Genomic DNA, 134843 nt, shown 5'->3' with positions numbered 1-134843 from the left:
AGTAGTATGGATACCTTAAAAATCGGAAAGATGGTACCTTTGTCTGAGATGAAGAAATTGAGATGAACAAAAACTGCTTCCTTTAGTTCAATTTCATCGAAATTTGGGGAAGATGAACGAAAATGAGGTGGAATTCGAATAGATCAAGAAACATGGAGAAAACATCATGCGGAGTTAAGAGGGACGGGTTTCTCTTTGTTGTATTCTTGAGTTGAGGTCGAGAAGAAATCCAATTCTTTGCACTGTTATGGTGTAGTGACGGTGGGTTTTCTCACTGTTGCGGGAATCCTAAGAGTCGTAGAACTATAGAAGTTGTGGGGAGAGACCGAGAGAGAGAATAGCGGGAATCCAATTTGAATGAGTTTCATACTGTGTATTTTTTTTTTCTCGTATTTGACTATTTGGCATAAAGTCATAAACCACGGTAGAAAGTGAAAAATTTATATACCACTGTTTATGTTTAAGGTAGTGGGGATGTAGAGTACTCTCATGCTGAAAAAAAAACTAACCATGGTATATGGCCCAACTTATCCCACGGTTTTCATGTAACTGTGGCATATACTAGTAAATTAATGACCAAAGAAATTTCCGCCGTGGTATATAAGTATTTTCCACGGTTTTTGAAAGAACCGTAGTATAAACGTTTTTATTGACCGTGGTATTTGTGTCATTCTGTAGTAGCCCGGCCCCATTCTTAAAAGTGGTGACCGTCCATATTGATTGTTGGAAGGTTCCAAACCTTTACAATAACTTGCACAGTAAAGAACCATACCTTTTAGTGCCATTCTTGGTAGCAAGACTTTGATCGAAATAGGATATTCTGAGACAGAGCATTACACAGAGATTTCTTCGAAATTGACTCTACTTGTTCCAAATTTTAATTCAAGTGATTACAACGATATCACTATCAAACAAATATAACATAATTAATTGCAGGACTTGGTTCCTACATGCATTTGCACAGTAAAACAATTTCTCGAAACAACCCTATGAAAGAAATCTAATAATAGCATCTAATGGTGAGTAGTTAATTACGTCATTACTCACAAAAAGGCAGAGTTGATTTCGACATTATTCAGCTTCTCAAATTAAAAAAAATGTGACTCTAAATGTGACTCTTAAGCTTTCAAGATGATACTTAAGAGTCACATTTTTTTTTTAATTTGAGAAGCTGGATAATGTCGAAAATTTTGAAACCCATGGAGTCGATGCTCCAAAGTCTTTCGAGATGATGGAATTAGTGAAAAGTCGTATAACCGGCAGATTAATCTAAAACCAAAGGACGCTGATGCTGTCTGCAAAAAATATTATCGACGTTGTGGTTTCCTTTGAGGACTCAGATGTTCAGACGTGCTGCACTATAGACTTAGCTTTGACACATGAGGCTACAAATGCTTTTGAGGTTTTGGATCAGTAACCAATGAAGGCTCTGGTAGCCTTGCTTGACACCCTGAAGTCATGTTTTGCTGATTTACCTCACCTTGAGCAATGAACTAGAAGAGCACTGGGAAGAATGAGAAATTGAGAACGTTGCTGCCCTTCATATTTGAAAGCTTGACAATAAGCTCATCATCAAGCTTACACCAGAAAAGAGTGACTACATTAGTATCCCCGTTCAGGGACCTTACAATCCTGATCACTGTAGGAAACAGATAAGCGAGATGAAAGTATTTTGGTTTTTGTAGTGTACGTGGTTTGCCGGTGGGCGTGTCTGTGTTGTTTGGGGATTCATCTCATTTGAGGAAACAGATAATATTGGATGAACATGTTTGGATAAAAATTGAATGTTACATGTGCATGTCCTGTTAAAGAAAACATGTTGGCTGCCGTTCCGGTTAGTTCTTGCGGCAGTTCTGTTTAGTTTGTTTTCTGTTCTATCACAGTTCTCTGTCACAGTTCCTTAAGTTTTCTACCCTGGAATTACCGTGGTTATGATTTGATATCCAGGTATTAAGTCAGTGTATATATGTGTTTTCAACACTCACTCTATAAAAGTAGACACTATATGAACCAACTCTCTCTCTCTCTATATGTTAATTACCAAAAAAAAAAAAAAAAAAAAGTAGACACTAATATGAACCAAACTCTCTCTCTCTCTATATGTTAATTACCAAAAAAAAAAAAAAAAAAAAAAAAAAAAGACACTATATGAACCAAACTCTCTCTCTCTCTATATGTTAATTACCAAAAAAAAAAAAAAAAAAACCCTTATCAAGACCATTGCTCATTTGATCCTAATATATGCCTGACCAAACATGATGTGTGAATTAAATCATAATGAAGTAGAGTTGATCATATCCTTTTTTCTGCTTTAATATGTCCTACTATTTTAACGATAGCCATGTATTGCAATTTGCAAGCCTACTAAATCGTTGTTTGACGAGGAAAAAGAATAAATGAAAATATAGCAACTTTTGTATTCCGTGATTCAAGGGCAAGGTAATATAAGAACAAAAATAAACGAATTAAAAATTCAATGAAATGAAAACCGTTTCAGACCTTTAGTTTTTGGGTACTGTTACTGGCGGACTCCATATTGTGTTGGGCATACCCAAAAACAAAAATAATAATTACAAATGTGCCATTAGTCCTAAAAAGTGGTTTTGTGTTGGGCAATTTCCAAACCAACGTGAATTTCACTTATTGCAAACTTGCAATTTTTTCAGTCTTTTTCTTTTCTTATATTCTCTTCTCTTCCACCATCCTAAACTTTAAACTATGAAAACTATATCCTAACACTAACATTAAACACTAGGGCTGAATATACATGTGTACAGTGGCTGAATGAGAAAATTCGAACACCCTAGGCTTAAACGACCCAGTTAGGTCGTTTGGTTCTAGTCACACCGTTTGGACTGAGTCAAAACGATGTGGCCATGTCGTTTGGAATTTGAACTTAGAAAAAAACTTACCGGTGTGGTCACATCGTTTGGACTAAGTCCCAAATGACAAGGTGTGGCCAAGTTATTTGGGATTTGAACTTTGAAAAAATATAAAGTTCTGTTTTTTGGCCTCTTGACCGGTGTGGGCACACTATTTGGACTAAGTCCCAAACGGTGTGGCAAGTCGTTTGGGACTTAGTCCAAACGGTGTGACCACACCGGTAAGTTTTTAAAGTTCAAATTCCAATTCCATACATGGCCACATCGCTTTGGACTTCGCATCGGCATGACCCGGACCGTTTATTTTTACAACGAACAACCTAGCCGGTTTTTAAGCCTGTGGTGTTCAAATTTTCTCATTCAAATTAATCGTGATACATGCATATTCAAATTCTAGTCACATGCATATTCAGTTCAGCCCTAGTGTTTAATGTTAGTGTTATGATATAATTTTCATGGTTTAAGGTTTAGGATGGTGGAAGAGAAGAGAAGGGCTGAAAATGTTGCAAGTTTGCAACAAGTGAAATTCATGTGGGTTTGGGAGGTGCCCAACACAAAATAACTTTTTGGAACCAATAACACACTTATAATAATTATTTTTGTTTTTGGGGTCTACCCAATACAATATGGGGTCTGTCTGTAATAAATACCTAGTTTTTTTGGCATAATATTGTATAGAGCCAGGCGTATACCCAGGTCCAAAAACTAGTATATATCTAAGGAAGTATCAAATTGTAAGCAACCAACAGTATCAGGGGTTCAAAATCATTAACTCAAGTTTCTTAGCTAGATCTATTTTAGGGGTAGATCTCTTTTAGCCAGAGTCTCTAATCAATTCCACACACGACCCAATGACGAAATCCACAACACTCATATAATCTATTAGTTTTATTTAGAACGTCTATAAAACCTCACAAACGTCGAAGAGACGATTTGAAGAAATTCGCATAAACTCATAAACCCATTAAAAAGGGATTTGAAAACTGTGACCTCTGGAATAAAGCTTTATGGACAAAGTAAATTAAGCACAATAAACTCTCCATTGTTAATTGATCAAACAACCATGATCAGTGATTGTGCTTACATAAGTCCAAATTGTGCTTACAGAACTTACTCAATTTTGGTCTTATAGGTTCCAGCCTGAGGTAAAGCGACCCAAGCGGTTGCTTTGGGCACCAAACTAAAACAAAAAATAGGGTCACAATATTATCGACACAAAACAATAAACTTTCTAATAAAGAGTTCAGTTAGTTGCCACTTATTTAGGACAAAAATTAACCAACCATATTTAAGAAAAAAATAAACACACGATTTCAATTAATCCTTCAATACCTGATAACCTAACTCCTTATATTAAACTCTTTGGCAATACTTACCCCACTTATTACAAACAATTTTAAAAAAAAAACAAAAAACACTAAACCAACTCACAATTAAAAAACCCAAACTTTTATCTATATCTTAAAAAAAACAAATAAAACTCTTCTGTCAAATAACAAAATCACTCACAATCCCCGAGAACCCAACTCTTTATTAAACTCTTTGACAATACTTACCCCACTTGTTACAAACAATTAAAAAAAAAAACAAAAAAAATACTAAATCAACTCACAATTAAAAAACCCAAATTTTATCTATATCTTAAAAACAAATAAAACTCGTCTGTCAAATAACAAAATTACCACAATCTCCGAGAACCCAACTCCTTATTAAACTCTTTGACAATACTTACCCCACTCGTTACAAACAATTAAAAAAAAATACTACACCAACCCACAATTAAAAAATCCATTTTTATCTATATCTAAAAAAATAAATAAAACTCCTCTGCCAAATAACAAAATCACTCACAATCCCTGAAGACTCAACTCATTATTAAACACTTTGACAATACTTACCCCACTCGTTACAAACAATTAAAAAAAACAAAAAATATTAAACCAACTCACAATTAAAAAACCCAAACTTTTATCTATATCTAAAAAAATAAATAAAACTCTTCTGTCAAATAACAAAATCACTTCACTCGCTCTCTCTTGGATTATATTGAATAACACAAGTTAAAAAAAAATGATAACATTAACGTATATAGGGCCACATTCTATTGTCTTGTTTTAGGCTACCAAAATGTCAGGGCCGACACTATGAGTACCACTACATAACAAAATATCAATCAAACAATTTTTGTTAATCATCAACATATGAATAACTGATTCGCTACCAAAGAGTTGAGAAATGAAACAACACTCCAAATTAATTGAATAAAGAAAAACCCCAGCACTATGATTGTGCAATTTGCTGAAAAGTATTAACTCACAAACAACATAAGTATGATTCTTACAATTCAACGGGACCAAAAAAGCTTTTAATATCCAATTCATTAGCAAAAATTCATACTATCTCACCAATAGTCTTTGTCCACTTCTGTAAACAAGAAATTCAGTCACTTTTTGAACTTGTTGACCAGTCACCTTTTGAACTTGTTTCATTTCACCAGCACCTGCTGCGGGTTTTAATTTTTTTAAGATATAGTGAGGGATTGAGATGTTGGAAGATTATTTGAGGAAAAAGTGAGAGGAGGCGAGAAAGGGTAAACATTGTTAGGGTTAGGATTTGAAAGGGCGAGAGGAGGTAAGAGAGGGTAAACATTGTTAGGGTTAGGGTTTGAGAGGGTTAGGGTTCTTTTTAGCAATTTATCGTGTATCGTAAATAAACAGTTTAAAGCCCGGCCCTCAACTCTGGCCGTCTGGCCCGGCCCCTTTCCTCAAATCATTCTCTCCTCAATTGACAAAGAACACTAATTATAATTCACAACAACAAGCTACATTTTCCAGTTTTAATAATCAAAACGTTAGGCTCACTACTAATTTCAACCAATTCAATCAATATCAAGGACAAAACAATTTAGGTGCCCAGAACAAAGGTTTAGTGCATGTGCCCCAGAATTATCAAAATCAAAACATGAACACTCAACAAGCCTTAGTTCCAATCCCTCCTGGCCTTCAATTACCGCACAACCAGCTAACCCATCAAAAGATGACTTACTATTAACCATGATACAAAACCAACAACAACAAACTTATATTATGCAGGCCTTGTGCCAAAAGGTCCTTGAGTTGTCTCCTAACCAAAATATCAACCAACAAGGCGTGTTTTCAGGCCAATAGCACTACCTAATCCTAAATCAACAAACACCGCCTTCGAAGTAAATAGTATTCAATGTAATGGTAATCTAAACCAGGGTGAGCTAAAGACGGTCACTACCATTTCGTTCGGGTAGAGTAATTGATAACAAAGTGACTATGCCTGAAGATCACCCGCAAATGGAAGCTGCGAAAGAAGTCATACCCAATACTGTCATAGAACCTGAAGATTCTACAACTGTAGAAGTTCCAGTTAAACCACAACCAAAAGGGAATCCACTAAAAGATAATTTTGTTGTTAATACATATGTTCCCCCTCATGCTAGGTATAGGGATAAACCACCGCATGGATAACTAGGTTTGCCTGTAGAAGGAGAAGTAAATTCTATTGAAAGCTCTTTCTCTTTCATTAGTATGGTCATTGCCTTAGTCCCCACCTTAGTAGATGCACCTTTTTGGAAGCAGACAAATATCACAATTTCTACTCCTTAGCCATACCTAAAATAAAGGAATAATTTTCCACCATGCCTTCCGACTCTATAGGAAATGAAGTCAACCTCACAATGGATGAGATAGATGAATTCCTCAAAGATGCAGATGAATACCACAATTATGTGGATGCAAACAACCTAGATGAGGAATTTGAAGAGTTACTAAGAGCCTGTGAAGAACCACCCTCTCAAGAACTACCTTGAGCACCACCCGACCACCATCCACCTAAGTTACACCCTCATAAACTCCAATCATTTTCCACCACCTCAATCCCCTTCCCTCCACCCTTTCAATGGAAACCAGAGTTTTCACTTGACTTTCTTGCTCCTCCTGTGCTTCATGACTTTCTAAACCCTCTTGGTGAGAAAGTAATACCCGAGATAGTATACACCCACGCCATGAATGAGTTTTGTGCTAAAACCACATTCTCATTTTTTCCATTCCTTCCTTCTAAAGCCTATCAACATCCCAAGTATTTCCCACATCCATTTATTTTCTCACAATCATTCACTTGGACACCTTATCGTTCAAAGAAGAAGAAGAAGGTGCATGCTCGATTAAGCTCTAGGTTAATCAGGCTCTTGTTCCACTAAGTTGCAACGTAGGAAAACTTGGTACTTAATTTTGTTTGGGGGTGCCTACCGTGATAGTTGTTTATGGAAAGATCCACAACTTTTTAGGTTGTTGGTATATATATATATATATATATATATATATAGTAAACTGCATGCATGTTGATACCTGTTGTTAGATAAACAGTAATATTTATGTTCATTACGTTTTAGTTAAGTATTTAATATCTCTTTTATATATGTGATTTCTCGTATGTGCATGTAACATTTAAATTCTATGTATGAGTTATCACATTGTTTTATTTTAAGTATTAAGATATTTAGTTAATTCATTGTGCTAACATGTCATTTCGTGAACCCCTCTTCAAACTTGTTTGGGGGTGGTATATTTAATTTAGCACAATGTACGTTCACGTATTAAAATTGTATATATACAACTCGTAATATAGACCCCATGGGCCTTGTTGATGCATAATGTAATTAGGTACTTTAATTTAGTGAAATTCCACTATTTCACGGAATTTCATAAGCTAATCCTATAGAAGCCACGAGAGGTGCATGCTTGATTTGTGAACGTATAGTATAGTATAGTATATTGGTATTATTTTATTTCTGTTAGAGTCCGCTTATGTCCCAAATGTTATGTATTACTTGTTACCCCCATAACGGGTGGAACTCATATAGGAGTTGCGTCTGTTTTTAATTCTTTATATTAATATAGATTAACTTTCTTTTTCAGGTGCCCCCATTTACAAACATATATGTTTATATGATACTCTCTGTCCTTAATTTTCATTCTATACTTTGGGGACAAAGCATGATTCTATTTGGGGGTGGTATACAAACACGTTGTAAATATTTAGTATTTTTGAAACTTAGATTAATACGCAGGTAATAATCATTGCATCTTTTCATGAATATCTAGCTTGAGCATCTATGATTGTACTTGATAGTATTTTTCTGAGACCTAGGTTAGAGTACTTAATACATATCATGTGAGCATCTAGCCAAAAGCTTCATATGAATTAATATCTAAGTGATGACACAAGGGAGTAGTCAAATCCGAGTAGAGAAATCACACATCCACTTGCTTGATCACCATACCATATCTTAAGTGAAGATTTAGGTCCTCTTTGGATTGATATAGCTAGAAATTCTGACCTAAGTATATTTTCATCTAGTCACCCCTTTGAGTATTGCATTAGCCTTTTCACAACCACAAATAATTTACCCCAATAAAACAAAATAAAAAATAAAATCAGTCTGCCTATCTGGATAAGTCTGAGAAATAGGATGAGTGAAGAAAAAATAAGAGAAAAACCTGTGTAAAAAAAAATTGGTTAGTTGCTTCAAAAGAAAAATAAATAGAAAGAAAAAAAAAGTTCCAAAATAGAAAAGAAAAATAAAGTAGAACTCTAAAATCAAAAATCAAATTGAGTCAAAAGCCAATAAAAGCCGAACTAAGTATGGAACAGAAGTGTAGAAGCAAAAGAACGTGGTTTTCTCTAGTTACATAATATGAAGACCCTATTTTCTCATATTTGTCTTTTTGAATATCTATTTCCTTCCTTCTTTAACCAACACATATGCCCCGTATCACCTAATAAAGACCTCTAGTACTACACCAAAACAGGATATCAGTAACGCACAAGTTTTTCAGTAACTAACAGTTTTTAAGTGTAACTAGGTTCCTAACATTTTATGGGAGTTAAATTAATTTATAAAGTGTTACGTTAATTTTACTAGATTTGAGAATTAATTTGTTATGTTTTTAAAACTTTTGCTTCGGCCTAGTAATCGTAAACAAATCGTAAAGGTTATGAAAAATTGAAAATAAAACACAAAATTAGAATTTTCGGTGAGAGGGAAAAACTAAAATAATTATGCTCTTATCTCTTTATCATCTCATTCTCTCCTAAAATTTTCATCGCCTCTCTCTCAACAACAACTCTTGGGGGTCAGCACTGGTCGCCACTGCTGCCACTATTTGGTAATTTCGTTCCCTCGTCTTCTTCTTCTAGGGATTCCAACTTTACATCTAATATCTCTTTTTCACGTTTTCTCACTACTACTAGATGTTTATTTCACAACTAAAACTAATTTGGGTGTTAGTTACTGCAGTTATAACTAAAGGTGCGATTTTATAATTTTGTATTCTTCAATGAAATATTCGGTTTTTGTAGTTTTGATTTCGTTCTTTTATGTGTAATTAATAGTTAATGCAAGTGTTAAAATTCTTGCTTTTAGTTATGTTTTGATTTCTATTTTCTCTGCTTTGTGGTTTGATTTTTGAATGATTAAAGCATGTTTTTTTATGTTGCAATATAGATTTTTAGTTCGGTTGTTTGAGTTATCAAAATTTTAGGGTCTGTAGTATTGCATATTTAGAGTTCTTTGTATCTTATCAATTCGCAAGGGTGGGTATTAAATTTGTCAAAATTAAAGTAATTGTATACTTTGTTCCCCCTAGCTAGAAGAAATGATTTTTCATCTATGTTTATAAAACTGGTCAGTTGCAAAATGATGCTAATTAACTGTTTGACAATATTCTTGAAAGAAAATGGTCTTAATTAACAAAACTATTTCGTACTTAATTATCTCAAAATGGTATTACATGAAAGTGTTAATGGTGTTTAAGACTGTTTGTTTGGGTGGGTTTAGACCAAATTCAATTATATTATTAATACTAGTGTGGTTGTTGAGTCAAATATACAAAAAAAAAAAAGTCAAATTGAGTTGACCGTGTTTTTTTTGTGTATATTGGGGGGGGGGGGGGTTTAATATTGGTTAGCCCAAAGCCCAAAATGATTTGAAAGTGATGGGCTCGCATGTGGTCTCTTATTTAGTTATTTCAAAGCATGGTGAATAACAATGTAATACTTTTTTTTTGCAAGTGCCGACTAGCAAAGTTGGTAAAACTTTTAGATGATGATACCAACATCAAAAAGTTACTGATCTCATTTAAAATAGACTTACCAATCAAAAAAATAAAAATAATAACAATATAATTCGGAGGGCTGGGGATGCCTGGCTTAACCCCTCTTTGGGCTTGGACTTAATTTTTTTTATCTTTTCATATGGCATCTTGAATGCTTGACAGCTTGACTGAAATAGTGAAATCAAGTTTTGATGCACTTTCAGCTTTCTCCAGGTTGATAAGAATCAACAATCCAGCCCACTCAATTTGCGGCCCAACAACACTTCCAACAATTCTAAGTAGACATACCAATGATACCATGGATGAACTTTAGGAGAATTGCTAGCGTCGAGCCCCTCTACCGCGGTAGGACCATCCTAACCTACTAAAAAACATAAATAACTAATTTCACAATTGTTTAGTCGGTTGGACTCTATATGGTTTTGAAATAAAATTTCTTTGGGTCTAAATTATCATCGTTAATTATTGGTCAAAACCAAGAAAAAAGATTTAGATAAATAATCTTAAATTTGGTGTGGTCGCCGGTGGTTGTAGTGGTTTGCAATTTAGCGGTGGACTGGAAATGAAGTGGTCAGTGGTGTATGACCTAGGAGATTTTGGACCGGTGCCCCGGTCCTTTTGCTACAAAACAAAAAATACTATACTACCTAAACTACCTAAAGCCCAACTGCCCAAGGCAAAAAGTGCCCACATACTTAGAGCATCTCTAGGTGGTAGTATCACTTTAAATTTGCTTCCAAAACTCCGGAAAGCGAAAAAACCAACTCTAGGTGGAAGCAAATGGTAGTATCACTGTTTAGCCGCATCCTTGGATGCAAATTTTCGATTTCGGATGTGGATGCGGGTTACAATGGTAATGTCCTAACGCACCATTCCAAATGTCGCGTGGGTTTTTTTACTTTTTCAATTTAGCACGACAATCGCGATTGGGAATGTCACGTGGGCTTTTTTTTTTTACTTTTTCAATTTAGAACGACATTGGGAGTGTCGCGACGACAAGATAACAATAAGGGGTGAAATTTGCGGCCACCTAAAATTGGTCGGATTTTGGAAAAGTTTTGTCAAATTTTCAGAGGCAACTACCACCACCTGAGACGCTTTCTTAACTTGGGCTTGAAGAATTACACAATGGCATTTATTATCTTTTAGGCTTTTAGCCCGGAGAGAGTTGAAGTCCTGGGTCCGCCCCTGGGTGTATGGCTTGAAACTTAGAAAAGTTTTTTCTCAATTAAAGAGAAATTGGTTGATTAAGTGGTCCCGTCCTTTTTCTTGTATTCATGCGGGTTAGAATGGTCCTAACCCCATAGAGGGGCAAGACCTTAGCAATTCTCCTATAGGCCCTTTAAGAGCATTCCCAATACAAATCACTATGAAGAGAAATTGAGAGTTTTCACCTTTGAATACCAAAAAATTCTTGCCCAATGCAAAGGTGACAAAATTGGTGACTTGTAACTAAGTCACAACGAGGAAAGCACTTGCTACTGAGATTTTCACTGAGTTGTGAGCTTCGGACGAAATGTTTTATTCCGTCTCATGTTTTTTTTTTTTTTTTTTTAATTTTTTTGATTTTTTTTTTCGGACAGAACCACGTGTTTTTTCGACTTTTTTTTTTCAGTTTTTTTTTTTTTTACCTTCAAACAGGATATTTCATTCCGTCTGGCACATTTTTTCGATTTTTACATTTAAACGAAATCAAACATTCCGTCTGAGATTTAAAGTCACCTCTGCATTGGGCAACATTTTCTTGTTTTTCACCAGAAATATATCAAAAAAGAGAAATAGTCCTACATGGAGGTGAAAAAAAGTTGCTTGCATTTGGAATGCTCTAAAGTGAGGAAAAAACGCTCTTTCATGTAAAAATTTAGGCACTTTTGTATCAAACTATCAATGCGTTAAAATTGAATAATCTTTTTTTTTTTATAAATTTAGCAACTTTTGTATAATTTTATTTTTTTTGCAGAGAAAGAAAAATAGAAAAGTAAGCTAAGATTGGGTTCGATAATTATATATTCTCCACCCTCAGCCATGTTTCTATTTTTGAAATAAATAGAATTTAGAAAACTGTGTGCAACCCATGACTAGATCCGAGAATCGATGGAGTTATCGCGTAATGGATGGCGCCTTTGAAATTAAAACTTCTCCGCGGCGATCAAATCTATCAAATTTCCGATAGTAAAGAGTCGTTGGTGAAGTTCGGAAGTTAGAAGCTGGAACAATGGTGGCTAAATCTTATTTGGATCAGAGGAGATAACTGAGTCAACCCATTGATATTTTTTTTATGATGGTGAGCCAACCCATTGATTTATTGTCCTTTAGGTTAGTGTAAATAGAAACTTGTTTAAAAGGTTAATAGAGAAAATAATTTAAGGGGCAGGGCGCTGGCAATTCTCATGTTTGAGTTAAGTCTACTTGCTTTTGAGCTAAGGAACGTTATCGTTCCGTGCCTATTCTTTGTTAAAACTAGTGTAGTCAAGGCATTAATGCGCACCACTCTCTTTGTGCCTCAGGCGCAATGCGCATTTCTTATTGAAGTGAGGTGCGTAGTAATTAAAAAAATAAAAAAAGAAATAAATAAAATAAAATATGACATGAATTATCATTGATTTGTATGGCTAAACAATAAAATCAATTTTATAGGATTGTAAACTTGTCAACTATTGAACAACACTCGTAAAAATCATGAATTGTTTAGGTAGTAATCGATCACTTAAAAGGAAAAAAAACGTAAGCAACAATTAAAAAACAAAATAAAAATTGTATATCTCAAAACAATATAATCTAGTTCAATTTCAATAAACTAAATGAGCAAACAAATTGAGCTGAGTCAAATAGACTTCACAAAATAGAACATATAATTCAAAATTTGAAAACTCATAAAACTTCATTTAATTCATCTTTGTGTCTCTCTTTTAATCCATTCATCTGAATAAAAATTTGTAAAAATACAAGTTTATAGTGTACAATAATATAAAATTTATAAAAATTGTATGATTTTTTGTACTATACTACTATACAACTATTGGATTGAATATGGATGTGTCACATATAACCAAAAGTGTTAAAAAAAAAAACAACTGCAAATAATGATAAGGCTCACACCTTGTGCTTCAACAAAAAACACGTGCCTTATGTGTGCACCCGCGCCTTTTGCATAGATCATGTGTTAAGTTACATATTTGATATCTTAAATAATCATGTATAAGGCTGTGTTTGATTGGAGCTGTGGCAAATGCAAATTTTGTCACCATTTGCTACTGGCAAATTTGCTATGTGACAATTGCAAATAACTTGTGGCAAATTAAATTTGCCAATGTTTGATGATACTGTGGTAAATATCATGTGCCCTGATTTGTAACTATTTGCTGCTATTTGATTGTCCAAATTTGCCGCGGCAAATATTTCATTTTTTCATTTTTTGTGCTTTTAAAATATTTAAGATTTAAAAATTATAGCTACTCATATTTGTAAATGTAGAACAAGTTCAAAGTGACCCCATTCAAGAAGAAAATGTAAAATAAATTCAAAGTGAAGAAAATAGAAGAATGGATGATGATGCATTTAATAAGAATAAGGTAAATCTAAAATAAATGTAATTATGCATGTAGTAATTATTCATGTGTACAGTGATATATTCGAGGCTTAAACTACCTGGCCAGGTCGTTCTTATTACACACCAAACGGTCTGGTCACACTGTTTGGACTGAGTCCAAAACGATGTGGCCATATCGTTTGGGATTTGGACTTAAAAAAAAACTTACCGGTGTAATCACACCGTTTGAATGAAGTCCTTAACGACTAATCGCACCGTTTGGGACTCGGTCCAAACGGTGTAAGCCCGTCGTTTGGGATTTTAACTGAAAAAAATATAAAGTTCTATTTTTGGCCCTCTTGACGGTGTGTATTGGCTACGGCACACACCGTTGGACTAAGTCCCGGCGGTGTGAATAATCGTTCGCGACTTAGTCCAAAACGTGTGACCATATCGGTAAGTTTTTTTTAAGTCAAATCCCAAAATCCATACGGCCACATCGTTTGGGACCCGCATCGAGCGGTGCACTGCACCGTTTGGTGTAATGCAATCTAACGACCTACCCGGTCGTTTAAGGAGGGATTGAGAGAAAATGGGAAGAATACCAACCTGGTTGAGCGCTCCTGATTGAGAGTGTTTTTTATTTTTATTTTTTTGTCGGGCTTTTTTTTTTTTTTGGTGGCAAATCCACTTATTTTGGTTACAAATTTGTATACAAAATCTCGTTGCAAAATTTACTCACCTCTCCCCAGAGTAAATTTTGCCACCAAAATCATGGCAAATGACAACTTGTTGCAAATCCAATTTGTATTTGCCACGACTCAAAAAACAAACAAACAGTGGCAAATAAGTAAATAGTGCCATTTATTTGCATTTGCCATGATTTGCATTTGCAACAGCTCCAATCAAACACAGCATAAGTTTCAATGAAGAGGCACAAACAAGGTTTCACATTCTCTCAATCACGTGTTTTTTTTAGTAAGTTAAATTTTACATTTATTGATCTTACAAATTTGATGCATCATGGTTTAAAATTTTAAATTGTGTTTCAAACAATTTCTACTTATTTTCGAACTTCCTAACATCTATCTACAACACTGTAATAAGGTGTCCCAAACAGGCAATCATAGTAGTGGTTAGTTGTACTATGAAAGGAGTTAAAAAGACTTGGGTCATTTCAGTGTTACTAAAACTTGCTAACAACTCCAATAATTCCTTAAGCATTAAAAGACTTAAAAGATATGAAATGATAGGTCGGTCTTCAGGAACTTGATCGACTTGGATGAAATTAGTATTTGACTATTTGGCATGACGAATAATATGCCTTTTGAGAAACAAAGTTTTTCATCTCAGGACCCACTTTGTGGCTTTTGTAATGTCAAAAAGAATATAATCCTTTCGCTTTTAGGCCCATTCACAATGCCGAATCATTTAACCCAATTCCATATTCTACGAAACAAGAAAATCAAGGTTCAAACAGTCGGCAATTCAACAACTTAGAGATACAATAATTTGACTACAACCAAGTTTTCTGGAGTTCCAACAACGAACTACCTCCCCTGAGTAGTGAAGCTGAATACTGAGGCTTTGCTGCGTGTTATTGCTGCCAAATCGACAGTTTGTGTTGTTAAGAAACAATCGTTGTACATAGAGTTGTTACTTGCAACCTAAACAACTAGATCGATGTTACATTATCAGATTATCAGAGTTAAGATATAAAAGACAATCTCCCTATGCAACTTTCCGAGTCAAATGTCAATAATTTGAAGTTTCAACAAAATAGTGTTCCAAGATACAATTTCGAATTTACTAGTGGCAAGCTAAATGTTGTTTTTACTATTTTACAGTAAGACTTCTAGTTCAGCTCATAAATTTTGAACTCGATCGTCAAAAAAATTCAACCAGAATATTTTTTATCCAAGTGTATAATCAATGCATACAAGGAACACATGTATTGACACATGGAAAATATAGTTCATTGCATATTTGCATGTAAATCTGAAAATGAGTATGTAGGAGACAAATCTTTGTGTTCAGTTCATAAGATACGAAATTTCAAGTCATGAACTTGTTGCATTTTTTATTTCTATATATATATTGACATCAAGAACATTCTTTAGAAACAAATTTTCCTATCTCAGGACCCACTTAATTGTGTCAAAAAGAAATGTAAACAGGCCCAGATACATACGGTAAAGTCATTTGACCAAAATTCCCAGATCAAAAGCCAACAGCTGCTAATTGCCATACTGTACACATGTATTTATGAGGAATTGAGGTCCAATCTCTTTCTTAACTAAAAATCCATTCCCCTACAAACTCTTTGCTACGTTGCATTAGCTCTCTGTTCTATAATCTATACTTGTCTCTTTCCACCTTTTGTTTTTCTCTCCCTTTAACACAGCTTCCTCTGCTTTTGCTTCATTCACCGCGTAAAAATGTCATTTATTTCCAGTATATTCCATACGCGTTTCATGACTTTCATCAACTCTTCTTCAAAACTCACTCTACTAGAGTACTACTAATACAGTAATACTAGTCGTTCATCTATCACCAAAGACTTCACACATGTCACTTCATTCAGTTACATCATCAATGAAGAATTTAACCACACACGAGCTTCGTTGGACATCTGATACAGTTTATGGCAATGGGTCATACTCGAATTCACTTTCTGTTGAGTTCGTAGAAATAACACTCAACGTACAAGATGACGACACTGTACTTCTTCGAAGCGTTGAACCAGCAACTTCCACCAACCATGATGGTAATGGCACAGATACACCCATGTCGTCAAAGCCATCAACAATGAAGAGAACTTCATCAAGCAAACTTCTACACTTTTCGCAAGAACTCAAAGCAGAAGCTATCACGAAAGCTAAGCAGTTTTCGCAAGAACTTAAAGCTGAATTTCAAAGGAAGTTTTCAAGGAATCATAGTACTGCGTCGAAAGCACTTTCGAGATCTTCTTCTTCTTTAAATCATAACCAAAATGGTGATCACCGTTTTGACTCGGCTTTAGCTGCTAGAGCTTTGAGACGACAACGAGCTGAGTTTAACAGGACTCGATCAGGTGCTCAGAAAGCACTTAAGGGGTTGAGATTTATTAGTAGTAATGCAAGTTCAAGTAATGGTGCTAATGGTTGGAATGATGTTGAGAATAATTTTGATAAGCTTTCGAAAGATGAGTTTCTATACCGATCCAATTTCGCTCAGTGCATAGGTTGGTTTTAATTTTTCGTTAATTTTTCTTAAAAAATATATATATTTTTCCGTTAAATTTAAATAGTTAACTTATTTGTATGTTTATTTGTTGACATTTTTTTTTTTGTGTTTGAAGGAATGAGAGATTCGAAAGAATTTGCATTGGAACTATTCGATGCGCTAGGCCGGAGGAGGCGAATGAAGGTGGAAAAAATCAGTAAAGATGAACTATATGAGTTTTGGTCTCAAATTGCTGATCAGAGTTTCGATTCGCGTCTTCAAATATTTTTCGACATGTATGTTTGTTTTTATTATTGAAATATATATATATATATATATATATATTTTTAGGTGAGTCAACTCAAAAAAATTCTAAAGAGGTCAACTCAATATTTTTGTTTTGTTGGAGTTAATTATAATAAAATAAAAAACACACGGAAATTTTAAAAGAAACTATGATGTAGTTCTTTTGGGAAATTTTTTGTTTATGAGAATGCTAAGTGACTAGTGACTAAGCAAGTATCAGTTTGATTGCATGCAAATATTTGGGCCCATTAATATAACTATAAAACAATAATTAAAATAGATAAGTTAAAATTTTAATAAGAACCAAAAATTACAGCTACAAATCCATTGAACTTTGGTTCGGTTCTTTTTTTTTTTTCTAGCTAACGCACAGCCACACACAGATGATGCTCATTGAGTCAAATTGATTTGTTCGGTATTGGCAGGGTAGACAAGAATGAAGATGGCCGAATTACTGCAGAAGAAGTTAAAGAGGTTCCTTTTCTGCCTTTCTTAGACTACACATTGTTCATATTAATGAGTTGCCATTTCTGAGTAACGAATAGTTTATTACAATCAATATACAAGTGATACAACAGTCAAGAAACAATCCTATATATTGCTTGTGAAATTGATAGGTGGAAAAAAAATTTAAATGCTAATCTACTGTCTTGAGCTAGTTAGCTGCTTTTTGTTAATAAGGACTTATTCAAGCATACAGATTTGTAAAATGTCCCATTCTGTAGAACGTAAACCATGTCAACATTTTGGTTGATATAGTATGTGTTCTGAAAAAAGGCCATCTAAATTTTTACAAATTCGGCATGATTAAGTATCCATGGCTCGTGGAATACGTACATTCTTCATAGATAATATATTTAGTTCTTTACTTGGAGGTCAACCTTTCATTTTTCAGTTATGTACTTACGTCGATAGCAAGAAAAGTATTTCTGTTGCTCTTTCACTGTTTGCAAGTCTAAATAAAACTAAAAATTAAATAAACAAACAAACAAACATATTACTTCATGTAAATAATTTGAAGAATGCTAATATGATATTATACAACTAACATATATAAAACCCTCCACCACTCGTGCCAATTCAATGATCTATTTAGTCAGGCATTCTAGAAACAAATTACATAAGCATTGGTTGGCGGTAATTTGGTGAAACATAAATCTGAAACAAGATAGGGATTTGGTGAAGATAGCATGATTCAAATAAACCAAAATCAACAACTCCAATCTACCTGCTAGACTTAAAATTCTTTAGCAAAGCATAATTTGTCCTCCATAAACATGAGTGACCGACACCTGGCAACCCACTGAATTTTGAACAATTTCTATTAGGCATTTCTATTATTATTCATTAATCACTTCAAATTCATGAGTCATGATAGAAATTAGAATTAGGTGATACTGTCATTTCCGTCAAGTACATGACAATACTGTTTACCCATAAAATGGGAGTAATAGTCAACTTGTTGCATTTTTTATTTTTTTTTTTTATTTGTCATTTTTTGGGAAAATTAAATGGAGGTTTTCATTTCATGATAAAAGGTTCGGTTAGGGTTCTATCATTGAAATACTGATATAATTATTTTCTACAATATGTGCAATTTTCTTTTCAAGATACGGAGTAGTTGGGGCTAATATTGTCATTTTTCCGTAACAGACCCTAAAGTTGTAGATGGCAAGTCTAGTTGAAATTTGTATGAATCAATAATTTTCAATAACAACAGTCTCATTCATTCTCATGGTGGGAGTAGGTTAAGAGTAATTTTCATTACTATCATAAAAAATGGGATTAATTTTAGAATTCCGTTTGAGAAATTTTGCAGATTATTATGTTGAGTGCATCAGCAAATAAGTTATCAAGACTTAAAGAACAAGCAGAGGAATATGCCGATCTGATCATGGAAGAATTGGACCCTGAACGGCTTGGATACATTGAGGTGGGTACGTAAGGGCCCTAATACAAATATTTCTAAATGCGAGCCTGCGTTTAGCTTACTTTAATCACTAACAAGAAGGGTAGTTATAACCAAAATAGCTGCTAATACAACATAACTCTCCTCTTGGCATGAGGTGTGACCGTGTGACACTATCACACTACTGAAAAGAAGCTAAGGATCTAACTGTCCTCCACTGCATAATTAAGTTTGGTCGCATGTGGCCATATAATCATATATGATATCATTTAGTAGAAAGGGAGATTACAAATTTATAAATAAATAAATTATTTAATGGCAGGGGATTTGTTAAACATGGCTTATCCTTTTGCCACTTTTAATTGCATTCATGCACAGCTAATATACAACTATCAAGTCTTGACTTGTACTCAAACTCCAAATGATTATTTTTGAGAATAAGAACACCAGATTTTTGTATTATTACATTTTTTTAATCTATAGTTTCTTGGTCCAAGAAGCTGCAATGAAGCTGGTGTGTGTGTGTTTGTCATGAGAGATGACAAGATCCCTGCTATGGGTTTGTTTTTTTCAAGATATGAAAAGATTGCTTCACTGCTATGATGTCGAAAATAATTAATAAAGTATTATCGAAAAAAAAATTTAATAAAGAAATAGATATGTGCTTTTTTTTTAAGAGAAACCAGTGACATATTATTCGGCATACCTTACTTGGTTATGACTTTGATCTCCTAGACCTACTGACAAATTGGTCTGAGATCGTTTTCCAGCCTAGTTTTTTGTTTTTTCGATAATCTTTTTCCAGCCAGCCTAGTTGATTTCGTTTCTTTTCACCCAAAAATAAAAGTTCTAAAATGTTAAACGAAAAAGAAAGTGGAAATAAAAGAATAAGAAGAGACAGAGAAACACAGTGATTTAATCAGATAGTCAGTAGAATGCTACTTATGCTACTGAATCACTTTCTAATTTGAATGGTTTTTTTTTTTTTTTTTTTTTTTTTTTTAAAGTCTTAATTTCAATGCTTCAGCATTCAGACCACGATGGCCTGCCTTTGTTTAGAGATCCAGGCCACAATATTCTGGTTTTGGGACCATGTGACTCCAGTTGGTACTATGAATAGTGTTACTTTAGTACGATATATGTGACTTGTGTTTCTTTCACCTTCACTATTATTATGTTCCCTTCAATATCCCTTTGCCATGTCAACGAAGTGTGCTGACACTATGTAAGCTGGAACCCATGTGAATGCATAATACAAGTCTTCCATAGCGCGTACTACGCACTCACTCAGATTGCATGATACCCACTCCTTTAGCATGCTGAAATCAGGTGTATCACACTAGGATTTCCTGATTATGCAGTAGTTAGGTATGGGGCCAAAGATTGCAGGATTGCAAAACTAAAATCCTTTCGCAATATCTGTTCAATACCTTGAAAGAAGTCTCCCTAGTCAAAAAGGTCATAATTTAGTATGCCAAAAGCATATATTTTCAAGGCATCATCGACCAGTAGTCCAGTAGATGAGGACATGAAGGGGCTCTCACATTTTTCATTGAGGGAGGGCTGCTTCCAAGTAGTACATACTCATCCAGTCATCCCAAGTCCCCCACATAGATGTATGTGCGTCCTGCAGTTGTTGACATTATAGTAAGTATGCCCCTGACCCAGACTGCCATTACATTGGCACGTAGTACATATTTTCACGATGTAATTCTAGAAATTGAAATATGTGATGTTATGTAGGCGGTAAAAGCAAATTAAAGTTTCATCCAAGTTGAGACTTGCGCCACAAGTAAGTCTTTCATTGAACTGATATGTCAAGTCAGCTCGTAATTATACACGGCAAGATGCTTTGAGAGAGTTTCATGCAATGCCAAGGAAAAATTGCTTCAAGAGTTGAATAGATATCGTGATACCTACCCCGCCACTAAAGGATCATTTTTGTCTTGCAAATACAGAAGGTCAGGTCGAGGGTAAGTGTCCAACACAAATAATGTGTAACTCTAAACAACCTCGACTAGTAGTAGTAGTATGTAGCGGTAGTTATGATAACCAAGACACTAAATGAAAATGCAATTACCATCGTTTAAGCAGAGCTTTTGTTATTGATCTCTTACACTCTCAATGATTCTTTGATGATGCATGCAGCTCTGGCAATTGGAGACCCTACTATTACAGAAAGACACATACCTAAACTACAGTCAAGCATTGAGTTACACAAGCCAAGCATTGAGCCAAAACCTACATGGTTTCAGAAAGAGAAGTTCAATTCGAAAATTGGGCACGAAAGTGGCATACTATGTGGAGGACAATTGGAAGAGACTTTGGGTCCTGTGCTTGTGGATTTGCTTAATGCTTGGGCTTTTCCTCTGGAAGTTCTTTCAGTACAAGAACAAGTATTATGCATTTGAAGTTATGGGATACTGTTTGCTCACAGCTAAGGGTGCAGCTGAGACACTAAAGTTGAACATGGCTTTAGTTCTTTTCCCTGTGTGCAGGAACACTATCACTTGGCTCAGGTCTACCAGGCTTGCACGTATTGTGCCCTTTGACGACAATATAAACTTCCATAAGGTGCATGTGCTTCTAATGCTATCACTTTTTAGTTTTCTGTTGAATTATGTGACAAGCTTTTATATAATTTCATATATTCATGTGTCTTGAAAACTACGAATATCATTTATCTTTTTTCTAATTCAGCAAGAAGTAGGTATTATGATCTTAAGTTAAGCCTTCGAACATCAAGTAATTTTTTTGTTGTGTCCGAGCCGAAAGTAGTGCGTGTAATGTTCTTAATGTGCCACAATTTAAAAGGGACCATTTACGTCATACTATATGCTGCTCTTTGGTTATCTTCCCTGTTTGTATGAAATACCGTAACCATAACTTGGCTTGGTCTACTAAAGCTGCTGGTATTGTGCCCTCTGTGACAACACCAACTTTCATCAGATTTTCTTCTTTCTGGAAATTAACTTTTGTAAGGTTTGCTTTAATTTCATGATGTGTAAGTCACTCAGCTTTTACTTAATTTTTTTTGTAATGCATCATTTCATGTTTTCCTAAGAATGACATTGTTACCATTAGTATTTGTAAGGAACGGAATTGACATTTAAACTAAGGCCATATGTATGATCAAATATTCAAGTTTATATAACCCACCATGAACGAGTTCTGCATAGGTCCATCGTCCACTAAAGACTGAAAAATGTTCATGGCCAATTTATTCTCAATTATTGACTGAGATTATCTGTGTTGGCTTCTTTTCCTTGAGACAGACAATTGCAGCAGCCATAGTTCTTGGTGTGATACTACATGCAGGCAACCATCTCATCTGTGATTTCCCACGTTTGGTAAATTCATCAAACAATGCGTACAGGCATCTTCGGCAGGATTTTGGCAAACATAAGCCTTCATATTTGGATTTACTCCGAGGCCCAGAAGGCGTGACTGGAATTCTTATGGTTCTATGCATGATAGTAGCCTTTACACTTGCAACGAGATGGTTTAGAAGAAGCCTCATTAAGTTACCAAAGCCCTTTGATCGACTCACTGGTTTCAATGTTTTTTGGTACTCTCACCACCTCTTCATATTGGTCTACATCTTACTTGTAATTCACGGAGTTTTCCTCTACCTTGAACACACATGGTACCATAAGACGGTAATTACTAATTACAACAACCCCTCTTATTTAAGTTGTGATTTTTTTACAAATTGAAGTTACTCAAATGATACTAATGTACATTCTTTGTGAATTACTTCAGACATGGATGTATTTGGCTGTCCCTGTTATTCTTTATACATTTGAGAGGATTGTGAGATATTTTAGGTCTGGGTATTACTCTGTTCGGATTTTAAAGGTAATTATAAACATCTTCTTGATCACATTCATAACCACATTTCGATGGTGAAAGTCTGTGTCGATGTGGACGCGCATAGCAGACATCTTCCCTATCAATAGAGACTGTCCAGGAAGACATGCATCAGGTTGACAGCCAGCGCAATAAATCTAATTGTTTTGTTACCCATATTACATACCCTTCATATTATTTTTGCTGAAAAATAAAATCCAATTAGTTTACTTATTAATGTCCGTCATAGATGATCTTAGTTTTGTTTCCGAACAAGTAAATCATTTTTAAGGTTTAATCGGTTAAATGTCACCTATCCAATCTCTTGGGCAATAAGATCAATGTGGAGACCGACAATGCTGAAGTGTGAAAACTCATTATAGAAAATTGCTTATTGACCTGTTTGGATTTCTTATTCCAATTTCAGGTTGCTATCTATCCAGGTAATGTTCTTACTCTGCAAATGTCTAAGCCTCCCAACTTCAAGTATAAGAGTGGACAATATATGTTTGTTCAGTGCCCTGCCGTTTCACCATTTGAGTGGTATAGTACTATCCCACTTACCTCCTGCTACATGTTTTTATTCCAAACTAGTTACTTCTACTTAAGCGAATTTCTTTCATGTATTGATTTTGTTGCTATTTGACATTAATTTACATACCCCAGGCATCCATTTTCAATAACTTCAGCTCCTGGTGACGATTATCTGAGTATCCACGTTCGACAGTTGGGTGACTGGACACAAGAGCTCAAAAGGGTCTTTGCGGAGGCCTGTGAGACTCCATCAGCAGGGAAAAGTGGGCTTCTTAGAGCAGATGAAACGACAAAGAAAATGTATATAGCTTGACCATATCTAGTTTCTTTCGTGATCGATAATTTTCTTATATTAAGTTTTTTCTGTCGTACAGTTTGCCTAAACTTTTGATTGACGGTCCTTATGGAGCTCCTGCACAAGACTATCAAAATTATGACGTCTTACTACTTGTTGGGCTTGGAATTGGAGCAACGCCATTCATCAGTATTCTGAAAGACTTGCTCAACAATATCATCAAAATGGAGGAGTATAAAGTAAGTACATGCCACTCTTTGGGCCATGCTAACGAATTTCTTGTTCTGATTCGTGTAATGGATTTTCCAATTGCTAAGACCTTTTTTCATTTGCGAACTAGTTGTGACCTCCATTTCACTTTCTGAAAATTCTAATCTATCCTGTAATTCTGTTTTTGTTACATGGTTGCTTTTGCAGTAACAACTGTCATTGCATGTGTTCTTACCCCGATTTACTCTGTGTGCATGCTTTGTTTTTCTGAAGTATGTGTATGTTTGAGTTTGTGCGATGCCTTAATTTAGGATTTCAAACAATAATGACATGGTGTTGGAATTTGGATGAACAAAAATATATGTTCAATTCTAAGTTTCATGTTCAGTTTGTGTTAGGACAACCTAATGAGATCTAGTATAGTAGTATCCACCTTAATATGTCGACTTTTGCAGGAAAACGAATCTGGAAATCAGCAGGACAGGACAAGGAATGGAAAATATAGATTCCATTTCTCCTAACAAAGTCTCACCAAAAGAGAAAGAAACCTTTGAGGACAACCAATGCCTATTTCTACTGGGTAACCCGTGAACAAGGCTCTTTCGACTGGTTCAAAGGGGTTATGAATGAAGTTGCTGAGCTTGATCGAAAAGTACAGTTGATAGTTAATGAACGTTATATTCTTTAACTTACGTGTTTGAGTAGTTCCTTATCAACAATTACTTGATTTGTTCTTAGGGTGTGATTGAGATGCACAACTATTTGACAAGTGTGTACGAAGAAGGTGACGCGCGCTCAGCTCTCATCACCATGGTTCAAGCCCTCAACCATGCTAAAAACGGTGTCGACATTGTTTCTGGAACTAGAGTAAGATTTCATGTCTCTTTTGCTTGTAAATTCATGTATTCCTAGAATCCTATGGACCCTAAGTGGCAGCAGGACATCTGGAAGAATTCTAAGTTCTTGTTCTGAAAACGATTACTTCAAGTATGTGTGTCCCTGGATTTAGGTACGAACACATTTTGCAAGGCCTAACTGGAAGAAGGTCTTTTCAAGAACTTGCTCCAAACACCCAAACGCAAAGATTGGTGAGACATGCATTACCATTGCTTCAGAATTTTCTTTACAGATTATTGATATTGCGAATGGTGTCACCAAATTACAATAAATCAGGTGTGCATTTTTCATTTCCGGCGACAACCTGACTTTTTAATGACTATTTTGACAGGGGTTTTCTACTGCGGTGCGCCTGTATTAGCTCAAGAAATAAATAAGCTCTGCCATGACTTCAATCAAAAGGGTTTAACCAAGTTTGAATTTCACAAGGAGCATTTCTAAGGACAGTTGGCATCTGTCTCAATATACCTATTCCAGGGTTTATCCCAAACCCTTAACCCACAATATACAGCTCTCAAAACAAATATACACACACATAAATAGGTACGTATACAAAAAAGTTAATGTAATGACGGGAAAAAAGGTAAAGGTGAAAAGTGTCAATTGTAAGCAAATCTTATAACATGATTATTGAGATATCAAGCACATCATTAGAACTAGTTTGGCGGCCGAGGTGAACTGGGATCAGACAAATCTTCAACCTTGGCTGTCAAAAGTTTTGATAGCTTAGTTACCAAGCTAGCTCAGGTTCTCTATGAAGCGTGGTATACTTGCGCAGTGGAGAGGTTCACCAACCTGAAACCAAAATGGGATGGGAAGATGTATTGTAATCTTAAACAATGTACTACCTGTTTCACGTCAGATACGTTTTGATTCTTCAAAGTTTATAAATCATCGTACTGTGTTAGTCTGCTACAAAGTTACCAAAATCTAAAGCACTACAACAGCGCATGCACCTAACGAAAACATCTTGCCTTCTTCTCTCTCATAATCTGAGTTCTTAACCTTCTTCCTTCTCCTCTTTCGGTTAGTTGCCATCTTCTTAACATGCCAGACCTCCTTGCAAATTTCTCAAAACTTTATTTTGAAATAGTTGCTTTTCACAATAAAAGTATCCATTTTCAACGAAAAGTAGGGATACTTTTGAGTAGGGGTGTTTTCCATGTCAATCCAAAAACGAAAAATAGGGATACTTTTGAGTGGAAAGGGGGTGTTTTAAGAATGTTTCTAAAACCAAGCTCGGCCCACCTTTTCCCAAAAGACGATAAAGGAAATAGGTAACTTACTACTTCACTGTTTGACCCAACAAAAGATTATTCATTTTCATAACTTTGCAAACAAACATGATTATTCTTTTTGATTTTTACTTTTTCCCGTGTTTTGCAAACACATAATTTAAAATTATTTCTATTTCCATTCATTCCATTGCAATACCATTTTATTTTTCCTTTCAGTTAAAATTTAACAAACACACCCTAGGTAACTACTTCACTGTTTTCAAAAGACACGAAAGTTTCCACTAAATTTGCATAATTTTAGCGTGTTTTTTGCCGTAAAAACACCTACTGGTCACTTGCAATACGCTCTGTTTTAGTTCAGACTACTCATTCTAACTCAGTTTTACGTGGCGATTTTTACAGGCAGAGAAGCAAAGCTGAAATCATATATGATTACCACTTGTGTGTTTAGGAATATACATGCTTTGCACGGGGCCATTAAGCTTCCCACTTCCCACACAGGAATTTAGTAATTGAATTCTCCTCTTAAAGGATAATTAGAAACCGAACTCTCGAAAGGATAATACAGATAGATACACACGGGGTTTAAAAACTGAGTGCGTAGACAGTTAAATGCAACAAATTCTGGAGAAATAGCCATAAATAGACTCATAATTAGCCAAACACAAGAACTATAGTTACTGATATCTCTAGATGATACACTACCAACAGAAAGTAATTTGTGATAATGTCAGGAGTCAGGAGTTGCTCCTTTCGACAATCACACTCAACATTTTGTTCGAATACTTTAACGTATCACCGCAAAGTGGATTAAAGATGCTAAATGTAATAGTGTAATACGCAAGGTGCTTCAAGGTTGAAGAAAACAAATAAAAGAGCACAAACATTTTTATTCCACTCTAGATCAAAAATGAAATTATCATAAATATCAAATATAACAATACACAAAATGGAACAGACCCCACATTCTCACAAGCTTGCATTAATTCCAGAAGAAAATCTCTATACATCACACTGGAGACTGCCTGGAAATAGACTACATAACACAGTTAGTGTGCTACCTTAATATTTCATGGTCCAAGGACTGAAGCAATCTTATTTGACATCAACCTCACCATCACGGTCGACACCACATTTACAACATTGCTATATGGCGCGATGGTAAGAGAATAGCAGCTTCACCATGAACTCTTATCAAGTAACTAACTTATCACACTACCAAAAACTGTACAACCTCCACGCCGTGTGCCCAAAACTCATGTCGAGGCTTTGCTTCCTCCATGATCATGACACAGGTGTTTCCAAAAGCCAACACTAGTTCTCGAGAACCGTATATCAAAAAGATCTGACCACGAAGAGAAAATTTAGAAGAACCTCCTCCTGAAGGTTCTTGTTGTGGCTTGATACGAGCGCATCAGCAGTCCAACACCAATACCGATCCCAAGGCACATGCCTAGCCCAATTCCCACACCAACTCTCACACCGGCATTGAACCATGTAAGCTGTCCATCTTCATCAGTGTAATACATATCTTCTGAGTAATAATCAGGTGTAACTTTTCGTTCCAGATCGTATTCCTCAACCTCTGAATCAGATACCTGGTAGAACTCCACAGAACATCAATCATTAGAATATTTTAAAAAAGGGACTACTATATGGAAGATAAATTCAGAAAACAAAAGATATTGCCAGGAAGAACTGAATGGCTCAGAATTCAGAGTTCAAAGTCATCATATAATTTAACAACCAGGTCCGAATATAATCACAACAATTATTAGGAAAGATTTATAGCTGTATTGTAGAGGACATGCCTTCATAATTTCATATGAAACCATGGAAAATGAAATTGTACTTATGGATCTCGGATGAACATTTACAGAGGGTCTACCAACTCTTAATTCCCTAAAAATGAGGTTCTATAGCATGTTACATTATTGAAAAACAAAAACAAGACTTTTAATGTCTCCGACAAGTTCGGAGGCCAACTCCATCTCTCATCAGGATGATTCCGAATTGATTACAATCTTGGGCAATCTATAACATTTCAATTCAAAACACAATAAAACGATATGAGCAGAGAACCGAAAGGTAGTTGGTGGTAAAAGTAGTAAGTATTTATTGTTGATAAAACTTAGCTATCCTAGTCTGTTATTATCCCTAAAAGAACACCCCTCCCACCCCCCACCTTCCCCCGTCCTTTTCCCAAGACTTTAGAGCAAAGCAACGATTTTATTATGTACAAATCCTCCCAATAAAAAAAGTTCAACAAAATGTGTCTATCTTTTCTCTCTTTTTTTCTGATAATAATGTGTCTATCTTTTCAACAAGTTTGTTTTTACTCTAAAAAAATTGAAAAGCGGAAGATATGTTGGCACCCCTTGTTATCGACCATGGAAAATTAATGAAGAATACTGAAGCGGAAAATAAAAATAAACAATAATAAAATGAAATGCCATTTCAAGCGTCACTAATTGTTGGTGACAAAAATGACGGAACAAGACTATTATCTGATGGTAGAGATTTAGAGGGAGAGGAGTTTTCCTTAATCTCTAGCCAACCATGAAGGTGGAGATTTAATGGGTGGTGGACTATCTATACTAAAAGAAAACTACTAACGTAAAAAAATTAACCATCTATATATAGATTCCCATGTCAAGTATACCAGCACCACTCTATTTATCTCTCTTTTCAAACAGCAAAAGAGATTACTGAAAACAAAGCTTACTGTAAGCTCCCTCAAGAAGGCACTAGTGGAAGGATCCAAAATATATGAGACCAAGAAACAACGAGCATCAACAAAGACAGACGGAAGTTCGAACTCCACCAGCGGCATATTGAAATTAGTCCTCACACAATCGTGCCAAAAATATCTTCATTTTTTAAGCATGAATCAACTTGAGCTACTAAGCATCCACCAACTAATCAGTAGGTCTCCACCATTTGAGGGTTATTTAATATTATTGCTTAGGAAGAGCCGAAGAGGAGGAATTAAACAAGTACAATCTAGGACGAGGAGGCCTACTGAAAGTACATGGAAAGAAAAGAGTAAACAAAATATAGAAAGATCACCCTCTACAAAGAAAAGTCTCCCTTTAGAGACAAAGACTCCTAAAAGTCCCTACATCGCACTACTCCTTAACCAAAAGCAGAAGAAGCTTCTTATGTTGAAGATCTGGTGATTCATCTCATGTTCCTAATCCTCTCAGTCAAAAGTCTTTCCTGTCCCCTCCAACCAGGTGCTTGAGATGATAGCAGGGAAAACAATACTCCATACCCCTTCCTAGCTGTAAATGAGTTTCAGATGTAGGGGCAAATGGATAACAGAACCCCACCAGGAGCCAATGCAGGCCCAAGATGCAGAGGCTGATATGGACTCCAACTATCCCTCCATCTCACCAATATAAGACAAGATATAACTCACACCTTCTAAGCTTCTAGCCGAAATCAATAAGCTTCAACTGACTACAGCCATATGATGTTTGAGGAAACCAAATAGCAACTGTCACTCATCTTTTTCAGTCATAATGGAGATTCTTCTCACATTTACCCCAAGTGATGATGTCAACTTGTATAACAAGGCTTTCATTAACCAATATATCCTTTATTGACATTGGGACCACCCTAACAAGAATTCCTTCAATTTCAGTGAACTGCTAAGGCTGCTAGCACCCCAATGTCAAAGGTAGATTTCCCAATCCAACATTCTGGGACGAAACCCTTGTGGCATTAAGAAATGGAGGGATCATAGCATACCAATAGTCTAAAGAACTTTACAACCAGTTTAGCAGCAAGCTATTACAATCCCAGAAACAATATTTTATCTCGAAAGCCATTTTCTACAGATGCCTCATTACTAAATTTCGAGTTGACTAATAGACTAATACTGAGACTTCTCGTGATCTTCAAAACACAACAATGCCCCAGTCGAGAAGACCAATATTCTAGGATAGAGAGCATAAAAAAAACTAAGAAGTAAGAAATCAAGTCCTCTTGATCAGGTTTTACCTGAACCTTCAAGAACCAACTAATTTTGAACACCTTTTCAAGAACCAACTAATTTTGAACCCTTTGAAAGCCAGCTCCTGTGTTCCATCAAAGGGGACGACCTGTAGCTATGCGTCATGAAGAGCGTTTGTAATATTGTACCTGACTCTGATTCTAACAGCATGTATAATGTTTGCCGTCATAAGGAACCTTCTCTATCTATGCTGAAAAATCTCTTACCATCACTGGACCTTCCCTCCATATGAGCTGATTTCAGCAGTTGTTTGCAAAACCATTGCTCTGAAAATGATATCCACTTGGTATAGATCAACAACCCCTCCTCATTATAGAAAAATGTCACATCGGTTAGACGTTTGCAATACTATTTGCGTACTAATGTACCCAATATTTCCTTGTCACTACATACACAAGCTTTCAACATAACATATACATTCAACTTTGCACTCTAAAAGAAAAATCTTAACTGGTATATATCGCACCTCAGAAAGCACATACAAAGAATTTATAGAACTCAAAATTAATGACAATGCTAGCTCACCTCAAATTTCCTTTGTCGAATCAAACCATTGCTACTACAATTCTCCTCCCTAGTCTCCTTGTCCTCCAGAATAGCATCAAGTCCTCCATGCATAATCGCCATCTGTCTCAGACTAAGCTGAATTGTCTTTGTCAAAATCCAAGGAGTACCAAAACAACACCCAGCCACATAAACTTCAATTGGAAAGAATGAAACCCCAAACATCGGTTGGAAAACGCATCGTCGTAACACCCACAGCGATATAACAACCCCATTACTCCACGACAAATCGATTCGTCCTAACGACCCACACAATATCATCAAATCATTATTTTCATAAACCTCAAATTCAATCGCACCCGTTACACGAATACTATCCGTACTTACCTAAGTTACCCCAGGAGCTTCTTTATCAATCCGATCACATCTCAACGTTAATGTGGCTGTATCGGAAGCTTATTTATTTTATTTTTTAAAAAAACAATTAAGTTACACTCTACTAACATCCACCAGCTAATCAGTAGGTCATCCTCCAAATAGAAACTTTAGAACTTTTAGGGAGAATGTGCAGCATATGATCTTTCAGAGAACTTTCAGAACTATGGAATATATTAAGTGGGAAGAGAGACAGCAAAAAAGAGTTTACTGTTAGGTTACAATTCCAAAGGTGGGATGGCTGTTGAATCGCAATTTCGGCCAAACATAGCCTGAACAACTCAAAACCAATCGGAAATGAGTGAACCTTCCCCAGAAACTGTATATTAATCAGACAGGCTTTAAACTCCTGATGCGGGAATGTTAAACAATTAATGTCAACAGTTATTCCACTGCAACTGCAAAAGTACTATGATACCAGTATACTACACTGTATCAGTCTAAATTAACTCTTAGAATCTACATCCTACATACAGAATACCACCTCAAAAATCTACTCAAGGAGAATGTATTCCATTTTACTATGCACCTTTTGGCCCTTTGTCAAACAACTACATGACCAAAAGCAGAAAAAGCTCCTGATTTTTATTTTTTTATTGGTAAAGAATTTTATTAAAATCAATCAAGATTGGTTACATATTGTTGCTGCTGCTCCAAAGAGGGAGATCCTCTCATCCAGCAGGACAGCCAAATACAATAATACAAAGTAACTTAGCTCTTATATTGTGTTGCCTTGGATAATCGTAGCCCAGTTTGTAATCAGCTCCTCGAATATTCTGCCGCTTCTCTCCAAAGTATTAGAAACCCAAAACTATATGCACGCCTTAATAGCTATTATAATCTTTTCCACCGTTGTAGACTGGTTGCAAAAAATCAGGTCATTTCTAGCTCTCCATAGACACCACATAGTCGCGTCTCCTCCCAAAATTAGTGACAATAGGTTTCGGCCATAGAAGAAGCACATCCTTTAAGTCTAGAAAAGTAGGAGCCAATGAGTTAAAAGTGACTATCCCCGCTGTTAAGTCATTCCAAACTTGTTTGGCCACATTGCATTGCATGAATAGATGCATAATAGTCTCCTCCTCAGCTCCACACATTACACAGAAGTTTAGAATACTCATCCCTCGTCTTTCTAGGTTATCGATTGTCAAAATCCGATTTACGATAGCACACCATATGAAGAACTGGATTTTTGAGGGTATAGTTTTTTTCCACACTAATTTATAAGGGAAATGTTGTGGCACTATTACTCCTTATGTCTATGCTTTTAGTATTACTTTCAAGATCCTAGTCCTCAAAAGTGTTCGCTGTCATCGCCAGCCAGGCGCTCAAAATTATAAGAACTAAATAATACTCCAAACCCCATCATGGCCGTAAAGGAGTCCCAAAGGTAGGACCAATTGGATATCAGAACCCACAACGATCCAAAGCAGGCCCAAGACGCAGCAGAGGCTGATATGATGCCAAGCTATCTCTCCATCAAAGAAAGTACCTCTCACCAATTGAAGAGCCGAATTGCAAGATAAAATCCAAAAATCGCCTATACAAGTTCTAGTGCATAAGGATAAGCTTCACCTGAATACAGATAATAAATGATCGAGTCCAAAAGACAAACTGTCTCTTATTCTCTCTTTCATTCATTCATGGATTCTTCTCGTATTGTGATGCTGCAACTTGTATCGCCAGTTATGACATGAAACCAACCTAGTCAACGATACCTTCAAATTTCAATGATCTGCTACCACACCATGATTAAAGGCAGATTTCCCCATACAACATTCTGGATGCTTCCCCGGTGGCTTAACAAATGTATCTCAAGAACAACATTCCCGCATAAGGGCATAAGGAACCAACCTTGCATACCAATGATCTAAGCAACTTTTGAACCTGTTAGCTCTGAGTTATTGCAACCACATTCACAAGGAGATATCTCCAAAGCCATTTCTAAGATGCCTAATCAGTATACTCATAGTTTACTGCTAAGCTAATACTGAGAATTTTCATGTTCTTCAAAAGACAAACAGTGCTGCAGTCCAGAAGTCCAATATTCTAAGACAGAGAAAACTTCAAACAAGAAGTAAGAAGCAAGTATGCTTGATCAGGGTTTACATATATGCCTTCGAGAGAACACTTTTTCACCGAACCAACTTATTTTGAATGCCTTGATTAATGGACCCTAGACCGTGTTTGCTCCGAAGATTGCACAGATAGATCAAGAAACTTAAAGACAGCTCTGATGTTCCATCAAAGAAAAGGGCATATAGCTTTGTGTCATGGAGTTGCTACTTTTCTGAGTTATGGGTAGTCCATTGTCCAGAAGGCTGAATTTGTAATTGTGTATCTGACTTGGATTCTATTAACATTTGAAATGTACTTAGAGACCATTCTCATGGAGCATGCTGCCTTCATAGGAGGCGGCCGTTTCCTCTTTCTCAAATCCCTGTGCTGAAAATCTCTTAGAAGCACTGTATGTTTCCCTCCAAGTGAGCTGATGTCATCAATTTTTAGCAAAACAATTGCACTGAAAATGATATCCACTTGGTATAGGTCACTATATTTTCCTCATTTCAAAACAATTTAATCACTAATGTCCACAAAGGTAAATTTCTCATTCATGTGTTCATAAAGCGAATGTATATGCATTGCTAGTTATAGGACACAATTTAGTAATCCATAACGATATCACCACTAGAACAATAACAATGAACACACAATTACAAAAAAGATATAAGACATTTAGACCCTCACAGACCATTTCTTTCTCCTAGAGTGAGCCACCTTTGGTATAGGTGCACCACAGCTATCAACCCAAAGAAATTTAAAAAAACTTAATTCACATCAACCACAAAGCTAATAACTTATATTAACACTAAAAACAGTTTAAATAATATGCAAATAGTGATCTATACCCAAAACCTAATTACCGATATCAAACTCCAAACCACTTACACTCATTATAAAATTTGAAACAGGTAATCTATACCCAAGACCTAGTTCTATTTTTTCAAATTCTGCAGTCAATTTGCATTCCAAACTAAATTTATGATCTTATATAACAATTCTCAGAAACACACACACACATATATATAATAATAAATGTAAAGAGATAAAATCAAATCACAACGTAACCTCACCTCAAATTTCCGTTGTCGAATCATCCCATTACTACCACCACAATTCTCCTTCCCAGTCTCCTCATCTTCCGGAATAGCATCAAGCCCACCATGCCTAACCGCCTTCCGTCTAGGACTAAGCTGAATTGTCTTGGTCAATATCAAAGGAACACCAGAACAACACCCAGCCACATATACTTCCATCGATGGGCACAAAACACCAAGTTTTGGTTGAAAAAATGCCGACCCGCCTGTAGTTACACCGGATGCAATATAACAATCCATACTCCATCCAGTTTTCAAATCTTTCTCCAACCCAAGTTCATTCTCTCCAACAACAACAACACCATTACTCCACGACGAATCAATTCTTTCCAATGACCCACACAATATCATCATATCATTATTATTATTTTCATAAACCTCAAATTCAATTGCACCCGTTACTCGAATACTATCTGTACTTACATATGTCACCTCAGATGTTTCTTTATCAATCCTATCACGTCTCAATGTCAATGTTGCCGTATCCGAAGCGGGTATTTTGGACCCGTTAATTTCCATAGAAACCCCAATTTCACGACGTAAGTGTAATATTTTGAGAAATTCAGGTACATTATTTATCACACATGGTGAAATACGTACATAGAATAATCTAATTTCGAACCAGGCTGATGGGGGTTGTAAATTTGGACCATTTGTTAAAAGGTATGTTGGCTTTTTAGGGATTGTGATTGACATTGAGGAATTTGAAATTGGTTGGTTTTCTGTGTAATTCATGAGTGGAATTTAAGGAAATTATGAAACTTTATTTGAATTGGGATTTTGAGGATTGGTAATTGAGGGTTTGGGGAATTAGGGTTAGGGTTTTGGAATCATAGGGAGAAAAAAATTGTGAAGGGAATTGAGAGACAGGAAGAAGACAAAATTGTTTTTGTGAAGAGAAGAGAGGAGTGAGTTATTTTTTGTTGTTGTTTTTTTATGTTTTTATTCTAATTCTATTTTTTGGAAAAATAGAAAAGTCTTCAGTCAATGATGAAGAAAAATTTATGGAGAGGAGTTAGAGAGGGAAAGTAGTTGTTGACTATGAGATTTTCTGTCGATATTTTATGTCAAAAAATCTATTTAGACTCCTTTAATAACTCTATAGGGACTCTATATCTTATGTGGCATCCAAATTATATTTTTCTTTCTAATAATAAATAATAAATAATAATTTATTCAATTAAATAACTAACACCCGAAATAGTAACAAAAATCTTGCCTATATTTTCACAAACAAATTAAACAAAAAATAAATAAAAGATAAATAAAAATAAATAATAATAATAAAAATAAAGCCCAACGCCCTAATAAAAAGTTGGGCGCCCAAAAAATTCACCTTTGTCATTCTCAATCAATCCCCTCACTATATTTCTTGTTACAAAATTCTATTATTTTTTTTATCACTTTATTTTACATTAATTTTGAATAGAGAAAAAAAAAATACATGTGATTATCTATCTATTGACTTAAGCAAATGTTTGGATGATTATGTCAAAAAAAAAAAAAAAAAAATTGCAAGTCAAGATTTATTTTTATTATTTATTTTCTTTCTTTTGGTTGAATTGTTTGTAGAAATATAGGCAAATTTTTTATTTATTTGTTATTTTGGTTTTAGTCATTTAATTAGGTATGTTATTTGGTATTAATTTATTTCTATGTTTGCTTTTGGATTTTGGAAAGAGAATAGAATTTTGATGCCACGTAAGAAATAGAATATCGAGGGAGTTATTAATGGAGTCTGAGTAACTCTATTATTATTTTGTTTTTCCATCTGTAGTTAGTTGTCCTCTTGGATTTGGAAGCTACCAAAAGCATGCTGTATGAGCTAAAGTGTGACGGCAGCTTAAATTATAGAGAGTGTTTGATATTGGGGCTGCTAGCAAATTTGATATGGCTTGCTTTCTACTAGTCCATTTGGCCATAGCCGGGCGGCATGGTGGTGCAACTTGCAAGGACATTCGGATTGACAGTTGACACAAAAGCGTTACTATTACTTTTATTGAAACAAATGATATGGATTTAAATTTAAAATTTTCTAAAATCCATAAATCTTATTGCCATTGAAAGTTTTATAACGGTGGCAAGTTGCAATTTTTTAGGGCGGCGGGGACTAGCACCCTTTTTGGATGATATATGTCATATATCATTTACATATATCATCTAAAAGGGGTGCTAGTCTCATTTTATGGAGTGCCAATACCGCGGCCCATTTTTTATCCAGGTAAATCTATCCTTATATATCATCAAGGAATAGCGAGTATGTCATACATACTTGTTTTAGCTTGCTTTATCAAAATGCTTAGTAGGCATAGAAAGTTAGAAACTACTTGGGATGGAGAATAATTTGTTTAACAAAATCTTCAAAAGAAAACAAAGTACTCCACGTACTCCGCTCACCAATCATAAGAGACAAGGATTTTCAAACCAAATATACTTTTGAACATAACGCTTGAGCAAAGCATGCATTATCAATATCTTTAATACCAATTAACGAATATTACATCTAGGGGCATAAATTACTATGATGCATACGTCTAGCACTCTAGTATGAAGCAGATTCCTAGAACATGATATATCATTTATAATCTTTTATGCAAAAGCTTAATCCTAACTCCAAATAGGAGCATTGATTTTCCAAATGCCAGTTATAGAGTTGCATATGCTAATCTATATCTATATCTATATATTAATATTAAAGCTCCAACATGGAGTATTTTTCGAGCTCTATTAAAATTTCACATCATCGTCTCTTATTAAAACGGAAATTCCTCTCATATTGATTTTTTTTAAAATGCACTTCTAATTAGAACAGGAATCATTCTCCTATTAAAACGGAAATTCTTAATCTATTATATATATATATATATATATACTTCTGATTAAAACATGAATCATTCTCTTATTAAAATGGTATCTCTCTCCCAGTTAAAAAATGGGTTTTTAAAACTTTATTAAAATAATTTGTTGAGAAATTAAAATGAGTTGGCGACGAAAACATGAATCACGATTTGTAATAAACTATATTACGATTGTTGAGCAAGTTTTTAAAAGAGTTGGTGCGTATGTATAGGTCTACTTTCTAGTCTTAATATTAAAGCTCCCATAAATGATATTTTTTGAGTTATATTAAAATTTCACGTCATCATCTTCTATTAAAACGATAATTTCTCTCCTATTGGAAAAAACCACAAAGGATATTTTTTGAGTTATATTAAAATTTCACGTCATAATCTCCTATTAAAACGGGAATTTCTCTCCTATTGAAAAAAAAACCACAAATGATATTTTTTGAGTTCTATTGAAATTTCATGTCATCATCTCCTATTAAAACGGAAATTTCTCTCATATTGAAAAAAACCACAAATGATATTTTTCGAGTTCTATTGAAATTTCACGTCACCTATTAAAACGGAAATTTCTCTCCTATTGTAAAAAACCACAAATGATATTTTTCGAGTTCTATTAAAATTTCACATCATTGTCTCCTATTAAAACGGAAATTTATCTCCTATTTAAAAAAACCACAAATGATATTTTTTGAGTTCTATTAAATTTTCATGTCATCGTTTCCTATTAAAATGGGAATTTCTCTTCTATTAAAAAAATAAAATTCGAGCAATTCTAATTAAAACGGTAATTATTCCCATATTAAAACGAAAATCACACTTCTAAATTAAGTCAACTATTAATATGAGATCCCTCTCCCAATTAAAAACGGGGTTTTAAAGCACAATTAAAACGATTTGTTCAAAAATTTAACCGGGTTAGCAACAAAAAAGGGAAATCATTTTCTCAAATGAACATGTGCGTATGCATGACCCTACTTTATAGTCTTATTATTAAAGCTCCCACAAATGTATTTTTCGAGCTTCCTTAAAATTCCATGTCACCACTTAAAAAACCAACCTAAAAAGGGAATCTCTTTTCCCTTTTAAAAACCAACTTAAAACAGGAATCTAACTGCTATTAAATCCCTTTTAAGGGAAATTCTATAACTTCTAATTAAAATAGGAATTCACATTCTCCTATTAAAACCGAAATCACACTTCTAAATTAAGTCAACTTTATTAACGGGATTTCTCCCCCAATTAAAAACGGGTTTTTAAATAACAATTAAAACGATTTGTTAGAAAATTCAACTAAAACATACGATTTTTTAAAATTATATTTCACATCATCGCCTATTAAAACAGGAATTCCTTTCCCATTTGAAAAATGAAATTCTAGCAATTCTAAACTACAATGGGAATCTTTCTCCTACTAAAATGAGGATTATAATTCTAAATTAGGTAAACTATTAAAATGGTTTTTTAAAAGACAATTGAAACGATTTTGTCACGAAATTTGTATATGTTTTTAAGCAAAATTTTCAAAAAAGCATGTGCGTATGCACGGGCCTACAAGCTAATCTTAATATTAAAGCTCCTACAAATGGTATTTTTTTTTAGCTCTATTAAAATTTATCGTCATCTCCTATTAAAATGGAAATTCCTCCCCCATTAGAAAAAGAAATTATAGCCATATCGAAAATCCTTCTCCTATTAAAATGAAAATCTTTCTCCTATTAAAATGATAATTCTTCCCATATTGAAAATGATAAATCTAACATATTTAAGTAAAACGGTAATCCTTCTCCTATTAAAATGGGAATCACACTTCTAAATTAAGTCAACTGTTAAAACGGGATCCTTCTCCCAATTAAAAAATAAGTTTTAAAACTTAATTAAAATAATTTGTTAGAAAATTAAAATGGATTAGCAATGAAAACAGGAATCACGATTTGTTAGAAAACCAATAAATGAGGCTCAGCCCCTTGGTTCTAACTCAGTTGAATATAAACTCCCTCCCATCGACCCATACCACATAACCTCCCTATTATTTAGGTCTCGTTAAATAATCTCCCTATTTTCCAAAAAAGATATAAAATCTGGTCTGTTTTTATTTCCCATTTTATATTATTTCATTTTTTACCCTTTTGGGATTGAAAATTTTCCGACTATATGTAAATGTATTTTTACATAGTCATATATATATATAAAACTATATTTGCATAGTCATTGGAGCTATAAAAACTTAAATTTACATAGTAACTTTTGGAATTGAAAATTTCCCGACACCTGAAAGAATATATATATATATATATATATATATATATATATGTATTTTTACATAGTCATTGGAGCTATGAAAACTTAAATTTACATAGTAACTTTTGGGATTGAAAATTTTTCGACAACACCAGACAGAATATAAATTTAAATTTTCCTATGAAAAAAAAATTTCATATGAAAATTTAAATTTAAATAGGTTAAGAAGACTGTGTAATTTTATATTGTCATATGTAATTAAATACAAATTTACACAGGATGACGTCAGCCCGGTTTGTCCTTCATCCGAAATTATAAGTAAAGATTGATGACATCAGCCTGGTTTTCAGAGGGATATTTTGGTCTATTTTGACTTTGATGTTATATTTTAAATAATAGGGAGATTTTATGCATTTGTTCGCTTACAGGGGGTTTTTGTGCAACCATTTAAGTACTAGGGAGAGTAAACCCATTGTCTGGTTAGAAAACTTATATATTCATAGTTATGACTGTTGAACAAGTTTTTAAATGAGTCGGTGCGTATGCGCGTGCCTACTTTATAGTCTTAATATTAAAGCTCCCACAAAGATATTTTTTAGCTTTTTTGAAATTTCACGTCACCAACCTAAAATGGGTTTTAAAAGACCAACTTAAAATGAGAATCTAATTCCTATTAAAATGAAAATTATTCATTTCTATTTGAAAGGGAAATTATAGAACTTCTAATTAAAACGATAATTTTTCTCCTATTAAAACGGAATCCCACTTCCAAATGAAGTCAATTTTTATAATGATCTCTCCCCCCAATTAAAAACAGTTTTTTTAAAGGACAATTAAAACAATTTGTTTGGAAATTCAACTAAGACATACGATTTTTATAAAATTTCATGTCATTGCCTATTAAAATGGGAATTCCTTTCCATATTGAAAAATGAAATGATAGCAATTCTAAACTAAACCAGAAATCATTCTCCTACTATAAAATCACAATTCTAAATTAGGTCAACTATTACAACAAGATCTCTCCGCAGTTAAAAACGGGTTTTTAAGGACAATTAAAATAATTTTGTCACGGAATTTATATATGTTCTTGAGCAAGGTTTCAAAAGAGTTTGTGGGTGTATGCACGGGTCTACTTGCTAGTCTTAATATTAAAACTTATACCAAAAATATGTTATGAACTTTATTAAAATTTCACGTCATCAACTCCTATTAAAATGAGAATTATTCTCATGTTAAAAAATAAATAAATAAATAAATAATCTAGGCACTTCTAATTAAAACGGAAATTCCTCGCCTATTATAAAAAAAAAAAATTTAGCACTTTCAACTAAAATGGGAATCCTTCTCCTATTAATATGGAATGAAAATTCATCTCCTATTGAAAAGAAAAAAATTATAATATCTAACTAAAACGAAAATTATTCTCCTATTAAAACGGGCATCACATTTCTAAATTAAGTCAATTATTAAAACGGAATCCCTCTCCCAATTAAAAAACGAGTTTTTTAAACTTAATTAAAACTAGGGGTGTCTCTTTTTGCCGAATTTCCGATTTTTTTGAAATCCGACCTGAAATTGGTATGGTTCTACGTGTAGTTTTCATGGGCTGATTTTATGATTTTCCGATTTTCCAATTTTCGAAAAAAAATTGGATCGGATTCGGATATAACTCTAAAAACCGATCCGATCCGAAAGTTCCGATATATAGTCGATTTGAAATTTTCGATATTATTGCCAATTTATTCCGAAAATATGTACTTCTCTCACCATCCACTTGATTAGATCTCGACCATTCATTCATTTTATAGTTTTTTACTTCTAAAAACAAAACAAAAACATAACTTAGCCGCTACTTCTACACTTGAATTTGACCACTCTATTGTCATTACACTGTCTGCCATAACAACAATGATATGGAAAAAAAAATGCCATTGAGTCATACAATGATTTTCAAACCAATCCAAAAACCAAATTCCAATAGATAGAATGTTATGTAAAACTACTTAGAGTCCATGACCATAATCCATTATTCATGTAGACACTTCATGCTTCAATTTCCACACACGAAAAAAGATTGAAACATTACAAATACCCATACCTCAAATGTAATGCAATGTTTGCTGTTGGTGGCTGCAGGTTCTTTTTCTTATTTTTTCTTGGATCACTTGTTTGAATAAAAATGGGTTTTCTCAGTAAACAAGTGTGTATTGTTGTTGGTACATCGGTGTTGTGGACATGGTTTTCTCTTCCTACAATGAACACATGATATTCCAAAAATAATTGAAAGTAAATAAATTTTTGAAAATTTACCAAGTATTCCAAAATTTCAGAGTTATTATGAAATTTCTGAAAGTTTCGAAATTGGAAATATATTTTGAATCCGAAAAAAAAATTGGATCGGATTTGGCTAGCATATTAGGTTTCGAAAAAAAATTCGGAAAAATTCCGAAGGAGGTTAATCCGATCCGAAGTCACCCCTAATTAAAACAAATTGTTAGGAAATTAAAACGAATTAGCTACTTAGACAGGAGTCACGATTTATTTGAATTTTTTTTATAATATGACCATATATATAGTTATAATCGTTGAAAAAAATTTCAAAAAAATTGGGCTATTTTATTTTTTCTAGTGTTTAAATATGTTAAACGAAACTTAACTGAAGATAACTCATTCGCCGAGTTTGGAACGAAACTCGAATTCTGCCTTCCGGCATATCCGCGTCCCACAAAATGGCTTGCCCAACACGGCAGCTCAAGATGCATCGAAACAATAATTAAGCTGCTGCTACGGGTACGCATGCATATCAAGCACCCGAAAAGGCGAACCGTAGATCAATAATTAGCTCATTGCCGTACTTCTGTGGCTGAAAACTGAATACCACAGCTTCCAATCGATTTCCCAGAGGACCCACTATGACTCACTAAGCACTAAAAGTCTCAGGTCAAGGTACAAAATTAGAACACGTATGTACGAAGTCTGATAAAAGAAGGACCCCATCACGTCAGTTCTGTCCTTAATAAAGGCTTAAAGCTGCACTTCTGAGAAACTCAATCTATTGATGTACAGTTGACTAGATCATCATTCATCAACGAAGTTGATTATAACAGTTGCACTAAATTTTTTACTGTCAACTGATTATGCTGAAGAAGTCTAGTCTTTATGCACGAATGACCAAAATGAAGTCAAAAAAGTGAAAAACAAAATGAAAGCGAGTTAATACGCAATAATTAAAATGACCACCTTCTTGCCTTGTTCAGTTGAATAGTGAACACACAGCCTTGTTTGACGCACCTCCTCAATACTTCATTTATTTATTGAGCTTTCTTGGAATAACTTGTCTCATTCTCATTCTCTCTCACCACATTGTTTTCTCTTCTCTCCAACTCATAACCTTCTTCTTCTTCTTCTTCTTCTTGTTTGTTTGTCTTCTTTCTCTGTCAGTTTACAAGTTTGGGAAAGAGTGTTGTGAAGTATTGTTAGAAATGAAGGTCAGTTCCATGCAGATTCTTGATTTTTCTTGTTAGGCAAAGTTTGGGTTTATTTGTTTCTTGATTTTTGAAGTTGAGTATTAGATGGATCAACTGTTGTTGTTTGATTCTTGCAAGACTAATTTTGACTTTGTGATCAGATTTTTGAAATGGTGTTTTAGATTTCAAGTATGGGTTTTGTGTTGTTCTGTTCTTGGGTTTGTTTCTTGATTTTGAGGAATTTAAAGATTAATTCTTTAAGTGGGATTTTAGATGATAGATTCTGCTTTATTCCATCTTGGATTGTTCCAGAATATTGTTAATAATTTACCTTTTAGGCTGTGGGGCTTTTTGGAACTAAAAATTGTTATATTTTGTTGTGAATTTCTTCTGGTTTTGGTTGATTCTAAAGGTGAACTTTTTGTATCTTGTTTGGATTTGTGTGTAACAGAAGGTGATACTTCTATTGGATTTACATGATGACAAGGCCAAGCAGAAGGCCATGAAAACGGTGTCTGGTATCTCAGGTATAAATTCCTTCCCTTCAAGTTTCAATTCCAAACATATATTGAAGATTTGAAGTTGATTGAGTGTAAATCTTGAAAATAGAAATAAGTTGGTCCAGATAGCAGAGTTTCTGCTCCCCTTTGAGCATAACACCACTTCCTTTTGGGATGATTTTCTACTATTTGGGGTTAAGTCAATTGGATTAGTTGGTCCAGGGAACAAAGTTTATACTCCCGTTTTAGGGATAATTCACTTTAGTCTTCCATTGACTTCCAGTATTTAGATAGGTATTGTCTTGTTGAAGGGGTCAAGGTATGTTGTCTACTAACAAGGATTAATTAGAATGCTGTTATGCTATTATATGAAGCGAGTCAAGCAACTAACTAGTTAGAGATCATTCAACAAGTACTGTAATGTATTTAGGAGTGTCTAAGGTACTGGTGTTTTTATCTTGCTACTATAATGTTATCTTTGTGAAACTTAAGTCCTTATTAAGGTGCAAAAGTGACTGCATGTGTTTGATTTAAAAGTTAATAACACTACGGGATTATTATCTAACCTAATCTGTCCTAATCTGGAGTTTTGGATGACCTTGAAATACATTTGTACTATCTAACTGCTTGGAACAGGACTTATTAGGTGCTAATATCACTAGTGTCTTACTGTAAAGTGTAAACTAGAGAATTTTTATTATATATCTATCCCTAATATTTAGTTGACGCAATTGTCATGCATCCTGAACTCAATAGTTTTATTCCTGTCTTTGGCAGGGGTCGATTCCATCTCCATGGACATGAAGGATAAGAAATTGACTGTGATTGGTGATATTGATCCTGTAAACATTGTGAGCAAATTGAGGAAACAATGGCATACTGAGATTGTTTCTGTTGGACCTGCTAAGGAACCTGAGAAGAAGAAGGAAGAGCCAAAGAAGGAAGAACCTAAGAAGGAGGAGCCAAAGAAGGAAGAACCTAAGAAAGAGGAACCAAAGAAGGACGATCCAAACAAGATTGTAAATGATCTTGTCAATGCTTACAAGGCCTATAATCCCCATATGACCACCCACTACTATGTTCGCAGTATGGAAGATAACCCAAATGCTTGTGTTATCTGTTAATTGTGAATTATAAAACGAGAATAAGAACCACATTCAATAGAACTGGAAATTGATCTGGCCGAAACTGGTGGTCAGAGAGTGGCCCAAGAAGAGAGAAGCTCCTTTGTACAGGTGGTGATGGTGGATTTGTAATTGTCACAATACGAGATTTTATGTCAGAAGTTTTGTAGTAAAACTTGACTTCTGTTGTATTGTATGTTCTCATCTTTTTTTGGATGTAATACCGTGACTCAAGTTGTTAGTGTTTATCTTCAGCTGTAAAGTTCTAGGCAGGGAAGCAATCACAGAGGTGATCGGGAAGTGCTGTCCATCAATGTTCTTTGTTGATGGATATGGGGTGGGCATATTTCATGAGCTTCTCTTAACCATTCCGTTATTTTTTTATTAAATAGATCTTACTTGATATATTTTTGATGTTATGTAGTCGGTTGTGTTTTGATAAGTTGTGGTTAGCCAGAGTTTAAACCCATCCTTTGGTGAGAGCTGATCTGTCTTTCGTCAAATAAGTTTAAGGTTTTCAGTTATGGTCTTGGTTTACATGTTATCGTGTAGTTGTGATTCTGATCAGCTGTTTCATTCATCACGCATTATGTTCCCTCTTGAGTCTGATAAACAATGATTTCTTGTTTCTTTTCGCTGGGCCTGGAAATGTGAACGGTAGTGTTCAAGAACGTTGATTTTGTATAAAAATGTAGACTGGTTTTCATCCCTTGGTTGATAATTGAACTTTACAGCATTTAAGTCCAGACTCCAGAGAAGTCCAGATTCTCAAGGAAAATCATGTATTAATCTCTTTCTGGGAAATGCACACAGCATCTCTATATTGACTACCAGGAGTCGCTGGTTACAAATTTACAATAGGTTTCGCCAAAAGTGGGGTCTCTGTTCTCCAAGTTGCTTCACCCGTAGCAATAGTGCCAATTGAAATACCGTTTGGGGTCCAGCAACCGTATAATCTGTTTGCAAGGGACTCAACTGGTCACAAGGTCAATAATACGTGCGCACCTCACTGAAGTCATTCATAAACTAACAAATATTATCTCTTCAGACAAATACTTGGCCATTCATCTCATCAGATAAGGTTGTAATACAATGACATGGGAACATGAATATATCTTAGCACAACTAAAACACAAACTGAGAAGACATGAATACTTTGATTTCTCAAAGGTTACCAATTCTCTATATCAAAAGTTCTCAATGCGTTAAGAGAAACTCCTTTCTTCAACCCACAATTACGTCAAATCCTCTTGACCCTGCTTCCACCAACAACAGTACATGGAAACTGCAGGCTGAAGCTAAAGGTTTTGGCAAAGAATCAACAACAGTATCAAAGAGAGGAAGCCAAAACAACATAACAAGCAAACAAACCAATAGCAACAATGATGATGACGACGGCAAGATTCCACAAGTTGTATGGGATAGGATGATAGTAAGAATTTTGTTTTATGTTGGCATCCCTATGGCCACTGGTATAGCTCTTCTTTGTATTTTTAGTGTGCTCAAGGAACTAAAGATATTGGATGTACCAGCTTGGATTCCCTTTTTAACTACTCTACTTGCTTTTGGGACATCAACCCTTGGCATTGCTTATGGTACATTATCTACAAGTTTGGACCCAAAAAATAAGGGATCGGTTCTTGGATGGGAAGAAGTTCAACAGAATTGGCCTGAGATGTGGAGAGAAGAAGATGAGAACAGGAGATGATGGATATGATAAGGTTGTATTCATGTAGTTGCAAATATGTTCAACTCTACATACTGCAGAGATGCCGACGGCAAGCTACTGGGTTCTGTATACAGAAACTTTTCAGCACAAAATCTTTATGAGGTAGAATGTGATGGGGCAGAATTAGCTGCTATCTTACTGAGTAGACTAAAGCTAGACAAAGTATTGATTTTCGGTGATTGCAAGGAGCTGATGCATAATCTCAGAAGTAATGGAGATGATTCGGCCTCATGATTTTATTTCTAAAATTAATGTCTTGTTCAATTAATACTATGTAAGCTCTTTATGTAATATTTTGGTTTAGAAGAGTTCACAACAGGAGGCTGATGAACTAGGTAAATGGGCTCTATATTATGCTGCTATTAGTCCTCCTCCTTATTGGACTATGGATGGTGTAAATTCTTTGGTTTCGGTTTAATTTTAATATGATGGGTAATTATCGAAGAAAAAAGTATGTTCAACTCTAATAATTAACTAAAGATGGATTAGGTATCTGTGTCTGCTTTTGAGTCCTACTTACTGACTTACATAAGTCATGAAATTGGGCATAACACCCAATTTTGGAGAAAATGAAGTCTAGAGGATACGATTTTTGGTGAGTAACTCACAAGAACAAATTCTAGCACTTAGTAACTCACGAACCCACGATTTCAAATTTAGTAACCCTCAAGGACAAAATAAGTTGGCCCGGCCATTTTTTTTAAATGCCAGTTATACCCTTTCGTAAAAATAACCCTCAAGGACAAATGACCCGGATTTAAAATAAATATTTTCCAATTTTACCATTTCTGTCATTTTACTATGAACAATGAGTGTTCATACCTCCTACTGGTCTATGAACAATGATTATTTATATCCAAATAGGCGAATGTACATTATACAATATATTGATGTATGAACATTGAATGTGAATGTTCATACCCAAAGGACTATGAACATTTAATATTCATACCCAATCAATGTTCATACCCAAAGGTATGAACATTGAATGCTTCATACCCAAAGCGAAAATTTAGGGTATGAACATCGAATGTTCATACCCGTGCCGACTATGAATATTGAATGTTCATCTTTCAATCTATGAACATTGAATGTTTCATATCCGCGACTATTAACATCGAATGTTCATACCCAATCAATATTCATACCCGAAGGATTGTGAACATTGAATGTTCATACCAAGCGAACTATGAACACCGAATGTTCATTTATGAAATTCATATCAAAGACTATGAACATCGAATGTTCATACGACATATGAGCGTTGAATGTTCATATCCAATCAATATTCATACCTAAAAGATGTGAACATTCAATGTTCATGTATTTAACATTCAATGTTGATACTAAATACACCGTGTCGTTTCGTTTGGTAGGCCCGGTTAATTATTTCGTCGAGGTATACTTGACATTTCATCTACCCGATCCGTTTTTTATTTCACGTCAAGGATATACTTGACTTTTCATCTACTCGGCCCTTGAGAGTTACAAAAATAAAAAAGTGTCCTTGAGAGTAATTTTTTCGGCATTTTTGTCTTTAAGAGTTACTCCCTGTTGTTTGCGTGTGCCATAATGTCGTGTCATGTGTGCCCCATCACTTGGTTGATCTTGAAAAAAATCAATGGGTCATTAGCATTTAGCTATTGGATTTATGATTTTTTAAGTATGAAAATCAACTTTTTTTTTATATTAGTGTGACAATGCATAAGAGGCCTAGGTTTCAACTTCAATTGCCAGTAGATTAGAGTTACAAAAAAAAAACAATGGCAGTAGATTAGTACGTCAACTGAGTATGCATTTTGGCTTTGCTGAGGTCATGATAAGTTGTTTGTCAATTTTATTTCGTAGCTCAAATCAAGTTGACAGTATCCATTGCTTATCTAATTCCATGAGTTGAACAATATCCGTTTTTGGAAATTGATTTACATGATTATATGTCTTGGGTAGAAAGAAAAAATAATGTTCTAAAAATCGGTACAGGGCTAGGCGCTAGGCAGTTTTTAGTTAATTATTTAAATATATATATAATAGTGTACTACTTGGATATATGTAAATTTACTACCTAACTTAAGTCTATTCCGTCCAAATTTTAAGCAATATCATGTAATATATTTTTAGAATAATACTGTTTATAATTTATTTATAACTGATTTGTTATTTTTTCCTGTACAGAAGAAGAGAAATGGAAGATTGAAGAAATAAAAAAAAATTACCTAAGCGGCTTAGCCAAGAGATGGGGAGAGAAAAAGAAGACCACTAGACCACGATCTATTTTAGTCTGTCCTATTGGGCCTTTATGTTACCTGTCTTATTGGGCCTTTTATGTTTTTGTGGGGGCTTGGTAATATGATTTTTTTTTTTTTGGTAAAGGCTTGTAATATAAATGTAAAATGTTTAAAACGTAGTTCTTTTTTATTTTGAACCCCGCCTAGGCCCGTCCAATACCCGCCAATTACTTCAACGATTAGAAACCAAATCAGTTTGACTATGCACCCCCTAGAGCCTAGCCCGATTTTAATACACTCAAAAACAGAGAATGATCAAACTGGTGTATATGCTACAAATCTTAGGAAAACAACCTTACAAACTTCGTGATGCCAAATGGATCCTAGCTATTGAAATCAACAAACAGGGGCTTCAGGCCCACTATAAGTCGGGCCGTGGTGTCGTCGTAAGCGTAAGACCCGTGGTAAAAATAGTGTGTATGACTTTTTTGGTCGATCGTTGAATGCCAAAAGTACCCCAAAACGTGCTTCATATATCGAATTCCAAAACTAGGGGTTGAAGAAGTGGAATGGTCTGAGGCGTTTATGTAATCTATGGTCAGCCGTGTTGATGCTCCATACTATGATTACTATCTAGATTCTAGACTATATATATAACAGCGACAGTGCCATCCCACACGAATTCCTTGGTGCACTTACGAATTTTATGCCTTCAAAAGAATTTGGTCGCCATTGCCAAGGCTCGTCCACAAAGGCCATGCCTCTGACCAAATTCGGTCCGCCTGTTGTTTAATTCAAATATATATAAGCAGCACTTCAGGCAAAGTGAATGTAAGATGCTTAAAGTTTAGTACTACGTACCACGACCACATTGATTTTTTTTTTTCCAAATTAATAATAGTATATATATATATTATAAAACTAAAAGACTACAGGCATAAATTTTTTCTCCAGCATACAAGTCGGAAGAATGCATCTGTGTATGTAGCTGATGATAAGCCCATCTAGCTATCAAGTGTGCATCCCCATTCGAAATTCTAATTACCCACTTAAACTACTTGCAAAAGGTAAAAGAAGTTAATAGATTGTTTACAGACATTTTTAAGCTTTGTAATCTCCAAGAACAAGTCTGGTTATTAAAGGCTTTAATCACCTCTGCACAGTCTCCCTCCAAAAGAACTTCCATCCATCCTGAAGACATGGCTAGCTAGTAGAACTGCAACCTCCACCGCCGCCATCTCTACTTCCTCAACATCCTTGGCTCGGTATATCTTCTATAGTTGCAGCTCCCACTATCCTTCCTACACTGTCCCATGCTATGAATCCAGCAGCAGCCCATCCTAAATCTTGGTGAAAGGGCGTCAAACCTATCACCTGGTTGCGTGGTTGGCTACCAACACAAGTGGTCAAGAAAAGTCATGGTAGATAAAAAAAAACCAAAAAAAAAAAGAAGTTCACTACTACTTTTCACTCTTTGGGTATTAATTTGATCATATTGTAATGCCTTGAGTTGAGAACAAAGAAAATGATCAAACTGGTGTATTCGTGTATGCTACATTGCTAACAACCACTGAAACCAGTGCGAAAGCAGCTGCACAAACTTTGCCATGCCAAATGGGAAAAAATTACTGGGGGTGCGGCCGTACGGGGCTTCAGGCCCATTAAAAGTCGGCTTGTGGCGTACGAAGGCCCATTAAATCAATGAGACTGGACTTTTGTTCTTGGCCCTCCAAGGTAGACCAAGCGAAAACAAGCCTTCTTCTTCCTAAACTTGACTTACCCAAAATAATGGAAACAATTTCTAGAGAACACCCACGCAGTGACGGCTAAAACCTTGGAATGTATGCTTGTTTCACAACTTCCTTTATCCTAGATTCCTAAGTCTAAACTAAGTCAGTTAGTCAGGTATAGGCACGAAGTTTTAATTTACGATTTTCCACTCCAAATGTTAACGTTTTTTTTTGCGTGACATGCTCATTTTAATTTCTTCAAAGTCACAATCAGTAGTTTAATTGGTGGCATATGAATTTGAATAAACGTCAAGTGCGAAAATGGAAAAAAAAACCATTTTTAGTTTTTTTCACGTTGTTGATCGTCGAATAATTAGGATATTAGAAAACGAAGAAAGTCAGGTGTTCTTTTTGTTTTTCAGCATGGTTGAATGGACTCATGGGAAATTCTTAGCAGCAGTCCACGTGTCAAACGAGGATTTGACTATTGTTAGCGTAGAATTTCCTCATTATCGGAAGACCTTTACACGGCTTTACCTGATGACTGTCTTACCTGATACTCCTGCGGGTCCAAATGGACACCTGATTATTTTCCCAATCAGCCACCATTATTTTATTTTTTTTATCAGTCAGCCACCATAATGGTTGGCCCAAATCCATTACTGAATACCCTATTATTATTATTATTATTATTATTATCACTAATTTATAATAGGGAATTATTGTGACGGCAGAGTGCGATAAGTGCATCTAAGTCATCAACTATATATATATATTTTTTCTTCTCAAAGCTATCTGTCATTTTCTTTGAATCAAAAAGCAAAAAACTAATTAGAAAAAATCTGAATAGTTTATGTTTATATGTTGTTCATTTGTTTGTTTTTTTTTTTCTTTTCAGTAATTATAATATTTATGTTGACCTGGCAGAGAGACGAAGTTGGGTTATTTTACATAATCAGTTGCCATTTCTGGAAGGTAGTCTGCCCATTAGAATTGAATCTTATTTTAAAATTTATAATTGAATAAAAAGAACTTACTTAATTCTAAGTAATTAAATAAGGGGAGGGATAGAGCCACTCCTATTATAGCCACTCCCAAAACATACAAAGTCATATCTCATTCTACCAATTGAATTAAAGACGGACATTTTGTAGATATGATATCTCCGCCATGAATAACATGCCCATAAAATTTTGGCTCGTTTAAATATGTTTAATATAATCAAATATTATTATGAAATCGGAAAATTCTAGACCGTTAGATAAATGTTCAAAATTGAACACTAGTTTTTCGCAAGGTTAGACATATCCAAATAGGATGAAATTTTGTAGGCATGCTATCTATTGTGAGAACATCATATCCACAAAAAATTAGGTCTTAATTCAATTTGTAAGTCGATGGAGTAGCTCGGGAGTTGCTATAATAGGAGTGGCTCTATCCCTCCCTATTAAATAATACTATTTTATGCAGATAAATTTATATAATTAACTATTGGAACTTATAACTTTAGTCTAATGCTTAATTCTAGTTTAACGTACTTTCATTTCAGTGAATTCTTTTATTTGAATAAATTCATCCACTCTATTCCTTACAAAGTTTAGTTTTGTAAAAGTGTTGTCCAATATATATTGTTCAAGTTCGTGCAAATTATATTATCTCCGTTAGAAAAATCAGTGCGTTTACACCATGGCATTTGTTATACAAGTATTGATCACCTGGTATACTCACTGAAATACAATTTGTTCAGGATGGAAATATATAAGCTCACTGTAGGAAAATATATTTTTCCCTATTTCTCCACCAACTTCCCCTCCTCTTCTTCTACATTTCTCACAACTCCTCACTATGTTAATGGAGGCTTATTAGGGACATTCTCTCCACAAGATAATTTTTGTTGGTAACAATTGTTGCAACAAGAACAAACTGTGAATAAAAAGAAGGCTGGTTGAGGCACGGATCAAACGCTTTCTTTAAGGTTGTTTCACGTCTGTTCCTCTTTATGCAGACAAAGTGCGTCAACCTCCAGGATACAACAACCAGTTATACTCTCATTTGTTTACTGCAGATAAACCAAAGAAGAAAAAGGAAGAACCACGAAACTGATCTTATGATTGCCCAAAACATATATAGTTTAGAAAATAGTTCTTTTCGCACATACTATAGGCTGCTGATATAGGAGTATTTATAGAGGAAAAACGTAGAGCACTTAGTAGATCCGGATTGTAGGGAACTGCTTCAGTTTCCCGATAAGGATTGGATTCTACAACTCTATCACGTTTATGTTTCCTAATCCATATCTAATTTTGTTTCCAACCCTATCAGGAAACAGGTTTTACCAAAAAGAAGATAAGGGATCAAAGAGCCCAAGCCCAAGCCCAAGTTCACCTCTTATTTTATTCAAAATAACACAACAATCCCCCACTTATTTTTGATAAAAACAAAATATAAAATATATTTAAGGGCAATCAATATCAGTATCAACATGTTATGCATAGATGAAGGTGTCCAAGACTTAAACCTTTACATAGTGAAAATTACTCAAAGTATAAGAGCCATAAGTGACTAAGTCTTAAACTTAGGTCTTGAGTATACAATAAGTTATAATCACGCACAACATATCCAATGTTCTCCTTTCATGTTCTGCACATTAAAGGCCCTGTGCTCTCTTCCTGGATTCGTGAATGATCTAGAGAATCAACCCTCATTCTCATAGATCGAAAGTGGCCTCTACTTTCACATTCACTAGGTGAGTATATCAAGAGTGCTCCTGTAAGTTTGTAACTATGCACTCCTACGGACCATAGAACTTCATTAAGAGTTTTCCCAGAAAACTCAACCTATGTATTCGCTTGAGGATATCATGCATTTTATTAATCAAGCATGGAATGATTAATAAACAACAATGCATGACTCATCACCAACATTCTATGACTTGTTCTTCCCTTTGAACCTAGTTCTTGGGATCTCCAGTCCCTAGGTTGGGTTACCATCATAGATGTTTATCTTTCAATTGGTTCAATCCCATGCTAGTAGAGCAGTCCACATTATATCTCTGGCCAGAGATTTGGTATGTGAATATGCAAGGTTATCTTCAGATCTCACAAAATCAAAATGATATGGTCTCTCCCAATTATAGCTGTAATGCTATCAACAAAGTATCATTGTAACTAATACCGTCTATCTTAGACTAGTATATGAGTAAGAAAGCCTAGTACTCAACTAGCTTTTCATTCGTACTAGCCAAAGCAATAATCTCAGACTCCATAACAGACTATGCTATTATGGTTTGTTTCTTGGACTTCCAAGATACAACACCTCCACCGATGCTAAACGCATAGCCACTGGTGATCTCAGAGTTTTCTAAAAGGATGTTCCAATCCGAATCTATTGCTTGCTAGTGTACCTACAAATAACACCTACTGCATAGGCAATGTCAGGTCTTATACAATCTGTAACATATCTCAAACTACCAATGATACTTGCATATTCCTTCTGATTCACAGGGTTACCATTATTCGCAAATTAAATAATTTAACACAGGGATCAAAAGGAATACTCATAGTCACGCAATCGAAGTAGTTATATTTCTTCAATATTTTCTCAATGTAGTGTGACTGATCCAACCATATGCCAACAGACGATCTTGTAATTTTGATACCCAACATTACATCAGCCTCACCTAAGTCCTTCATATCAAAGTTAGAAGACAACAGGTTGTTGGTTTCTTTCACAACATGTAAATTGGAACCAAAGATTAGTAGATCATCAACATATAAGCATATAATAACACATATCCCATCAGAATACTTATGATAAATGCACTTGTCACTTTCATTTATCTTGAACCCACTGGTAATTATAAAGTTATCAAACTTCTCATGCCACTGTTTAGGTGCCTGTTTCAACCCATAAAGTGACTTAAGTAATCTGCATACCTTTTTATCATTACCTGGTTCCACGTAACCTGTTGGCTGATCCATGTAAATCTCCTCTTCTAAATCCCCATTTAGAAAGGCTATCTTAACATCCATCTGATGAATAACAATATTATGAACAATAGCAACAGAAAATAATACTCTAATGGATGTTATCCATGTAACAGGTGAATATGTGTCAAAGAAACAAAGTTCTCTCTCTGTCTAAAGCCCTTGATAAAAAGCCTTGCTTTAAACTTATCCACTGAACCATCGGTTTTAAACTTTCTTCTTAAAACCCATTTGATTCCTATAATTTTACAACCAATAGGCAAATCAATAAGTTTCCAAGTTTTGTTTTCCATGATAAATCAATCTCACTAGAATGACTTCTCTCCAAAACTCGAAATCAAAAGATATGAGAGCTTTTCTTCAATGGAGGAGGGATCTCTTTCCAAAGTATAGTGACAAAGTCGGTCCGAACCTTAGTGACCCTAAGCTATTTTATATCTTCTAGGTTCATCTTTTGTGTCCATGATTCTATCATGCAATCTAGATATGTCAGAGTCAGAAACATCAATATTAGGGGCCTCTGAGGATAATACCCCCACTATTTCTAGATAAATATGGAAATCTATCTTAAAAAAACTCAGTATAAGATGATCAACAAAAACATTTACTCTTTATATCTAGAAAAATGTAGGCATTGCTCTCCATAGCATTGCCTAAAAACACACTCAAAAGCCTTACTCTCAAGGTTTGAGATTTTGGAATCATGCTTCCTTACAAAAGCTAGACATCCCCATGTTCTGGAATAACTCAAATTAGGTTTTCTGTTCTTCCATAGCTCATAAAGTGTAACCTTTGTATTATAATTAACAATTCTATCTAACACATATAACTAACAATCAAAATAGCTTCATCCACAAATTTGAAGGTGCTCTAGAACTAAGCAACATAGCAACAATTAATCACTTTAAGTGTTATGTTCTTACGTTTATCTACTCCATTCATTTCAGGTGAATAAGGAGCTGTCATCTCATGAAAAATACCATGTGATGTGATTGCAAGAAAAAGATTAAAATTAGCATAACCATATTCAGTACCTCAATCACTTTGAATTACTTTAATGTTCCTATCATGCTGATTTTGAACCTCAAGTACATAAGCTTTAAAAGCATAAAAAACACAACTTTTTATCTTGAGCAAATAAACATATGTAAATTTCGAGCAATCATCAATGAACATAATAAAATATCTTTTACCACCTCTAGTCAGAACACATTCAAGCTCACAAATATCAGTGTATACCAAGTTTAGCAGATTTGTACTTCTTTCAACTGACTTGTGACGCTCCTTTGTGATTTTGGCCTTAGTGCAAGATTCACCGTGTACAAAATCATCATCATTCAAATTAGGAATTAAATCAAGTATGCTCACTTCTTAACATATTTCCTATTAATATGACATAATCTACCATGCCAACATTAATAGAACAAGAAATCATGTAAGTAGACGTATAAGATTATTAAGATCAACAACATCCAATTCGGTCCATACACTTAACAATCTCCACCTTGGACCGAAACTGGTCTAACCGAACCATCGGCTTTGTCTCACCAGTCAGGCATGACCAGAGCCAAGCTTAGGGATCATTCATGGTACCCTCATAGATGTCTCACCCAAGACTGATACCGTCCCCAACCTTAGCCATCACTTGGCCCAATCCTCAGTTAGACCTCATCTAAGGTGTGGGGTTTTATATCAATATAAGTGTAGCTCCATTACTACTTGATGTGGGATCAACAAACTTCAAAATCTTCTTACATGCATATCCCTTACCAACAAAGACACCAACCTTGGTGATCATATATGTACAGAAGAGAAATTAATCTCAAACAATTATATCTAGTCAATGAGAAAACTTTCAATGCATGTTAACCAACACCCAGTGCCACAACATATTGACTAGATAAATAACTAGAACATATAGACTTAGATTTTAAATTTCCTTAAATTAAAAATCCTAGCATGTAATTCTATGTTTTAATCCATCTCACAATATAAAACAAAGAATTGCATAGATTTGGTAAGGAATACGATACCTATCCGATTGAAAAATCGGATTACCACGTTTCGCTATTTGACGAGAAATTGGCCCATAAAGAACTGTAAAACTGAATCAACTTTGGACGAATTAGGCTTCAAGCCATACACCGTTGGAAACATCTCTGGGTTAGCTTTCTAATGCAAAAAGTGGTTCATAAATCCGAAGTTTGAGCAGAAAGTTATGGCCATTTTGTTGAGAGTGTCATAGCAATCCGAATTCCGAAGTTGGAAAAAAACAAAGAGTGGTTTGTCTCCCAACTGGTCCCGGCCCTTCAGCTCTGGCAACTCAATAAGACAGGTGCACTCAACCACCACCACTCCAACTCGTTCAAGTAGTTGATTGCAGCACACAAGGTGCCCCCAGTCGCAATGAGATCATCAATAGTAAGAGCACATTCTCCTGGCTCCACAACTCTTCTTAATCGCTTAACCCATAAATGAAAACTAGCTAGGAAACAAAATGTAACCTTTCTTCATATTCATTGTCAAACAACCTTAAAATTGTTGGTAACTATAGTAGCCATATTCAGGGATGCATCACATAAGTACTGGGCCAAGAGATAAGGCCCAGACCATAGTATGTATTGGTCCCAGAGAATAGGCCCAGGACCATACTATGCCCCATGAGTAAACCTAAGAGAGGGATATAAAAAGAAAGGGAGGAGGAAGAAAGGGGAGGGAGCTATCAATGGAGGCATAGAGGGGTGAGGAGAGAGAGGTGAACAACGGTGGCTTGATCCCGAGATGGGTACGTAGGCAACCAAATTGGTGCAGCCGATCCAAAATATAGAGTGAATTTGAGTAAGGTTAGAGATTTGTGAGATTCACGGTAATTGGGTTGTAACAAATGACGCCGTCTGTGGGGAACTACACGACCACGCAGTGGTCTTGTAAACGTGATGGACGCGGCTGTATGCTTATCCAAACCTTCTCTGGCGAGGAAAAAAGTTTTAAACAGAGGAAAATTCAGGAAACACTGGTCGAGATGGGTGATAAGGATCCTTCTTTTATTGGGTCACGTGATTGGATTGGAGCCATTGAATTAAGCTTTGTATTGGACAAGCTTCTTGGGGTCAGCTGCAAAATCATGAATGTCAGATTTGGAGCAGAGCTTCCCAAAAAGTTTGAGAGTCAATGATGATTGGTGGTGGTGTTCTTGCCTATACTCTGTTGGGAGTTGACTACAGTGAAGCAAGTGGTGACTGCGCCTTTCTTATATTGGATCCTCATTATACTGGTAATGATGAGCTCAAGAAGATCATAACTGGTGGTTGGTGTGGGTGGAAAAAAGTTGTCGATAGCAAGGGAATAACCGAGTCTCACATTTGGACCACTTAATGGTCATAGAAGAGGAGAGGGCAGCTCTAGTCATTAAAGAAGATGGTGGTGGGGAATCAAGATTGAGGCTTGATTGACGGTGTTGGGTTCACTAGTCCGAGAAATCATGTGTTTTACTTCTGTTGGAGTTCTCGGGTTTGGTTCAGTGATGTCGATATTCTGGGGTTCAGTGATTATTCAGCTGTTAAGAGTGAGTTTGCAAAGTTCCATGCTATTTTGCAGGGCGAAAGACTCTCGACTACAGAACTTGAAATTGTTATTGGTGATTTTAGTTTGTGTAGAGTATTCAACGTAATAGCATCGACGGTGAGAAAGTTGGAGACAGAGGAACAATCAGATCAATAGATAGGGGCTGAGATCAACGGCTTGGAGCATCTGAATACGGATGGTAAGATGATTACAAAAAATGTAGAGAGGCATACACCGCGGTAGGTAATTCGTTTCTTTTACCATCATGTACATAATAGATGGACGAGTAGTGACTCGGCTGTCAGCCATAGTTACACTGGGGGCAAGCAAGCCTTGTCCCCATCCTTGGCAGAGATGTGTGTGGGGACAGAATGGGATTGTCTCCAGACCTCGTGGTATTCCACGAACCTATTTGCTCTAGGAGATCGCGGATCATGAATGAGAAACGTGGTTGCACTCCTTAGGATAAGATGGATTGTACACGGTTTGGAGCATATAACCGCCATTATATAAATATTTATGCTGAATAATGTTCTTCATTATAACTCACATGTGGTACCACAACAAAACTACAACAAATGCGATTGGATATGTTATTACACTTTTTCGAAGGAGAGCGGAGGGGTTCGAGAAGACCCTTCGCGGATATGTCGTGGGGATATCCGAATGAGTGCGGGGGATGAGCCCTTCACGGACCCTCTTGTTCGAATCAAACATGGGGGGGCGACCGAAGTTGTTCCGGATGTGCATTCCGGCGAGAGCGGAGGGGTTCGAGAAGACCCTTCGCGGATATGTTGTGGGGCTATCCGAATGAGTGCAGGGGGGATGAGCCCTCCGTGGACCCTCGTGTCTGAATCAAACATGGGCCAGACTGAGCTGTTCCCGGATAAGCATTCCGAAGGAGAGCGGAGGGGTTCGAGAAAACCCTTCGCGGATATGTCGTGGGGCTATTTGAATGAGTGCGGGGATGAGCCCTCCGCGGACCCTCGTGTCCAAATAGCGCGTGTGGGGCAGCAGAGCTGTCCCGGACCTTGTGTCCAAAGCCTCAACCGGGATAGGATATGCGGACATGAGATCCGAATCAAACACATGGGGGCCAAAGCCGAAGTTGCCCTCATCGACTCCACTCCCCGGGCGAGAGGCAGGGGGATGAGCCCTCCGCGGACATGAGATCCGAGGCAAACCTGGGGGTCAAGCTGAGTTGCCCTCATGGGGACTCCACTCAGAAGCGGGGAGGCAGGGGGGATGAGCCCCTGGGGACATGAGATCCTAGTCAAGCCAGGGGGCAAAGCCGAAGTTGTCCTCATCGGACTGCGTTCAGGCAGAGATAGCGGGGGACGAGCCCTCCGCGGACATGAGATCCGAGTCAAACACGGGAGCAAGTTGAGTTGCCCTCATTAGACTCTCCACCGGCAGCGAGAGCAGCGGGGGATGGATGGCCCTCCGGACATGAGATCCGAAGTCAAACCAGGGGGGCAGCAGAGTTGCCCTCATCGACTCCACTCCAGGCGAGATAGCGAGGGGATGAGCCCTCCGTGGACATGAGATCCTAATCAGACTTGTGGGAAAACAGAGTGCCCCTCAATAGACTCCACTTCCGAGTAGAGACAGTGGGGGGGATGAGCCCTCCGCGAGCCGGAGTTCCAGAAGGAACAATACTATTGAGTTCTACAAAAGAGAAATAGGGGGGAGGATGCCCTTTGCGGATGGGATATCGAATTCTATGAGTAAGTGCAAGGGGGATGAGATCCTTGGCAGATACAATGTTGAGTCCTACGAAAGGGAAATGAAAGGGTGAGACACTCCGCGGACATGATAGTGATTTCTATGAAGGAGAGCTTATGGCTGGGCGGAGACACTCCGCGGACATTGTAGTGAGTTCCGAGAAGGAGAAACGCAGGGGACAAGACACTCCGTGGACATAGTGGGTGAGTTCTCTAAAGGAGAGATGGTGGTTAAGGTGATACACTCTACAGACAGGGCAGTGAGTTCCGAGAAGGAGAGCAGGTGGCTGGGGGAGGCGTACCACTGATATGGTAGTGAGTTTTATGTGAGAGGTGCTGGCTGGATTGAGACACATCGTGGGCATGGTATTGAGTTGAAGAGAGAGAGCGAAGGGGATGAGACAGTTGAGTTCTACAAAAAGGAAATGAAAGGGTGAGACACTTTGCGGATATAGTAGTGAGTTATATGAAGGAGAGCTTATGACAGGGCTGAGACACTCTGCAGACATAGTGGTGAGTTATCTAAAGGAGAGATAGTGGCTGAGCTGATACACTCCGTAGACAAGGCTGTGAGTTCTGAGAAGGAGAGCAGGTGGCTGGGGGAGGCATACCGCTGATATGGTAGTGAGTTCTATGTGAGAGGTGTTGACTGGGTTGAGACACATCGTGGGCATTGTATTGAGTTAAAGAGAGAGAGTGACTGGGATAAGATAGTGGAGTTCTACGAAAGGGAAATGAAAGGGTGAGACACTCTGTGGATATAGTAGTGATTTATGTGAAGGAGAGCTTATGACAGGGCTGAGACACTCCGCGGACATAGTGGTGAGTTCTCTGAAGGAGAGATGGTGGCTGAGGTGATACAATCCGCAGACAGGGCAGTGAGTTCCGAGAAGGAGAGCAGGTGGTTGGCGGAGGCATACCGCTGATATGGTAGTGAGTTCTATGTGAGAGGTGTTGACTGGGTTGAGACACATCGTGGGCATTGTATTGAGTTGAAGAGAGAGAGTGAAGGGGATGAGACAGTTGAGTCCTACGAAAGGGAAATGAAAGGGTGAGACACTCTGCGGATATAGAAGTGAGTTATGTGAAGGAGAGATTATGACAGGGCTGGAACACTTCACGGACATAGTGGGAAGTTTTCAGAAAGAGAGATGTTGGCTGAGGTGAGACACTCCGCGGACATAGTAGTGAGTTTTGTGAAGGAGAGCTTATGGCTAGGTTGAGACACTCCGCGGGCATAGTGGTGAGTTCTCTGAAGGAGAGATGGTGGCTGAGGTGATATCCACAGGCGAGGCGATAAGTTCGGAAGGAAAGCAAAGCGGCCGGGAGGCGTTCACGTACGACATGGTAGTGAGTACTATGTGAGAGGTGCTGGCTGGGTTGAGACACATCGTGGGCATTGTATCGAGTTGAAGGGAGAGAGCGAAGGGGATGAGATCCTTCGTGGATACGTTAATGGGGTATATGAACGAGAACTGATGGATTGAGTACTTCACAGACATACGATCCAATAGCAGAGTACATGGATATGAAATGTCCTGAGGAGGAGAAGACTACGTACAGTCACAGGATACGGTGGGTATCTAGAGTTCAAAGAGAGAGACAAGGAAGTTTGAGGACTTCTCAGGTTCGCCGTCATATCGTCGCCAAACCCGAAAGGGGGCAAATGTAGTAGCCATATTCAGGGATGCATCACATAAGTACTGGGCCAAGAGATAAGGCCCAGACTATAGTATGTATTGGGCCCAGAGAATAGGCCCAAGACCATACTATGCCCCATGAGTAAACCTAAGAGAGGGATATAAAAAGAAAGGGAGGAGGAAAAAGGGGAGGGGGCTATCAATGGAGGCATAGAGGGGTGAGGAGAGAGAGGTGAACTACGGTGGCTTGATCCCGAGATGGCCGGGTACGTAGGCAACCAAATTGGTGCAACCGATCCAAAATATAGAGTAAATTTGAGTAAAGTTAGAGATTCATGGTAATTGGGTTGTAACAGTAACAATTGCTGCAACAAGAACAAACTGTGAATAAAAAGAAGGCTGGTTGAGGCACGGATCAAACGCTTTCTTTAAGGTTATTTCGCGTCTGTTCCTCTTTATGCAGACAAAGTGCGTCAACGTCGGGATACAACAACCAGTTATACTCTAATTTGTTTACTGCAGATAAACCAAAGAAGAAAAAGGAAGAACCACGAAACTGATCTTATGATTGCCTAAAACATAGTTTAGAAAATAGTTTTTTCGCACATACTATAGGCTGTTGATATAGGAGTATTTATAGAGGAAAAATGTGGAGCACTTAGTAGATCCGGATTGTAGGGAACTGCTTCAGTTTCCTGATAAGGATTGGATTCTACAAGTCTATCATGTTTCTGTTTCCTAATCCATATCCAATTATGTTTCTAACCCTATCAGAAAGCAGATTTTACCAAAAAGAAGATAAAGGATCAAAGAGTCCAAGCCCAAGCCCAAGTTCACCTCTTGTTTTATTCAAAATAACACAACATTTCTTCATGCATTAATAATATTTTAAGAAAGCTCTAATGACAATATAATTTTTTTCAATTGTCTTCATGGAAGATGAAGGCTTATGTTATAAGTTATTTATTTGTTACTGATTTTCAGTTCTATCTTATTGGGCAAAAACAAAAAGTTTCTTTGAGTGGTTTGATTCAAAAGGAGTTTGAATTTTCCTTTTTCTTTTTCTTTTCTGTTTGGGTTTAATTATGTTATTTATTTTTAATGTTTGTAAAAAAAAAGTGGTTTATGATGTACGTGTAGAGAAGATAGAACTGAAATTTAAATGGCATTAAGTAGATGACTTGTTTGTTTAATTAAATGAATGAGTTAAGAGATGTTTGATCCTATTTTGATTATTACCGATGGTGTGGATGGAGGATGGTGGTGGCTGGAGAATTGAAGAAAGGCATAATTGGTATATAAGTGTATTTATGGTGAGTTAAAAGCATTGTCACCAAGTATGGTACGGGTTTAAAACGGCGTAATTGAAAAAAAACTTAGTTCGTGTTTTAAACGGAACATCTCTGAAAAAAAAAAATAAAAAAAAAAAAAAAAAACATGGGGCATAAACAACAGGTTTAAAACGGTAAAACGGGTTTAAAACGTATAATACGTAAAAAAAACGGTAAAAACCAATGATAAAGAATACGATAGATAAGGAGTTTGATTTTTTATAAGAGTGGAAAAAAGAATAGGCACAGAAAATAAAAATAAAAATAATACAAATGAAAGAAACTTCAAATACATAAAAGTATCAAATTATCAATTACTCATCTAAATACTAGAAGTTTTAGATTCAGTATCAAAACACGACCCTAAATAAGATACTACTAATTACCAACCATAATTGCATAATCAAGTACTACAAATAAGTGAATAACTTTAAAATTTTAAAATATTAATAGTCCAAAGCAAAATAGAACTGTCTCAATAAATTAATCTAACGCCCACTCTTCAAAAAGGTAAACTCCAAAACCCATTTTTCTTCTCATGTTTTCTTTTAGATTAAAAAAAAAAAGTTTTAATAAAGTTTTAAACGGGAGATTTTCAAAATCTCGGGTTTTAAACATTTTTAAGTTTAAAACGTTTAAAACGCGATATTTTGAAAAACCCGGGTTTTAAACTGGAACAAGACACCTTACCAATTTAACGGGTTTTAAACGCGTTTTAAACGCTTTTTTAAAAAAAAACACTGAATTTGGTAACAATTATTTAAAGGGGCATGGGGTGAGAACATTATCACCCTTTGTTTATTAACAGGATTATAACAGTACAACAAAAAAAGTGAATGACTAAATTTACCGTTCAAGAGTGAGTGGGATGAGAAGTTGAGATATAGTCTCCTATGGGGCATCTAAGGTCTTGGTCACAATGTATAAATTTTTCATTTTTGAGGTCACTCTACTCACTGCCAATTCATGATTTCTAGTATGTATAACCTGTTTTGGATTATCAAGTTTACCCTCATGAATGAAATGGGTCTTCTATGTAACTTTTTAAAGGGTTGATTCTAGTAGCAATCTTACTCAAGAGACGAGGCTTGTAACAACAAACAAGGGTTATCATTCTTTATATTCAGGTTTCTTCCGCTAGGACTAAGGTATGTTCTATAACTTGAATTAGCATGTTGATAGATATAAGTTTTACAGTCGATTAACTCCCTTTGATATATAGAATGCAGAGAGAATGGCTCTAGCTACTTTTGTGCTTGGATGTTATGAAATTCAATCTCGATTGTCCATGCTATTTGGACATCTGTTGATCTGTTGCGGCTGATAAGAATGTCAGTGCATCTGCATTCCATGTGGACGTTGGCACCAATCAACACCAAACCATCTACATGGGTGATTTTATATATTTATATTTCTCTACTTACAAAAATTATTTTTATAATGCTAATTTGATGCTAGAAATTAGCAACTACGTACATTAATGTAATTCATATCATTTGTGCATTTACAATTATTAAACAAATATTTGTTAAATTTTAGAAAATGTTTGTTTGAGTAGAAAGGTAAATATTGCCGAACTCTTGTTTTTTCCCTGGTATTTTTTTTTTTTTTGTTTTTGGATTTCTTCTCCTACAAGATTGGTAAATCCATCAAGGAATTGTTCTTATAGGGAATCCTAAATAAATAAAGAAAATTTCCTCCTCAGTCTCCCAACTTTTATGGAAAATTTGAAAACGATGCCTAACATTAATTAAGATTCCAAAACGAAGATCATAATGTTTTTAAAACAAATTAGGGTCGATTGGCAGGTTTCTATTTTCTTTTTAAAAATATTACATCCAAAATATTGTTATTAGTCTTATATAGTAATGTATTATATATATATATACCAATAATTGCTATATATGTTTGTTTGACATGTTTTCATGCACTAAATTGGATTTTCAAGAGGATATTCCTTTAGTTATTCAAGTATATATGGTAGTGATGTATTTGTCTAGAATATTGTATTAAAGATTATTGCAAAAACCAAATTTGCTCCTGGCACAAATTTTATAAATTTAGCCTATAGCAGGACTATTGAGCCCATTAAATTTAAAGAGATTTTTAGACCAAAAGAAAAACAATTTAATCAAAGAGGCTAGTGAAGATGGAAGGAAAAGGTGTAAGAGTTGTTATTTTGATTGTATTAGTTTTGGCTTTGGTTGTAACAGAGACTTCTGCAGTCCACCCATATGAATTCATCTGCTTTCCTAGGTGTTACAGAGAGTGCAGGAGAGCTGGACATTCCAAGTTCGATTGTGCGTTTGACTGTTTAAATAAGACATGTCCCGTTTTACCCACTCAGATGAATCTCCAAAGAGCTACTACACCACCAATAGCACACTAGCAAAAGATGGTATATAACTCGACTAAAGATTAAAACAAGAACTGATATTTAGATTATTATTTTTTTGTTTTTGTTTTTGTTTATTATTATTATTTTTAATATAATAATAATAAACAAAAACAATTATATATATATATATATATATATATATTGTTTTTATTTTGTTTTGGACATCTCTACGTTGAAATTGCTAACAAGAATTGGTTTTATTGGCATGCAGCATTGGTGGTTTGAAATAAATGGAAGATTGTGTTAATTCATGCACTATGATTTGTAAAATGCAATACTTAGGCCCTCCAAGACTTATGATGTTCAACCACTAAATGATCGAATGAATAAATTTTATTGTTTTATAACTAGTTGAAGAATAGTACTTAAGTTAGACTCTCTATGTCTCTTCATATATGAGCGAGTAGTATTATTGTGTAGTGGTATTCATTCTAATGCAAAATGATATAATCGATCAAAGAGTCAATAAGAATTCTAAGATAGAAAGTACAAGACATTGCAAAGAAATGGAGATTTATGATAGGGTTATATACTAAAAGCACTACTTTTGTATTAACTTTAATTCTTTATATTTTGAATGAGAATCATATGGGAAAATGTTATGTATATTATATATGTTATTAGTTATATGCATGTGTCTAATACTTTATGTTGTAGATGATATGGTGTGAACACACATAAGATCATATCATCAGTACCTCATAAAGTATAAGTAATCGTTCACAACTTAGATGGATTTAGACAAACCATTGGTACGGTTGTAGTATAATCTGGTATTAGTCTATCTTGATTATAGGATTACACTAGTACATTTTGTGTGTATTGAACAGGACCAAGTGAGGTTGTTTCTCTTTATACTGACTATATAAGAGAACAAACGCCTTTGTTATTATGGATGCTTGTCCTCCTAATCCGGATATAATAACGGGAACTTACATGCATTATACATTGCTTTAAATCATCAATGAGTGAGATTCATTTGTAAATCAACAAACTCGATGGATTGGGTAATGACATTGTATGTAAGGTGTGCTGTTGATTATAGAAGGAATCCATGTCCCGCAAGAAGTCGGGTTGATGATGTCCCTCGAGGAGCTCAAAAGATTGTCATATAAACCCTGTAGGTGGATTTATTCCGACATGACAATGAGGTTGAGTGGTACTACTCAAGGACATAAGAAGTTGATTAATGTAGTTGTCAGTAACTTGACTTAATCAACGGACATTCGATATCTTAAACACGGGGAGATCAACGAGCATATAATATGGAGCCCATAGATGCTGACACGTAATTTGGGATTAGGGCAGTAGTGCAACAATGGCCTTTAGTGGAATAAGCCATTTGTTGACGGAGTTAGGCCGTGTGTTCTGGGCGAACATGGGAAGCCCAAGCCCGTCAGGAGGCCCAACCCTAATTTCTCCTCATGGTCCCTGTTGTAGCCTATAAATAGAATACTCTCTCTCTCTTGGCCGAAATCACTATTCACTAGATTAGAAAAAGAGGCAAGGAAAGATAGATCCAAAATTGGATCTAGCTTTGTGAGAAAGAAGGGGATTGGTAGATCGTTGCCCACACAATGTCCAATATGTTCTAAAGGAATACAACAGAAGATCAAGGGGTTGATTTCATATTTGATAAAGCTTTGATTCTCAGAGATTACATTTTAGCCGATTCTAAAAGGTATGTTCTTTAATCCAAAATCGTGAGAACCCATTAATTCCACTGCGCGTGGTTCTCGCGGTTTGTAGAAATATTCATTCTAAAAATAACGATTCCTATAATTTAGGGTTTGGTCCTACTTATAATGGTGACATGATATTAGGTCTTGGTCCAATTATGATTGAAAATTTGACTTTGGTATAATTTCTTTTAGTCAAACCCTTAAACTATGAGTTGGCCACCCAATTTCTAGTTAATGCCTAGAGTGACATTTTTTTTTGTACAAGTTAGGGGTTAGGTTGATCCCAACCTGTATTAACTAAAAATCAAACTCATTGATACATCATTCCTCTAGCATCTTCTTCCCTATTACATTTAGCTTATACACAAGAGGAGGAAGGCTATAAGAGGTACCTAATCTCACACATGGATTTGAAATATCCATTCCAATACACTTAGCCAGTGAGTTAACTACCCTATTAATTCCTCTCCCTATATACATGAGATACTATAATAGACTCAAAGTTCCTCATGCATATCTTGATAGATAGTACCAGGCTGGTCCAAGCAATACCAAGGACAGTTCCCCTTCATGTTGATCACTTGAACTGCCCACATAGAATCAGATTCTACCATGATCTTTTTACAATTCATGTAAAGAGTTGCGAGTAATCTAGCCCATATACCTTTGAGTTCTTGTATAAAAACATATTTGAGATTAGTATATATTTCCCATATATATGATCAATGGGGCTCCCTTATGGTCCTTCAACACTCCATCATAGCCAACATCATTTGCATTTACTGAACCATCAACGTTAATCTTTACAGTGTCGACTGGGGGTTTTGTATATTGTCCTTGAATTGTAATGGTATTTTATACTTTAGCAAGAGTTCAATAATACCAAGCAATTAGCCATCATATTCCTAGTGTCAGGTGATTCATCAGTTTCTTTAATCACTATCTAAAGATATAAATTCTCATCTATCAACAACGATGTCTCTATAAACCATAGCAGCAGTATGGGATTTGTTTTTAAACCTCCTACAATTTCGTTCACTCCAAATCCCATAAATAGTCGGACATGCCAAAGTTATGACGATCTCGCTAGCAACAGACTTTGATCTAGTAAACCGTATAATAGAATACCATTCAAGAGTCGATTCATGCACTACATCGCCCAAACCCAGTTTAAGCTTCACCTCAGCCCAAACCTTTTGAGTGTAAACACAAGGGTTAATGAGTATTACCCCCCCTACTAGATGAACCAATTAGGATCCCCCCACATACACACCAAAAAAACACAGTCAACTCAGTCTCCCAACTTTTACGGAAAATTTGAAAACGATGCCTAACATTAATTAAGATTCCAAAATGAAGATCATAATGTTTTTAAAACAAATTAGGGTCGATTGGCAGGTTTCCATTTTCTTTTTAAAAATATTACATCCAAAATATTGTTATTAGTCTTATATAGTAATGTATTATATCTATACCAATAATTGCTATATATGTTTGTTTGACATGTTTTCATGCGCTAAATTGGATTTTCAAGAGGATATTCCTTTAGGTATTCAAGTATATATGGTAGTGATGTATTTGTCTAGAATATTGTATTAAAGACTATTGCAAAAACCAAATTTGCTCTTGACACAAATTTTATAAATTTAACCTATAGCAGGACTATTGAGCCCATTAAATTTAAAGAGATTTTTAGACCAAAAGAAAAACAATTTAATCAAAGAGGCTAGTGAAGATGGAAGGAAAAGGTGTAAGAGTTGTTATTTTGATTGTATTAGTTTTGGCTTTGGTTGTAACAGAGACTTCTGCAGTCCACCCATATGAATTCATCTGCTTTCCTAGGTGTTACAGAGAGTGCAGGAGAGCTGGACATTCCAAGTTTGATTGTGCGTTTGACTGTTTAAATAAGACATGTCCCATTTTACCCACTCAGATGAATCTCCAAAGAGCTACTACACCACCAATAGCACACTAGCAAAAGATGGTATATAACTCGACTAAAGATTAAAACAAGACCTGATATTTAGATTATTATTATTTTTGTTTATTATTATTATTTTTTTTTTTTTATATATATATATATATATATATATATATATATATATATATATATATATATATATATATATTGTTTTTATTTTGTTTTGGACATCTCTACGTTGAAATTGCTAACAAGAATTGGTTTTCTTGACATGCATCATTGGTGGTTTGAAATAAATGGAATATTGTGTTAATTCATGCACTATGATTTGTAAAACGCAATACTTAGGCCCTCCAAGACTTATGATACCACTAAATGATCGAATGAATAAATTTTATTGCTTTATAACTAGCTGAAGAATAGTACTTAAGTTAGACTCTCTATGTCTCTTCATATATGAGCGAGTAGTATTATTGTATAGTGGTATTCATTCTAATGCAAAATGATATAATCGATCAAAGAGTCAATAAGAATTCTAAGATAGAATGTACAAGACATTGCAAAGAAATGGAGATATAGGGTTTGGTCCTACTTATAATGGTGATATGATATTAGGTCTTGGTCCAATTATGATTGAAAATTTGACTTTGGTACAATTTCTTTTAGTCAAACCCTTAAACTATGAGTTGGTCGCCCAATTTCTAGTTAATGCCTAGAGTGACATTTTTTTTTGTGCAAGTTAGGGGTTAGGTTGATCCCAACCTATATTAACTAAAAATCAAACTCTTTGATACATCATTCCTCTAGCATCTTCCTTCCCTATTACATTTAGCTCATACAAAAGAAGAGGAAGGCTATAAGAGGTACCTAATCTCATACATGGATTTGTAATATCCATTCCAGTACACTTAGCCAGTGAGTCAACTACCCTATTAATTCCTCTCCCTATATACATGGGATACTATAAGGGCATCTCCAATGGAGGGTGTAAATTGTTTAAAGTGTAAAATTTACACTCTAAATGTCAAAAACATGTTTCCAATGGGGGGTGTAAATCCCAGGTGATAAGCTAATAGCTAATAGAGGGGGTGGGAAATTCCCCATCCGGCTATTAGTTAATAAACATCTCGGGAGTCACTTGAAGTAACGTCCCAATTAAAAAGAAATTCGGACGTCACTTAAACTCACGTCTGTTTTTTTTTTTTAGAATTGTAACGTTTGCGACGGGTAAAGACCTATAGGAACCATTATTTTCAGAATCAATATTTCTACAAACCGCGAGAATCCACGCGCAGCGGAATTAATAGGTTATCACGATTTTGGATTAGAGAACATACCTTTTAGATCTAGTTTTGATAACTCTGAGAATCCAAACTTTATGAATCTGAATCAACAATCAACCTCTTGATCTTCTGTTGTATTCCTTTAGAATAGATTGGGCGTTGTGTGGACAACGATTTACCAACCCCCTTTTTTCTCACAAAGCTAGATCCAATTTTGGATCTATCTTTCCTTGCCTCCTTTTCTAATCCAGTGAATAGTGAATTTCGGCTAGAGAGAGAGTATTCTATTTATAGGCTACAACAAGGACCATGGGGAGAAATTAGGGTTGGGCCTCCTGACGGGCTTGGGCTTCCCATGTTTGCCCAGAACACACGGCCCAAGTCTGTCAACAAATGACTTATTCTACTAAAGGCCATTATTGCACTACCGCCCTAATCCCAAATTATGTGTCAGCGTTTATGGGCTCCATATTATATGCTCGTTGATCTCCCCGTGTTTAAGATATCGAATGTCCGTTGATTAAGTCAAGTTACTGACAACTACATCAATCAACTTCTTATGTCCTTGAGTAGTACCACTCAACCTTATTGTCATGTCGGAATAAATCCATCTGCAGGATTTACATGACAATCTTTTTGAGCTCCTCAAGGGGACATCATCAACCCGACTTCCTGCGGGTCACGGATTCCTTCTATAATCAACAACACATCTTACATACAATGTCATTACCCAATCCATCGAGTTTGTTGATTCACAAATGAATCTCACTCATTGATGATTTAAAGCAATGTACAATACACGTAAGTGCCTGTTATTATATCCGGATTAAGAGGACAAACATCCATAATAATAGAGACATTTGTTCTCTTATACAGTCAGTATAAAGATAAATAACCTCACTTGGTCCTGTTCAATACACACAAAGTGTACTAATATAATCCTATAATCAAGATAGACTAATACCAGATTATACTACAACCGTACTAATAGTTTGTCCAAATCCATCTAGATTGTGAACGATTACTTATACTTTATAAGGTACTGATGATATGATCTTCTGTGTGTTCACACCATATCATCTACAACATAAAGTATTAGACACAAGCATATAACTAATAACATATATAATATACATAACATTTGCCCATATGATTCTCATTCAAAAAATGAAGAATTAGAGTTAATACAAAAGTAATGCTTTTAGTATATAACCCTATCAAGACCGTCATTTATTGGTTGGCCCAGTTTTAATAAACTACAGACGTTACTCAAAGTGACGTGCGTTTTATTTATTTTTTGGTTAAACCCCTTGCGACGGACTTTGACCGTCGATTTTTCTCAGTTTTTTAATTTTACAAACTCTTAAACTTTGTTGCATTGGATACTATTTTGGATGTGGAAACTATTAATGTGTAAGAGAGGCCATAAAATCCTAGTGGCACCTATGTGGCACTTATGTGGAGGTGTATATATACACTCCCCATTGGAGATGCCCTAATAGACTCAAAGTTCTTCATGCATATCCTGATAGATAGTACCAGGCTGGTCCAAGTAGTACCAAGGACAGTTCCCCTTCATGTTGATCACTTGAACTGCCCACATAGAATTAGATGATACCATGATCTTTTTACAATTCATGTAAAGAGCTGTGAGTAATCTAGCCCATATACCTTTGAGTTCTTGTATAAAAACATATTTGAGATTAGTATATATTTCCCATATATATGATCAATGGGGCTCCCTCATGGTCCCTCAGCACTCCACCATAGCCAGCATCATCTGCATTTACTGAACCATCAACGTTAATCTTTACAGTGTCGACTGGGGGTTTTGTATATTGTCCTTGAATTGTAATGGTATTTTCTACTTTAGAAAGAGTTCAATAATACCAAGCGAAGCCATCATATTCCTAGTGTTAGGTGATTCATTAGTTTCTTTAATCACTATCTGAAGATAAATTCTCATCTATCAACAATGATGTCTCTATAAACCATAGCAGCAGTATGGGATTTGTTTTTAAACCTCCTACAATTTCGTTCATTCCAAATCCCATAAATAGTCGGACATGCCAAAGTTTTGACGATCTCGCTAGCAATAGACTTTGATCTAGTAAACCGTATAATAGAATACCATTCAAGAGTCGATTCATGCACTACATCGCCCAAACCCAGTTTAAGCTTCACCTTTGCCCAAACCTTTTGAGTGTAAACACAAGGGTTAATGAGTATTACCCCCTACTAGATGAGCTAATTAGGATTCCCAACCCCCCCTAGATGGGAAATTAGGGTCTCCCCCCAAATACACACAAAAAAAAAAGTCAAATTAGGTTGACTGTGTTTTTTTTGTGTATATGTGGAGGGGGGGGGGGGAGACTAGGCCGCACAATGTACTTCTCCCATACCTATGTACCAAGCCACCTTGTCCTTCATCTTCTTTAAAGCCATGTATGCAGACTTAATAGAAAATTTCCCATTGTTTGTTGAAGTCAACACTACCAAATCTTTATCAAGATTGGCATTAATGATAGTTTGCAAGATGTTCGACTTAAGTTCACCATTTAGGATGAAAGCCAAGGGTCATCATGCCAAAGACTTGTATCCTCCCCATTAGCAATTAGACACTTGATATATTTTTTGGTTGTCTTTCTTTGCTTAAGAATGCATCTCCAAACCCATGAGCAATTTGGTGGAATCTTCATATTCCAAAAGTGCTTCCTCCTTATGTGATACTCCCATGTCCATTTTATCCATATGTATCATCTTTACTCACCACTTTAAACACTAGACGATAGTACGTAGCTCTGTTCCACGCCCTTGGGTCAATAATACTCAATCCAACTTCCTTTTTGTGAAGTCTCAGTGTTGTATAACTAGCTTTATGCATTTTTGCTTGCATAGTGATGCTTGCACTATTGTATATGTAGGATTTTGGTCTCACACACACTAAAATACAACTTGTTCAAGATACCTCGCTCACGTGTACAATGAAATATAATATGAGCAAGAGAATCATCCCAAACCCAAAGACCAGAACACTTGGATTTAGTTCATTGGAACCTACTTTTTATGGAATGTGTGAAAAGGATTTTAATTGGTGGTTTAAATTATTTTGTTGAGTTACTTGGATTTCAAGTTACTAAAAGATTAATTATTACTAAATTACTTTAATGCAAGAGAGATAGAGAGAAAGAGGGGTGGAGAGTTAAATCTACTCATGCAAAATTAGCTCCATATATTAGAAGACTTCATCACTGCTGACTCTAATCCGTCTTGGGTTCATAGACAACCCCGAAACGGACTCGAGTGTCGATCCCTAGCAAGATTAACCTATGTCTAAGTTCATCCTACTAGCATGAGAAATTGAACTGATATTTCATATCTAAAATACCATTTCAATTCCTTGTTTTATTCTACACCAGTCGTTCAATTTTCAAAGTCTGATGTTACGGAGGTCGACACTTGCTAGACCTGATGTGTCACATGGGTCGCAAGATTTAAACTTTGTTTAGAGTACCAGCCTCCAAACTTGGTTGATCACTGTCATTTTGTGATAGGATGTAAAATAAACCCTATGTACCTAAGCAAGGATTTAGGCCTCCTAAAATGGAGCCTGATTTTCACATGAGCATCATTAACCTTCTACTAGGGAGATCATGGTCCTAAATAGAAAATCTAATAAGAATTATAAGAGTAGAGATAGAGAAGAGGGAGTTTTAATTTACACTTATAAGAAAAGATTTTATTTAGCTATTGAGATTTGAAAGCTATTACAAAGTTCAAATTTACAAACTAGAAAACTAAAAAATGAAAACTTGGAAGGAAAAAGTAAAAGCTCCAAATGGAGTAAAATGCAAAAACTAGATATAGAGTAAAGTGCCAAGCGTTTCCTTATTACTCCCACTCTCCTAAGCATATTAAAAAAGTGATTTATTTCTTTCCACCCATGTGAATCAACCACACCAATTAATTTTACCATATCCATTTCCTAATCTAGACAAAAATCAATTAATGGTGTGCAAAAAAGTATTCAATTTTCAATTATCAAGCTTGACTTGGGCACAAATTATGAGAGCTTGACTTGATAAATAATGGAGAACCCAATTATGAGAGCTTGACTTGATAAATAATGGAGAACCCACATTGACTAGTGGCGGGTTCAAAAGTTGACTTTCTGCAAAATTTGGCATTAGATAGAGCTTGTCGCACTAATTGTTATGATGGTTCACTTGCCAAATTTGGAGTCCAGGTTCAGAAGTTATGAGCGTCGGAAGTTTGATGTTTGTCGACACATTAATCTTGTTCTGACCTAGAAATGTCCTGTTTGAGTCTCCAGGCTTTAGTCAGGTTTCATTGAGCTTTACGTGGCCTAAATCAAAGTACTTCATGCATACACACTATTACGTGCTTAAATACTGGTTTTGTCATTATTTTTATGTTGAGTACGAAAATCTGTAAAAATACGAAAATATAATTATTTCATGATTATTAAACACATGATTAACCAAAATGTTATGTCTCTATGGGGTTTTATATTATAGTTTTCGGTGTTTATCACATAGTAGCACCATCCTATAAAAATATGTTGCATATCTTTGCCACCTTATCAAGAACACCAACTAGAAGGATAAAAGTCTTTGCCCAGTAGATGTGAAAAGGATAGACTAAGCTGCAACCTTCCAGCATAAGTTGAGGACCTATTATTCTAATTTGACATTTTGAGAGTAATTCCTTCTATCAATGGAAGACAATCCTTTGTATTGAGCCACGAGGCAATGAGAGGCAGCCTTAAGTAGTTGGGATGAGTAACTAGTTGAAAATCTGTAATGACTCGAAACTTTACCTTAGGGTAATCCAGTCATTTTACATGTTTGTTTGGTGTTACGGTGTTCATAGCTCATGTTGAGATATGAACAATGATTGTTCATACTCCAAATAGATATGAACAATGATTGTTCATATTACAATATATGTTCTTAGTGATCATACATAATATTGAGGTATGAACATTGATGTATGAACATTGATTGTTTATACCCCAAATAGATATGAACAATGAGTGTTCATAGCTCATATTGATCGAGGTATGAACAATGATTGTTCATACTCCAATAAATCTTCTTATTGATCATACATTATGTTGAGGTATGAACAGTTGATTGTTCATACTCCAATAGGGGTTCTTACTGATCATACATTATATTGAGGTATGAACATTGATTGTTCATACCCCAATTAACTAGGTATGAACAATGAGTGTTCATAGCTCATGTTAAAGTATGAACAATAGGTATGAATAATCAATCATACTCTAATAGGTGTTCTTACTGATTATATATTATCTTGATGTATGAACAGTGATTGTTCAAACCCCAAATAGGTATAAACAATGATTGTTCATATGAACAGTGATTGTTCATAGCTCATGATGAGGTATTAAAAATGATTGTTCATAGCTCATGATGAGGTATGAACAATGATTGTTCATACTCTAAATAGGTATGAACAATGATTGTTCATACTATATATACTGGGTGGTTTCGGTTTGGCCGGGCCGTTTATTATTTCTTATTAGGGGTATACTTGACATTTTATCTACCCGAGCTATTTTTAATTTCGCGTCAAGGGTATACTTGAGATTTCATCTACCCCGTCCTTGCGAGTGATTAAAAAAGTGTTCTTACGAGTTACTTTCTCCCCCAATTTGTCCTGTAGAGTTTCTCCCTGTAATATTTTTAGTTTTTACATCCAAATTTGACCAAAACTAGAATTCAACACATGTCAACCCATTTTTGGAAGTAATGGACAAGAATACCATCTTTTTTATTTGCAACTACTGGAAATAAAGAGATTTCCTCCTCCATAATCTCTTAAAATTTTATAAATATTAAAATGCACTTGATTTAATGCGTTTTAACTCTATAATTAAGTTATTTGAACTTAACATTTTAAAGTAAATAGTCAAGAATTCACTTATAATAACATACTTTACATTTTAAAATGCATATGGTGTAAAAACTTAAAATTTGTTACGCCTCCCATATTGTAGAGGCATTTGACACTAGACCCTAAGCATAAACCCTACACGTCTGGACACTAAACCTAAAATTCTTATAAACTAGACACTAAGCCTAAACGTCCCTAAACCCTTACAATCAAACTAGGCCCTGAGCCTAAACCCTAAACCTTAAGACATTAACCCTTAACCCCCTGTAAAGTGTAAACTAGGCCCTAAGCCTAAACTCTAAACTTCTAGACACTAAACCATAAACCAACTCGTTGCAACGAGTTGGATGGTACCGAAAGAGAAGGGCAGGATCAGGTGGCTACAGCTTTTGTAGGCTATTACAAATCCTTACTTGGTACTGAATCAGATGCAGTTTGTAGTAGTCAAGTTCTAGAGACTATTGATGTCACGATTATTGATGCTTCTAGTGTGCAAGCTCTTGAAGCTGATATCTCAGACTCGGAAATAAAGGAAGCTTTGTTTTCCATAGCAGATGGCAAGAGTCCTGGACTAGATGGCTTTAATGCCAAATTCTTCAAAAAATCATGGGACATAGTGGGTAATGACTTCACTCAAGCTATTAAATTTTGGGTTATTTAGGCTTTGGTCCTACTATTAATAGCGAAATTAGTCTTTGGTCATACTTTTCAAATTTATTAGGCTTTGGTCTTACTTCTGTTTGTTGACTGTGAGTCAAAATAGTTGACTTTGGTCAATCTGCTTCAATCTGTTTGTATTTTCAAAATTGCAACATTACCCTTTAGTGTAGGACCAAAGCCTAATTTCACTATTAATAGTAGGACCAAAGCCTAAATAACCCTAACTTTTTTAGTATATTAATAGCAAGATGTTATTCAATCTATCTTCAGATTCAGGAAACCTTCAACTTTCTCATTTTTTTTACTGTACAAATCTTGTTCAAAAATCTTTTGACACAATCAATTTAATCGAATTACATAATGTAAATACAAACATAACAACTCAGCAGACTTCAACACCAAATTGTCCCATATTTACATCACACATTTAATCAGCAATCAATAGCTCATAATATACTAGTTAAAACAAAAGAAAGATGGGTGGTAATGAAAATACAAGTTACTCAGTGAATTCAAATGATTACAAGTTATTGGAAGAGGTTGGATACGGTGACAGTGTTGCTACTATTTTCAGAGCGATCTGTCTCCCTTCTAAACAACTCGTTGTTGTCAAGTGCTTGGACTTCGAATGATGTCACACCAATCTGGTCTATTTTTACTCTCTTCTATTTATTATTGAATTTTTAATATCAAACATTATCAATCAAGTGTTTGTTTGATTTGATCATTGACTTATTGGGGTTTTAAGAGGGGTTATTTAGGCTTTGGTCCTACTATTAATAGCGAAATTAAGCTTTGGTCCTACTTTTCAAATTTACCCTCCTTATTCACCAACTCCTCGAGATGTGCACAACAACAAATTGACTGTCTGATTTTTTAGTTCTCTGTAACCAAATCCTATATTGACACATGGCGAACTGAAAATGTCAACATATATAAAAATAGGTGACATGCATAAGGAGGGGTATTCTGGCCATTTTGAAATAACAAACATCTTGACCAGGGTCAACTATATTGACTCATAGTCAAAGAAAAAAATAGGACCAAAGCCTAATAAATTTGAAAAGTAGGACCAAAGTCTAAATAATCCTTAAATTTTCTCTTAATACTTTCAATATCCATAAAGGCACTAACTCTACCCTGCTTAGTCTGATTCCTAAGTGTATTTCTCCATCCAAGGTAGATGAGTTTCTACCTATTGCTTGTTGTAATATTATTTATAAATGTATTGCAAAAGTGCTAACCAACAGGTTAAAGAACTGCATTTGCTCCATTATTTCTTGGTCTCAGTCAGCCTTTGTCCTTGGAAGAGATATACAAGATAACTTGTTGCTTGCTCATGAGTTGATTAGAAATTATACTAGAAATAGAGGTTAAAAAAGATGTGCTATTAAGCTGGATATAAAGAAGGCATATGATTTGGTTTCTTGGTAGTCTCTTTTGCTTATTCTTCAGAGGTTTAGAATCCCAGGAAAATTCATTGATTGGATCTATATGTGTTATTCTTCTCCCCAGTTCTCCGTCCTTGTTAATGGAAACTCTGAAGGTTACTTTGAAGGTAAAAGGGGCTTGAGACAAGGCGACCCGCTATCGCCTTACCATTTTGTTGTGGTTATGGAAATTCTCACTGGTGTTTTAAAAGGAGCTCTTTCTTCTAAAGCCATTGCTGCTTATTCTAAATGTAAGAAGTTGGGCATCTCTCACTTATGCTTTGCAGATGATGTTCTCCTCTTTTGCAAGGGGGAAATGGAGTCTATAGTGGCCATCAAGGAAGCGCTATCTTCCTTCTCCTCTCTAAGATGTGCGCCTTCCTCTAGCGTTTCTTTCAATCCCCACTGCTACTAGAAGCTCTTGGCTGTAAAGAGAAGTTTATACATCAACTAATGTACTAAACCAAAAGAATATCGTTGAAAATATTATCTTCACTTGTGGTCACTCGCTATTTTCATGGAAGTAACATATGGAGCAAACCAGAAGCTCGATGGCACATATTATCAAGTGCAATGGTATAAGATTCACTTTCTAGATAAAAGAAGTACCTCACAGGATCCTTCAATACAAGTAACTGCCAGCATATTGGGCACTCTTTGCTTCTTTGTGACCTAGAGGAGAAACAAAACCATTTGATCCCTCAACATTACTATAAGAAAATGACAACACTATTCTTAGGTATTCCATATGTTTGCAAGAATGTGTGTTTAGGAACTGAAACTGCATTTCAAGTCAAGTACTTATAAACACTCAAATATAGTACAGACTACTAAGCAAAGAAACTTGCATACCATTCAAGGATACATTGTAGATGATAATCATGCTTGCAATTGGTGACTTGAAACACAAAAAGCATAATTTTACTTCAAAGTATGCATCCACACACTTAATCCAATAACTTGTAGGTGTAAAACAACATGCCCAGAACTAATAAGCTACTGTAACATAAATTTCTGAGTAAAAAAATTATCTTTTTCAACAATTGAGTATATATTATCAATAAATTCAACATAATAGAAAAAATATGAGAGCAAGAGACTGTGGCAAATTTTTCTTGCCCACTCACAAAACTTTTTACAAGAGAGAGAGAAAAAAATATGAGAGAAAAGGTGTTTCAAGTTTCCTTCGTGAATAAGAGAGGAAGATGAGAGCGAAAGACGGTGGCAAATTTTTTTTTCCCTAGTGGAAAAATATCGAGTGGCAAAAGAGTTTAGGGGGAGAGGTGGATTATATTTTCCCATTTATACTGGGAAAATTTCGTTTGCCGGCAAATGGTAAATAGTGTTTGCCAGTGCCTCTAAATGCACCCAAACACTGGCAAATGGTGCATCTAGTGGGAAAATAAAATTTGCCACCCCCATTTGCCACTAAACAAACACAGCCTAAACTACGTGGAAAACAAAACCAAAAGCCAAGACCCAAGACCTGAGATAGGTTCAAAAACAACAAACTATACCTTTATCATGTGAATGTGTGATGTTTTCCTCCATGTCAAATCTTAAAAAATTCGAAAAGGGGAGGGACAATTAGGAGAAAGAAGAAAAAGAAAACCAAGAAAGAAAATAGAAACTTTGAGCCTTTTGTCCTTAGTTTTTTAGGTTGGCACAAAATACAAGATAAAATTTGTAAAGATACTGACAACAAAAATCACATAAAATTTGTTGATAGTTTATTAATCGATTGCTTCTTCATTATCTGAACCACAAATACTACAACATGTTTTGATAAATGCCTTTTCTTGATCAAGATCCAACGGTCATCCTTCACTGGTAAATCAAACTCATCACATACAATATGAGAGAGTTGTGCGCTAGTAGGAAAAGAGAGGGGGGAGAGAGTGTTACAGGTCCACGTGGGCAATCTCAGAAAATAACCATAAAAGCAAAAATGTCCAAAATTAAGTTGACAAATCAAAATTGAAAACCGATTACTATTTGGGAATTGGTTACTATTTAGGAAATTACCCGTTTAATTTCTGATTTACTTATTATTACTTTTGGTTTTGACTAACTTACAACTTTCCGAGTCATGTTTTTCTATTTAATTTCGTCACTCGCGTTTTGCACTTTTGCGTCAGCAGTGAGCCAGTGATCATATCATCTAGCACTCTCTAAGTAGTAAAGAATAGAGAGTCAACACTTAAAAAAGTCTTAGTTTTGCCGATTTTAAAGTAATGACTGATTAGGAAAATGAGATTCTATTGTGCCGTATAGTCAAGTATAATACTGCGAACCCCGACATTGGAACGTGCTTTATCCATTATTTGTCATCTATAACTTTTGTTGCTATGAAAAATATTTGAAATTGTTGCTTAAAAGGTCATGACTTGCATGTAATACAAGTTCATTATGTGTAACCTCCATCATTCTTTATTCATCACTTAAATCATAGAAAAGTCCGAAAAAATAATAGCACATCTTAATTCCTTCCAATTTAACAAATTATACGCAATTAACTGGTTCAATTCTTCTCGATTCTTGAGTCTTTAAGTCAACTAGACTCGATCAAATTCCATCAGATTGAATTTTTACAGTCACAAGAAATCCAAATAATCGAATTTAGATTGTGACAATTCTTAGATGGAGTAGAATTCAAAAACATAGAAACAGCATGTAAATTGGTAAAAATGATTCAATTCCAAATTCTACTACCAACTACCAACGTAAAACAGAGAATTTCAATTTCCATTATGAAACTTCTCATAATGAAGTTGCTAGGAACACTCCCAAGTAGAAAATACGACTCGACATATATTCATCAAAAGGTAGTGAAAAGTCCAAAATCCAAACCGCCTACCTAAAACAAAAAATAGTCAACAGAAATAATTCCACCCTCTGTCCTCCCCAAGAGTTGCATTATATTTGTCGAAATAGTATTTCTGCACATGAACTTCTGATGAAGCTTCATTATGCACCAAATCTTCCTGTACTATACAAGTAAATTCAAAACCAAATTTCTACTAGTCAGCTGACAGGCACCTCACCCCACATCTCCCACCAAAGAAGTAAAAATGTATGAAACACTAGAATTCTCTAAGGCCTTCACGTGCTAGAAAATTTATAAAAGTGTAGATGAAACACTAGATGGGAATTCCTCTAAATACACACACAAAAAAAAGGTCAACCCACTTTGACCTAATTTCCCATCTAGTGGGGGGGGGAAAATCCTAATTGGCTCATCTAGTGGGGGGTAATACTAGTTAACCCAAATTTATATTAACAGAGTGAAAGTGTACGTGCAATCCAAGCAACGACTAAGACTGACCAACATAACATTATTTATATCCATTTAATTTGTTAGATTCTGCTTTTAAGTTGGAAGTTTGAACTTTGAATACTATTGTCATTCACCAACTATATATAACTGATCACTTGTGTCCATATTATTATTTCTCATCCAAATCCAAGTTTTGTTTTGGTAACTCATCCATATCTAAGTTGCTTTGATATTGGATACATTATTGGAACAATGGGCTTGTCTTCAAACAACCGAAACCTTCTTTCGAAGATGGCTACTAATGATGGTCATGGTGAAAACTCTCCTTACTTTGATGGTTGGAAAGCTTATGATAGTAATCCTTTTCATCCTACCAACAATCCTCATGGTGTTATTCAAATGGGTCTTGCAGAAAATCAGGTTTGCATTTATTATTCATGTTGTTTGTGTTGTGTAGGAAAAGTACGGAGAAGAGTAGTTTGGTTTTATTTACAAATGGTTTTTTTTTTGTTGATTTGCAGCTTTGCTTTGACTTGATTGAAGAATGGCTTAAGGGACATCCAGAGGCTTCAATTTGTACTAGTGAAGGTGTTGATGAGTTCAAGGAGACTGCACTATTTCAAGATTATCATGGCTTGGCAGCCTTCAGAAATGTATGCAATACATCACTTTTCTGATTTCTCTCTTTCGCTCTGTCAGTTTTAAATTAGTATGTCTTGAAAGTGGCGACCTGTCCAGAAGCTGCGAGCGCTTCTCTGGTGCCTAAATGCTGCCGAATAAACACTTCTCGTATCCCAGGCCAGTGTAATATTCAGCGGCACCTAGACACCAGATCATTTTTCGACAGAGGGATATATGAAAATACAATTGTAATGACACCGTACCCTTGGGTTAGAATTGTGTTCATATGCTTCCCAATGTCAGTCGATGAAGTCTAATACCATAGAGGAAAGCCTACTGCAACTGCAGTAATATTTGCCAAGTCTCATCTGTTCATGTACCGCCCATTTGACAAAATGGGGCTCAAGCCTTTGCAGAGCATTGCACACAATGTCATGTTATGTCTAGCCCATGAGAACTGAATGAGTCGGTACTCTTGAGCTAATAATTACTTATGTGCTCACATTAGGTATAACCGTTCCATATAAGGGACCTGTTTGGATCATTCTCTCTTGTAGGCTAGGAGATGAGATCACCTACACCAATGCGGTTGGTCGCGTCCCTCTTCCCCGTATTGGAAATATACCTAACCGACAGAATTTTCTCTCAGGCATTTTGAATATACACGTACGGGGAAGAGGGCTCTGCGCGTGATCTGACCTGGAAATAAAGTTGGACTTGTGCAACGCTTTGAAAGCAACACAAGTCTCTTTCTGTTCAAGCAGTACACGACAAAATCACATGACCCTATCTTTGAATTATAACACCTAATCGAATCACCATTCTTTCAAAATTGTATTGATACGTTCATGTCGAGTACGTAGACTTTGCTAGTGTCTTTTTCCATAAAGTTACAAAATTATAGAAAAATATGGTTACGTGGTTACTGTGTCACACTACCACTCAGCCAGTGTCGGATTTTATAAGATGAAAACATGACACTACCATGATTCTGTTTGGATTGCAACCGAACCTGCTACGCCCTGCAGATCAGGGTCCGGCAATGTAAAAACAATTTACGTGTGCATCTGAGTAGTATTAGGTTGTCTTAACAATCCAATTCCTGTAACTCCTGAATTAACACACGAGAACTTGTGAGGAAGCTTTGTCTTTCTCGACCCCTGTTGCACTGTTAATAGCCATTTAATTAACAATGTTTCTGATGATCTACAGGCTGTTGCAAAGTTTATGGGGAGAGTGAGAGGAAATAAGGTGACATTTGATCCAGACAACATAGTTATGAGTGGTGGAGCAACTGGTGCTGCCGAGACCATCTCCTTTTGTCTAGCTGACCCTGGTGATGCATTTCTGGTCCCATCACCTTATTATCCAGGGTAAGCATCACTTTCACTTTCCCTCGTATGAAAGTTACTTTGAATTGAATATATATAGCTAGAATATGCTATTGCATTACTTTCTTTTAGCAATTAGTCAACTGAATTATTAGTTGTTTTCAACTTACTTTTTAGGTTTATATGAAAGTCAAGTAACTTTGTTAACTTTGTTTCCAGCTATCATCATTTGAAAGTCAAGTAGAATCCTATAAAAAACACTACTATTTTATTTTCAAATATTAACGCTAGCTCGTGTGGTCGACAATTTTTCTTGTACATTCACATCCAATATATAATTGATAACCTTATTAATTACTAATGTTAAATGATAAGGACCTATTAAGAATCAGTTTGAAAAAATGGAAAATCACTTGGGGGAACTTGACGTGCATATTTCAGAGCAAGTTGGGCATAGGTAGGACCCTACATGATAAATTCAGTACAATAAACATATCCGAAGTTTCCATAAGAATTTCCCCTGATAATTAATAGGACAGAGGAATGATTAAGAGATCTCAATGATTTGACTTGTTTCACTCAAAGAATTGTTTTAGTTGATTGGTAGAAGGCAAAGTTTCATCCAAGTTGAGCCTTGAGTCAGAATACAGTAAGTCGGGTCGAGGGTAAGTGTCAAACAAAATAATGTGCAACTCTAAACAACCTCGACGACTAGTAGTAGTATATAGTACACAACATTTTTTTTCTTTTTTTTTCCCCTTGGAAGTACATACTAATTCAGCAATTCATGTAACTTCTTTTTACATACTTTCTAATCTATTCACTTACACAAGTTTGATTTGTTCTGCAGATTCGATCGAGATTTTTGTTGGCGGACAGGGGTTCAATTGGTTCCTGTCGTTCGTGAGAGCTCCAACAATTTCACTCTCACCATAACTGCACTAGAAGCTGCATATAAGAAAGCTCAATATGCAGGACTCAAAGTGAAGGGAGTGCTAATAAACAACCCATCAAACCCATTGGGCACTACCCTCAATAGAGAAACACTAAGAAGTATAGTGAGATTCATCAATGAAAAGAGCATTCACTTAGTCAGTGATGAGATATATGCAGCCACAGTTTTCAGCCAGCCTGATTTTGTCAGCATATCTGAGATACTAGAAGAAGAGGTGGATTGCAATAAGAACCTCGTACACATTCTATATAGTCTTTCAAAAGATATGGGACTTCCAGGCTTCAGAGTTGGCATAATATACTCTTACAACAAAGAAGTTGTTTCTTGTGCTAGAAAAATGTCTAGTTTCGGATTGGTCTCTACGCAGACTCAACACCTGATCGCCTCAATGTTGTCTGATAATGACTTTGTTGAAAGGTACATTGCGGAGTCTGCAAAGAGACTAGCACTGAGACACACGACTATAACCCGCGGACTCGCACAATTTGGCATAGGTAGTCTGAAGAGCAACGCAGGCTTATTTTTCTGGATGGATCTTCGGAAACTAATGAAGGAACCAACATTTGAAGAAGAAATGAAGTTATGGCGTGTGATAATCAATGAAGTCAAGCTTAATGTCTCACCGGGTTCATCTTTCCATTGTTCCGAACCGGGATGGTTTAGAGTTTGCTTCGCGAATATGGACAATGAGACCGTGGAAGTTGCTCTTCGGAGGATAAGAACATTTGTACTACAAAGCAAGGAGGCAGAGACTCCGGTTAAGACCCATCGCTGGAGGAACAATCTTCGTCTCAGCTTCTCTTCATTGAGATGTGAAGAATCCATGATGACACCACGTGTGTTGACTCCTCATTCGCCTATCCCGCACTCTCCTCTTGTTCGTGCAGTTTAGGATACGCCATTAAAAGCGTGTAAGTAAAACCTCTATGCGAGGAATAAGTTAAGTTTGGAATCCTTACCCTTTTGGCGACTCCAGTGTGATTACTGACATGCAGTGCCAAGTTCAACAACGACGCATGTGAATAGGCATGGCGTGTGTTTTTTTTTATAGAATTACTAGAATTCTAAATTTTACTGCCTCGGGTAAGAGGTAGTCTTATTAGTAGATTGTTGGGTACTTCTTTGCACCAATTGTTGTACTTCTTCCCCCGTTTTTGTGGATCAACCTGGCATCCATGGTTAGATCCTTGGTAGCGAACATGTATACTTACAGTGTTTTTTTTTTGAGTGAACGAGTGAATATCACTCGTCATTTTAATTCAATAAATGTTTATTTGTTTATTTCTTATCATATGATTATTTGGCACAGTTCTTAATTTATTTATTTTGTATCTCGATCTCACATGCACTTTTAGTACTGGTGCTTCACAATACAATGTTTAACAACTTTCACTTTGTATAGGACGTATTCGTGACACGTGGGGTCATAGGTAGCAAGTGGGTAGTATGCCGAATAGCGAAGAAAAGACCTAATGTAACGGATCGTGTCCGCGGTAATACAACTGCCGAGAGCTGCCCTATGACGGCCAGAGAAGGAGTGGGAGCGACGGATCAAGCCCGCGGAACAGAGATATACCGCGGAACCTAGTGAGGCATAAAATTGATGAAGTATCGGGGGCCTAAATGGATGTGGATTAAGGAAAGAAGTAGGAGGAGCACAGTAGCCAGAACACAATACCTAGAGAGACGGTTGGACAAGTGGCAGACGTGGGACACGAAAAAAATCATGGAGAGCGGTTAGAGAGGATGGAGCGGTTGGAGAAAGAGGGCGGTTATGGGATATATAGAGGAGGCCAGAAGAAAGAGAGAGAGGAGGAAAAGAAGGAGAGAAGAGAAGAGAGAGAGAGAGAGTAAGAGAGAGAGACTGTGATCTCAGAGGTTGTAAAATTTGATCATACATTTTTGGCGCCGTCTGTGGGGAACTCGTAGGAGAAAATGGCCACTATAGCAAAAAGAGGTGTAGGAAGACCTAAGAAAGGAGCAGTTAGAGAAGACTTTGAGGAATTGAAGTGGAGAGCGCTGGGTTGGAGGGGGTAGGAGAGGAAGAATTATCAGATATGGCGGCTGACGCCACCAGACTTCTGTAGGAAGAGGTAGTTAGGCTGAGAAATGAAAATGACGAGTTGAGGAAGGACAGGGAGACTACCCGGGGGGAAACAGAGCTAGGGGAGCCTAGGGGCAGTGAAGTAGAGGGGGAGAATGTGGAGTACCCGCCTCCGGACGTCGAACCAACGGCGGGTATCACTTTGGAGGTAGTTCAGGCCATGATCGAGAAAGATAGGGAAGTGAACCGGGTGGCAGAAAAAGTGAACCGTGAGTCATTTCGAAAGAGGTAGCGAGCCTCGGTAAAATACCGCGATTCAATATGGAATTCGGTACCTAAGAGGTTCTCCCCACCCAGATTTGAAGCGGTGACGACGGGGAAAGGAGACCCAATCGATCATTTGCACCATTTTCGGCAAAGAAATGTCGTTATGGCAGAGAGAGTAAGTATGATGGGCTGGCCAGATGATTTCGATTGGTATTATGAGGTTGGTTTCATGGAGCATCAAAGTGTTTGAAGAATTGGAGCGCGCATTTATCGACCACTTCATTCACCATAAGAGAAGTGTGGTCGATATCGCAGCTTTATTCAATATTAAACAAAGGTCCGCAGAATCGTTAAGAGAGTTTTTATGTAGGTTCAAGGAAGAGACGCTAAGAGTGGAAAATTTGGACGAGCATACGGCGGTCATAGCTTTCCAGCACGGATTGAGGTCAGGAACGAGGGTCCATGAGTCGGTCTCCAAAATCGAAATTACTACTTTGCACGCACTATACCCGAAAGTAGAAAAATACATACGATATGAGGATATAATGCAAAGAACGCAGCGTAAGAAATCGGAAAAGCAAAGGCAAGAGGTTGAGAGAAGACCGGAAGGGTAAAAAAGAAAGATAGAGGACAAGGAGAGGGGATCTTACAAAGGGGAGAGCCGAGGTCCGGAGAGGACAGGAGATCGGGGTAGAAGAGACATACGAGAGAGGAAGTCATACCGTGAGTTGGAAAGGCGCCTCTTAGCGCACCTTTAGAGGAAATCTTGCCTCTAATCAAGGGGAACCCGATATTATGAGGGGCGCGAGAAGTATCCCGAGAGATAGAAGGAAACCATTCAGCGAAAGTATCATCAAGTCGAAAACCATACTACAATGAGTGTTACGCCTTGAAATGGCTAGTAGAAAGGATGATAGAAAGGGGAATGCTCAGAGAGTTTGTTGCAGAAGTTCACCAAGCTGAGAGAGTGCCAGCCCCGGCTAGAATCTTGGGAACTATCAATGTCATTTTCAGTGGAGAGACGCTGGGTAGGAATACATAATACGTGATAAAATGAGAAGGCAAGAAGTCTACGGACAGGTGTGTGAGGTGGTGAGCATACCGCGGTTAGTTAGTGGAGCCGCGATGATAGACGGGAGCATAATGTTCACCCCGAAGGATTTAGAGTCGGTAATTTCGCCGCATGAGGATGCCTTGGTAATTACCATAGCGATGGGAAATTACCTAGTTCGGCGGTGTTGATAGGATCATGGGCGATTCCGGTGGATTTGTTGTTCAAAGGGGCCATGGAGGAGATGAACATCGATTTAAACCAGTTGAAGGCTCCATAAAACCAATTTGTATGGATTCAACGGTAGTATGACAGAGCCGTTGGGAGTTAACGCCCCCGCGGACAGCAGAGGACCGGCGATCGCGGTTCACTAGGTTCATGGTGGTGGACACCGTTCACAATATAATGCGATTTTAGGGAGAAAATGGATTCATGAAATGAAGGCCATTCCATCGATGTATTACCAGGTGATCCGCTTTCCCACGAAAGGGGGAACATATGAAATCAAGGGGGATCAAGTGGCCGCGCAGAGTATACAGCAGGTAACTGCGAAGAGTTTGGTCCGCGGAACAGAAGGAGAGGGGCCGTCTCATGAACAAGGAGTGGCGTAGCAATTACAGGAAGCGGCAGAGGCAATCAGATCCGAGCCGCCATTGGGTCCGAAAACGTTGGATGCGGTTGAAGTTGTTAACCTGGGGGTAGGAGACGATGAGAAATTTACATCCGTAGGAACCGACTTGCAAAGAGAATGGAAAAATAAACTTGTGCAGTTCTTAACTGAAAACTCAGACGTGTTTGCGTGGGTGATAGAGGATATCATAGGTTTGGATCCAGAGTTTGCATGTCATCATTTGCACATGAATGAGGGTGCTAAGCCAGTTCGCCAAAAGATGAGAAGCATACGTCCGAAGTACGCGGAAGCGATTCGCGAGGAGGTTATTCGACTGAAAGGGGCGGGGATAATAAGGGAGGTAGAATACACGGAATGGTTGTCCAACGTGGTCGCGGTTACGAAAAAGAATGGCAAAGTCAGAATGTGCGTGGACTTTACGGACGTGAACAAGGAGTGTCCGAAAGATTGTTACCCTATGTCGCGGGTGGATGAGCTAGTGGACCGAACGGCCGGATTCAAGGTGTTCTCTTTCATGGACGCCTCCATGGGATACAATCAGGTCGCCATGTACGGCCCAAATCAGGAAAAGACCACGTTCGTGGTAGAGGTGGGCACCTACTGTTACACCAGGATGCCCTTTGGGTTAAAAAATGCTGGGGCAACATTTCAACGGGTAGGAGAAAAAATGTTCCAAGGGAAAATTCGGAAGGGGATGGAGATATATATTGATGATATGGTGGAAAAGAGCATGTCAGAAGATGAACACTTGGAAGGTCTTCAGGAAATTTTTCACATACTACGAAGGCACCAGCTGAAGCTTAACCCCGAGAAGTGTACCTTTGGAGTAGGGTCTGGAAAGTTCTTGGGTTACATAGTAACACACCGCGGTATAGAGGCAAATCCAGAACAAATTAGATCACTGATAGATATGCCGTCCCCGCAAAATGTGAAGGAGGTACAAAGTTTAGCGGGAAGAGTCGCGGCACTAAATCGGTTTATTTCTAAATCATCAGACAAATGTCTAATCACCTGGCCAGATCGATCGTTGAGGAAAACACAAGACTTCCAATGGACCGCGGAATGTGAGGGAGCCTTCCAGGAGTTGAAGAGTTATTTAGGTAAAGCACCACTTTTGTCGCGGCCGGAACAAGGGGAAAAACTGCATTTGTATCTGGGGGTGTCAGAGTACGCGGTGAGCTCGGTATTGGTGCGAATCGTTGAAAAGATAGAAAAACCCGTTTACTTTCAGAGTAAGACCATGTTGGACGCAGAAACCCGACATGAGAATTGAGAAATACGCTTTGGCATCGGTTTTTCAAAGACTAAAATTGAAACCTTATTTCAAGCTCATTCCGTGGTGGTGATAACAAACCCGCCTCTCGCTGCGCGTTGAGGGAAGAAGAAGGAAGAATGAAGTGGGCAGTAATACTCGGTTGCTACGAAATACGATGCACCGCATCGTAACCGCGGAAAAGGCAATGGCGATGGGGAGGTGTTAGCGTAATTCACCGAGGACCCAATGTGGGGAGAGGAAATGGTCATGGATCGCGAAGGAGCTTTAACCACGCACCCATTGGATCCATGGGATGCTGTGAATGGTTGGAGAGTTTTCGCGGATCGTTCGCTACTGATACTGTGGAACGGAATAGGCGTCCCTGGTGACTCCTGAGAACAATAGGCTGGAATTATCGATGAAACTGGGATTTGCGGCTTCCAACAATGAGTCTGAGTACAAAGCAGTGATAGCAGGTTTGGGTATGGCCCAAGATTTAGGAGTGAGTGAACTGTCTGTTTACTCGGATTCTAACCTAGTGGTGTGTCAAGTGAATGGAGGATTCATGGGCGCCGCCTGAGGATGGCGAGATACTTGGAAGTCTTGCAGAGAAAAGCACGTAAGTTCAAGAATATTAAGTTTGCACATTTGAACCGTGGTGAAAATAGACATGCCGATGCATTGGCATATGTCGCCGCAGTACTACCAGGGATAGAGGGAAGATCAATTGAAGTAAGGGTGTTGAGCAAGCCTAGTACCACGGAAGATGAAGATGTCTGCCTTGTCGCTGATATGGAACCCAGTTGGATAACACCCATCAAAGCTTTCTTGATGGGAGTGGAGATAGAAAAATAAACGGGAAAACGCTTGAGAATGGAACAGGTGAGCCAAAGATACACTTTACTCGATGGGGAGCTGTATAGGAGAAGTTTTAGCGGACCAATGTTAAAATGCATAGGGCCGCCGCAGATTAAAGAAGTTCTGGCTGAGGTACATGAAGGCGACTGCGGAAGTCATTCTGCTGGGCGCACGACCACACACCGATTGATCTCACAGGGGTATTTTTGGCCACATATGAAAAGGGATGCAGTAGGACATGCAAAGGGGTGTGAAAAATGTCAGAGATTTGCACCGCTGATACATGCTCCAGCAGAGCCACTGCACAGTGTGTTTAGTCCGTGGCCATTCGCCATGTGGGCGATGGATATAGTAGGGGCCCTGCCAACAGCAAGCGGCAAGAGGAGATTTATGTTGGCAGCAACTGATTATTTTACAAAGTGGGTGGAAGGAGTGGCACTACAACAAGTCAAGGAAGAAAATGTGAACAAATTTCTGTGGGAGAATATAAATTGTAGGTTTGGATTGCCACATACCGTCATCGCGGATAATGGAACACAATTTACTGGGGGAAAGGTACGAAAGTTCCTTCAGGCGTTTAAAGTGAAGCAGGGGTTCTCAGCCCCATACAATCCGGAGGGGAATGGACAGGCAGAGGCTTCGAACAAAATCATAATAGATAATCTTAAGAGGGAAGTTGGAGGGAAAAAGGAGCATAATTTTGACCGGTTGCATCATGTGCTATGGGCTTACCGCGACAACACCGCGAACAACATACATACAAATGAATCACCATTCTCAATGGCGTATGGAGTAGAAGCCGTGATTCCGGTGGAAATGATAGAGAAATCAACAAGAACCAGCGCAGTGGAGTCAGGCAAAAATGAGGGGATTTTAACCACGGAGTTGAACTTCATAGAGGAAAAAAGAGAAATGGCGCGCATTCGTCTGGAAGAATATCATCGGAAGTTACAGAGACAGTATGATAAAAAGATGAAGCCGCGAACTTTCAATGTTGGGGATCAGGTGCTGCGACGGGTTACGCTTGCCACCAGGAAGGAGAACGACGGCAAACTGGGGCCTAACTGGGAGGGCCCATATGTCGTGACGGAAAAGGGAACTTCTGGGACTTATAAGCTACAGACTTCAGCAGGGAAAAAGATTGACAAACCGTGGAATGTAAAAATGTTGAAAATTTACCATAGTGAAAGCCTTGTGTAGTTTTCAAGTGAGATATGAGGGTCAGAGTGTAATATCTGGTACAGTATATTTTTATCCATGAATAAAACAAGTCCTTCTACTGTATAGTTAGTATGGAAAGCAGAAGGAAGTTTGATGAACGAAATCCAAATCAAGTTGGGGGCAAGCCGAAGTCGCCCTCCAGCTTCGCTTGGCCGCCCGTGAAAAGCCGGAGGGGGAGACCTTCGCTGGACTACATGTCCGAATCAACTTGGGGGCATTTTGAAGTTGCCCTCCAGCTTCACTGGCCACCGAGAAGCGAGGGGGAGGAATGGACTACATGTCCGAATCAACTTGGGGGCAAGCTGAGTTGCCCCTCCAGGCTTCACAGCCGTCTGAGAAAGCGGGGGGGAGGAGCCCCTTCGCGGACTACATGTCCGAATCAACTTGGGGGCAAGCTGAGTTGCCCCCTCCAAGCTTCACGTACCGGCCCGAGAAAGCGGGGAGGAGCCCCTTTGCGGACTACATGTCCGAATCAACTTGGGGCAAAGCCGAAGTTGCCCCTCCAGCTTCGCAGCCGCCTAAGAAAGCGGGGGAGGAGCCCTACGCGGACTACATGTCCGAATCAACTTGGGGGCAAGCTGAGTTGCCCCTCCATGCTTCATAGCCGTCCGATAAAGCGGGGAGGAGGAGCCTTCGCGGACGACATGTCCGAATCAACTTGGGGCAAGCCGAAGTTGCCCCTCCGTGCTACGTACCGTCCCGAGAAAGCGGGGGAGCCGCCCTTCGCGGACTACATGTCCGAATCAATTTGGGGGCAAGCCGAGTTGCCCCTCCAGCTTCCCGTGCGGCCCGAGAAAGCGGGAGCCCCTTCGCGGACTATACGTCACTATCAACAAGATTGTACGAATCAGTGTTCCATTAGGCTTCACAGCTTAATACAAACACTCATATCGGTGCACCTACTGCAAATTTCGAGTACAAGTCAACTGAGAATTAAATTAACAGAGATATATACAATGGTAAAGAGGGGAACTCTAGATTGCAAAGTGTTTAACATTAAAGACCTGCTGGCCATTCTCAGAAACCAGGTGGAATAGATGTTACAATCAAGTACTGTCAAAGTGGGAATGACAAAATCTCAAAAGTACAGGGGGAAACATTCTAAGTACAAAACATCAATAGGAATTCAAAGAAATTACTGAGGCCCTTCGCCCACATTCTGGGGGGCAGGCACTAATTCCACTTCACCGGCATCAGGAGGGGGAATATCCACGACAATGGGTGCAGGCTTCACTGAATTAACGACTTCAGTTGGGGATGGAACCGAAGAAGGAGTTGAAATTGATGAAACAGTTGGAGGGCGCGCTATTTGAGGATCTGCACTCTGAACAGGAAGGAGGCGGCCGGCTGCAGAGAGTTCTTCGAGCTGTTGTTTAAGTTCGCGGCTAATCTTCTTCTCCGCAAGGCTACAAAAACGGTCTGCGGCCTCTTGGACAGCTTTATCTACGGCAACCTGAGTGGCGACCTTAGCTGCCTCTTTCTGGCTCTCCAGCTTGGATGAAACACCTGAAACATAGTCACGGTGCTGCTCTTCGGCCACTTGAAGCGCCTTTTGGGCCTTCACGGCCACAATTCGAAGAGCATCGCGATCTTTTTCCAACGCAGCATATTTGGCCTTCCAGCCATCAGGTCCTTCAATCTCCTGCTTCATGGTCTCCATAGAGTCCAGCGTGTTGGTGAGGCCGTGGATCACATAACCAATATCCAAACTCAACTGAGAAGGGTCACGGGTTATCAAAGTGTTAAAAAGACTAAGAAGGTGCAAGAGACAGAATAATACCTTTTCCCAACCGTGGTATATGGATGTTCTATGAGACGCAAAGCTGCCAGAATCGCCATATGCTTGATCTTTGGGCAGATGAGAGCTGAAGAAAAGAGACGCAGCAACAGAGGGATTGTCCAAGGCCGAGTCGCGTATAGTAACTTCGCGATCTCTAGCCCTGAACTGAGGTTGCCATATATCAGGTACACCAGGAGGCACTGACCCAGATGGCTGGGAATTTATAAAAGGGCGGCGAAAAACAAGAGGCGGCAAGACGGCAAAGCAGCTCCATTGGGGTTACCTGCAGTCCCCAGCCTTTTAGCGGGGAGGGCTCTTAGCGGTAACTTCAACGGGTTCATCCCCTTCAGAATCACTATCCCACAATTTGAGTTTGGAAGAGGCCATGGCAGCTTCTTGAACTGGGGAGGAAGGTTGATCTAAGTCGTCTTCCCAATCCGCTACAGCAGAGTAGGAAGAGGGGGCGGTATATGGAGCAGGGGGATGGGACTTGGACGCAGCGGCAAAACGTTGGGCTACGACTCTGGAGTGCGATATCTTGTTAGTATACTTAAAAGATTTGTAGGGCTTTCTCTTTGGGCGAGGAGAGGCTTTGGGGAGTCTCTCTTTGGGAGGGGCTGGGCGATAAAGTGGACCTTGATACGGACCAATATTTTTCAACGAAGGATCAAGGAGAAGAGGATGGCCCTTTTCTGGATCTATGCCGAGGACTTCACTCTGTCCACTTCCCAAGTCACGGAGTTTTTGAAAAATAGCTGAGTAGACACCGTTGTAAAGTTTGGATCGCGAATCTGGGCTCCAACCTGTGGTACAAAAGAAAGACAAGTTAAAAAGTAAAGTCGGGGAACGAAAGCACGCTTAATAAAAAGTTTGACGTACCACTAGAAAGGAAAGTGAGATGCCTTAGAGAAATGTCAGAGGGAAGATCCGCGGACAGAAAATTACCGGACATATATAACGGATAATGATGCCACACTTTATCAGAGGTAGTAAGGTGGAGGACAAAGGACTTCTTCTGCGGACGGGTACAGAAAGACTGATATCCTACACTACCAAATTTGGTACTCTTCTTTATATAGTAGTGAGCTATCATATCGCAGAGTTGGATTTTGGGAGAATTGGTTTTATTGTAATGATCTGCGGCATATAAGATCGCCAAAAAGTTACCAATGCCTTGGCGGGGGGGATGTTGAAGTGGTTACATACCGACAAGGAGAGAGTTAAGGGAAATCGCAGTTCCATCGCCTTATCCGACCAACAAGTTGCAATGAGACAACCGGACACGGTGGGACTAGATGCGGTGAAATGGGAGGCGCCGTGCACGTGCTCAAGGATCACGTTGGCGGGGATGCCATAAACTTTAACGCGCATCTAAGTTGGGCCTACAGTGGTAGGATGGGGGAGGCAGAGTGGCTTTCCTTCCCGAGGTGGAAGGTTCCGCGGATTGTGGCTAGCGTAGGCGGCCGCGAGTCGATATGTCCACAGTGTGACCGCTAGATCTGTGAGCGGAGGACTCCGATCCATCAGGTCGGGTAGCTGAGGAACTCATCGATTCGGACTCAGACATGACTAAATTAAACAACGGAGAAGCCCTAAACTGAAGAACAATAGAGAAAATAGGCTATGGAAGAAGAGAAATGGGAACAGTAAAACGATGAAGAATGATAAGCACCCAAAACGTATTATAAAACCCGTAGAGACATACGGTTCGGGTCAATTTTGTGTTTAATAATCATGAAATAATCGCGATCTTCGCGGCTTTTGCGGGTTTGAGCAACTAATGTAAAAATTATGATAAAGCCAAAGATTTAAGCACGGAATAGGAGTATACACATGCCTTCCGATCAAGCCCATGTGAAGCCCAACAAATTCGGACTAAAGCCCAAAGACTCAAATAGTACGTAATCCGGTTAAACGGGATTACGCGGCACGAAGCATCAAACTTCGAAGCTCATATCTCTTGAACCGGGACTCGAATCGCGACGAGTGAGCTGCTCCGACGATCAGTCGATGAACTCTACAAATAGGCGGGGAAGTTGTAAAAATGTCAAAAGACCGGACTGCCATCGACATTTGACGTGGACCCACTAAGCGGGCCCATAAGATTTGATGAGTCATCATGCAAGTCAAGACAAAGGTGCAAATAATTGGTGCAAATTTGACACCTTGCATGAAGTTAATGAGTTAGTTGGATTTAGGTGATGATTATCTAAAAAAAAATGAAAGGTGTCAAATGGGGGTTAGTTGTGGATAAGTGAAAAATAAATGAGAGGGAGAGTGTTTCACGCTTTGGGAGAAGAGAAAAAGGCTCTCTTATGTAAAGGGGGCTGATTTTGGGAGTTGGAAGCTTTTACTTCCTTGACTTTTTACTTCTCATTTACATCCATGTCTTTAATTTGGTTTTTTTAGTTCTTAGTTTTTAGAGAAAAGCTTCAGAACTTGTTAATGGGGAACTCTCTCTAGTTTTAATAAACTCTTCTTCATTTAGGTAAACAGGTTGTAGTTTTCTTTGTTTCATTCTCTTTCTTTTTCATTTCACATATCTTCTTGTAGTTTAATTCAATCCTAGGATCATGAGCTAAAACTCTCCCAAGGTGAGGGTTAATGATGCTCATGTGAGGATCATGCTACAAATTTAGGATTCCAAAATCACTACTTAAAAGACTTAGGTTCTATTTTTCATCCCCGTCCCAAAATGACGAGAGATTGACAATTATCCGATCAATTGTTGTAAAGTAGAACTAGGAGTTGGAATGATATTTCGTGAGATGAAATATCATTTCAATTCTACATGCTAGCATGATATGTTTAGAGATAGGTATATTATGTTAGGAATTTGAGATGGTAGTGACTGTTTCTAAAAGACTTGTAGCTAGGCCTTGCATGAGTAGGATTAATCCTTCCTATCTATCTCTCTCTTTCATTTAACTATAAACAAACTTACAAATTTTAGATAACTTGTGTAAAAAATCTATCTATAAAATCCTTCTCACTTAATTCTCCAAAGTGTAGATTCCAGTTGTGATCATTTAAATTCTTGTCTTAGAAGTTGGAACGAAATCCCTACTCGAACTAGATTGACATTCTCAAAGAAAAAAAAACAGTGAGTAAGGAATTATTGAGTTTTAGCACGTAGTAAGTCAACTTCTAAAAACACTGAAAAGTGCAAAGATCAAAGAATAATCGGAACAATGACAAGAACTAAGGGGAGGAGGACAAACCTGAGGAGCAAAGCGGCAAAGAGCAACGAAAGAGAAGTTCGAATCTTGCAAAATCGAAGACCCACTGAAGATGAAGAACGGGAAAAAACGTGGAAGAAACTGGAAGAAGAGGAAAATGAAAAGGTTTAGAGACGTGTTTAGGGGTTTTGAAGGAAGAGAGAGGTTTGGGCGGGATACTAATCGACAAGGGCAAAAGGGTCATTTCATTTGGGAAAAGAACCAAGAAACAAGGGACACGTGGGGCATTGAAAAGTGGAAAAGCAGTTCGATGTCGCGCTTGCCCGAAAATGATGTGCCTCGATACGCGGCGGATCGGACATCGAGATGTAATGATAGCGCACGTGCCATGGGTGCACGTGCCACAGATGTAAAAGAAAGGGGGAGATTTTTCTTGGTCTCGTAATTTATCCGCGGACTTAAAACGATATCGCGGAACATCAAACGGGACCAAGAGAGGCATCTGTATAGGACGTATTCGTGACACGTGGGGTCATAGGTGGCAAGTGGGTCGTATGCCGAATAGCGAAGAAGAGACCTAATGTAACGGATCGTGTCCGCGGTAATACAACTGCCGAGAGCTGCCCTATGACGGCCAGAGAAGGAGTGGGAGCGACGGATCAAGCCCGCGGAACAGAGATATACCGCGGAACCTAGTGAGGCATAAAATTCAGTGAAGTATCGGGGGCCTAAATGGATGTGGATTAAGGAAAGAAGTAGGAGGAGCACAGTAGCCATAACACAATACCTAGAGAGACGGTTGGACAAGTGGCAGACGTGGGACACGAAAAAGATCATGGAGAGCGGTTAGAGAGGATGGAGCGGTTGGAGAAAGAGGGCGGTTATGGGATATATAGAGGAGGCCAGAAGAAAGAGAAAGAGGAGGAAAAGAAGGAGAGAAGAGAAGGGAGAGAGAGACTGTGATCTCAGAGGTTGTAAAATTTGATCATACACACTTCAACTAGGAAATTATTATAAATTCAAGCAGAGTAATTCCTTGATTTGTCAAATTACAATGAAAAGTTAGACCAGATCTTCTGACCTGCAAATTGCAATCACCTATCTTCTCACAATCCAAAATGCCCAACTTATCGACATGTATATTTATGCGAGATGGACTATCTTTTCACCAATAAAAATCATAGAGTTTTAATACGGACATCTTCACCGGGCAGAGATCTCCCATGTTAAATTGTCAATTTCTCCATATGTAAATGGTCAACTCTATTAATATATTAGAGTAGGTTTCCGAGAAACTCACATCTACTTTCTTCTTCTTGTCTAGCCAATTAGGGTCTCTTTCTTAAACACACGGTCAATTTGGATTGACAGTTAAATTTCAAGTCAAGCAACTGAATGCTCTAATTATTTTCAAAAAACAAATGTTCAATTTTAATTAGGTAGGGACAATTGTATCATTTTCAGCCATTTGACTTAAAAGTTAATAGTCAAACCAAATTCACCGTGTGTTGGCTCATCTAGTGGGGGTAATACTACTTAACCCTCTAGCTTTTGAGGAGAAAGTTACATACTACTTAACCCTCATCTTGTCCTTCTTTGGCTAGCTTACTGCAAGCTCAAAGAGCTCCAACAAGTTCTTATTGCTGCATCTTGTCAACTTCCTGCTTGAATCCTTTATGATAACTTAACCTTGGACACAGAAAAAACCTCTCAATATTTTCTATGGCTTGCTAATAGTTTGGGGGGAAAAGGGGTTCTGATAACACTTTAAGATCATGGGTGATCTGGATTGGTGTAGTGGCCTACTGGTCATGCTCCGCAATGAATTAAGTCCCAAAATCACTTCATAAATAAGAAAAAATAAAGAGAATCACAAGGCCAGGTCAGACTGAATTTATGTGGAAAATCTTCTAATGAAACTGGAAAAAAAACATGCCTTTTAAGCCGCCGATGAAATATTTCAGGAGTCAGTTCAATTCTGCTGACAAAAAGAATAGACAGAGTTCACAACAACAACTATATGCTACTACGACTAGTCTACTACTACTACCAGTCTACCACTACTACTGTACTATGACTATTATTGCTACAACAGAAGAAAATTGGATGTATGATCTTTCAGTACTAGACTCATTGGTAATGTGACGCAAGAGATGATAGCATTGAGCACTAAGTCCTTCTGTCAATCCGATTCTTGGCGAAATAAACTGCTATTTTGGGAGAATTTTCGTCGTTAACACGTGCATCCCCACATTTAGACAAAGCCACGAAGTTAAAACACTTTTTGTTAAAATGAAGAATAAAGAAAGGAACAAAAGCAAGATTATGGATAGATTATGAGAAATGGTTCCCAGATATTCAAAACGTCAAGTGGGTAGGTAGAAATGTAGAATTGAACTTTACCGAGAAAACTAACATTATATAAATGGAAAAGTTGAAACTTAATTAACACCTAGTTCAAACTTAAAAGGACTAATAAATGAAGCAAACCAGTAATGAAAGAAGAATAGTGTATGGATTGAGTTTGAACCAACACAGCAACATTTGTATTCAAAACTTGTTGTCTTATTTTGAATAAAACAAGTGGCTCGTGGCTTTAGGCTTCGGGCTCTTTGATCTCCTATCTTATTTTTGGTAAACTTTTTTGTGGACTAGTGCACTCCAATCCCTACTAGGAAACTGAAGCAGTTCCCTACAAAAACGGATCTACTAGTCCTCCACGTTTCTCTATATAGTCTCTTCCATCACTCTATTCCAAAACCTTATTTTCTAAACTAGGTTTTTGGGCAATCATAAGATCAGTCTGTGAAGAGTAATAACTAGCTGTTGTATTCTGGAGGTTAACGTGGCCTGTCTGCATAGAGAAAAACAGACGCAAAACAACCTTAAAGAGAGCGTATGCCTCAGCCTTCTTATATTCACTGATTGTTCTTGTTGCAGAAATTATATTCCAATAAAACTTTAATCAAAGCCCAAAATGAACTACCTTAGCCGCCAATAACCACCAAAGAAGCAAAAAGTGAAAAACACCATAGTTCTCAAGCTATTCAATGTGCTTGAAGAGTTTTGAGAGCGTGCAACCCAAGCAACTAAAACTTGACCAATGCAGAAAATCTCCTTTTTTGTAGAATATCGTAGAGCAAATCTTCCTTTTTGTAAGATCTTGTAAGAACTTTGAACTTTGAAAATATTTTGTGTTTATACTGTTCCCTTTTATTTCCATTTACCACCTTCATTGCTTATATATTTATAGCTGGTTGCTCCATCTTTCTCATCCATGATCCATCTCTCTATATACTACGTTATGATATTAGCTAATAACACTTAGTACAATGGAGCTCTCTTTAAACAGTCAAAATTTTCTATCCAAGATAGCTACTAATGATGGTCATGGAGAAAACTCTCCTTACTTTGATGGTTGGAAGGCTTATGATAGTAATCCTTTTCACCCTATTAACAATCCTGATGGAGTTATTCAAATGGGTCTAGCAGAAAATCAGGTTACTTGAAAACTTCCTTTTAATTATTAGTTGTAGGGGAAATGAGTTATACTGCACTTACAGTTATTTCTTTGTTTTTTTGGTTGCTTGTGGTCATTTTACAGCTTTCATTTGACTTGATTAAAGAATGGATTAAGGAACATCCCGAGGCTTCAATATGTACAACAGAAGGAGTTAACAAGTTTAAGCATATTTGTTGTGAATATATAAATGCGGAAACAACGTTACCCACAACAAACGGATCAATCCTACACAAAGATTGATCCTTCACACTAGACAAGACTTCAATACCCTCCAAGCAATATCCCAACACTTCTCATTAACAATTTAACAAGCATATAAAGTAAATATAATAATGCAAAAGAGAACCAACCACAAGACAAGGATATATCGTGGTTCGGCAATTTGCCTACATCCACACTGGCGAGATCCAAGCTTTACTAGAAGTCCAGAGTAACAGATTACAAGAGCTCTCAATTCACTCACAAAGAATGAACACTCAACTCACTAAGAATTTCTCTCTTACAATCTCTCTTTCTTTCTTTTTGGAAAAGTTAGGTTTTCAAAAGACTAATTTTGTTTTATACCAAAACCAAAATTTTGGCGCCGCCTCTACTCTGGGCTGGCTGGCGCCATGGGTTAAAGCCATGGCTGGTCGCCCTTCTTTGAGCTGGTCGCGCTTAAATTTCGGAGTCATGAGCGAAGTCTGAAGCGCTTCTTTTTGAAAAGAAAAGCGTAAAAATCCCTTTTTCTCTACATTCTCCACCTCGGTGAGGTTTTAAACATAAAACCGGCCGAACACATCCAAAGAAGAGCACATCCATCCGTAACTTCGTAATAACCGCCCGGCGGGCCATGCCCACAAAGGGCCACCCACAAAGAGTGTCATGCTCACAAAGAGCCACCCACAAAGAGTCATGTCATGCTCACCAAGAGCCACCCACAAAGAGTGTCATGCTCACAAAGAGCCACCCACAAAGAGTGTCATGCTCACCAAGAGCCACCCCAAAAAAGAGTGTCATGCTCACAAAGAGCCACCCACAAAGAGTGTCATGCTCACCAAGAGCCACCCACAAAGAGTGTCATGCTTTCTCAAAGAGCCACCCACAAAGAGTGTCATGCTCACAAAGAGCCACCCACAAAGAAAGTGTCGTCATGCTCACAAAGAGCCACCCACAAAGGTGTCATGCTCACAAAGAGCCACCCACAAAGAGTGTCATGCTCACAAAGAGCCACCCACAAAGAGTGTCATGCTCACAAAGAGCCACCCACAAAGAGTGTCATGCTCACAAAGAGCCACCCACAAAAAGAGTGTCATGCTCACCAAGAGCCACCCACAAAGAGTGTCATACTCACAAAGAGCCACCCACAAAAGAGTGTCATGCTCACAAAGAGCCACCCACAAAAGAGTGTCATGCTCACCAAGAGCCACCCACAAAGAGTGTCATGCTCACAAAGAGCCATCACGCCCACAGGGCCATGCCTGCCCGGCGGCATCAATCAACAATGCATGAGCCTCCACCATTTGTGGAGTACCTCCAACCAATGTTGGAACTCAACTCCATAGAGAACCTACTACAACCCAAAACCCTTTTTGCCCTTAGGCAATGAAACAAATTCCCAAGTATTAAAACTTGTCACGAGCCTCCACCATTTTCTCGCGATATCCACCGACCAATCTCTCAGAATGAGCATCTCTAACCTTCCTTGAAACTATCGACTCATCATCTTCAATATTCAATATCAGTATAAACCGAGTCCGGTTGACCATAATGCTTCACTGGCTTATCATGCCCGTACTTCATAACTTGTTTCACACTTCTCTTTGGCTTTGATCTAGCCAAAGCTTGCTGCTCAGGTTGTTGTAACTCTTCTTCTTGTTGAATAGTTCTCTTAAATGTCTCGAAAATTTCATCTTTGAACTTCAAGATATATACCCACACATAGCGTGTATAATCATCGATGAAAGAGACATAATACCGGTTACCTCCCTTAGAAGCCACTCTAGAAGGTCCCCAAACATCCGTATGCACATAATCTAGGATGCCTCTCGTCTTGTGCTTGCTTGTACCGAACTTGACTCTGCACTGCTTGCCATAGACACAATGCTCGCAGAATCCCATACTTGGTTTCTCCAAGTCTTTCAGTAGCCCTCGCTTGCACAACTCAGACAATCCCTTTTGGCTCATATGCCCAAGGTGCATATGCCACAATTTTGTGCACTCAGAATCATCACTACATGTACTCACTGCTACATCACTTATCACTGTACTACCCAACAAAGTATACAAGTTTCCATGTCTTTGACCCTTCATAATGACTAAAGAGCCACTAAGGATCTTTAGGACTCCACCATTTCCCACAAAATTGTGGCCTTTGGAATCCAAGGTACCAAGAGAAATAAGGTTCTTCTTTAACTCAGGAACATGCCTCACATCGGTTAAAGTCCTCACTACACCATCATGCATCTTGACCCGTATAATTCCAATCTCAACCGTCTTACAAGCAACGTCATTGCCCATCAAAACGGAACCTCCACTCAAGTTCTCATAGGTAGCAAACCACTTCCTATTTGGACACATGTGGTAGGAACACCCGGAATCAAGAATCCACGTGATCGGTCATGTGGTCGGTCGCTTGTGTAGACACCAAAAGACTTACATAAGTTCGGAAGCAAGATTTGCTTCACTAACATCCTCATTCTCAAACTTACCACTCATCTTGTTACTCTTTTCTGCCAGAGCAATCACATAGATAATGCCCCTTTTCTTTGCAATTGTAGCACCGTACATGTTTTAAAGGCTTCTTCGAACTACCCTTCCACTTGCTTGTGGAAGTCATCTCATTCGACATCACCCTCGCCATCTTTTCTTTTGCTTCTTTATCAAACTTCTCTACTTTAAATCTAGCATTTGACATCTTGGGAGCCCCTTTTTCAAGTCACACACAATAACCCAAAAAAATTATCTCACTCAGGAATTTTATCGAACACCTTGTCTACATAAATTTCGAGCACTATGGTTCTTTACCAAAACTCAAAATCCTAGGTCGTATACCTCGCTCTGATACCAATTGTTGTGAATATATAAATGCGGAAACAACGTTACCCACAACAAACGGATCAATCCTACACAAAGATTGATCCTTCACACTAGACAAGACTTCAATACCCTCCAAGCAATATCCCAACACTTCTCATTAACAATTTAACAAGATATAAAGTAAATATAATAATGCAAAAGAGAACCAACCACAAGACAAGGATATATCGTGGTTCTAAGAATTTGCCTACATCCACACCGGCGAGATCCAAGCTTTACTAGAAGTCGCAGAGTAACAGACACAAGAGCTCTCAATTCACTCACAAAGAATGAACACTCAAACTCACTAAGAATTTCTCTCTTACAATCTCTTTTCTTTCTTTTGGAAAAGTTAGGTTTTCCAAAAGACTAATTTTGTTTTTATACCAAAACCAAAATTTCGCTAAGCATCGCTTAAGCCCAAAAAGCCCTCGAGCTGGCGCGCCTCTACTGGCCGGCGGCCATGGGTTAAAGCTACGAGCGGGTCGCCTTTCTTTGAGCTGCTGGTCGCTTAAATTATCGGAGTCGTGGTGAAGGAAGCCGCGAAGTGGCGCTAAGGCTCTGAAGCTGAAAAGCAGAAAAAATCCCTTTTTCTCTACAATATTGCTATCTTTCAAGACTATCACGGCTTGCCGGCCTTTAGAAATGTATGGAACATAGTACTTACTCTCTATCTTATTCCCATGGCTTGTCGGCTTAACATCTATATTGTCACTAGTATAGTGGTGGTCTGAACAAGTATCAGAGATAAAAAGTTGTATGACTCACAACAGTCGTAAGTCGTAGATATATCTGAAGTCTGAAGTCTGAACACCACAAAGAGGGTATTGGCATTGTTAAAAACTCGACATATGAAGCTGTTTTGCATCCTATGAGCAATCACCTACTGTGTGGAGTTGGCTTACAAGCCTCCTCCCCATATAATTAGAATACAAGACATTGGTCATTATACTCTTAACACTTATATTTCACTTGAGACCAGTGTTGTAAATGACTGTACCTAACCTTAATTACATGTGTAGGAACTCTACTAGTACTGCTCTATCTCTGGTAACCAGAGGCCATGTCCTATTTTGTGTGGTGCCCTGCCTCAGCAAGCACCTTAATATACCACTGTCCTCTCTACTCTCTAGGGGACCTCCCTTGCTTTGGAGTTGTCCCCTCTTGAGTCTTGCCTACACCAACACACAGCTGAAACGAGATTGAAAGCCATGCAAGTTAAGGCAGTTCAACGTCATGATTTGGTCTAAATGGCTATACGACAGGCAGCCGCCTAATTTCGTTTTTTCAATAGAGACACCTGAACAATATTTTACTCCTTACATTATTGATACAGTTAATCAGGTAGTTGGGATATTATTAAGACAACATAAAATATTTAGGTGGTTATTAGGTCATATGTCATTTTCTGATAATGTCCACATTACAAAGTAGAAATCCTTCTTTGACAACATATAGTAAACACCTGAAAAAGATCCCTAATACAGTACTACTTTTGTTGGCTAAAAGAAAATTAATCCATGTAAACCTCTAGGAACCGGGGATTTAGGCTGTTCAATGGGAGATGTGATCGTACAGTTTGCTTATGCGAACTGATGATACATATAGCAAACATAATATTGCATCAAAATCCAATGAGCCTACAATATATCGAATTCCGCCGGCATCATAGAGTTACTCATCTCATTTAAAACAGATTTGCCAACCAAAAATAAAAATTTTAAAAAAAAAAAAATGTAGACAAGTAATTTGTCCTAATCTCCAGTAATCTCCAGGCTGTTGCAAACTTTATGGGGAGAGTGCGAGGACATAAGGCCACATTTGATCCAGACCACATAGTTATGAGTGGTGGAGCCACTGGTGCTGCAGAGACCATCTCTTTTTGCCTTGCTGATCCTGGTGATGGATTCCTGGTCCCCTCACCTTATTATCCAGCGTAAGCATGTTTTATGTTTAATTTACTACATTATCTAGCGCTAACTAAATCATTCTTCTTACCTTACTTTTTAAGCATTTTCAATCAATTCACTTATCGCATTTTGTTATACATTGTAGATTTGATCGAGACATTCGTTGGAGAACAGGAACGAAATTGGTTCCCATCATATGTGAAAGCTCAAACAATTTCATTCTCACCCTAAGTGCACTAGAAACTGCATACAACAGAGCCCAAGAGGAAGGAATCAAAGTAAAGGGATTGCTTATAAACAACCCATCAAATCCATTAGGTACTACTCTTGATAGAAAAACACTAACAACTATAGTGCAATTTACCAACGAAAAGAACATCCACTTAGTCTGTGATGAGATATATGCAGCCACAGTTTTCAGCCAGCCTGATTTTGTCAGCATATCTGAGATACTAGAAGAAGAGGTGAATTGCAATAAGAACCTCGTACACATTCTATATAGTCTTTCAAAAGATATGGGACTTCCAGGCTTCAGAGTTGGCATAATTTACTCATATAACAAACAAGTTGTTTCTTGTGCTAGAAAAATGTCTAGTTTCGGATTGGTCTCTACGCAGACTCAACACCTGATCGCCTCAATGTTGTCTGATAATGACTTTGTGGAGAGGTTCATCGAGGAGAGTGCTAGGAGATTAGCAACAAGGCATAACGTTATAACAAACGGACTTTCCCAAGTTGGGATAGGTAGTTTGAAGAGCAATGCTGGTTTATTTCTCTGGATGGATCTTCGGAGACTAATGAAGGAATCAACCGAGGAAGCAGAGATGAACCTATGGCGTGCTATAATCAATGAAGTCAAGCTAAATGTTTCACCAGGTTCAGCTTTCCATTGTTCTGAACCTGGTTGGTTTAGAGTTTGTTTTGCCAATATGGATGATGAGACCGTGGGAGTTGCTCTAAAGAGGATCCGAGCGTTTGTACTACAAAACATAGAGGTAGAGGTTCCGATCAAGAAGCATCGCTGGTCAAACAACCTTCGCCTCAGCTTCTCTTCATTGAAATGTGAAGATGCTACAATGACACCTCCTCATTCACCTCTGCCACACTCACCTCTTGTCCGTGCAGTTTAGAGTAGACTACTAAATAAATAAAGATGGATACTCTATGCAATGAGGAGCAAATTGGAGTCCTGAATCATTGAGAGTCCAGAGCACACTGCCAAATGCCAATGGCAGGTAATAGACCCCCTGATACGGTTTTTGCAGAAAGAGTGCTCCACATTTACTGCCCAAGGCAGACGATGTCATACTACTCTTCAAATATATGCAGTTGCATGCAGTTTGAGATTGTTGCATACAATTGCATACGGTACAGTTCATTGTAAAAAAAACCTTTTTTTGAATGTTTTTACATCGCTGGTGTATGTGTTTTTGAGCGAAGAAGTACACGCTGTCGCTTTAATAAATTACACTATTTCTGTGAATTGTGACCAACTTTAAAATCTTAGGTCGATCTGCTAATCTAAGAAAAGGATTCTTACTTGTGGTTCATTACCAGAAAACAATGTGTCTACCTCAACCAAGAATATCCTGTAACATGATAAAACTTAAGCAGTGGTGATGTAATAAATGTTAAAAAATTGCGAATTCTTCCAAGTGAAAAATGTTAAATGCAATAGCTACAAAAGCATACAAGTATGAGGAAATGACCAAGTAGTAAAAAATGGAAAATAAGCGTTAAGATGAAAAGGCTCACACATACTAGAGGTTTTAGCATGTATCCAGGTTTGTTCAAAACATTGTAACAGTTTCTTGTTCACGCGGATATAGCTAAAACAAGTGCTATAGAACTATCGCCATCGTTCCTACAAAGATGATATTGCAAATGCATCACTTCTGCTAGTAAGCCTTCAAGATCCTTTTCTTGGGTTGTTTCATCAAAGGCAAATGATTAATGGCACACTTAGATCAGTCTTCAGACTCTTCACCAAGATCTTCGGAAACATAAATACGTGCTATCCCCTTTTGTTTTGCTGTTTATATTACCCAAGTTTACACCAGGATCACACATCAACTAACATCAACAATATATTTAGAGCAATTAGGTACTAGACAACTAGTTGTGTCCAACCATACCTGATACCGTTTCACTTTGTCCCATCTTGCTCTTACCTTCGAAAACACCACAAGTTTAAATGCCTTAGCTGCAGGCTGCAACCTTTGAGTCAGTTTTCACCCATTGGTACCCCCATCCTCGTTCTCATCAAAATCTCGATGCCTGCTTAAATGCTGACACTGTATGAATCCGATGAGTATGTCATGTGATAATCCCATTTAGAGAGTGTAATTCTTATTTTCAATGTGCCAGAGGAGAGGAAGATCATAGATTTCAACTCTTCTGATAAAAACAGGCCTTTTCATATGAAGGAATTTCTTATAGGGTAATCTCCACAATTGGCAGATCAAATAAGCCAAGTAACTGTGGATTGTTCCACCATCTTTTTTTGTAGGCTTTTGTGCTGGAAACACTTGGCAATTCTTTGACTTAGTTAAATTTCTCAATTGAAAAGCTTCCAGACTACAACTAAAACAAGTATAGCCAACATTATTGTTATTGAAAAGTTTGCTATCAGCCCTTCTCCTGCAACTGTCGGGTAGCTTAGGCAATTTTACAACATATGGACAAACAACCAAACTCACTGTACAACTTTCAGACCATATATTGCTAAGCAATCTTTCACCACCACACAGTTTTTGGACTTCTGAGTGCATCTAAGTTAAGACTGGGAGAAGTCATCAAATCTTACAATGGACATGTGACAACCAACCAATAATTAACCCTCATTCTGACCTCAATCTACGGTGAGAACAAAAATAATCAAACAAAGACCTCTCCTTGATAATTTACTCTCATGCCTTTACAAGATTTGGTGAAGGTACATGTTCAGGTGGCTATTTACAAGGCAGACTAGGACCTACGATATCGTGTAAGACGTCCAAGGATCCTATCATCACCAATAATGGCAAAATCAGGGCGAGCACTGCATCCATGGAATGTATAACATCATCTGTTATGGTGGATCTGCATCCATGGAATGTATATTCCAATGTGCTCTGGTGTTGGTGAATCCAATGCGCTCTGGTGTTGGAGAATCCAATGTGCAACCTGAACTTGGGATTCATTGACAGAAGATGAGGTTCTGAGCCCTTCTATTTTTTCAACTTGGCTCATCTCTCTTCCGAACTTCCTACCGTTGGAAGTTGCTCTTCCAACACTTTTAACAAATCACTGTACTCAGAAAATGCAGGTTGCGACTGAAAATAACACAAAAGAATGAGAAATGATTCTTAAAGCAGTAGTGGTAAAATTATCATGATAGCTCTGAAGTAAAGAAGCACCTGCAGAGTCATGCTATATGCTTTCCAAAGTCGCATATCATGTCGAAAAAGATCAAAAAGAACCTGCGAGAAATAAACCATTTCTCAAAATGCTCTGGTCAATAGAATGGGTGTCTAGTAAGATATTTGGTTTCCTTTGTTTGATGTGTTTGCTAGTATAACTGCCAAATACAAATCTTTAGGTTTGATGCATTTTCTTTTTGATGGACATTTGTTGTTGTGTACAATTTCATGTTTATAGACCAACGCAAATTGAAAGGTGTTCAATTCTGAATCTCTAATCAAAAGAATATCTAAAAATTCTACAATAATCACCAACTTACATGTCCAAAAGAAGGTATATAGGAAGCAGAAGAAAAATGAAACACATTTGGGTTAAGGAAGTCAGCAGTACCTCTGAACGTCTTAACAAAGTTGCGAGAACAACTATCCACTCTTTGAATTTGACAGAGCACATATGAGACAGAAGAAATTCAGCATCAAGTCGGCTCTGCAAAGTATCCATTTGAAGCTGCAAACACAGGAAAGTGTAATTACTAGCAAGCCATACAAAATCTTCAATCATGAAGAGCTTTACGACTGTCAACATTTTTTGCTCATAAAAATGTTTTACTTTTTCCTTTATTTTTCTTCTTTTTCTTTTTGATGAAAAGTAAACTGGGGTTACACAGACCCCAATCAGTTTCATCGATAAGATAATTCTAAGAACACTCTCCCTCAGACACCATACTCTATTTGACACAAGGTGCCGGTAACGATAGTAACACAGCCTTACAATTAGATAAAATCACAAAAGACTGCCACCGAGGAGCTAAACTAATTTTTCTTTTAGCTTCTATCTTCTGCTCCTGGAGCTCCTAGTTTCTACTAGCAGTGTCTCATCCTTTAGCAGTGTCTCATACTTTTGCCAGCTTCTTCCAAATAAAGATGTCTGCCATTTTAGTTTGTACACTTGTCTATTGCTTCCTTTATCATACTACATCAAATGGTAGAATGAACTTACCGTGAGAGAGCTCTAGTATCTTCTTACTATATTGGTCATTCTATTATGCTTCTCTACTGTGGTCCACTCATCTTAGGAGCAAATATCTGGTTTAAAAGGGTTTGCACGCCATCTAAGGAGCAAGGAACCACCTCCTCAACTACAATTAGTGCAAGCAGTTTTTGTTCCTCCACAATTATAACATCCTGCTCACTCACAACTACATGTTCTTTTTGCAAATTGACTAATTACAATCAGCTGGTCTTTAGACATAGGACTTTGATTTCCTCTAGCTTGATCTTCAGTAACTTGTAGAATCTTACAAATGATAAACACTTAACAATGTTCATGCACAATTGCACAAAATAAAGTCACTTTCTTGTGGATACCTTCTGCCCAATTAGTTCTAGTCCAGAAGCAAAATTCTCCAAGCGAGCACATCCATTTCTTTCTCGCTGAAGGTATTCCTACAATAAGTTGGAATGATAATTTAGCAACAAAACAGATAAAAACAAAAATAACCCAATTAGAGAAAAAGGGGGCTCACCACCAGATCAAATTGGGTACCCTTCACGAATGCAACTAGCTTGGAAAGTTCTTTCCCCGACATCAAATAGCTAGCATGGCTTTCAAGAATGTTCTTAACAGAAGTCACATGAGCACTCTGCTCTTTGAATGAAGTGCTGCTGCTCCAGTTAAACAATGGCCCATAATAAGATGACCAGCTATTGGGAGGTCAAAACTACACTCTGATTTTAGTGCTAATTAAGTTTTGGTTTTAAGTTCTGACAAACTTTTAAGGGAACCAACTTTAAGTGATGGAGCAAAAATAAAATTTGAAAATCCATACTTGGGGATTCAAAATGCAAGATATGATGCGACATGTAAAGCAAGTTGCGAGTAAATTACTAAGAAGCACAAAAGCAAAATCGTATACATGACAGTTGGTAATATCCAAATCAAGAAACATATAAGGAATGTAGATTCTACCTTTTGGAGTCAAATGACTGCCTTTTGTTGCTTGAGCGGAAAAGAAAATAACCCAAGAACCTTGGAGACAGTTTGTCACTGTCTGTATTTGGATTGTCATATTCCCTTCCAGACCTCAGCAAGAATCTCACCTGAGAAAAAAAAAATAGGAAAAGGATAAGCATTACACTTGAAAATCCTGAAGTGTACTTAATTTACTAGATATCACCATCAATGTTCCAAGTCATACCAGCTCCCCAGCAAGTTCATATAAGGCTTCATCAAGAGTAGCCTGCGTTGTCAAAATATTTGTAATTATAAACATGGTAATTACCAGGTGAGAAACAAAAAAAATCAAAGACCAAACAAGTCCATGGCCAACTAAAAAACATAACACGTAACCACCTGTAGCAAACGCAAAGCACAGTACTGACTCACTGCAGGACCTTCAAGTTTAGCAATCACCTGTTGCATTTATCACAAGATGAGCACAGAGAATTCCCAATAACATCACTAGTGACTGAAACATTGCATAAGAGCTATGGAAACTTCCTCCTTTGTAGGGAATAAAAAATATGGAGAATTGTATTCAATCACAGTGTGAAGAATTTTAAGAAAGATTTGGCCACTCATGTCAAGCGTATCATTAATATTAACAATATGTGCACATGTTTGCACATATAAATGGTGCAGGCTACTAGGACAGTAGGACGGTTCTCTACCTAATACTTTCAGACCTTCATGGGGCCCATATAGGGATGAGTCAACGAAAATACATTGGTTTCTCAGCATCCTTTTTGACACCAAACCAGGGAGCCACATCAAACACGACAAGGTTATCCGCACAAAATACCAGCACTTAGCCCTTAAGTAATATCCATGTGAAACTGATAAATGGGTGACAAAATGTGTGTAGCAAATGTTAAACTGAGAAAGTATCGGTAACAAATTTAAGTGATCGATAACAATTCACAGCTTCATAGATTAAGCTTAAAAAATTATGTTAGAGCATTTTTTGTTCACCGAAATATGCTAAGGTCTAGTACTATCACTATGGAAAGGTTAAGGATGAAGAGTACGATGAAAGATGTGGTAGTTCATTTGATCTTAGGTTCAAAAAGTTCACCAAAACTTCTTAAAGGACCAAAGCCACCACCATATAGAAGTTTACTTAATTGGAGGTTATTATGGATTCTGAATCTTACAAGTATATAGCAAGCTGCAGTCCTGTACCATCTTCGTTGGAAACATTCCTCAAACAACCTATTAAAAAAAAGATAGTCAATAAGACTGATGAGAAAACGGAAAGTATAATAAAGCTTAAATGTTTTCAATGCCAGAAGTGATAACCTGAAGTCTGACTTAAATTATCTCATACATTAATTTGACTCTAGTCATTTAGTTGGTCAACTATCAAAACATATTTTTGATGCGAGAGATTTAAGTTTGTCATAGAATAAAGTTGAAATTATTAAAAAGGAAAATTATATAAATTCACAACTTGCATAAGGGATGCACTCATATTCCTTGTTTAGCCTCTTGATAAACAAAATCCTCAGATCTTGGAACAACATAAAGATTTTCTACCACCTGTTCTATATTCAAGCGGAAATGTGTTCAGATACCAGGACTATCCTAAGTGACATGTATATGAACGGAGTGTACGGGTATTAGACATGGATATGAACTTATGAAGTATCCCAAACGGTCAATCGTTGAAGATACAATATGTCCCTGGGTCATATAAGCGTATCCGACAATGAAACATATCTGCGTACCCTAGGCAAATTATTTTGAAAATAAGGAGTCCTTGTTACATAGGTGCGTACTAGCCTACCACAGAAGTAGAACTAAGGAACTTCATTTCCACATTCCCAAAAATACTACACCATGATGATTTATCAGCAGTTATACATTGTTTATTATTCCACACAGTTTGCCAAAAACAACGTAGTCAAAACTAAAATAAAAATACACAATATTCTATCTTAACAAAAAACACATGAGATATAAAAAGACTTACTCCGTCGATCTTCCAGCCGCTAAAAATAAATCAGCCCAATGTCTTCCATCAGTTTTTCTTGCTACACTGACAACCACATCATGATATTCTGAGAAGTTTCTTATCAAATCGCAGGTTTTCTCCAAAAGAGAAGGACTAGCATTGCTTTTAGGGTGTGAGGACTGGTTCTTGCTCATACTTTGCCTGTAAAGAAGAATTCATCGTAATATTAGATAACCAAACCTTAAACTCAATGATCACATGATTCTCAATATGTTAAAAGAAAAGAAGAAGAAGAATAAAAAAAAGAAATGAAATCCATTTATAAGCAAAATCACTAGGCCTGCATTCCAAATTTGTAAAAACAATGTGGTTAAATTACACCCCCCCCCCAAAACACACATACAATTTAATTTGTTTTGTTAGCACCCCCACAAATTTACACCTTCTGCCCTTCTGGTCTTGCCTCCTTATCTGTTATTCACTATCCTATTTTTTAAAACCTTTGCTTGTGTGAAAGACAGATGGCATGCAGCTAACTACTTAGTCCCTTACCCCATAACACCGGAGAAGTCCCCTAAAATGAACAAAAGACGGGAAACAAAAACCTCAAAAAAATACAATAACGAAAAGGATGAATTCCAGTCGGCAGTCAATCCCTAACTGCACCACCTGAACCCAGCCCATTCCCACCCACCAGCATCTTACCCATCATCTGAGCAACAGAAATACAGATGATCCTCATCATTGCAACATGGCTTTTGGATGTACTTAATGGAATGCGAACCGTGATAGTGATTTGGGCTGTGTAAAAATAAGTTCGTTGTTTGCTCAAAGCCACTTAATCTGCTGTTGATGTGTTGTAAATATCTACGAGTTTACACCTAATAGAGAATTATCTACTACTCCAACTTTGTGTACAGAAGCTGATAGAATACTAGAAACAATTATTATGGCTCTTCATTTTGCAATATGCCCAGTAGTCAAGTGATTGACAAACATTATGCATTTAACAGTTATCTTTGAAATGTTAGAGCAATTCCCAGTAGAAACGGGTCTCTAGAGAAAAATCAGAGCATTTAATTAAAACTACTGACTAATTTCTTCCCAAACTTTTTGTAAACAGTATACCTTGATATTTCTGCATCAAATACGGTAAAGAGGAGCCATTCCAAACAATGGGAAAAATGAGGCTTTTCCGCAGACAAATGAGCTAACCGTAAAGCTTCCTCACTTTTGTCCCTCTGTCGAGTAGGAAAAATATCATAATCGAGATTCAGAAAACAAAATAACAGAGCCACTGAAGTCTTTTAAAAAAAGCACCATTTTGTTCACTTCTTGTCGGTTATGTCAGACAGTAGACATTAAAATCTGTTATTAAATGGTCACTAAAAGCAATATCAAATATAGCACTACATTCAGTAAGAAAAAATACGACCTGAAGACTAAATGGCCTCACTAATGAACTTTAAAAAGAAACAGATAGTACTCCATGCAAATACAGTAAATTTTACAATCTCTAATGTGTGGTGAATGCTACACAGAATGACCTCAAGAAAAAAATAGTATTTTGAATAAGTTGCAGTGTATAAAATATAAATGCTTTGCGGAGGCCCAGAAAGGATAAGATTAAGTGTAATACAATTTTTCACGTGATCAGTAGATTGACTAAATTCAACTTCCACAAACTACAACAAATATTTGAATCATATGCTAACATACAAATCTTTTCTCTGAATTCTTCACACTTGTATAGTTCTATATGTATTGCCTTGGATGACTCCACTTTGGCGCCATTGACCTTTAAAACAAATAATGCAATTCTTCTCATGAAGCTACCACAATCATGTTCACTATGGTGACATCAAGGTCAATCAATATGGCATAAAAGAGAGCTTTCCTATATGTCTGAAGTCTATACATAGGTACCAAGGAAAGCCTATGAGCACCAAGTTACACAATTTCATTAATCTTCAATAGCATTTACTGGTTACACTCATAAACTGGGAATAGGAGGAATTACAAAATGGACCTAGTACCTGAAGAAGGTGCCTAAGTAGGCAATGCAATATTGTTTGAGCTTGAGGAGAAGGCTCAAAACAAGGAAACTCGGTGCTTGCTGAAAGTATCATTCGCTGAGAAACACCAACCACAACCCCAGCACTTGGAATAAGACCCAGTGGATATACCTCACGATCAAATTCTAGCTCAGGATCCAACTATATAACAATAAACATGGGAAGAAATATTGTTTCTTTATCAATAAATGGTAAATTGCCTTCTTAAATATAATACTAGACGCAGTTGTCATAAATCAACCTTAACGAGATGCTACAAATGGCACACCCACTTCCAAACCCAACAAAGATACAACAAATTACACAGTACTGTGCACAAGATTTAGAAAGGCGATAAAAATTAGCGGTTTGGCCTGCAATTATTTATTGGTAGAAAATACTTTTTCAGTTTTTTTACAGTAAATATCTTTTTCCCAATTTTATGTGTTTGGTTGCTGTTTATTTGAAAAAAAATTCACGAATAATGGATCTTTGGACCAAATAAACATGTTCTTTGACAAACAACTTTAACTTGTATTTTTGGGGAAAAAAAAGAAAAGGGGCACTTTTTGTTCTTCAAGAAAATAAAATCCACCGCAATAGAAACTCACAAGTTGAGTTTGAAATAAAGTCTGAAGATCTCGATCGTTGATTTTTCAGTCTATCCATCTCTCTCTCGTCCTTCCAATTACAAATTCAAACATTTGTCAATGACGAGTCGTTGTTGACAATGTTCTTCAAAACTGAAGAGATATTTCCCAATTTCTTCAGTTTCCCTTCCTAATTATCTGATATGATCTTTGATTTTTTGTTAATTGGTTCATTCCCTTGGAAACCAAATAACTAGGGTTTGGGTTTTAGAGTTGGGGAAAGAAAACACGAAGAAGATAAACCAGGAGAATTTATGTATTTACTTTTTATTTAGAAAAGGGGGAAATAAATAAATTATGTGCCTGGGTGCAACTTAGCATAATAGTAAGCAACTTTTTTTTTTTTGTTTGGTGGGGAGTTATAGTGATGCACGTCGTCACAGGCAAGAATATGCTAAATAGATAAAGAGAACATCTTGTCGAGATCAAGAGAAAGATTAAGAAATATGAGGAAGGCAATGAACAGGATTTCCCATATACGTAAATGGCGTATGAGAATGCTAATGAGAAAATGGCCATAAAGGTCACACATTTTAAAGGTCAACAGAGCCTAGACACCATGAGTTACTACAAAGGTTAAAGCCAAGATGATTTCCCTAAACATAGATAAAGACAATAGACACATCTAGCCAAAATAGAAATCATGCTACAAACCATCTGCCCAACAATAATAGTGGAGAAAAATAAGACAACTATACCAAAGCCCCAAGAAAAAAAAATTATTAATCACATAAAAGTGTTAATACCTGCAAGAAATCCTCCTGCTTAAAAGGGTCAACACCAGGAGATGGATACCAAACCTGAAATTATCACTTCCAAGAAGAGTCAACATCAGCCAAATAAAAGGAGAATTAAAATATAAAAAAAAACTATGATTGAAATCATCTTGGGGAATCATAGATCCGTAAGAGTCTCTTACCTGCATTCCTCGGTGACCATAATCTAACCAAGAAACTTCTTCAATAAGACTTGCTTTCTCCTCAGATTGACCACAAGTAACCCAAAATAATTCCACAGAATCGGTGAGCTCTCTCTCACGCCCATCATCCAAATCAAGTAAAGAAAGCTCCCCATTAGTCCGTAGTATTAAACATCTGAAAGAGCATTCACATTTAGCTGGATATTATGCAACAGGAACCAAAATCATTTGGAAGGTTAAGCATAAATACCTAGCAGGCTGTCTGACTGAAGAATCAGATGAAGATGACCAATGATTCTCTAGAACACAATCTTTCGTAGGCTGGTCAGGAATGAAGCGCATTGCTACAGGATGGCTCTTCGCAGTCATGATTGAAAGCTCTCGTACTGTAGAAAGCTGTTTGTCATTTTATTACTTACAAATACATAAAAGATAAGCATTTTCAACAATACTTTAAATTGGCAATAATACAGAAATTCAACACCAGCAGCATTTTAAAAATGAGATGATAATTCAGTGATATTATTGAAGAAAAGATAGCTCAGAAATAATCATTACCTGTAAACTTGGAGTACTAGAAGGCGACAATTCACCCAAGATATCCACATGAAAAATATGGACATCAAACGGATGATATGTGACAAGTATATAATCTTCAAATGCATCCATAACTATTGGCTTTCCAAGTAATGGTTTCCGACAAAGTAATGAGCTTTGGTCAAGATGATATCTTGGATAAAAAAGTAATTCATACCTGCACAAATCAACTGAGGTCAGCATTTAATTTCACAAATTGTGGTTATGTTTTTCAGAGATATAAGACACGTAGGTAACACAGAGTACTAAATGGTTTCTGCAATCATCTTCTGTTTCCACTGACGAGAAAACAAGTTATGTTTATAGTTTTTTTGTTTGTCAACATCCATACAGGTTCACACCATTCTCTTTTCAGTATGTTGATACTTAACTATACAATTAAAAGATAAGAAGTTAGTCAAACTAGTCTCACGGTGCAACCACCAAAAACATTAGTAAGATCAACTTCAGGAAAGAGAACATTGAGTCATTGGGACATTAATTATCCATCTTCTTTGTACTACAATTACTGAGCTACATCAAGGAAAAGTGAAGTACATAACCTATGGTAATATTGGCAAGCAATGATAAACTATATGAGGTACACAGTCAAACTATGCAACCTAGCTATTCACCCTCGTGCCTACAGATTGATGACCATGTCGAGAAAATCTAATGGTACAACATTTTGGCGCATCCAAAATTATGGTAGCAGACATGCAAAAGGTAGAGTATTGAAGACTAAGCAGCTCATGGGATTTCTAGATCGATACCATTGCTTTTACTAAATTTTGTCAATCTGGGGGAGTCGAGCAAGATTGGATTTGATTTACATAGCTCCGCAGTAGAGAGGACTCACTCTATGATCAAAACAAAAGAGCCTACTTCACAAGGCCTATCTCTTCATGATTTTTGAAAGATTCTAGAATCAATGACCACTTACAACATAATGAATCGATCACCACAATGCAGTGAAGGGGCTCACATGCAGAAAGTATTTGCGCTAAAAAATATTTTTGTAGATAGTAATGAAAGAAGTTCTCTTAGAATCAAAATTGTTCAAGAATAGAGTGTGTAGGTGTTGGAAACATTAGTTATTCATAGCCTTGAACACATTGGAACTCTAAGAAAGCTAAGTTTGTGCAGCTTCTGTCAGCTATGAGAGTTCCCACACGTGCCATAAGAAAGGAACTTTGCTCCTATGACATGCTGTGAGATAAATGACAAGAAACAAACATAGAAATGAGGATAAGATTCTCACGTATTAGAAGAATCAATATAGTTGCAGACCACAACAATTTTACCCAACCATAACAAGCCTTTACACTGGATTCTTTGCTCCTGAGTAACATCTCCAAATACTCGCCACTTTTTGTTACGCAAATCGTATAAAATCAGCCCATGAAGACCAGAAACTGCCAAGTATGATCCATCCTTGCTAGCGACTACATGTAAAACTGGCCAATTCTGGGAGATATAAGATACCTGAACAAAAAACACAAAAATACATCGGTAAGATCTTACTACAAACACCAATTGGGATGTTCCAACCAAGCAAAAGGTTTGTGACTGAAACTTAACTGGAAGGTTCACGTGTACCATTTTGAGTTCATCTGTATCTTCAGATTGCACGATTAGCAGCCTGTCCTCACCATAAATCACCTGGGGAACATATGTTGCACCCGAAACTCCTCTATTAAGGCAACATTTTCCAAAAGAAAATGAAAGAACCCTCTCTGTAGAGCCTTCCTCAATACAATAAAGCTTATATCCATATTCATCCCACTGCATCGATGAGGTTCCACCTATCAAAGGTTCATATTTAAAATCCTGGTTTGGTTTTACCATTGGTGAAGAGATAGAACTCAAACCAATTTGACGAATTGTACACATCAAACGACAGCCAGATACAGACCAAAGCGTGAGTCCTCTCAACTTCCATCCAACTGCAAAAGCAGAATTATCGGGTGTCCATGTTATACAGCTGACAGGTCCAGTGTCGTCCATTGAATATCTACAAGAGTCAATGTTGAATTAATAACCTGACAAATATAAGGAATATTGTATACTGAATATCTATTGTAGTCTTAGGAGGGGAAGGGAGGTATGGAAGGCATTGCAAAATGAAATAAGGGACTTCTACTCAAATTAATAATCATCAGAAGTATCAGTAAGATTAGTCATTGCAGTGGCAGATGTATTACAGTTAAATTCACATGGAAACCACCAATATATTACCCATATGACTTGTGGGTTCTCAGGAATTCTTTAATTTTATTTGACCTCAAATAGATCTAGATGCAACAGACCAATTCATACTTGACACATTCAGCTGAATTTCAGGGTAAAGCAAACACTTCCCATTATCGTTCAAAACTCTTAGATTAGGATATTGTGAAATTTTGGGGAAAATATTAACTTAGACTAACTGTCCAAGGGATAGAGCCGCTCTTTTATATACAATCCCATAAAATAAGTATACCTACAACATAATTGAAGAGCTGATTTTGGTGGAGATGATCTCCCCACCATGAATAGCATCCTCACGAAAAGTCTGCTCATTTTAAAATGTCTAACATGGTCAAAACAGTCGCAGTATAGATGAAATCACAAAATTTGAACACAACTTTTGCATGGCTAAATATATTTAAATGAGATTATTTAAATTTGAACACATCCAACACACACAAAACCAATAGAAAATAACTCTTATTCATGAATTTGCATTTACGGCTCATTCGCCTAACTTATGACTTCCAAGTTCCCAGGCTTACCCCCAATCATATAGAGATACAGTTCGAAGAAGTGACGCCGATTCTGCCAGATCATATAACTCAACAATGCCTCTTCTTGTACCAACTGCAAGGATTTGTTGATCTGAAGCTACTGAAACGCACACACCATCACCAGAACTCAACCACCTTTCAACTTTTATAGATTCAGTGTGCTTCAAACCTCTTTTACTTAGAGGACACAATGCCACTTTTCCATCAGAATATAACACCACTAGCAATCTCAACGGTGACGACAGCTCCAGCTGAACAACAGCAGAAGCGCTGAGCGCAATATTAGATATGAGAGCCCTTATAGTTCCTACCGAAACCAACCCATTTTCCAAAGAATGTGGCTGCTTAGTGACTTCATTGTTGCGGGACGTATTGCGTTCAAGTCTGAAACTCCCAGAAAACTGTAAAGGAGAACATACCACCAACACAGTAAACATGACAAGAAGAAACCAGGACAAAACTACTACTTCATAATATGAAATACTGTTATGTGTCAGCATAATAATTGCATTCACTAGCTGACAATTACCTCTCTTAAACTAGATAGGGCAGCACAGGACACTTTATTGCATATGTAGGTAATTTACTTTTTTTACAAGAATCAGACTAAGTATAAATAAACTAACAATAAGAGATAAAACCATAGCTACCGGCTACAGGGGATGCACATATAGTGCTCAAAACTGTAGCTGAGAAGAAACCATTACTTCGATAATGATTTTCTTTTAAGAAAAAAAAAAAGTATTCAGTTCTTTTTTTGCTAACGTGTTCAGTTTTTAAAGTAGTTTTACGCCTTCTCCTAATTTTCAGAAAATGGAATGTCGTTGAGCCCTTGATGGCAGAAAAGAGATGAAAACTGATAAAACTAGTAAAATGGTCTAACTTAAGAGTAGTAAATTAGTTAATGCTAATCAAACTATGAGAAATTATAACAAGAATCCTATGTAGTCAAAGACCGTCGCCTAGGCTCAAGGCACAAACCTTAGCTCAAAGACATTGTGCCTCGAGTCTAGTTTCGCTTTGTGCAGCCTAGGCTTATGCCCAAGCACCTAGCTAGCGCCTCCGCCTTCAACTTAGTTGCACAAATAAGTTTATTCATACCTCTCCCTTCCAGGATATAAGTTGTAATGACCCATCTGAAAGCCCAAGGAGTAGATGTTTATTGTCACATACAATATTGCTCCTGGGACCAAACAGATTAACGAGATAGTCAGAAATGTACGGAAAACTTTAGTGAAACATAGGCCTCAAATAGTAAAAAATGAGTCTTACATTGTGAAACTCTCTGCTGCGAAGGGTGTTTGCTCACTAAGAAGTAGAGAAATAGATGCAAGAAACAGACCAGACTTGCCCCCAACTTGTAGTTTCCTTTCTGTAATTTGAACCTTAAAAATGTGAAGAAAGAACGAAGACGTCTGCAGAAAAGGAAGACTTTATAAATTTTGAGAAGAGATATGACCAAGACACCAATTATACCATAACAGCAACAATATACAACAATGCAGCATGTAAATCGCACGTACATTTAGATTTAGACACAGCGTAAGAGAGTTGATTTAGACAAGGATCAGAACATAGTCTAATTCAACTTCTAAAAGCAAGTACTGACTAGTCTGTAAGCAAAAAGGATACCTATTTTCACCAATCAAGACTGTATTATATCAACAGTCCATGCATAAGAAAGTCTACATAATAAGAAAACAGTGTCATATCAAAAAACCGTGCCGTTAAAAGACACCAAGTTTAAATTACCAATGGAATTACAAGACACAGAACATTTCAAAATCATTAGAAGATCTACAAGATCTTTTTCCACCGGCTGAACACTTCACATTATTTGGTTTAACCCACGTTAATCCAGTTCCTATTTCCCCTCTCTCTCTCTTTTTAATCTTTTCTGTAATATGACTAAACTGCCCCAAGGACAAGCTGAGGCAAACTTTCCAATAATCTACCGCCATATCTAAATATCCTAACTACATTCAATAATCTAGTAAGTACATTTCAGCTGAAACACATTAAATGCAATAAACCACAATATTCAAATTGAATAAAAAAAACTTACAAGAACAGCAATGAATTTAGTATCAGGACTCCAAACAGCCTGTGAATTCTCCCCTTCTCGTTGTATCGAATCCAAATCTCTTATAAATTTGCCTAATCTAACTTTATGCTGTAAAACACAAATACCCAAATACTCAATTACATCAGATCACATTAATTAATCCAAAAATATACATATATTGAATATTTATTAATAATAATAATATTACCTGAGAAGAACTCCAAAGCTCAATATGAGAAGGAGTGACAACAAGTAAGAGACGATTAATAACTTTTAAATAAACGATCTGTTTTGACGATGTTGGGGTGTTTTCTAGTAATGGGATCACCTGTGGCCATCCGTACGCCATATACATCTCTCTGTGAAAAATGTTAGTTTTGAGGAGTGATCTCAAATTATTGCATTGGAAGGTGTTTGATGAAATGTTCAAATCAAGCGTTTGGAGTTTTTTAGATCTTCCTTGATCTATTTTTTCAAATGGACTATTTTGCCACTGTGAAATGTGGCTTTGTTCAGGGTTGACTTGTTAAAATGGGCTGGGGAAAGTCGTGGGCAGTATCGTCTTTTCAGTTTGAAGGCCCAATTGTTTGCCAAGTATATTTATTTATACTAGCAAAATGCAATCTGCACGCACGAAGATGACAAATAGAAAATAATATTAAATAATATTTTGAAAATAATTTCAGTCTCAAGTTCTTTTAGATTTGGTATATTGCAATCCTACCTATATTAATATCCGTTTCTCCCAATTAATATCCGTTTCTCCCAATATGCTCACAGAAAGCCACATCAGCAATATTTTTAAAAAAGTCCCTACTTAAAAAATAATTACTATGTTGATTACCAAGCTAGCCTTATTATTGGTGTGTTTAGCAAATTATAAAAAACGTTTTATTGTAGGAAAACAAAACCAAATACACGCTCATATTTGAATTATATTGTCGGGTAATTGAGTAATTAACCACCCAAAACGAAACAAAATCTCATCCTACTCCAAACTCTCTCAAAATATCAACATATCTCTAATCTCTCTCTCTATACAATTTCTCTGAAGAAGAAGATCTGAAAAATGGCTTTGGACATCAGACAGAAACCAATAAGAAAAGAGATATAATAGTAAGCATGGCCATAGGACAGGCAGATTAGCTAGTTGTTTATTGTTTTGTTTAGCACACCAAGTGGCATACATGAAATTAAATTTTCACTTGTATTTAATAAAGAGTCCTGTATTGGGCTCCACATAAATTGGATTGGGCAGCCTCCGGCCCAAGCCCAATAGCAAAAAATCAGACACTCCCCAACCTCAATGCATACTAGCTACAACCTGCTCTAACCGGTCATTTCTCTCGCGATTTCTCACCAAAAACACCCAAAACAAAAAATCACTCTACCAATCACTCGTGAGACCACCAATCACCAATCACTGTCTTCAGTTTCGAATATCAATTGGTGAGTGCATTTTGTTTAATTTTTTTTTTAAATTCAACTCTAGTTTCTCAATTTGTAGTTTCTATTGTTGAATAATAAGTATGATTGTTATTGTTGAATAATTTGTGGTTTATATTGTTGATTATTATACCGTGCAAGTTATTTGGACGATTGGTACAAAGTATTGTTTGAAAAACATTAAAACGACCCAATGAGGTTGTTTTGAATATGCACCAAACGACTCGGTGAGGTCGTTTTGGAAATGACCCAAATGACCCCGCGAGGTCGTTTGAATGTTTTTTTTTTTTTTTTAATATTCTTGAATATTCTTTGTATTGTTAAATAATTTGTGATTTCTATTGTTAATTATTATACAATGCAAGTTGTTTGGACTCCAAAACGACAAATTATGCAATGCAATTTGTGGTTTGGCATAATAAGGATTGAGAAGCCACAACAAGGATTACCTTCTCAATCCTGTACATAATCGTTGTTCATGGTTTGGCATGTTTGTTAGAATATTAGTAAATCTGTGGAAGTGTGAAACTATTGTGGTTGGATGAATAAAATACCTTCAACGGTCGTCGATGAATAAAATATTGTGGTTGGTTTAATTTGTTGGAATAAAATAAGATTGCCATTTTCTATCTCCCTTGGAACGGAGCCCACATTGGGCTTTTATCGTGAAAATCTAGAGTGATTGTTGTTATTTGGGTCATTTTAACTAAACGACCTTCTCCCTTTTTCTCTCTATCAAGACTACCTCTATATAGCATATACACTAAAGTTTGTACTTCATTCTGTGGCATAATGAGAGTGAGAGTTACAATGGATACGCTTGTGACCATTGTTAGTGTCTTAAAGATTGTAGTCATCTTATGCTACTGAAACTTGATTATCTTGATTGACATTTTCATGACATTCGCTAAGAGTTTCTATTTAAAGTAGGAATTGACATTCAGGAGAAGTAATAAAAAAAAAATTAAACATTTCTAATGGAATTATAGGAGTTGGCAAATGATTTATAACTTTTAGGGTTTATTTACTCTTTAGGAAACCATCACACCATATTCAGTTGAACGACTGTAGTTTATTTTTAAGTCAGCAGATTGAGATATATTTACTACGGAAAAAAAGAGTATACAAAATCATAGAGTGGATATCCTAGTAAACTATAACAAGTCCCGAGCACTAGCCTTTCCACTCAAAGATGATGTCCCTAGTGCTCCCACCTAAAGATAAAGAACTTGGTGGACGGTACATATACAAAAGTTTTTAACATAGGGTTTATGCCTATGGATAATGACAACTTAACTAGTATGAGTAGCAGGCATAACATACATGGAATGTAGGTTGGGCAAGGCTATTAGGGAAGACTATGGAGGTTTTGGAACTGTAATATGATAAGAGCCCAAAACTGTTGTTTTAACTCCTTAACAATAATACTTTTAGACCAATTATGCGAGTAATAATTAAGAGTTAATGCTGATTACGTGCTTTTATGTATTTCAGGCATTAAAGTCAATTATGTACAGAAATGTGCCACTTTGGCGAGATAAAGGAGCAATGGTTGGTTGATAAGAAGTTCTGTGATTAAAGGTGATAAGTGCTCAAAAAGTGCAATTTAACCCTCGATTATGCCTCTTGTTTAGCCATCTTAGTGGACTAATAGTGTTTGTAAGTTATGTTTTAAGATTCTACAGGTGAAAAAGGAAGTTTTGTAGAATATTAGAGAAAAAGGGGTAAAATGGAGCAATTCGGAGCATTAAGAATCGCATGGGAAGCCCGTGGACAATCATGGAAAAGGCCAAGGAATTGAAGCTATTAAAGATGCGACTTGGACCTATTTTAAAGCCTATTTGGAAGCCCAAGGCCAAAGGATTCGTTGCTTGGACCAAAGCCAGCAAAAGAGGATAAAAGGATAGAGCAGAAGAGACAAAATAGGCTTACGCGTCTGGGACGCATTGATCGAGCGTCCAGACGCATTGATCAAGTCTGGGACGCATGGATCAAGCATCCAGATGCATTGATTAAGTATGGGATGCATGAATAGTGCATCCAGACGCATGAATCGACACTGTAGCCAATTCCTTCTCAGTTTTGAAGACGAAGTTGGACTCTGGAAGAAGTCTATTTGTATTAGGAAACAAATGACGGTTTGGAATGCTTCTAGAGCTCATTGTAACCCCTATAAATAGAGGACCTAAGTGTCTCATGTAATAGGCCAATTCACTTATAATCTTGTCTCCAGAACTTGAGGCAGAGAGAGATTAATAATAAAAGATCGGTTTTAACTAGCTGAGTCTTAATAAATTAGTCTTTCTAGTCTTATGTTCTTCGACTCTTCTTCTTCTTGTTCTTCGTGTTCTTCCTTCTATATGGAAGGCTAATCTTCTCCTTCAAGGGAAGATATGAAGTCAGTGCTTAAGGTTTAATGATTTTTCTGGTTCATGGTATTCTTCAATCAAGTTAGTTCTTTATGTTTCTAGTTATTAGTTCCATTGCCCACACCAGGGGATGGGGGATGGAAGATATAGGGTTTATGTTTTTTGCAATATTAATATCATGCTAGTGTTCTTTACTTTTCTTCTAGTAGTATAGTTCTTTAGAGTTAGGGAAGTATTCTTTGTATTGCCTTAGAAGGGGTAGCTCAGGGAGTGGCTACCTAGGGGAAGTATTCTTTGTGTTTGCCTTAAGTGGTGATTCATTAAATGGCAGCCTCTTATTAGAAAGTACTCCTTGATGTTGCTACCGGTATCTGAATGAATCACCTGCGAGCTTGCATAAAAGCATAAAAGAAAGATATTAATAGCATAAACATAGGAACAACCTTAAGTAGAGTTAATTGTTAACGATGTTTCATCCAAGAGGGCATCGACACTCGCTTGATTGCCTAATTGTAGTCTACTTGTAAGAACAACCATGAAGCAAAAGGTTATAGATTAAAAATATTGGTGGATTCTAATATCTTGAATTCCCTCTCTTATAAATTCTCAATAGTTTAGTTAATTTAGTTTAGTTTAGCATTAGAATCTACAATCTCTACAATATTAGTTTTTAATCCCTCAAACCCCCTTTCCAGTCCTGTCCTTCATATAAACATACACTTAAAAGTGGAACGATACCCTACTCATCCTTTACTTATTGAGGGATAATTAGGTTTTGATACGCTTCTATTTGTTCAACAACCATCATACTTCTACATCATCTATCTATATCATCCATACACCATCTACACAAAAAAGAGGCAAGGTCAAATGGCGCCGCTGCCGGGGATATAATTAATTGTAACCCTTGGAGTGGAGTGTCAAATGGCGCCGCTGCCGTTTTAAGTTATTTATGTTTAACATTTTCTTTCAAGATTAGAAGTTTGGATCTTGAGGTAATTTTAGCCGCATCATCCATCCTTTTGAGAAATGTTTGAGAAAGAGAGAAGCTTGAAGGACATCTCGAAGACAAGATCTACCATCCAGATTAGTCGAATCTTCTTTCTTTTTATTTCATTCTTAGTATAGTTGCATCATAGTTTAGTTTTATTGCTTTCTAGTATAATTGCATTTAGGACCTTTTCAACAATTGAAGTTGTAAGCCAACACAGCGAAAGATCAAACTCTAGTGTTTCTTGTTTGAATCTTGACAAACGGACTATCGTCTGTGGGCCGTAGTACTTAAGCAATCCAAGCGATTTACCATAACCCTAGAAGAGACAGCTTTAGACAACGGGCGAGATACTAGTCGCAGCAAAGCCAACCCAAGTTGAAGGAAAGTAGTTTTACATTTTAGTATAATTTAGAATAGTTGCATATTATTCAAGCATTGTAGGATAGATTTTCGTCATTTTCGCATAGCATTTTCTAGTGTATGCCCCGTCGTCCATATCATCGTCCGGTAAGAAACAATGATGGACAAGGTTTAACAACCGACTCACAAGAATACTAGATGAGATTGATACAATGGTCGCAGGCAATGATGGAGGTGTTTTGGACACCAATAATCCCGGGCTATCCCACCCATGCAAGCCAAGAGGAAGAAAGCCGAAAGTGATTTCTATTCACCAATCATTGGAGACCCACCCGCCAGATTGTTTTTCCGAGACGAAGCTAATCGGTTTGAACTTAGAGCATCGGTAATCTCTATGCTTCCAAAGTTTAATGGTTCGAATAATGTTGACCTTATGTTCACATGAACAAATTTCTATCGATCCCTCAAAACTTTCAAGAACCAAAATATCGGGGATGAGAGTATCAAGTTAATTCTTTTCCCACTCTCACTCGAAGGTAAAGCATCCGAATGGTTAAGCGCGACCGATCAATTCAATCAACAACTGGGAGAAGTTGAGAACAAAGTTTATGAACAAGTTCTACCCCACGGAAGAGCGGATGGATGCCATCAGCAAGCCATCAAAGCAATTTCAAAGGGAAGGTGACTAAAGAATATCATCAAAGTTGGGAGAAATTCAATAATCTGCTAGTCTCATGTCCCACATCATGGTTATGATAAGAGCACATATTTGGCTCATTTTTCTTCGAGGACTTTCTACTATGAACAAGCGGATGATGATATCAATGCATCAAGGTAAGTTTACATCGTTGGATGGGAGGAAGCCTACAACTTTCTCGAGAATTTAGTGAAGACACTCAACAATGGAGTACTAGCAATGAGGGCGTAGCTAGAGTGGAGGGGTCTTAGAAGAAATTTGGCAACCAAATTCAAGAAGACCCAAATCAAGCAAATGCTATCAATTATGGCAAGCCTATCAACAGGACTTGAAAATCTGAACAAAAAGTTTGATCAGTTCTCCATGAATCCTCCAAAACCAAACAACTTCCAAGCTAAACCTCAGCCATCCAAGCCTTGTTATACCATTTGTGAGCTATGTTCTGATGAAGGCCACACCACTGAAGAGTGTTTGTACTATCTAGATACTAATGCAGAGGCATGTAGTATCAACTCTTTAGGAAGAAATAACCAGTTCAATCAGGGACAGAATTTGATAAGAGCCCAAAACTGTAGTTTTAACCCCTTAATAATCATCTTTGTTAGACCAATTATGTGAATAATAAGTAAGAGTTAATCGACACGTGTTTTATGCATTTCAGGCTTCAAAGTCCATTATGTGCGAAATGTGCCGCTTTTAGCGAGATAAAGGAGCAAAAGTCGAAGAGAACTTCCGAATGCCATATCTTTGGACTCGGACCTCGGATTGAGGCCTACCTTATGTCAAAACGACCGGCTCGAAAGAGCTTCGCAATGGTCCAAGCCTTGACCCAATCAGAGGAGCAGAAGTGGACGAAAAGTCTGTGGAAGCCAACTGCAGGTGAAGAGGCCTTTTGGATTTGAAAGAATTGGGTTTTGGGCGATTCTCGGCCAAAAAAACATGGCTCCAAGCCCATGCACGATTTTTGGATCTGGATGTATAAAAACAAAAGCTTGACTCAGTGTTAATGGAGGCAGGGGCAGTTAGGTTAGGTAGATAGGTTAGAATAGAAAGTAGCCATTAAAATAGCTTCTAGATCTAGATTTAATTATTTTATTTAATTAGTTTCAAATCCTTTATTAGATTAAACCTTTGAATCTTGTTCTTCATTTGATTAGATCAATAAAGTAGTATTTTTTATCAATTTCGATTTTTGTCATTTCCATTTCTAGATCTAATTTCAATTCTTGTTCTTAATTCATTTTAGTCATTAATTTAGATTTCATGATTGTTTAATTAAGTAAATTTCAATGCTTTATATTATGTTTAGTTTTAATCTAAATGGGAATGATTGCGGAATGATTCAAGGCTAAACTCCATTAGAGGGGGTTGAGAAGCCTTGATGAAAGCTTGATTCCGTTTATCGTAGAGTCGTCGTAATTTCTATTCCACGCCAGAAATAATTAGTTCACCATGAGAATGGGTTTAATTGTTCACATGCTAGTTATAAATTGGTAGAAATGCCATGTGTAATTAGGGATTAGGAAGAACCGATTGTTTACGTGTAGCGATTCAATTCGGATTACAACGACTTCGTCGCTAGTGGATTAAGTTTAGTTAAGGTGGAATCAATCCCCTCTAACTCCTTATTATCGAATCAACGTAGCATTCCCCTTAGTTGTCGATAATCGACTAGTTGCATTTAGGTGGGTAGTTGCATCGTAGTCTAGTTTGTAATTCATAAATCTCTCATTGACTTTTAAGTAGAGTATTGAGACTAGAAAACAAGCATACGGAAGGACTAAGAGTGGAACGAATCACTCTACTCCACTATATCTCATAGGATTGAGAGTAGAATAAATCTTTGATAAATAAGAAACAAGATAGTTTTAGTTTACTTACGTTGTGAATTCATCGTTCATTTTGTAGGTAAACTATACATTTTTACTTTTATCAAATGGCGCCGCTGCCATCTTAGTTTCACTTTCGTATTGTTTTCGTAGTGTTAGTACTGTTTTTTAAAGTCCCATTTCACCCACCCACCCTTGTTTGATTGATACTGTGGTTGTCCATTTTAGAGTTGACAAATTCGCGAGAAAATACGGATGCCAGCCAGCGAGAGAGCGACCAGCGCTTAAGTTTACGGAATTTGTCTACCAATCGAGCCAGCGCTGCCATACCAAGCGACCAAACAAACACGAACTTCGACTTCATTACTGGAGCGCGACCCCCCCATTTGGGCGACCGCCTCTAAAAACACCGTAATCAGAAAATTACTTTCGAGAGCGACCATCACGCCTTGGCCTTGGCCTACGTGTTAAATTTTTCAGATTTACGGTTTTGATTCAAACTTTGATCTTTCATATTTTTCGGTGTTCTAATCTCTTATATACACCGAACACGCTGCATTACACAAGGCGTTATTCATAAAGCAAGGACGCTTATCGGTATTCCTTTCTTCCACACCTCGCGATCTCATTTAGAGGTTTATACTAGTATATCGAGAATTGTTTGGAGTGTTGCATGTTTAGTTAAGCTCGACTTAGTCTTGCGTGAGATTAAAGATGCGGTCGCAGCACAAAACACCTAACGTAAATACACAACAACAACAACAAACAAGTCTATCTAGTATACCCACATTACACCTCTAGCTACTACTACACACACACCACCGATATAATGGGGAAGAAAAGAGACTCCTCTCCGGACTTCTACAAAGCCTTGGCGATAGCCCCAAATCTTGTATCGTTCTAGCAGACCAGTGGGGATTTTAGAATCCCTCCAAATATTTTTAATTTGTTACCCGTTTTTCATGGTTTAGACCATGAAAACCTTATCGGCTACATCGCGTAGAATTGAACAAGTCCTAACAACATTCCACCATCCTACGGTTGGTGCGGAACAAATTAAATTAAGGGTATTCCCTTTCACCTTACCCGATAAAGGCGTCTTGGTTAACTTGCCAAAATTAATGCACGTGGACTTCGTGGGCTAAACTTGTTCAATTTGTTTATGGAACATTTTTACCCACCCCTAAAGACGGATGAGATGCTTTCCAAGATTCATTTCTTTCGACAAAATCCTCATGAATCATTTTGAGGCTTGGAATCGTTTCACCAATCTGCTTATAGAGTGTCCACACCATAACTTAGCGAAAGACACGTTAGTTAATTGCCTTTTCAAAAGGACTTCTACACCACCATAAAGAAGTCCTTGACATAATGAATGGGGGTAGTTTCTTAAGCAAAGGAGCCTCGGAGGCTTATAAATTTTTAGAGGACCAAACTAAAGCGAAATAATAATGGGGGTAGTGGCGATTACTCCCGCTCGCTAGTTCTTCTTCAACGGTTAAGGCGGTATGTTTGAAATTAAACACGATTCGAGCTTAAAACTCTAATCGAATCACTTTCACTAAAAGGTAGAGGCCATTTACGTACAACAAAAGCCTATCCCCGTCATGAATGTAAATTCAAACCCATGTAGTTTTGTTGGAGTCCACGAGCATCCCGGCTCCACTGTCCTATAGCCTATGAGCGGGCTTGTTCCATTAATAGTGAACCTAACGCCCCTTGGAGACAAAAATCCAACTCGGTTGGCGAAATAACCAACAAGTCACACCTCGAGGGTACAATAATCAATATGTTAGGTTAACGGCGGCTTTAACCAAGCTCCACTACGACAAGGGCGGTCGGGGTAATTTTAATAATTATAACAACCAAGTGCAACCTCGACAAGGTCAAGCACAAGGTCAAGGTAATTATAATAATTATAATGCTAATAGAGGTATCGTTCGGTCAATAATAATTATCGGAATCCACCGATAAATAATTCGCGTGAAATAGTTCAGTCCACCACCCGTGACTACTACACCCACACAACCGGATCGCCTTGACACCTTCATACAAGTGAGCCAAAAACTTTTTCCAAACCATGGCTCAATCTAACTTGGCGGCTTCTAATCCGTTAATAATTTAACCCAACGGTTGGCTCAAGATAAAGCCCAAACCAAAGGTGTGTTGCCGGTCACACAATACCTAATCCTAAAACAACAAACCACGACCTTTGAGGTAACCGATAATACTAGTAATGAATATGAAAATGTAGGTGAGATAAATGCCATCACCACTCTCGGATTACGGTGTGGTTGATAACAAGGTAACTATGCCTATAGTTACCCACCGATAACCCTACACCTACTATTTTACTAGATACCCGAAATAGAAGAAGCCTACCCTTTTGTAGAAGTACCCGCCACAACACAACCTAAGAAAAAGAAAGCCACGGTTAAACATCGGGTGATACCATTGCTAAATATGAAGCCCGAAACCACCGTTTCCACAAAAATTAGCCATGTTAACTAGGGATACAAATTACGAGGAGATCGGGGGCGTTTTCAAGAATCTAACTATAAACCTTCCCTTCCTCGAAGCTATTAAAAGCTACCACATCATGCTAAGTTTCTTAAGGAATTGTGTACTACTAGGCGTAAGACAAATATTCCAAAAGGCGCTTTTAACGGAACAATTCCCAACCTTATCTCGAACATAATGGAATTGTTAATACAAGGACCACGGTAGATCTCTTTCAGACAATGCACCTTAGGAGATTCCTATCACGACGACCGGCGTTATTAGACCTCGGGGCTAGTGTTAACTTACTCCCATTTTATTTGTATAGACAAATAGGTCTAGACAAGATGCAACCCACTAAAATGGCGTTGCAATTAGGCGATCGGTCTATTAAGTATCCTAAGGGGTGTAGTCGAAAATATCTTTGGTAAAAGTTCAGGATTTCTACTATCCGGCTGATTTTGTAGTCCTCGATCTGAGAAGTCGCTAACGACTCTGTCCGATCATTTTAGAATGTCCTTTCCTGGCGGCGCCAACGCGCTCATTAATTGCCGTGATGGTTCAATGTCCATGTCTTTTGGCCATCTTCTTTCATTTGAAGTCAATGTTTTTAAAACAAGGACCGATTAGATTCGTCTATGGATGGAGAGGTTAGCATGATCGAAAAGCGTTGTTCGAGATTATTTCAACAACACGTTCCACGATAGTCATATGCCCAAAATTCTTTCCTTTGGAAAGTCGGACTCAACATTTTCATCCCTACACTAGTCGATACACATATTATTGATGAGGGCCGGGATAGATGATTTTCTCAAAGATGTAGAGGACTACCATAGTAATGTGGATATGACCAATCTAGATGAGGAATTGATGAGTTTTTCGGTAGGTGACAATTCACCCTATAAAGAACTAACTTGCACAACATCCACCTCGACACCCTCCTTCCACCCTTTCAAAGGAATCTCGAGTTTGCACTTTCGATCCTTTTGTTTCTCCCTGCTTCATAATTTTTTAAATCCTCCTAGCAAAAGCGGATACTTGGAAGGACAAACTATTTGACACCTTCATTTTCAGAATTGAGGCGGTCCCTACACACACAATGAATGAGTTAGGTGCTAAAACCACATCCCTCATTGTATACAAGCCGTCTTTCTACAACTTATACATATCCACCATATTCTCCACAACCATTCACTTTTCCACACTCATTTACTAGAACACCCACTCATTCAAAAATGAAAAATAAGGTGCATGATAGGTTACACTGATAGGGTAATCCGACTTAGCTTTCATTTCACTAGGTTGAGTCATAGGGAATCTTGGTGTTTGATTGTGTTTGGATATGTTTTCTCGTGATATTTATTTATGGAATGATCCACAACTATTTGGTTGTTGATATATGATCAATTGCATGTTCATACATATGTTTTAGATAAAGTCTCGAGTATCGACTATAAGCGACTCAAATTCTGTGTTTGGTGCACTTCCTTTCACTTTAATATATTGGGGAGTGCACCATTAAGATAATCGGGCCCCTCCCTATGGAGTGTGGCTGAAAGTACCGGATCCTAAGTCCACGGTTCACATAGTTCACGTTTTCCACTCTTGCATTTTTTCGCATTTTTGAGTCATGTTTTTCTATGGTGTGAATTATGTCTTTATTGCTTATTGTTTTTCCTTCAAAAATATATATATATATATATATATATATATATATATATATATATATATATATATATATAAAATATATAAAAATAAAATATATATAAAATAAAATAAATAAATAAATAAAATAAACATAGTAATCTAGGAAGTCGGGAATCGACTTTAAAAGACCCATTGCTAAAACAAATTTTCTAAGCCGTTGTAAAAAAATTTGTTTTGGGGGTGGGGTGTTAAATTTCCGTACTAAAATGTTTTATGTCCCATTAGAGTTCTTAGGCCGTTTTATTGTATTACGATTCTCGGATTGACATAATCTATTAATTTAGAGTTCATTAGTTTCGCATAACTTACGTCATGCACGCGACGAGGCGTTTTCCACTATCTCGTATGTCATCTGAAGTCGGAATAGAGTGTTTTATGGATCATTGGATAGGAAATTCTCTCCTGATCATTTCCATATCTCATTCGCAAAAATCGGACCGGTAACGAAGCGGGAATTTTGATTTGAAATCGGCGTAAAAAAAATCGAAAAAATCAAAATTTCGATTTTGGGCTTGGGTAACCAGCCCACCCGGTAGCTTCCTTACATTCTCAGCAACAGTTCATCGTTTTTTTTCATCTTCCACCGCCATTAACAAAGCTTCAAAACCCTAACAAAAATAAAAATTAAAAAGAAAACCAAAATAACTCACGCCAACCATCAAAGATCCAATTCAAATCTCCTCTAAAACTAAAACCACACCACCTCCACCAATTTAACCCAACAAAAACCACCGAAAAAATCAAAAATTGGTGCTGCCACGCCACCACATCACCACCACCATCGGTTTTTATCACTAAGGTCTTTCCTCATTATTCTTACACCATCTACAAACCCCAAACCGTGATTCAAACTTCAAATGGCTCAACAACGCGAATTATACGGGAGCAAGTTTTCCTTTGCCGACCAGGCGCCGTTTTTACGGTGACAAAATGGCTAGTAGAGGCTGGAATAGTCTTCGGTACTTTCGACCGAAGCCTTCTACCCGAAGACTTGGTCCGACGGTTCTACACCACCGGGGAGTTGGAGGGGAGTAGGATTTTTTGATGGTAAGGAAGAAGAGGAGGAGTTGACCATCTTGATTTGTTGGTGAGATTCTAGGCATTCCACCTAGAATCCATCGGAGGCCACTTTACAGAGCCCCGGTTTGTTTGGGTAGAGCCTCGATGGCATTGGTATGTCATCGATGGGAGCTCAATACAAACTCCCATTGTGTTCGCCGGATCATCTTTCGGGACCGACCGGCTTCTGACCCGATGGATTAGTCGGAATGTCTAAGGGAAGGACAAGGTCGTGACATCGGTCCGACCTGCCTCCCGTCTTATGGGTACTCGAGGAGCGAAATCACGATTTACGTATCCCGGAGTTTTCTTGAGCATGATTAGGGGGTCGGAAAGTCTTTGGCACCTCTTCTGTGTTAATCACCAAGATCATGTCAAGATGAAAGCGACTCCGGCGTCGATAGGATTTACATTACCCCGCACCGTAACCGCGCGTATCTATAGGGAGTGTGTCCAACAAGTTTGGAGGAGGGTGAGGATATAGAAGAAGAAGAAGAGGATGGTGGGCCGGAGAATGAAAGGAGGAGGGGGGACATCGGGGATGCCTCAGGATGAGGAAGACTTGACTGCTTTGATGCGGATGCCTTCGAGAGGTGTTGATTACGATCGCGAACGCATGGCTATGCTTCATAGGGGCATCGTTCACTAAACACTATCTGTCTGGACCTCGGGACTCGACGAGGCGACTATTCATCACAACCGAGATCCGCACCCGGAGAGAGGATGAGAGATGGGAACGCCCGAAATCGGCTGAGATGGAGGCCACGCCGGTTTAGAGTGGATATGCTTGCACGCTTCCCACCTCATCTGGACTCGCTTCGAGGACACGCACGAGGCATGGCGTCGTCGCCGAAGGACGGCTTCTTCTTTGGACCGCCCGGAGCCCAGAGCCACCACTAGAGAGTGTGCCCTCCGCCACCGATGGCGAGGTGTTTAGAGAGTCCGAGGATTGATAGTGGTTGTTGTTTTATTTATTTTT

General features: G+C 37.3%; 7 protein-coding genes across 8 annotated transcripts; 5 read left to right on the top strand and 2 right to left on the bottom strand.

Annotated features, from left to right (window-relative positions):
• The first annotated feature begins 15983 nt into the window (after positions 1-15983).
• On the top strand, positions 15984-25654 carry LOC147495086 (respiratory burst oxidase homolog protein A-like). Its single transcript, XM_086569581.1, is given in 15 exon segments — positions 15984-16779; positions 16897-17056; positions 17492-17540; positions 18886-18999; positions 21124-21549; positions 22251-22634; positions 22738-22833; positions 23252-23367; positions 23491-23658; positions 23733-23885; positions 24319-24397; positions 24399-24515; positions 24602-24730; positions 24873-24951; positions 25092-25654. Coding segments are annotated over 15 exon segments (2835 nt in total). The 5' UTR covers positions 15984-16124; the 3' UTR covers positions 25202-25654.
• Positions 25655-26868: 1214 nt separating this feature from the next.
• On the bottom strand, positions 26869-35053 carry LOC147495085 (uncharacterized protein At1g01500-like). Its single transcript, XM_086569580.1, has 2 exons — positions 34090-35053; positions 26869-27596 (listed from the first exon to the last, which is right to left on the bottom strand). Exons 1-2 carry the CDS (start codon positions 34846-34848, stop codon positions 27363-27365), a joined length of 993 nt encoding a protein of 330 aa, XP_086425706.1. The 5' UTR covers positions 34849-35053; the 3' UTR covers positions 26869-27362.
• A 7159-nt stretch (positions 35054-42212) lies between these two features.
• On the top strand, positions 42213-44701 carry LOC147495084 (Heavy metal transport/detoxification superfamily protein). Its single transcript, XM_086569579.1, has 3 exons — positions 42213-42691; positions 43122-43197; positions 43948-44701. The coding sequence occupies exons 1-3, from the start codon at positions 42686-42688 to the stop codon at positions 44292-44294; spliced, it is 429 nt and encodes a 142-aa protein (XP_086425705.1). The 5' UTR covers positions 42213-42685; the 3' UTR covers positions 44295-44701.
• A 642-nt stretch (positions 44702-45343) lies between these two features.
• Positions 45344-46339, top strand: LOC147495083 (uncharacterized protein PAM68-like). The gene has a single exon (XM_086569578.1). It carries the CDS (start codon positions 45442-45444, stop codon positions 46000-46002), a length of 561 nt encoding a protein of 186 aa, XP_086425704.1. The 5' UTR covers positions 45344-45441; the 3' UTR covers positions 46003-46339.
• Positions 46340-80849: 34510 nt separating this feature from the next.
• Positions 80850-85015, top strand: LOC147495082 (1-aminocyclopropane-1-carboxylate synthase-like). The gene is made up of 4 exons (XM_086569574.1): positions 80850-81237; positions 81339-81470; positions 82651-82811; positions 83620-85015. The coding sequence occupies exons 1-4, from the start codon at positions 81070-81072 to the stop codon at positions 84614-84616; spliced, it is 1458 nt and encodes a 485-aa protein (XP_086425700.1). The 5' UTR covers positions 80850-81069; the 3' UTR covers positions 84617-85015.
• A 14187-nt stretch (positions 85016-99202) lies between these two features.
• LOC147495081 (1-aminocyclopropane-1-carboxylate synthase-like) lies at positions 99203-105983 on the top strand. The gene is made up of 5 exons (XM_086569573.1): positions 99203-99510; positions 99615-99704; positions 103196-103237; positions 104366-104526; positions 104646-105983. The coding sequence occupies exons 1-5, from the start codon at positions 99343-99345 to the stop codon at positions 105628-105630; spliced, it is 1446 nt and encodes a 481-aa protein (XP_086425699.1). The 5' UTR covers positions 99203-99342; the 3' UTR covers positions 105631-105983.
• A 1112-nt stretch (positions 105984-107095) lies between these two features.
• Positions 107096-121606, bottom strand: LOC147495080 (uncharacterized). 2 transcript variants are annotated; one of them, XM_086569572.1, is made up of 23 exons: positions 121113-121606; positions 120905-121012; positions 120112-120254; positions 119941-120022; positions 118828-119240; positions 117635-118067; positions 117315-117538; positions 116036-116231; positions 115728-115873; positions 115478-115652; positions 115305-115358; positions 113891-114070; positions 112983-113095; positions 111873-112055; positions 111055-111112; positions 110255-110314; positions 110100-110141; positions 109871-110001; positions 109428-109566; positions 109270-109347; positions 108293-108409; positions 107899-107961; positions 107096-107814 (listed from the first exon to the last, which is right to left on the bottom strand). In XM_086569572.1, exons 1-23 carry the CDS (start codon positions 121257-121259, stop codon positions 107728-107730), a joined length of 3372 nt encoding a protein of 1123 aa, XP_086425698.1. In that variant the 5' UTR covers positions 121260-121606; the 3' UTR covers positions 107096-107727. The 2 variants fall into 2 exon arrangements, with proteins under 2 accessions (XP_086425698.1, XP_086425697.1); XM_086569571.1 differs by having other exon boundaries at positions 109428-109563; positions 121113-121390.
• Positions 121607-134843: the final 13237 nt, after the last annotated feature.

This window comes from Coptis chinensis, chromosome 6, assembly GCF_015680905.1.
Source record: "Coptis chinensis isolate HL-2020 chromosome 6, ASM1568090v1, whole genome shotgun sequence".
Lineage (NCBI taxonomy): Eukaryota > Viridiplantae > Streptophyta > Magnoliopsida > Ranunculales > Ranunculaceae > Coptis > Coptis chinensis.
The sequence above is the reverse complement of the archived record's forward strand: the minus strand, read 5'-3'. Positions and strand labels throughout refer to the sequence as shown.

Coding starts and splice junctions, on each gene's coding strand:
- LOC147495081 (XM_086569573.1), top strand. CDS start 99,343: ATGGAGCTCTCTTTAAACAGTCAAAATTTTCTATCCAAGATAGCTACT. Junction 99,511..99,614: donor TGGGTCTAGCAGAAAATCAG/GTTACTTGAAAA, acceptor GTCATTTTACAG/CTTTCATTTGACTTGATTAA. Junction 104,527..104,645: donor CCCTCACCTTATTATCCAGC/GTAAGCATGTTT, acceptor TATACATTGTAG/ATTTGATCGAGACATTCGTT.
- LOC147495083 (XM_086569578.1), top strand. CDS start 45,442: ATGAATACTTTGATTTCTCAAAGGTTACCAATTCTCTATATCAAAAGT.
- LOC147495085 (XM_086569580.1), bottom strand. CDS start 34,848: ATGAATTACACAGAAAACCAACCAATTTCAAATTCCTCAATGTCAATC. Junction 27,597..34,089: donor TTCGACAACGGAAATTTGAG/GTGAGGTTACGT, acceptor GAGTTCTACCAG/GTATCTGATTCAGAGGTTGA.
- LOC147495084 (XM_086569579.1), top strand. Junction 43,198..43,947: donor AACGGTGTCTGGTATCTCAG/GTATAAATTCCT, acceptor TGTCTTTGGCAG/GGGTCGATTCCATCTCCATG.
- LOC147495080 (XM_086569572.1), bottom strand. CDS start 121,259: ATGTATATGGCGTACGGATGGCCACAGGTGATCCCATTACTAGAAAAC. Junction 121,013..121,112: donor AGCTTTGGAGTTCTTCTCAG/GTAATATTATTA, acceptor TGTGTTTTACAG/CATAAAGTTAGATTAGGCAA. Junction 107,815..107,898: donor CATATAGCATGACTCTGCAG/GTGCTTCTTTAC, acceptor TGTTATTTTCAG/TCGCAACCTGCATTTTCTGA.
- LOC147495082 (XM_086569574.1), top strand. CDS start 81,070: ATGGGCTTGTCTTCAAACAACCGAAACCTTCTTTCGAAGATGGCTACT. Junction 81,471..82,650: donor GCTTGGCAGCCTTCAGAAAT/GTATGCAATACA, acceptor GATGATCTACAG/GCTGTTGCAAAGTTTATGGG. Junction 82,812..83,619: donor CCATCACCTTATTATCCAGG/GTAAGCATCACT, acceptor TTTGTTCTGCAG/ATTCGATCGAGATTTTTGTT.